The following is a 129,790-nucleotide window of genomic DNA, read 5'->3' as shown; positions in this document are numbered from 1 at the left end:
TCTCAGGCCTTTGGTTGTTTTCAAAGACCTGTAACTCTCAGTGCTCTAACAGCAAGGTTTCTGTGGCTAATTCCTTTGCTAAGCCCATGTCCCTGGCTTTCCTGCCACGGTCTCCCAGAAGGGTTAAACGAGAAGCCCAGAGTACCCATGGCCCAGGTGGAACTCTGGGGGAGTGTATGTAAGCAACTGGGAGGTCTGACATTGGTTGGGGGGTCTAGGGCAGCTGGATAGCAGTGTCCCATCAAGGGAGTGTGTCCTAAAGTCCCAGAACTAGAAACAGTGACCAGGCTCTACCCAGACTCAGTTGACTTGGAAGCCTGTGGGACCCGGCAACTGGGTGGACTCATAACAGATTGGTGACTTGTAACACAGGGCAATGGTAATTTGGGTCCACTCTTCCCAGGCAGATTCTAGTACAGGGGCAGGCAAACTTTTTGGCCTGAGGGCCGCTTCGGGTTTCTGAAATTGTATGGAGGGCCTGTTAGGGGAGGCTGTGCCTCCCCAAACAGCCAGACATGGCCTGGCCCCTGCCCCCTATCCTACCCCCCCACTTCTCACCACCTGACGACCTCCCTGGGACTCCTTCCCCATCCATCCTGCCCTCGGTCTCCTGACTACCCTCGGACCCCCCGCCCCAACTGCCCCTGCCACCCCGTCCAACCACCCCTTCTCCCTGACCGCCCCAGAACCCCTCACCCCTAACTGCCCCCCCACCCCATTCAACCCCCCCTCTCCTTCCTGACTCTCTCCCCGGAACCTCTGCCCCATCCACCCCCCTGCTCCATCCAACCCCTCCTCTCCTTCCTGAGTGCCCCCCTGGGACCACCCAACCCTTATCCATGTCCCTGACCACCCCCCAAACTCTCCTGCCCTCTATCCAACCCCCTCCCTCCACTCCCTGCCCCCTTACCATGCTGCCTGGAGCACTGGTGGCTGCGGCTGCACCAGGACAGGCAGCCGCGCAGCACAGAGGACCAGGTCAGGCCGAGCTCTGCAGCCCTGCTGCCCAGAGTATTGCACCACACGGCAGTTAACGGCAGAGGGGCCGGGGGCAAGCCTCTACGGCCAGGAGCTCAGGGACCAGGCACGATGGTCCCGCGGGCCATAGTTTGCCCACCTCTACTCTGGTAGATGAAATGTGTGATGTGTTCATGGTTACGTGCTGACCTAGGATTCGCTATATACTTACCGTTCACCATTTAAAGCACAGGGGCGGGGCTGTATTACCTCTCCTGTGGGCCTGGGGCTATTAGATTCCGTGGGGTCCCTGTATACAAGTCTTTTTCCTAATTTAAAACAAGATGATCACAATTATGGCATCAAGGCTATTAATGCTATACTAAACTTGCCTTTTAATTAATATAAAGCCATTCTGTGATTACATTTCAGTCTTAAAACATGTAGAATATAGTTAAGTTAATTTAAAATAACCTACTTCTTACCTTAGAACAGCTGTTATATTAGTTTCTTTCTGGGAAGGAGTTTGGATGCAAGAGGGGGCTCCAGACTGGGGCAGAGAGTGTTGGGGTGCAGGAGACAGTGACGGGTGCAAGCTCTGGGAGGGAGTGCAGGAGGGGGTGCGGGGTCTGGGAGGGAGTTTGGGTACAGGAGGGGATTCTGACCCGGGGCAGGGGGTTGGGGTGCAGGAAGGGGTGTGAGGTAGGCAGGCAGCCTGCCTAAACCCTGCTGCACCATGGTCCCCCTTAGCCCGGGGCCCTGGGCTGCAGTCCCTAAAGCCTCTGCATTAATCCGGCCCTGCATGATGAAATGTTTGGCACTAGTTGAGCTCTTTGGTTAGGAGCATGGCTTGGATGTTTCTAAAGTGTTGTGCATATTTATAGCACTGAATCCTGAGATAAAATCATTATTTCTTAATTTGACCCCCAAATTGTGCTTCCCCAAACCATGAGGACAGTCTGTGCCCCAAGGAGTATGCACCCTCAATGGCACGTGAGAAAACATCTCAATAGGCCAGTTCCTTTCTGTTTTAACCTATATTCCCTTTCACTTCTCATAAACAAGATGGCAGAAGTAAGTTTTAAGCAGGGATTTGATTGTGGTGAAGCAGCTGGCTTGGGAGACTTTATTGAGGGAGAGTATTTCAAGCATAAGAGTCAGCAAAAAAAAAAATAAAGCCCCACTGATGCCTGCAAGCAAGGGAGATCAAGGGGTTATCAATGTGAAGGGCAATGAAGTTGCACCCAACATCTGTGAGGGTTGCTCTAGGTGTCTTTCCACAAGTACAGTAGATTGGTGTTTGTACAGATCCCCATGCCTTGCAATCTGCCAAGGCCCAAATATGGGACGGAATATGTGTCAAAGTTCCAGAATGGGGAACACAAAGAACAATTCATGAAGGCAACTGGAAATGCTGTGGGGATACATTCCTTTGGTGTAAACAACTGTCTAAAATGATTCTGCATTTCTGTTGTAAATATTTTGCAATGTGAAAAGTGTGTGTGGAATTTAGATAATCTGGACCTAGAATGAGGGGCATGTGAGAAGCATGCACATTTCTTCTTCCTATACTGAACTCGTCAGTGGTTTGAGTCATTGTGCCAGCACTTTGATATGCTGCTCATGGCAGGTGACACACTTGCCAGCTTATTAAGCTTGCTAAGTAGACTTTTTAAATGTTCTCCTCTAGGACATCAATTGTTTAGTGGTGGCTAAGATTTCTCATGAACTCTAGAGATTTAAACTTCCTTTTAAGTAGTCTCTTTGCTTTGAAGTTTGCTCTTATTTTCCCAGCAGCATCTAAGCTATTGATTTGTTTTAAAGAAGCCCAACTTTTTCTGTTTATTTTTGTTTGTTTGTTTCTGTTATATTTTCATGTCAGATTTTGGATTCTCTGCCATCCTGGTAAAATAAGAGACATACGTGGGAATCCCTGGGTCACTTTTGTCAGATACTGAGTTGGGAGCTGCTGTATGTTGATTCTGCTCTCCCTCTTCCAAAAATCTTTCTGGGATTTTCATTCAGTTAAAAGAAAAGGAGTACTTGTGGCACCTTAGAGACTAACCACAAGTACTCCTTTTCTTTTTGCGAAGACAGACTAACACGGCTGTTACTGAAACCTGTCATTCAGTTAATAAAGTTGACCCCAGGCTCCATCTCTCCCAGCACCATGGAAAAGCATCCCGAGCTGACCAAATCAAAGGTCTTTCTGGGCCTATAAGCAAGACTGATTTCCCATTTTCCTCTTGCTTATTATACTGCAGGACAATTGGTCGCAGAGTGCCGAATGACCTTAAAAGACCTCCCGATCAGAAAAGCAACGTCAATAATGGCCCATGTCTGGGCCAAACCTTCCTTCCAATAGGCCCATCATTGCAATTAAGCAGCTCAACACTGAGGGCCTATGCAATGCAAAGGGCGATTATATTACAATGATTCTGGGGACTCAAAATATCTATGTGTCTGTGCTACCAACAGCACACCTGGAGAGCGAAGGCCACTGATCAAAGATCGATGGATGCATCCTCGTATCTGCAATCCATTACCCCAGATATGGACTCATGACATACGTAAAACAAGACCTTAAGGATTCCATTCAGGTCATGCAGATCCCCAAGCTTTACCCAATTGCCATCAAGATCATCAATCTAACAGTCATAAACATGTACAAGCCTCCATCAATGGAATGGCCATGTCCAGTGTTACTAACCCCATGCCATCCTACCATCCACATCAGCGATTTCAATAGCCACCATAGCCTATAAGCAGTGGTGAGCTGGAGCCGGTTCGCTAGAACCGGTTGTTAAATTTAGAAGCCCTTTTAGAACCAGTTGTTCCGCGAGGGACAACCGGTTCTAAAAGGGCTTCTAAATTTAACCAGCCAAAAGTGGCACCTTAGGTGCCAACTCCATGGGTGCTAGAGCCCTGGAGCACCCAAGGGGAAAATTTGGTGGGTGCAGAGCACCCACCGGCAGCTCCCCACCCCACCCCCAGCTCACCTCCACTCTGCCTCCCCCTCCTCCCCTGAACGCACCGCCCCACTCTGCTTCTCCGCCCCCCACCCCAGGCTTCCCACGAATCAGCTGTTTGTGCGGGAAGCTGGGGCAGGCTGAGAAGCAGGTGGTGGCTTCCCACTCAGGCCCAGGGAGGCGGAGGGGAGCTGGGGCGGGGGGGCGAGAGGAGGGCCACCCGCGCCGCAGCAGGTAACCCGGGGGGGGGGGGGCGCAGGGGAACCGCTTCCCGCCTCAGCTCACCTCCACCACCCTCAGCCTGAGCGGGAAGCCGCCGTCTGCTTCTCAGCCCTCGCACGCGAACAGCTGATTCGCGGGAAGCCGGGGACGCGGAGAAGCAGAGCGGGGCGGTGGGTTCGGGGGGGGGGGGGGGAGGAGGAGGAGGGGAGATGATCTGGGGCTGGGCGCAGGGTGGGGAGCTGCCGGTGGGTGCTTTGTACCCACCAAATTTTCCCTGTGGGTGCTCCAGCCCCAGAGCACCCAGGGAGTTGGCGCCTAAGGCGCCACTTTTGATGTGATCAGTGGGGGGAGCAGCAGCTCCCTCTGCTCCCCCCAGCTACACTCCCCCACCCCTAGGAGCCAAAGGGACCTGCTGGATGCTTCCTGGGAGCTGTCCCAGGTAAGCACCTCCGGGACTCCCCACCTCGCCCCCTGGCAGGTCCCTCTGGCTCTATGGTGGCCCACGAGACCCCCCGCCCGGTTCTGGGGGCAGTCAGGGGACAGGGCAGAGGTCCTGGGGGTGGGGGGGCGTCAAGGAACGTGCGGGGATTGGATGGGGCAGGAGTCCCAGGGGGCAGGGGTGGGCAACAACCCCCTCATGGGGGGAGGAGGGAACCCGTTGTTAAGATTTTGGCAGCTCATCACTGCCTGTAACAAGAATGACCATGCTATAGAACATCTGACATCCTGGTCTTTCACTGAAGACCAGCACCTGCTTTACAATGCCAAATAGCCTGGCACATTCAGGTTGGCCCAACGGAGGACATGCTACACTTTTGACCTTTGCTTTGTGTTGCACATTATTAGCAGCCATCCAATACCATCTACAAGGTCAGTTCTTGATGACATTCCCAATAGCCATCTCTGCGTGGTCACAATTTGTGTAGGTCTAGAAGTTCCACCCATTTGATCCCTTCTGAAACCATGCTGGAATTTACAGTCTGCTGATTGGCCTGCTATGCGGTGATCATACAGAGCGCAATAAGCCAGATCCCATCATAACCGGCTCATTACCACTGCACTGTAGGCCAACTATTGGCCTCCAAATTGAGCACTGCAAGGGGCCTCAGAAAAGCATTCTTCACTCCTTGCTCATCAGAAGAGAGTGAGGCACTCTTCCAGCAATATCAAGCCAACAAACGCCCCAAAACCACAACAGCATTGGTTGAGCCTCTGAATTCAGCAAGTTGAAAAAGGTGGTATGAAACCCTGACAACTCTGGACTTCCCAAGGTCAAGCCACAAAGCCTAGATTCTCTTCTGTCTTTTAGATAGTGTGACTCCAGAAGCCTACAAACCATTTCAAGTAAGTGCAGATGCCATCTCTGTGACAGTTAATTGCCAACTCCCATGTGCTGGTGTATAAAACATAAGGCAGCAAGTCCACAATCAACTTTATTGCATACTAACCAGTACTAGTTATCTTAACCCCTTTCTGCCCTCTACACAGTACGTAAAGTGGACAAGGGTTTCTCCAACACTAAGTCCAAGAAAGTGGCAGGAATGGACAGAATATATCCAGAATTCCTGAAGAACCTTGGCCCAAAAAGACAAGAAGGTGACTGGCAGACTTCTTTATCAACATCCACTTGTCTGGAATAATACCAAGAGTGGAAGGTAGCTAAGATCATAACATTGTGAAACCTGGAAAAGAGACCACTGACCCAAAAAGCTAGTGGCCCATCTGCCTCCTGAGCTGTTGCTACAAACTGTTGGAGTGGCTCCCACTTCAAAGTTTACAAATGATACTGGAGCTACTGGTTCCCAAAGAGCAGGTTGGATCTGGGACCATTTGCAACTGTTGCGACCAGGTGCTGGCCTTCACCAGCTACACAGAATCCGGCTACCAGCAAAAATTAAAAACAGTGTCAGTGTTAATTGATATTTTTTCTGCATACAATACTCTATGGCACAAAGGTCTCCTGTAGAAATTATCATTAGCTTTCCCATGCCAATCAACTATCAGACTCATCACTGAGATGTTGAGTAATAGACGATTCACCCTTCACCTTGGTGAATCTGCTAGCAAATCATGGAGACTTAACAATGGCCTCCCACATGGATCCATTTTAGCATCTGCACTGTTCAGTCTCTATACCAGCGACATTCCGGTCACCCACATCATCCTGGAAATTCATCTATGCAGATGATTACTGCGCGAACAGTGCAAGAATAGTGCAAGCATCCTCTCTGAAGGCCACAGAAAAGGTCATGAACAACAATCTCTGGATGCTTGAGGCATATTTCAAAGCTTGGCAACTGAAACTCAATGCTTCAAAAACACTTATAGATGCCATCAACTTGAACAACCACAAAGCCAAAGTGCCTCTGAAAGTGGAATTTTGTGGTCTGCCTTTATCCCATGACCACAATCCACAGTACATTGAAGTTACCCATGATTGGACATGAGCTATCGCCAACATCTTGACAACACCAAAAAGATTAAAACAAGGGTCAACATCATTCAGAATTTCACTGGCACATCTTGGGGATGTGATGCATGTACACTTTGAATATCAGTATGAGCCCTAGTTTTGTCACATGTGGAGTATTGCACGCTAGTTTGGTGCAACAGCTCCCACACCAATCTCATTGACACTGAAATCAATGCCGCGCTCAGGACTTTTAGAGGCTTTCTCAAATCAACACCAATTCCGGGGCTCCCAGTTTTGGCAGGCATCGCATCAGCCAACATCAGGTGAGCTGCTGCTGTGGTCCAAGAGTACAATAAGAGCCTGGCCACTCTGGACCTGCCGATAAACCAAGATCTCATTCACTGCCACCCTCCTGACTCCAATCCAGGAAGCCTTTCTGGATCCATGTGTCAATGCTACAGGCCAACGGAAGGGACGCCAGCACTGGCTGACTTGAATTGTGGGCCACCTGTGATGTCCCAAACAAAGACCTGATTGAAGATCCAATTAAAGAAGCCTTGGGGAGTCTGCTTCCTTATAGGCAGTGGACTGCACTCAACTGCGTTCAGACAACACATGGAAGGTTTCGATATCTGCTCCACAAATGGAAAATCAAATAATCACCAAATTGTGACCATGGTGAGGTACAAACCATGTGACATATGATGGGAAACTGCCCACTGACACTTATAGTGGTGGCAGAAGGGGGATCTACCTACCTACCCCAGAAGCATTAGAATGTCTTTTGAAACTTAAGATTCAACTATAATTCCAGCCCGTTGCTTTTTCAAATGCCATACAAAAGAAGAGGACTGCATGACAATGAATAACCTCCTTATTAGTCATAAATTTACCTGGACTAACACTTGATTGCTTTAGGTGGATTATGCTTACGAGTCAGAGGTGGCTGGGCCAAAGTTAGCAAGGTATGTAGTGCTTCTCCTGAGACAGAACAGAAAGTAACAAAATAAAGGGGCCTGGCCAGTGAAACCAACAACACTTTGTTCGAATTACTAGTCTCTTTCACATGTCTCCAGCCTGCTGTCTCCTGCGTTATAGGCTGGAGTGGATTGGCTCGTGCGTGAAAGACTGTTACCCTCTCACAGACTGTACGTCAGAGCTGCTTGTTTAAATTATCAGATCCCTATGTGGCTTGTTTGTGTGAGCATGCACACCCCTGCCCCCTCTGTTCAGTGGGATTTGTCAGATGCTTAGGTGTATATAGAGTCCACAGATAAGCAGAAGGAAAAAAACGTTACTTACCTTCTCATAACTGCTGCTCTTAGAGATGTGTTGTTCATGTCCATTCCAAGCAGGCGTGTGCACACACGGCAGCTGGAAGATTTTTCCCCTAGCAGCATCCATTGGGTCGGCCTGGGTGCCCTCTGGAGTCGCGCCTTCATGGTGCTCAATATAGGGCTCTGCCAACCTGCCACCCCCTCAGTTCCTTCTTGCCAGCTACTCCAACAGAGGGGTCGGAGGGTGGGTATTGGAATGGACATGAACAACACATCTCGAAGAACAACAGTTACGAGAAGGTGAGTAACCATTTTTTCTTCTGCGAATGCTTGTTCATGTCCATTCCAATCAGGTGACTCACAAGCCCAAGTTCCGGAGGTGGGGTCGGAGTTCAGATGTCACCTGACTGGAGCACTGCTCTACCAAAGGCCACGTTGTCTCTGGCCTGCTGGGTGATAGCATAATGCAATGTAAAAGCATGTATTGAGGACCATGTCACTGCCCTACATATTTCCTGGGTGGGAACATGCGTCAGAAATGCTTTTGTGCCCTGGTGGAGTGGGCAGGGAGCGGAGGAACGTGCACCTCTGCCAGGTTGTAGCACTCCCAGATGCAGGACGTGATCCATGACGAAATTCATTGAGAGGCGACTGGAAGACCCTTCATCCTGTCTGCCACGGCCACAAACAGTTGAATGGACTTCCAGAACAGCTTCGTTCTTTCAATGTAAAAGGCTAACACTCTGCGGACGTCCAACGAATGAAGCCTCTGCTCCCTGCTGCTTGCATGTGGCTTAGGATAGAACATTGGAGGAAGATGTCCTCGTTGATGTGAAATTGGGAGACAACCTTTGGGAGGAATGCTGGATGTGGCCTGAGCTGAACCTTGTCCTCACAGAACACCGTGTAAGGAGGCTCTGATGTTAGGGCCTTGAGCTCAGACACCCTCCTGGCTGACGTTATCACTACCAGAAACATCACCTTGTACGAGAGATGGAGCAAGTTGCCAGTGGTTCAAAGGGCGGCCCCGACAGTTTGGAAAGGACCAGATTAAGGTCTCAGGCTGGGACTGGTTGTCAGACGTGAGGGTAATGCCTGTCGAGACCTTTCAGGAAACAACTGACTGTAGAGTTGGCAAAGACTGATCGGCCCGCTGCACCTGGCTGGAAGGCAAAAATGGTGGCCAAGTGTACCTTTATTGATGACATGGACAGCCCCTGCTGCTTAAGATGGAGAAGGTAGTCCAGCATAAGTGGTATAGAGGCGAGCATCGGAGACGGACAGCGAGGCGCCGACCAGATTGAAAATCTCCTCCACTTGGCCAGGTAGGTAGGTAGCCCTGGTGGAGGGTTTCCTATGGCCAAGGAGGACTTGTGTAACCAGGTCCGAGCAGGACAGCTCCATCAGATTCAGCCATGGAGCTTCCATGCTGTGAGGTGCAACAACTCGAGGGTCGGGTGCCTGAGTTATCAAGCCCAGGAAGAGCAGCAAAGTGACTGGGGCTTCTTCCCTCCGTATCTTGAGGAGCACCTTGTGAACGAGAGGGATGGGCGGGAATGCGTATAGGAGACTGCCTCCCCATGGATTGAGCAACATGTCCGTGATGGAGCCTGGGCTGTGATTCAGGAAGGAGCAAAACTGCTGGCACTTCCTGTTGTATCGCGTGGTGAACAGGTCTATTCGGAGAAAGCCCCACTGTTGGAAAATAGTTTCCAACATCTGGGTGTAGCGACCATTCGTGGACATGGAATGACCTGCTTAGGTAGTCCACCAACTCGTTCTGTACTCCAGAGAGGTATGAAGCTTGCAAGTGTATTGAATGCTACACACAGAAGTCCCACAGCCTGAGGGCTTCCTGGCACAGGGAAGAGGAACGTGCACCCCCGTTTGATGATGTAAAACATTGCCATGGTGTTGTTTGTAATAACTGATACACATCTCCCTGCCAAGTGGGCTTGGAAAGTCTGGCATGCTAGGAAGACTGGTCTCAGCTCTCTGACACTGATGTGGAGAGCGAGTTCTGCCTGAGACCAAAGGCCTTGTGTCCTGAGATCTCCCAGGTGTACCCTCAGCCCAAGGCTGACAAGTCTGTCACTAGCGAGAGGGATGGCTGAAGGCTGGTGAAGGGAATCCCTGCACACACTACCTGCAAGTTAAGCCTCCACAGGAGAGAGTTGAGGATCAGGTGAGGCAGAGTCACGACCCTTTGCAAACTGTCCCGACCTGGCCGATACACTGAGGCTAACCACGATTGGAGCAGCTGGAGTCCGAGCCTGGCATGTTGCACCACATAGGTGCAAGGAGTCATGTGTCCCAGGAGTTTCAGACAATTCCTTGATGTGGTAGTTGGGAACTGCCTGAGACTTTGAATGGTATTGCCCAGAGCCCAGAACCTTGTTTCTGGGAGGTATGCCCTGGCCTGCGTTGAATCCAGAACCACCCCTATAAATTCCATCCTCTGAACTGGGGACAGTGTAGATTTTCCCACGTTCAGGAGAAGGCCCAGTCTGTCGAACGTCATTCTTATGAAGTCGACTAGTGCCTGCACTTGGGCCCTGGAGGGACCCTTGATCAGCCAGTCGTCAAGGGTACGGGAATACTTGTACCTGCCGCCCATGCAGGAACACGGCCACGACTGCCATGCACTTGGTAAATACTCCAGGCGCCACTGACAGAATGAACGGGAGGACTATGAACTGGTAGTGGTTGTTGCTGTCCACGAGCCTGAGGTACCTTCTGTGGGATGGTGTAATTGCTATATGAAAGTAGTGTCCTTCAAGTTGAGGGTGGTGTACTAGTCCCCTGGATCCAGGGAAGAGATGGTGGGGGCCAAAGTGACCATGTGGAACTTGGTTTCTTCATGAACCCATTGAGCTCTCACAGGTCTAGGATGGGCCTGAGCCCACCTCTGGGCTTTTGGTATTAGGAAATACCAGGAATAGAAGCCCTTGCCCTTCAACTCCTGAGGAACCTCTTCCACTGCCCCCAGCGATAGGAACGAGTGCACTTCCTGCATGAGGAGTTGCTCATGAGAAGGGTCCCTGAAGAGAGACAGGGAAGGGGGGTGGGAGGGCCGAGACTTGGAGTGTGTATTCCCTTTCTACTGTGCGGAGCACCCATCGGTCCAGTGTGATACGGGACCACGCAGGGTAGAAAGGGGATAGTCGGGACGAGAAGGTAAGATGGGTTGGATCCAATTTATGCACTGGTACGCCGCCCTCGTGTGCACCTTCAAAAGGCCTGTTTCTGGTCCAAAGATGGCTTGGATTGGCCAGAGCCCTGGCCTGAGGACGGGTGCTGTCTTTTCCTGCCGCTCCTGTTCCTCCTCCGGGAAGCATCCTGCCAGTTCTGTGGCTGGTAGATCCATGGTGGAGGTTGTGGTTTTAAATGTTTCCGCTGGGTGGCAGGAGTGTGGTGGCCCAATGACTTGAGTGTGGCTCTCAAGTCTTTTAGGCTATGCAGCCTTTTAGCTGTCTTTTCAGAAAAGAGAGCTGAACCCTCAAAGGGGAGGTCCTGGATAGTCTGCTGGACTTCATATGGCAGACTGGAGACCTGTAGCCAGGAGCTCCTTCTCATGGCAACCCCTGTGGCCATAACCCAAGTGGCCGCATCCGCCCCATCCAGAGCAGCCTGCAGTGAGGTCCAGGAGATAAGCTTTCCCTCCTCCACCAGAGCCAAAACTTTGGCACGGGAGTCCTGTGGGAGCAGCTCCATAAACTTAGCTATCACTCCACACATATTATAACAGTACCTGCTAACAGTGGCCTGCTGGTTAGAAATACAGAGCTGCAAGCTGCCAGTCAAGTAGACCTTTGTCCCAAAGAGGTAGAGTCTTTTTGCATCCCGATTCTTTGAGGAGGGTTCCTGGTAGCTCTGGTGCTCATGTTGATTAGCAGCGTCCATTACCAGGGAATCTGGTGGAGGGTGGGTGTATAAGTGCTCGTAGCCCCTGGATGGCCCAAAATAGCGTCTCTCATTGCACTTAGCCATAGGGGGTAATGAGGCTGGGGTCTGCCACAAAGTCTTTGTGGTGTCAGAGATGGTTTTTATGAGGGGCAGGGCAACGCGCGCAGGCCCGGAGGAGGAGAGGCTATCCACCGGGGGATCGGCCTCCTCCATGGGATCGGCCTCCTCCACAACCTCCTCTGCCTGGATGCCCAGGCCCTGGGCAGCCCGCCACCACGGCAGTTGCTGCAGAACTCTGCTGTCCTCTAGGGCCGCAGCTACAGCCGTGCCTGCCACCACCTCATCTGGTGAGAAAGAGGATGAAAGCCCCGGAAGAATTGGCTGTTCCCTTCCCTCCGCACCCACGGTGCCTGGGGGCCCGGGATGCTGATGGCAACCCCAACAGTGCCGGGACTACAGAGGGAGAGTCCCCCTCCCTCCTGGAAAATCCTAAGATGTTTGGCGGCAGGAAGTGCTGGGAGGTAGGCGGAGGAGTGGGGACACGGAGTGCTCAGCGCAGGGGGGGAGGTGAGATGGGCTGGGGGGTGAGGGGAGCTTGGCTGCTGGGGATGCAGAGCACCCATGGAGTCGGCGCTTATGCACACAGCTGATTGGAAATGACATGAACCAGCATTCGAAGAAGAACCTTGGTTTAGCTTACACACGGCAGGAGGTTTTGTTTTGAAGAAGATGGGGCTGGAGAGAGATGAATATGGGGAATTCTTTCCCTTATGGCTTGGCTGCTATTTGAAAAGGGGGAAAGTGGAGCAGCGTGTACTAGAAAAAGCTGCACAACACATAGCAACTTACACACAAAATATCTCCCACAACCCTTTATAGAGTTAAATAATCTCATAAAGAATTCTATGTGATGAGGAGTGGGGGCTCTGGGTTTGCACAAGCTCGCTGGCTGGGTTTTGCAAAACCAAACCTGGGTTTAGTTGGGATCTGATTTCCATTTCTCCTAACTTCCTAAAATTTGGAGGTGGGAGGTATACGTTTTAGATTAATCCCTGGTTTTGGTCCATCTCTAATGCAGATTTCAGTAATAATATTTTAAAAACAAGCTACATAACCATTTCTCCCGTAAAGTTTGAAGGAGCAAAGTTAAAGTAGGTGCTATCTCCAAGGGGTAAGAGGTCTACGGAGTGGAAGAGGAACTGAGATCAGAAGCTAGCCTGCTTTGCCTGAGAGGTATGAAATATAGTGCAAGCAATGGCCGCCCCTCTTATTTCCAAACTGTGTATCCTTGCAGAGATCTCATGGAGGAGCTCCTGGAGGTTTGGGGGAGGTAGGACCATGCTATGGAGGTAGCTTTCCCCCTATCTGGCCATGGGGTGCATGCTTCCCTTTGCTCACAGAAGAAGAGAAGAGTATGTGAGGCCACAAGTACATACTTCAGCATTTGGCCTCATGAGTCTGAAGTTGAGTCCCATGTCCGGCCACCAGTGGCTGACTCAATATTGGTAAATAAACTTCAATCTATTTTAGAGCACTCGAGCAACAGACCTGACAGAGCAAATTTATCCTCGGTGTCGAAGCCAGAGGACTTACAGCCGGGAGGGATTTGGCTGTAGGTGTTTGTGAGGCTGTGAAAAACATTGGCACATGCTGAAAGGAGAAACAATTGGAAATTCAACCAATTAAAAGCTGTCAACAAAAGTAAGGGGGAAAGAGGGGTGGAGGAGCAAAGTCTTGTGCCTTTAAACTGAAAAGGAGGACTTGTGGCACCTTAGAGACTAACCCATTTATTTGAGCATAAGCTTTCGTGAGCTACAGCTCACTTCATTGGACGCATTCATGTAGCTCACGAAAGCTCATGCTCAAATAAATGGGTTAGTCTCTAAGGTGCCACAAGTCCTCCTTTTCTTTTTGCGAATACAGACTAACACGGCTGCTACTCTGAAACCTGCCTTTAAACTGCAATTTCACTTTAAATGTTGAGTAAAATTGGTAAATAAAAATAAAAAACAAGATTTATATTTTAATTCGGGCAGAACAGAATATTTTTCTATGCTGGAGCAGAACATTTCCCGGTTCTTTGAAACCAGCCTAACAGCAACATGTGCTGCTTAAGACAGTTAACAGTGCCACCAGCTGGCCAGTTCAGAGAATGCCAGTGGTTCATATCAATGAAAATAAGGTAACATGCATTTAAATCAGAGTAACAGCCGTGTTAGTCTGTATCTGCAAAAAGAACAGGAGGACTTGTGGCACCTTAGAGACTAACCAATTTATTTGAGCATAAGCTTTCGTGAGCTACAGCTCACTTCATCGGCTGCAAATGGCACCTTTCATCTCCAAGAGCTTTACAAAGTAAGGCCCTGATCTTGCAAACTCTTACCCACATAAGTAAGGGCTGTTCACATAAGAGCTTGTAGGTTTGGTTCCTAAAGGCCTGACCCTGAGAGGTGCTGAGCTCCTGCAACTCCCATTGGTTTTAAAGGGAGTTGAGTGATCAGAATCTCGGGGGGAGGGGAGCCAGGGGGGAGAGAAGGTGTTCTGGCAATATTGTGTGTATGTGTATGCACATAAGTAAAATCTCCGTAAGACTACTTGTGAAGGAAAGTACTAGCTAATGGGAAGAAGGGTGCCAGAATCAGGCTCAGTAATATTATTGAGTCACCAGATGGTGCTATTACAGTATTACATTCAGCAGAGCGTATGTATGCAGGAACATATTTAAACACATGCTTTCCGTTGGCTGCAGTGCACTTTCTTTTAGAAGCCAGACAGATCACCAGGGATGCCTGTTTGCTGTTCACAGCCTCTCTGCCTGAATCATTTGTTAGGGACGCTACTCCTGACAGGCTATACCCAGCAAGCGCGTTACATGGTGCCAAAAACATTAGTCACAAAGATTTTACTGTGCCATACAGAGATAAGCCAATAATAAAATAACATTTTGCATTCTTTTTTAAAAAAAATTGGATCAAGCGATCACAAAACCTTTAGAACAGCATAAGGAAACCAGCTTTGCCTGATAGCGGCAACAATCCAAGCATTCTATAATAAAGAGCAGTGGTGGGAGGAAGAAAGGTGTCTCTTAAAGACCACCTCAGATTTTGTCAGACTTGTGTGTCCTGGCAAAGGATATTGGTTAGATCGGTGGTTCCTGAACTTTAACAGTCCACGAACCCCTTTCACTAAATTGTGAAATCTCGTGAACCCCTTCCTAAAAATGAATATTTCCAGGGATTTAAGTTTAAATTTCCTCCGCACGGCTCCTGCTGCTGGACCCCGTTGACCGCCCCGGTCAACTGAGCTCGGGCTGCAGGTCCCGCTGACCGCCAGGACTCGGGCTGCCAGCCCCAACTGCCCAGCCCTGCTCTCCCTGGGGCTCGGGCTGCCAGCCCCGCATGGAGCGCTGGGGTTTGGGCAGCCGGCTCCCCCACTGACGGGGGCAGGGCTTGGGTTGCCAGCCCAAACTGCCCAGCCCCGCTCTCCCTGGGGCTCGGGCTGCCAGCCCCGCAACCGGGTCCCACCTGCTGCCTCCAATGCCCGGGGTCCTCTGGCCGCCATGAGTGACATTTTTCTGGCGAACCCCCAGTAACGTTCTGTGAAACCCAGTTTGGGAACCTCTAGGTTAGATGGATACTGCTTGGTTGCAAACAGGTGACTGTGCAACTAGTTCTAACTTAGAATTTTCTGTTTGAAGAAATATCATTAAAATGGGTTTCTTTGGAGTTGGGGCTGTTTACATTAAGCGTGTGTTATGCTGAGTTTTTACTGCAGACACCTCCCTCACCAAAGAAAGAAGTTTTATCATTAGACCGTATCTGTTGTTTACATGACTGATTTTTTTGCTGGCCCTTTGGCGGCTGCTTGAGACAATCGCGTGTGAGTGTGTGTGTGTGTGTGTGTGTGTGTGTGTACATATTTGTTAGGGAAAGCTACAGCCCCACCCACCCAAACTGTCTCAAGCAGCCACCAAACAACCAGCAGAAAAATCAGTGTTGTAAACAAGAGATAAGGTTTTGAAGCAAAAGTCAAACAAAACTGTACTGCCAACCCTGAGAATAATTTAAGATGGTGGCTTAAAATAAGGGCTTATGATTGGTCGCCAGTGAAGGTTTAATTTTCCATCTTAAAAACTAGAGATGGGCCCAAACAAACACCCCAGATGCATGGATCTCCTGAAGTTTGAAGAACTTTTAATGCAGCTCAGTTCCATAACTAATATAAAAACCACTCTGAACTATAGAGGTATAGAAACCTGAAAAGCAACAGTGACTTTGGATCTGCTTCAGAGAAGCGGCATAGCTACAGGCTGGCTGTAGATGTGATGTTGAAGAGATCATGGGCTTTTAGAGATCACTAGAGATTAACACTTCTGAGTTAAATCATTGGATCTTCAAGGGTTTGAGGTTGCCACTGAAGTTGTAGATGGTTGTGAAGAAGAGAAAGAGGCTTTATTCCTAGGGAAGTAGTATCTAAGGAGAAGGGTCAAGGAAATACTCTAAAATTTCAAACCAAATATGTACTAATGGCATTAACTTAAAGAGGTAAGGAGGTAGAATACTCACTATACTCTACACCAGTGGTTCCCAAACTAGGGGCACCGCTTGTTCAGGGAAAGCCCCTGGTGGGCCGGGCTGGTTTGTTTACCTGCCGCGTCCGCATGTTCGGCCGATGGCGGCTCCCACTGGCTGCGGTTCGCCGTTCTCGGCTAATGGGGGCTGCGGGAAGTGGTGCAGGCCGAGGGACGTGCTGGCCGCCGCTTCCCACGGCCCCCATTGGCCTGGAGCGGCGAACCGCAGCCAGTGGGAGGTAAACAAACCAGCCCGGCCTGCCAGGGGCTTTACCTGAACAAGCAGCGCCCCTAGTTTGGGAACCACTGCTCTACACCTTTGTTCTTAATTTTCTGTCTCTCTCACAGCATTGCTGAACTTGGCATTATACAGCAGCTGCATTTTCCCCAAGAAGTGACGAAAAATATAGTTTTAACATTTCTCACTCCTGCCAGCCCTGCAGAACCTACTCACCTATGGAAGAGTCAGCTGAATTCTATTCTGCTTTGCACATCAAGACAGAGAGAAACTGAACAAACAGCATATACAATGAAAATCAAATTGGATTTGTAGGATTCTTTCCCAGTTTTAATAATCAAAAGTTGTCAGTAGCAATGTAGATAAGGACATTGGTTTAAAATATATTCATTTGAAATTGATAAGTGTCCCTTTTCTTTTCACCTGGCCAATAGTTTATAAAGTGAAATATCCTGGAGCTACTGGTCCTTTTCCCCCCCATCTCCCTCAAAGACAATCCTTTCGTTGATGTTTACTGACTCACTGATTGTTCCATCTTGCGTGACCTGTGATGGTACAACACATAATTGCATGCACTGGTGAGCTAATTCAGTGAAATGACAGTGTGGTAAGCAAAGCAGTACCTTTTATATTTTGATATGAAGGAAAGTTATATGGCCATAAAACCCTTAAAGTGACACTTTTTCCACATACGCTGTTCTCTTTCTATGAAAGTGTATGCTATTTTGTTACATGTGTGTATTCATAGAATATCAGGGTTGGAAGGGACCTCAGGAGGTCATCTAGTCCAACCCCCTGCTCAAAGCAGGACCAATCCCCAATTTTTGCCCCAGATCCCGAAATGGCCCCCTCAAGGATTGAACTCACAACCCTGGGTTTAGCAGGCCAATGCTCAAACCACTGAGCTATCCCTCCCCTCTCACTCTCACACACACCAAACTGTAATGGGTGTTCATTCCCCACCGCCCCGAAAGGGTAAAGGTGGCTCAGAAGGGGCTAATTAACCCAGGAGGCTGTACCTGGGGGGAGACTTTGGCTTGACTGACAAGCATTTATTAAGGATGGAGTCCATCCGGGCAGGAGTAGGCAGGGGTTTGTATAAAGCCAGGAAGTGAGAGCAGAAGGGGGCTGCAGTCACTCTCCGGGCCTAGTGAGGAGAGGAGGAGGAAACCTGGGGAGCAAAAGCCTTGGGATCCGGACTCTGAGGGCAGGGGCTCACACAGAGGGGTGGTGGAGAAGAAAACCTGCAGAGGGCACTGTAGGAAGATGCCCAGGGAAACTGCAGCAAGCGCTGAGATGGTGCAGACTTGGCTGCTGACTGTAGGGTCCCTGGGCTGGAAACCGGAGTAGTGGGTGGGTCTGGGTTCTCCTCCCAGCCACTGGGAAAGTGGCACAGTCATGGGAATACACCCTGGAATGGCACCTGGACAGCTGGTCTGGTGAGACTTGTTACACCAGAAGGGGAAACCAGTCTAGCGACCGGCCTGGAGGGCCAAGCCACAAAGAGGAAGCACTGCAATTCCTAGAGAACAGGCAGGACCACGGCACAAGCAACTAAAGGAAAGTGGCATCGGACCGGGCAGAGCTAGTCTCCAGATGCAGCCACAAAGGGGTGTCCCAGTGCTGAGTAAACCCCATCTCTCTCTTACACACACACTTCTTTAGAATGTGCTTTTCCTAATCTGCTCATTGTTTGTGTCTGGGTCAGTTTGATAAATTGTTTCTATAACTTCAATCATATCACTACAAACTTGGGACGTTAGTCCACACACACACACCCTCTCATCATACAAACAAATATCATCATATCCAGTATGTAATGTGTACTTAGATGAGAGGGAGATCAGACATCTGTTCAACACACTTTGGAGTTGAACTGTCCTAGTATGATATCCATAGCCCACAGTGGATCCATGAAGATCTTACAGTGAACATTTTGGTATTTGCAGATATGACAAGTCATTTTGATTTGAACAAAATAAAATAACCATGCTTCAAAGGATACATAAATGTGGGGATTCCTCTCGTTGCTAAATATTTTCGGATGAGCCGCTCAGTACCGTACCAGTTAAATCCCTTCGTTGCATGCCCGATACGTGGAAGATGGACGCTTGCTGGAAGAGACAGCATAAAAGCTCTTTAGGGCCTGATGCATTAAAAATAAATAAATGGATGTGCCATTTAAGCTCCACTCAATTGCAGAAGAAATGCCTGTGTCACAATGTTCTAGCTGTAGTGGGTAAATACGTCTCCCCTTCCATTTCAGAAGTCAATCACAGAAGAGATGGAAGAGACCCATTAGAACTAGATCATTCCAATCTGTGGCCCTGCAAGAATCTTTAAGTGGAATTACATGCAGAGCTCTGGGGTACATCATTCTTTCCATTTCAAAGGCACACGGATGTATGTGCCGACTCCGTGGGTGCTCCGGGGCTGGAGAACCCAGGGGAAAAATTGGTGGGTGCTCTGCAGCTCCCCACCCCAGCTCATCTCTGCTTCACTGCCGCCTCCTCCCCTGAGCACACCGCATCCCCGCTTCTCCCCCTAGCTCCCAGAACAGCTATTTTGTGGCGGCAAGCACTGGGAGGGAGAGAGGGGGGAGGAGGGGGAATGCAGCACGCTCCGGGAAGAGGCAGGGCTGGGGCAGGGATTTGGGGAAGGAGTCCAATTGGGGCAGGGAGGGGGCAGAGACTTTGGGGAAGGGGTTGGAATGGGGGCGGGATAGGGCAGGGGTGGAGTCAGGGCAGGGCTGGGGGTGAGCACCCACTGGCGCCTGGAAAGGTTGGCGCCTATGCACACAGATGGACAGATGCACACTTACCATTCCTTTTCTTGGCTGCTACAGAAATCTTCTTCAAGCCCTCCTCCAAAGCGGACAGCTTAATGCCAGACAAGTTGTTGGACTGATCCCGGTGCTGTGCTACAATCAGGGCCAACTAGGAAGAAAAACATGGGATGTATGTACACTGGCAGTCGCAGCGATGGCTGCTAGAAAACAACATTAAACACACACTTTATAGGCTGGAAAAAAAGCTGTCCCTTGTCTGGTCTTTGTTAACACTTATTTCAAGCCTGTCCTGCGCTATATTAGGGTCACTGTTATTTTGTGTAACATGTAACATTCACTTCCTGTTGTTTCAAAAATACTTTAGTAGAGAGAACATAAAAAGGGGCTTCTTATAGTTACCAAGTCGTGGCCTTTATTTCTGGATTCTTTATCGTCAATGGGGAATAAGAGGGTTCTTCCCAATGCCACGTCTGTCCGAAAACAAAAAATGTAAGAAAACATTCAATCCCACGAAGAACAAAGGTAAGTCAATGCAATGCTGGCTGTTATAGGCTTCTACACCATCCTTTCTAGTTCTCCTTGACACTGTGCACCACACAGACATTTTCTTCAGAGGGGGGAGGTGAGAAGACGGAGAAAGAAAATGATCAAAAGACATGAGGGGAGAGAGAGAGAGAGACTGAGAGAATAAAATTCCAGTCTACAGTAAGGTCTAATCTGTTCTTCACTAGCTCCTTAATGGTTTAAGATCACTCGTACGTATGTGCACATAGGAGAACAAGGGGTACTGGAGAGAGCCCATGGCCTGGCTAGACACATATTGAAGTTGCTCCAACCCACCTCCTCCTCTTAAAATCATTTTGACATTTGAACTGCAGGTTTAGAACACTGCCTTGTAGAGAGAAGAAATACCATGACTAAAGAACAAGATCTTTTTCCCCAAGAAAAGATCAAAACAACTGAGTTCTATGAAGAATCTTCTCACTCCAGAGCAGAGGTCAGGGTCAAAATGTCTTCCTGTATTGTCACTTCCAACACCACACGTAGGAAGTACCAGACTAAAAGGAGAGATCATCAGCGTCAAGCACTAAGATTATATTTTTCTCTTTTACCTTTCATCCTTCCTGCCAGCTCGTATATTTTCCTGGGCTGATCAGAACGAACCTCCAGAGCTGTAAATAATCCTCCCCTTCCCCACCGGCCGGAATCATCTAAAACAAAATTAGAAGTTAGATTTTTTTTTTAAATTGAGATCCGTGTCCAAAGAGATGAGCTGCCAAGAATATCTGTGCCAATAATGCCTTCTGCAGGGAACAGACATGTTCTCACTGCACATCATAGGACTTATTAGAAACAGATATGGAAGATGAGATGACACAAAATCCCTCAATAATGCAGCTCCCTCATTCTGTGCCGGAAACAGATCACATGATCCTAAAAGAGGATCCCTGCTCAGCACTTCCGGAAAGTAAACCTCCCACACGATCCTTGCCAAGCCATCCCAAGGGAAATTCCTCCCCACCCCACAGCTTGGCTGTTCACATGCCATTAGTCATCAAATCCTATTTGCATCCTGGTAACCTGGTCCTGAAGTCATCCATTACTTCCCCTCAGATGCTTCCTGCACCTCCAGAAGGCAGAGGATTCCCTGCCTCCCCCTGTGTATTTTTACTTTTAAACAGAACATGTTGGCTGAGTTTGAAATAAATGCCACAATCTAGGCATTCAGCCATCACCTTGCGGCTTTAACACCCCACTCAGGAGAAGCTCCAACAGGGGATTTTGTCTCAGGAGGCACAATTCACTGCCCTACCCCCGAGCTACGCGTAACATAGGAGGAACGTGTCCTTCTTCCAGGTGCATGTGTCTGCCTCCCCCACCCTCCAGGGGTTGAGGTTAAATGCTCACCATAGAATTCAAATAGGAGGCAGGACGGAATCCAGGGACTGCAACTGTTCCTAGCACTAGGCTCCATCCCTCCCCTCCATGCAAGGGCCCAGTGTGGGCTGGCCCATAGCTTTTCCGAGTACAGAGGAGAATGAGAAAAATAACTTTGCTCTGAGAGAGAGATAAGTTCAGAGGAGCTGACTGCAAACCACACAGGCAGGGGAATCCTTGTCTAGCCGCTACTGTCCTCTCCAGCAGGACATCGTGTCGGAGACATTGCCTTAGCCTAACCATTGGCTGTTCAGACTCTGGCGGCGTGACGCTGGCAGACCGGGAAAGCTGGAGCCCTGTACAAGTTAATTCCTTCATGGGCATCCCATGCAGCAGAGTGTTGTGGCAGCTTTGTCCCTAGGCATACAGCACAACATACAGCGTAGTGCCAGGCAGTCTTTCTAGGACCATCATCTCTGTGTTTTCACTTCCCAAAGGGCCTCAGCTCTTTCTGCACAAAGCAACATTGAAGCCCAGACACTAAATGCCCAGAGTTCAGCTAAAACACACTCGCCCCATGGCTGCACTCTGCCAATGCCCTTGCCCAGCTAGACTAAGCAGATGCCCACCTTCTGCTGTCTACGGTGCAAACCAGACACTACTTTCTGCTGCTGGCCCACAGGGCCTGCCCCACCACTACTGGGCCATCTGGGTGGGCTTACACACATCTTCGTCCACAGGCAATGGACCTTATTAGTGTTAACACGCCCTGCAGAAATTCCGCACTTCAGCACAGATTTAGGGTGGGATTTCAATGTGTTCTGCAAAATGTCACCTTTTGGTGAAGTTATATTTCCAGCCCATCTGGATGGGAAGTAAACCTTCTGAATGGGACGCAAGGCCGAACGGCCCCACTGAGTCTGCAGACGCACAGGGCCCGGGTCTGCCCACTTACTGGGCCCACTGGGATGGAGGGAGGTCACACTTCACCTTCTGAAGCGAGGGGCTGCATGCTAGGGAGCGTGCTACCCGCACTCCTTCCTTGCGGCAGTCTAACTGCACCTGCACCAGGCCAGTGCCACTCCGCTGTTCCTTCTGCTCAGCCGTCGGGCTACAAGGCACAGTTCAGCCCTATCCCCAGGAAGGCTTTTTGCTCTTGCCAGTCCTACCTATGCAATGGACGACGATCGCATCCTCCTCTTCGGCTCTGGGGTGGGTAACGTCACCCATCACATACTTGATGGAGTTCAGCTCTGGGTCCATGTCATCTAACTCCACAACCAGCCCGTCCTCCCCCTCCTCAAAGGCATCCTCTGAGTCGCTCTCCTCTGAGGGCAGACAGGGGGATCTGTAGTGATTTGCGTCCCACCAGGCCATCCTGAAACAAACAAGGCAAAAGAAGAACAGGCCAATGAAAACTGGGAAGCCAAACTGCTGCATTAAATCATCATCATGAATTGTGGGAGATGGGGTCGCGAGAGACAATGCCCCCCCCCCAAGTTCGGAAACCAGACTGTCACAGGATGGCTGGGCCCTGGGACTGAGGTAGGTCCAGCCCCCCTGTGCCAGAGCAGGCGCTCCCAGCTGGGCCAATGAAGGGTCTGTGGGTGCACCTGGGGCTAAAACGGGTCAGAGGGCGTTCCAATGAGAGAGATCTGGCTCAGGCAGGGCTAGGAAGCAGCAGCAGCAGGGCTGCCAGAGTCCCCTGGAAGGGGAGGCAGCTAGAAGCAGCCTGAGATGTAAAGAGGAGCTGGTTTTGTTTAAATTTGGACAGTAAACCTGCCTCAGAGAGACTGTGGGTCTGGCAGTGGGTACTTTAGAGGCTGGGGAGAAGCCCTGCCTTATTTCATGTAGGCACTTTGGTCAGCTGCTGATACAAGAGGAGAGTAAGGAATATCATTGGTGCAAAAGGAAACGACAAAGGACAAGCCTCTGTCATTGACTTGCCCCACCTCGTAGGTGCGACCCAGAATTAATGGAGCCAGATTATGTGGCATCCTGCTTTGCCTGAGGCTCTGCTCTCCCAAGCTGGTGCATGGAGGATGACAGCAGCGGCTAGAGTTCCCGTTCCAGTTTCAGCCGGCAGCCAGATGAGAGAAGCAGCAGAAGGTGCAACTGGAGCTACGGAAGTGACTAACCAGGCTCGAGGAGCAGCAGCAACTCTCCTAGAGATTCCGCAGAGAGAAGGGATGGTGGGCGCAGGTACAAAGCAGGAAAGAGGGGTTCGAGATCCGTGAGGGCCAACAGAGGGAATGTTCTGCCTATGGGCAAATGCGGCTTATAAAAAGCGACTGTCCTTATGTGAACTGTGCTTTTAAGACTGGCTCAGCTGCGCAGAGCACAGAACAAACCCAGGAGACTCTGGGTGGAATCCTGCCTTGTTACTGTGGCTCAAAAAGGGGCCAGGACAGGAGGCTTTCCAGGGGTTGTGTGTTTTTGTTGTGGGGGGCTGAGACATATTATAAGGCACTGCCCCACTAAAAAAGGAAACTGTGAGAAACCTGGATGCCAAAGACTTGGGTGCCGGTGTAATCACTGGGAGGTTTAGATCGGGAGGGGTAGGAGGCAGCCAGACTGTCTCAGGTGTGGGGAAATGGGACACATATCTGGCACCCACTGGGAAGGGTGAACTTGGGAGGAATAGTGTCTGTGAGAGGGGAAGAGCTCTGCAGGGGGAGGGAAATAATTCCCCAGGCAGAGGCGGGTACCGGGAAGCAGAAGCTCACAGTAGAGACAAAACACTGTATCAGGGAGCTAGACAGGGCCTCAGAGAAGAAGTGAGAGAAGGGCACAGGCACGGAGGCTGCAGGAAGAAAATGGAGTCACAACTTACAGCTACTAAAGCCACAGTTACAGAAACTAAGAGAAGAGAATGTGAGAGGCCCGCTCTCCTTGGCAGAAAAGCGCTTGGTGGAGCTTGCTGCCTTAGAAGAGGGCCGACAGCAAGCCCAGAGACAGACGGAGCTGCTGAAAGACCAACAAGAGCTGGAGTGCCAGACTGAGCTCCTGCAGGAGGAGCAAGTGGGATTTGAAACATAAATCCAGGCATGCAAAAGGAACTCCAAGAGAGAGCTGAGTTAAAGTCACTCAGCGTGCCTGGTGAAGATGTAAATTGTACGGCTGGTGTTAAAGACTGTGGGGACTTGGGGAATACTGATGTGTATGAATCTGTATGGAAATGTTTGTATTTTGTTTTAGGGGTGAGAGCCATCCAGATGGGGCCTCACAGGCTGGTGTGCGGGGTCGGGGCGGGGAGCGTGCCTGTGAAAGAGGCAGTTGTTTTCTGAAAAGTGGGGGAGGTGCATCACAGGGTGACTAAAATAGGTCCAACTCCCCTGTGCCAGAGCAGGTGCTCCCAGCTGGGCCAATGAAGAGTCTATGGCTGCACCCGGGGCTACACAGGGTTGGGGGAGTCCCAGTGAGAGAGGACTCAGCAGCTGCTGGAAGCAGCAGGACTGCCTGAATCCCCCAGGAGGGGAGGCAGTGAGAAGCCTGAGTTGCAAAGGGTGACGGGAGGAACTTGTTTTGTATATGTTTGGACAATAAAACTGCCTCGGAGAGGCTGTGGCTGTCACAGTAGATCCTTTAGAAGCTGGGGAGAAGCCCTACCTTGTTTCAAATACTATTACGACAGGTGGGTTTGCGGGATTAAGAAGGGGAAAGTTGCTTTGCGATAACCATTTATAGAAACATGAAGGATGTGACCACAGAGGCGGGGGAGGAGTTGCCCAGGATGGCACAAAGGGGTACAACTAGAACTAATGAGATAAAATTTGGACATAGGCTCAACCAGAAAGTTCAAATCCAAATTACATTGTACAGGTAAAGGGCCAAGTGTCAAATCTGGATCTGAATGTGAGCTGCCCAAAGTCTGAGCAGGGTCAGCGATGGGGTTCTTGTTCATAGAAATGGAGGGCTGGGAGGGACTTTGAGGGGTCATCTACTCCATCCCCCTGTGCTGAGGCAGGACCAAGTAAACCTAGACCGTCCCTGCAGGTGTCTGTCCAAAATATTCTTAAAAACCTCCAGTGATAGGAATTCCACAACCTCTCTCTGAAGCCTGTTCCAGAGCTAACTATCCTTACAAAGTTTTTCCTAATATCTAACCTAAATCTCTCTTTCTGTAGATTAAGCCCATTACTTCTTGTTCTACCTTCACTGGATATGGAGAACAGCTGATCACCATCCTCTTAATAAAAACCCTTAACATATGTGAAGACTTATCAGGTGCCTCCTCTGTCTTCTATTCTCAAGACTAAACAGATCCTCTTTTTAAAACCTTTCCTCATAGGTCAGGTTTTCCTAAACATTTTATCGTTTTTATTACTCTCCTCTGGACTCTCTCCAAATCTATCCACATCAATCCTAAAGTGTGGCACCCAGAACTGGACACGGTGCTCCGGCTGAGGCCTCACCAGTGCTGAGTAGAGTCGGACAATTACCTTCCGTGTCTGATATACAATACTCCTGTTAATACACCCCACAATATTAGCCTTTTTTGCAACTGCATATGAATTGACTCGTATTCAATTTGTGATCCACTAGATCCTCCAGATGCTTTTCAGCAGTACCACCACCTAGCCAGTTATTTCCCATTTTGTAGTTGTGCATTTGATTTTTCTTCTTCCTAAGTGTAGTACTTTACATTTGTCTTTACTGAATTTTATCCTGTTGATTTCAAACCAGTTCTTCAATTTGTCAAGGTCATTTCGAATTCTAATCCTGTCCTCCAAAATGCTTGCAAACCCTCCCAGCTTGGGGTCATCTTCAAATTTTATAAGCCTACTCTCCACTCCATTATCCAAGTCATTAATGTTCGGGACTCAGAATAGACTCATGTGGGACCCCACTAAATACACCCTCCAAGTTTGACAGCAAGCCATAGATACCTATTGTTTGAGTACGGTCTTTCAATCAGTCCTGAACGCACCTTTTAGTAATTTCATCTACACCAGGGGTCTCAAACTCCCAGCCCATGGGCCATCTGCGGCCTGCGAACCTCCCCATTGTGGCCCATGGGGCTTCAGCAGTTTTGGAGCCGGGTCTCTCCCTTGGCCCCACCTGGCGCCACCGGACGCTCCCCCCAGCAAGCAATTTACAATGGCCTGGGGCCCCGGCAGCGCAGTGGAGCTGAGCAGCGCCTGCCTGCTCGCTCCACGTGTCTGCCGGCTCCTCCTTGCGGCCCCAAGAGGGGCGGGGCTGTGCCTCCGCATGCTGCCCCCGCCCCGAGTGCCTCTGCGGCCAATGGGAAGCTGCGGGGGCGGTGCCTGGGGGCATAGCACACGGAGGCCCCCCGGCTTGGCCCGGCCCGCCTTGGAGCCCCAGGTAAGTGCTGCTCCCCTGACCCCCTCCCAGAGCCTGCATCCCCACCCTCTCCCCACATACCACCTCCAGCCCCAAACTCCCTCCCAGAGCCTGCACCCCAATCCCCTACCCCAGACTTCCTTCCCCACCCAAACTCCCTCCCAGAGTCTTAGGCAGGTGGGGGCGGGGTTTTGGGGGGGTGGGTTCTGGGCGGTATGAGTGACATTATTGGCCCGCTAGGAGGATTTGAGGACTGGCACTGGCCCTAAGGTAAATTGAATTAGAGACCCCTGATCTAGACAAAATTTCCCTAGTTTGCTTATGAGAATGTTGTGTGGGACTGTATCAAACACCTTATCATAATCTAGACAAATCGCATCTACAGATTTCCCCCATCCATTAGGCCAGTATCCCTCTCAAAGAAGGAAATAAGATTGGTTTGGAATGATTTGTTTTGGACAAATCCATGCTGGTTATTCCTTATAACCCTATTATCCTCTAAGAGTTTACAATTGATTTGTTTAATAATTCATTTAGATATCCTTCCAGGTACTGAAGTTAGGCTGAGTGGTCTGTAATTCCCCAAGACCACTTTGTTTCCCAATAAACAAAGGTACTATGTTTGCTCTTCCCCAGTCCTCTGGGACCCCACCTGCCATCCATGACTTCTCAAAGATAGTTGCTAATCATCCCAATATTGCTTCAGCTAGTTCCTCAAACACCCTAAGATGAATTTCATCAGGCACTACCAACTTGATTACATCTAACTTATTTAAATATTCTTTAGCCTATTCGTCCCCTATTTTGGCTTGCAATCCTTCTCCCCTGTTGTTAATATTAATTGTGTTAAGTATCTGGGCATAATTTACCTTTTGAGTGAAGACTGAAGCAAAACAGGCATTAAACAACTCAACCTTCTTGATGTCATCAGTTATTAGCTCTCCTTCCCCATCAAGTAGAGGACCTACACTTTCCTTCATCTTTCTCTTGCTCCCAATGTAGTTATAGAACCTCTTGTTATTACCTCTTATGTCCCTTGCTAAGTGTAACTCATTTTGTACCTTAGTCTTTCTGATTTTGTCCCCATATGCTTGTGCTATTCTTTTGTACAAATCCTTAGCAAACATGTTTCCACCTTGTGTAGTATTCAGGCCCACCTCTATGAAAGTTAGCAAAAATTGATGCTACCGCTGTGTCAAAAGCCATTTCTACATCAACACCTCTACATCCTGCAATTTCAGCACACACTTGAAAAACCAATGTCCAGCTGTGATTCCTTTTAGACATGACCTGCAGCCAACGTCTCCTCCTCACCCCTTCCCATGTCCCAAATGCCCCGTTATTGCAAGAGTAATCAGAATTTGCAGCTTCCTGACTTGTTTTTATCAGTCTGACATAGCCAGTTTCTCTGCTAACTGTAATAGACACCACACTGCTTAGTAGCAGATAAAGCACAATCCTACTTTTTCTTGTGTTCAGCTTCTGCTTTCTTCTGTTTCTTTTCTTCCATGAGCCGTGCTCTCTTTGCTGCTGCCTCCTGTCGTTTCCTCCTTCTGGCCTCCAGCTCTTCTGGGCTCAGTGCATGCTTCCTCCTTGTAGGCACCTCCTGAAGACCAGTGACAAGTACCTGGAAAAGGAAGGGGACTTGCAGGTAAACAGACATTTCTCATCTCAAATTCCTATCAGATCCCATCTTATCCAATGTCCCGTATCTGTTCCCTACAGTCTATTCCTCCAGAGCTTTGTCTGAATTGAATCACACTCCTCAACTCATTTCAAGGAGGTCACCAAACCATCAGCTAACGACAGTGACCTGTACTGCAATGACCTGCATTTGAACCTCTTAATGCTCATCTCTGATCCGTTCCCAATCCCCCTGATTCATCCAGTCCTCAGATTCTACTAATTTAATTAATTTCAAGATATTTGTAATTGAGTCTTTAAATATTTCCTCCACAAGATGGAGATTAAAATCTGCCTCATGTTCAATGACTCACTGACTGCATCATATGAGTCATTTCTTTCATTTTACATTTGCTTTATTTCGGAGGGCTCTTCCTTCTTGATTGGTCTCTTCAAGGACTTTCTGAAGATCCAAAAGCTGGTCAAATGCTCTTCTGTCTTCTCTGCTCAGGTCTTTCGAATAATCTTTGCCTTCATATACGTACATATGATCTTAAAAAAAAATTAAAATGTATAAAGGTCTTCCAATGGGCCAGTGGTATCTGCTAAAATTACAATAAGTAACAAGTAATAATTAAAGTTACAGTAAGTAAGTAATTTGAACTCACACCCTCTTTGTGACACCATTGCCCGTTCTAACAGGGATAACTGTTGGGATAGTTTTGTGAGGAAAAACATAAGCATCTCATTGAGACAACTAAACCAAATTTCTGTCAAGGCATTAATCCTCAGCGAGGATTACACGCATGGTGAGTTTGAAGTGGAATTTGTTTGGCACTATCCAATACAGATGGAATCCTGGCTCCTTGAAGATCAGAAATTTCTTCAACAGCTACCACACATTGGGATCTGAGAAACCACAGTTCTTCTCTGAGTCTACAATAGGAAATACCACTGCATGGTAACTGTTGGCAAATGGTAACTTATTACCAGTAGCCACTGGATGGGACTGAAGGCCCATTTTATAGGATCCCATTTCTGTAATATTATGGAAGCCCCAGTCACAATTCCATAGTTAAGGATGAGTTCCATTTTGCACTTAAAGCAGAGATTATGGATCGGAATACAGTGCATAGAGTGACACTACAAGTGGAAAATATGTGAAAAAAGGATCTTTAAAAATCAGTTTAATCCAGTCTGGGACTGCACACACTAACGTGCCTTAATCCTAATCATATGGTTATTGCATGCTGTCACCACAGGACAGAGTTAAGGGTTACTTGGGTGCCCTAACTCTGCATTTCTTTCCCTAATGCTTGGATTTTTTAAAGTGAAATTCCAGGGTTCGTAACACTTGTTTTGGGGAAAATTACAACATCCCTATGATGTTTTTTACCCTTAAGTTACTGATTTGTAACTCCATCTTAAGATGGATCTTTCTCTGTGAATAAAGTCAATTATAATACAATACTTGAACCTTCCCTAGAGTCTTACATCCAAGCATATCAAAGCATTTCACAGACATTAAGGAATTTAGCCTCGCAACGCCCTGAAAGGCAAATCAGTTATTATTATCCCCATTTTACAGATGGGGAAATTGAGGCACAAAAGTAGGAAGGGAGTGTTCAACAGTTACAAATCAAGTCTGTGGCAGAGCCAGGAATAAAACTCATGTCTCCTGATTTCAAGTCCCCTACTCTAACCACAAACCCATCTTTCTTCCTTCCAAAGTTACTTGAAAAACACAGTATAACCCCTTGAAATTTCCTCTAATAGCATCCAGACTTGAGTGTGTTTTGTGTGCATTTAGGATCCTCGAACTTACTTTCTGTATCTTGCTCTCCGCTTTCTTCTTCACTTGGTAGCACATCATCATTTACCCACATTCCTTCTTTTGTCTCTCCAAGGATATTTTCCAGCTCCACATCCTGGATGATGCTCCCCTCTGATGAGAGCAGCTTATCCAAACCAAACTTCAGGATTTCACTCAGCTTTAACGAACAAAAGGATGAAGTTTAACGTCACCATCATATTTCATGCTACTCCTAGCCCACTGTGCCTCTAGGTTGAAAAGAAAGTAGTTTGTGGAGATGGAAATCAGACACTTAATGTCACCCCACAAAACACTCATGCTTTGTCAGCTGTTATTTTCACTCTGCCCTCACCAGTTATGCACCACCTAACTAGATCCAAGTAACAAATCATGCTCAGCAATATCCATCTTGACAGACATGGGTCACTAGTAGCTGCATAGACAGCTACTCAGATTACATGCAGACTCAGGCAGACAGCTCTGCATTGGGTCACATTCAAGAGGTTTCCTTCACAATCAGAAAGGCCAGAAACTTTTGTTTCTTTTTACAAGAATGCTTAAATGTCTGCAGAAATTAGTGGGGTGAAAAGTGCCAGCATGGCATATCACCACGCACGGGCTCAGTCCAATTTCTCAAACTGGAAGCCATCATTGCTCAGACAAATTTGCGGGAAAGAGGGAAGGAGAGGGGCTGTGCCATAGCTTTTCACTGTTTCACTTTACATGGAGTTCACGTCCCCCTACATTTCACTTAGTATGGAGTTTGACAAGATGATCTGGTTGTTCCTTCTGGCCTTATACTCTAACAAATTCAGGGTCCAATTTCATGGTCATAGGATTTTAAAAATTGTAAATTTCATGATTTCAGCTATTTCAATCTGAAATTTCACTGTGTTGTAACTGTAAGGGTCCTGACTCAAAAAGGAGTTTGGGGGGGGGCGTGGTCACAAGGATATTGTAGGAGGGTTTGCGGTACGGCTACCCTTACTTCTGCGCTGCTGCTGGGCAGCTCTCTGGCCGCCCGGCAGCTCTCTGGCCGCCCGGCTCTGAAGGCAGCGCCAAAGTAAGGGTGGCAATACTGCGATCCCCCCTAAAATAACTTTGCAACCCCCCTGCAACTCCCTTTTGGATCAGGACCCCCAATTTGAGAAATGCTGGTCTCCCTCATGAAACCTGGATAGTATAGGGTAAAAGCACACAAAAGACCAGATTTCACGGTCTGTGATGCATTTTTCATGGCCATGAATTTGGTAGGGCCCTAGGGCTCTTAAGTCCCAAAATCTCAAAGCAAAACTCAGCTTTCAGTTCCTAATCACAAATCCTCCCACCCCAGGATTCCAATTCGCCTAGAGCTCAGTGTAAATTTTGTCTGAAAGTTTTGCAAGCCTAGGACAAGTTGCGGGTTAGTAACAAAAAGCTACCATAGTGCTGAAGGTATAGTTCTGTTTGTGTGGGAGAAGGAGGCAAAACAAATGAACTCCTAGAAGCAACGATGCAATTTTCATATAAATATCTATTATAGTCAAAAACAAGGAAAGAAAACCCCTCTGGAAAACATGCCCTAGTTAGACAGTGGTTGAGCCTAAAAATTAGCATCTGATTGTCCCCAAATTTCAGTGGTGTTTGGATCTGGGATTTTGGCTTGCTCCATAAAAGAGATGCATTCAGATGCCATGTTCTTCTCCAATCCTCCCCAAAGACAATGGTGTTTGGATCAGGCCCATCTTGAACACACACCCAGAATGGGGCCCTCTTACTTTTCTCAGGGATGATGCTGTCGAAGTCATGCTCAGCGATCATCTTACCTGCATGTCTGCTGCTTCCTGGCACTTGGGTACTCCGAGAGCAAACTGCCCCCCTTCGATAACCGTGTTTGTAAATTGGAGCTTCGATGCAGCTCGGCGGTAGATTATTTCTTCTACAGTGTCCCGTCCAATCAAGCGGATAATTTTTACAGGCCTTGCAAAATTGAAGAGAGTCAGTTTAATCATTTATATTGCATTAGAACAGTTTCCTTGAATCTGGGACCAAACCTGGCAGTCAGCCCTGACCCAGCGAGGTGCCCAGTTAGCTAAGAAAAAGCACGTGTAGAGCTGCAGAAGGAGATGCTGACCTGACCACCATGGTCAAAAGGAGGAGGGGACACTGCAGAGAGCAGCCAACCTCCCATTCTATCCCCCCTCCATAACTGCAGAGTTCCAGATTCTGGAGACTTGGGGAGGCCAGGACTGCATGGGATCAAAGAAGGGAAGAGGTGGAACTATGCTGAGGACCCATGGCTCCTCTTTCTCTCCCCCCGCCCCCAATTATCCAAACCGCTCTGCTTAGGTCTCCTCTGCTGTCAGAACTTGCGGGTGGGAGGGAAGCATTAGTGTGGCATTTAGTGAGAGGGTGAGCAATCAGATGCAAAATGCACCACAAGAAACAGTTCTGTTCCTATTTCTCACTTGTTCTGGCCAATCCTGTGAGCTCTCGCTGTGGCTTGCAAGTCATTTTGTGGGTTAAAATCGCTATCAACAAAAATAACTGTATCTGCTGCTGTTAGATTCATGCCGACTCCACCTAAAAAAAAGTTTTAAACAAAGGGGATGGTCAGTAACACACATTAGCAACATGAAATAAAGGGAGAAACGGTGTTTAGACTACAAAAGGGTGGATCAGTTCAGATAAAATAAAAATAAACCCAACCTTGCTCCATCCCTCAAACCAACACTGAATCATTTATGAGGCTCAGAAAAGTTTGGTTAACCTTCTGAATTTCATTTTCTTGCACTTCTATGCTTCCAGCTTTCCACCAGGCCTCATAACAGACGTGTTATCTAATGCACTAAAAAGCAATCAGGTGTAATCAATCTAAAGGGGATTATTTGTTGAGGCTGCTGGACACAGATGGTGCTCTCTAGCTGGCAGACCAACCAACACAGCTGGGCTGCCTAGTGTCAACACAAAGGATCTCCCTAAGTCCTGGCGGAGACCAGCGACTCTGTCACAGAAACTGGAAACGTCAAGTACAATAATACAAGCCTGAGGATGGTGGACAGTCTGGGTTCTTAGCCAAACTAAAACGTTGGAGATTTGCCCGTCACTGCTTTCTGAAGTGCTAGCTCTCATGGGCTGAAAAGACAAGTTAAACTGGAATATAGGTTTGAGATATATACTGCCACTAAAGAGGAGGTACATGCTGAGGAGCATTTGCCTCTATCCAGGAGACGCACCTTCCTTCCTAGCAGGGTCAGTGCAACCACTAGGCGAACTAGGCAGTCGTCTCGGGCGCCAAGTGGTTGGGGGAGGCGGTGGAGTGGAGGTAAGCTGGGACAGGGGGGTGCAGGAAGGGCCGCCTGCAGCAAGTAACGGGGTGGGGGCGGCGCACAGGGGAACCGCTCCCCGCCCCAGCTCACCTCTGCTCCTCCTCCTCCCCTGAGCACCGCCCCGCTCTGCTTCTCTCCCTCCCAGGCTTGCGTGCCAAACAGCTGATTGGCACCACAAGCCTGGGAGGCGGGAGAAGCGGCGGCATGCTCAGGGAGGAGGCGGAGCAGAGGTGAGCTGGGGTGGGGAGCTGCCGCGGAAGGGGCTCCCTGGGCCTGGGGAGGGAGGGGGCGGCGGGGAGCTGCTGCAGGGGGGACTCCCCGGGCCAAGGGGGCGGCGGGAAGCTGCCGCAAGGAGGGCTGCCAGGGCTGAGCAAGTCGTGCAATGGGCTGCGCTGTAAACTGCATGTTGGCCTCAGGATCCTGAACTTGGGTCTCAGCCTGAGCATAGAAGACACATTCAAACACATCATCTGAAACTATAATTAAAAAAAATCTCCACACAGATTCTATCACGGACTAAATGGTTTTTAACTGATGCTATTTAAAAGCCTTATGAAATCTTATTTGAATATTAAACCTGGGGTTCTCTAAAGAATTCAGACCTTCCCGAAGTCCGGTCAATCCCTGAAGACAGCAAAAGGCCAGGAGATTGTGGAAGGGGTTGATTATAGTTCCAGTTTTGTCTCTCCCACAGTTGCCTTACCTGCCCTGGTGCTCAGCAGGAAAATAAAGATGGGCTGCTGACCAAAATTCTTAATGGCAAGGTGCCTCTCTTCCCCTCGGACAGACCCATCCAGCCGCTCATAGCTGTAACCTTTCCAAAGGGACAGAACAGCATCTGGTCAAGAAACCACTATTCTGACCCTATCCCCCTCCAGGCTGGTTTCTCCTTTCCCAGCCCTCCTGGTCTGCTCCCTGCTCTACAAGCTGCTTTCCCTGTTATTAGTCTTCCTCCACCAACACCCCACACCTCAGATTCTCCATGCTCTCCCCATTCTCCCCAGATTTCCTCTGGCTTTCTTTCCTTCATCTACCTTCTCCTATTTTCGCTCCTTGCTAGTCTACTCTCGGGGGGCAGGGGGGTTAGTAGCTTTGTTGCTCCCTCATGCTCCACCAGCACTACAGAAATGAAGGGCCAGATTCTGTCCCTGTTGATGTAAATCCAATTAATTAGACTGACTGCAATGGAGTTACTCCATACTCACTGAGTGCAGGGGCCACCAGAACTGAATGTGCAGCAGAAACTCTTGTGTTTTAGTTTGCTGCTTGGAAGCAGAGTAGAAAAATTCCGAGCCAAAGCAGAAGAGCGCTGGTACAATGGCCTGTTTTAGATCAGGCCACTTTGGCAACTGGCCCCGCATTATCGGCCAAAGCATACAGTCCTTTCTCACTGACTTCGATGCCAGCTTTTCTGAGTCAGGACTACAGGATTTGGCCTCATGTTCAGCTTTAGACTACGTTATTAGTTGTCTATGGCAAGAAACGCTAAATAAAAGCCTCTCTCATGAGAAAGAGTTGGCATAAAGCAGGGGTAGGCAACCTATGGCAGGCGTGCCAAAGGCGGCACGTAAGCGGACTTTCAGTGGCAATCGCACTGCCTGGGTCCTGGCCACAGGTCCAGGGGCTCTGCATTTTAATTTCATTTTAAATGAAGCTTCTTAAACATTTTAAAAACCTCATTTACTTTACAGACAACAATAGTTTAGTTATAGACTTATAGAAAGAGACCTTCTAAAAATGTTAAAATGTATTACTGGCATGGAAAACCTTACATTAGAGTGAATAAACGAAGAGTCGGCACACCGCTTCTGAAAAGCTGCCGACCCCTGGCACAAAGCCTCATGGATTGAAATGAAAGAAAATATCTCATGTCTCAAGAACACATCTGGTAACATTGCCAGAAATGATGGGATCCTGCTTACCCTTGCACTTACACGATATTCAAGGGGACATATTGCTAACAACGGTTTTCAGCAATAAGTTCATTTCCTGGTATAGGCTACATGACCTGCTTTTTATTGAATTCACAGTGGTGTAAATCAGGAATACATCTACTGATTTCACTGGAGTTTGGATTTATAGCTCTGCAGCTAAGATCAGAACATATGCGAGAGTCCTGAAGCACAGGGCTCTTTGGAGCCAGCACCATTACAGGATGACTTTTGCATCACGGCACAGTGTAAAGCAAATAGCATTGTATCACCATGAAATGTCAGGGTGCTATAAACCAAGTTCAGGCCTTTGGGTAATTAGCTGTAACTCCACTGAAATTAACAGTGTTGCACTCACTGACACAAGGACTGAATATATCCTATGAACACTAAACCTGCATTCATTCAGTTTAAGGTATCAGAAAGCAGAATCTTACCCTAATCATATAGCAAAGAGGATGGGGGAGTGAGGGAGAGGGTTTGGCCTTCGCTTGTCTTTCATTCAAGGATTTCAAAGCTCTCTGACCTCATTGAACCTCATAACATCTTTATTATCCTATTTTCACAGATGGCAATAGCATAGGTGCCAACTTCTCCTGGTGCCGGTGGGTACTCAACCCTCCGCCCCATCCCGCCCCTGCCCCATTCCAACCCCTTCCCCAAAGTCCCTGCCCCAACTCTGCCCCCTCCCTGCACCTATTGGACTCCTTCCCCAAATCCCTGCCCCGGCCCCGCCTCCTCCCCTGAATGTGCCGTGTTCCCCCCCACCCCCGCCAGTGCTTGTTTTGCAGTGGCAAGCGCTGGAAGGAGAAACAAGGATGCAGCACGCTCAGGGGAGGAGACAGAGGTAGAGGCGAGCTGGGGCGGGGAGCTTGGCTGCTTTTTCCCCATGGGTGCTCCAGCCCTGGAGCACCCACAGAGTCGGCGCCTATCATACTGAGGCAGAGAGAACTAAAGAGACTTGCCCAACGTCACACAAGCAGTCAGACACAGCAAGAAAACTCCTTCTGCCTACTAGAAATAAGTCCCCAGTATTATGGTCCCTCCTCTGTCATGCAAGGATCAGTCGGGTACAGCATCACTGTAGCTGACAAAAGACAAATATGCCAAGACAGCTGCTCCAAGAATACAAGTATTTCACCTCTATAGTCCATGTAGTCTTGCAGAACATCCAGCATCCGAGTCATCTGAGAAAACAGCAAGACCCGATGACCACTGCAGAAATAAAGTGAAATCCCGTAACTTCAATGTACCTTTTGTAGCAGAGGGATAGACAAGGTTCGCTTAGTTTAATATAGAGGAGTATTTTTAATCCAAGCATTGTGTGATTTCAGTTTCCTCAAATGTAAAATGACTTGCCAAGATCACAGAATGAGTTAGTGGCAGAGCTGGAGCTCAGGTCTCCTGACTTCCAGACCTGTACCGTGTGCCTTATACTGTGACAGCACTCTATTCAAGCCAGTTGATACTGTCTAGCATCATTTTTTAGGTGCAGCAGGCCCATGGGTCCTGAGAGTTTTTGTGGCACAGGACCCAGGGACGGAGAGACACGCACGCATCCATGCACGCACACACACACACAGTCTCGCTCCCCAGCACTGCTGTACAGCAGAGAAGCAAAATCATCCCAGCCACTTTAAAAGTTTCATTTTTGCTTTAAAATGTCTGTTTAAGGACTTCCTAAGGAAGCTGTCAGAGGGGAACTGCATACTAGTTAAGATTCTCTTGTTTGGTATCACTCTGCATCATGGAGGAGGAACTGTCTCACATCCTGCACCAAAAGGCGATTTGAAGTGTGTCCTGGTTTGGTTAGCTCTCTCCTGGGAGATGATGCAAGTATCTAAAACTTCAATTCCAGATTCTGAAGCCACCAAAGTTAAGTTCCAGAATCTGGGTCAGGATCTTAAATCCCACATCTTTGGCATGTGTGTTTTCCAGGCTTTGATTTGTCCCAATTCTTAGGTTTGGGGATCCCCCCCACCCATGACTATTTTTCATTTTGATTGCATATTTGTGTTTCCTCGGCCCAGAGGAACCGAAGCACAGCATGAAAGTCTGTTCTCTTGGAATCTGTGGCCAAAACAGAAGCATCAGACATCATGTAAGATAACTTGTTCTTCCAGGATTTCCAGCCCAAACTTGGAAGACAGAAGAGGTTTGAATAAATACAGAGAAGCAGCCAGTATTCTGGGCTCTTTAAAAGGAAGCTTCAAACCTTTTAAGGTTCCTTGGTCATCCTTAATGTAGCTGCAACATTGTAATTACTTCTGTAGAGAGGTCAGTAATTCAGCATCAATTAACTGGAACACTACAGTGTTCATTTCTTGGTGTATGTGAGTAACAGTCATGGATAAATTAGTTTGCTCTTCCCAGCAAGGCTTATCTAGACTCCCACAAGTAAAGCACAGTAAAACCACATACCCAGCATACAAGAAAGAAAGGAGTTTGTCCAACAAGCACAGTTTCCCACTGGCTTCGATGAGGTGGTCTCCAATTTCGAAGGGCTCTGGTTCAACACCTGGAAGGGAAGAAAGTCTCAGAAGCAGTGCCAGTAGTAGACCAACGATAGCGAGGGCCTCCAGGGTCACCCCAAGTTACCCCAGTGTCGTGTATGGTAATTCACAATTTGCACATCTGTGGCTAAACAGAACTAGGTAATAACCTGGATTCCGGCTTCAAAACTGACAGTGCTTTGCTATCTAGTAGGAACACTATAGTAATGATTCCATGTCAACAAACTAGTGTGAATGCATTGCTAAGGCTGAGAAATCAAGCACTCAAAAGAAAACAACTGCAGAGTTAAGGCTGAAAGCTCAGCCTTGACATAGGCTTATCCTTGAAACAGAGTCCCCTTTATATATCACTATTAGTCAATTAATATGGATTGTAATTTATCATACAACCTTACATACAATCTTCAGGCTTGACTCAATTTTTAAGTGTCAATGAAATCTACAAAACAAGCCATGTTTGAAGAAAATTGGCTCATATCCTATGATAATTTTTGGTTACTTTCAAACAGAGAACAGTTCTTTCTCACCACTGAATAGGTATGGGTGGGCTACACACTTTCGAAGCTGAATTAAGACATTCTGAAGTTTAACCTTCCTCCCTGCTTCGTTTTCAAATGCATCTGAAACACAAAAATGAAATGGCAAACCCATTCAACAAGAGCTCTGGGGATACACTGTAAATGTAGTGACTGGAATTATCTGGACACCGAGCATAGCTCTACAGGGAAAAGTCTCAATGGTACACTTTACTGTTCAAATTTAGGTTCCAAATTTAACACACTCCCTCTTCATGCACCAACTGAGTTTTTGCTCATATTTTCTTGGTCAAATATTTACCCACTTTGGCAGAGGAAACACTGAAAAGTGATATCTTGTTGGAAATTTTTCCCTGAGACCCCAGTTAGAGAACCACAGTCCTTGCCACTTCACACAGCTCAAGGATTTAACATTTTCCAAATTAACAAATCAAGTTACTTGGTATAACGCATGTGGGTACTGGAAGGAAAAGCTGGCAACAGCGTCAAGATCTGCACAGCCACCACCTGTGTTCTCTGGCGCTGCCAACCTTACTTCCCAGCTCTGCTCAGAGTCTGCAAGGGACCAGAGAGACAGGCTGGTCAGAGGAGGGGAAAGAGGCGAGGCTCTAAGAGGGTATGGCATGTTAAGCTTTCCATAAGAAGCTTGGTGCTGCTGTCTCAGCTCTTGACAGCAGAACCATAGGGAGACTATGAGGATGACGGCCAGAAGAATGAGTGGGCCTGTAGGGAGAAGTGATGCTCAGCAGGGCTTTGGGGAGGCTGTGCGGAGGTTACAAGGGGATGTACGGAGGAGGCTAAGAGTGGAAGGGGAAGAAGATTGTGCGTGTGTGTTGCAGGGGTGGCCTGGGGCAAGCACATTCCCTCTGCACTCCCCATCAGCACTTGAAAGGCTCCCCTGGCACTGTGGCCTCAGCTCTCTGGTGCGCCGAGCAGTAGCACCAGATGAGTGGAGTGTCTCTGCAAGGTCATTAGGACAAGCAAGGGCTTCTCCAGTGCTACGTAATAGATAGCCTCTGCAGACATGTGCATGCTGGTAGTTTGTAGATATAAGGACCCAGGGACTAGAAGCTGGGTCTGCAGAGCCTGGGACACCTGATATTCCCACAGTGCCACTGGGAGGCCATGCAGAGGTACAGCCCGGAAGCACTATGGAGAGTAGGCACCGCAGGAAGTGCTGCCAAAGAGACCCAGAGTGATGGTACCCTGCAGCCCCCTGACTGGCCCAGCACCCTATTTAACCCCAGGGGTTCCCCCGGGAAGTTGTCTGGACAACCACATGGACTTCACCCTGCTGCAATGCCAGACTTTGCTTGATCTCCCGGTCTCCAATCTCTGACTCCAGCCTGACTCTGACCTGGATTCCTGACTCTCCATTCTAACCCGGTACTACCTCTGGCCTCTGACTCCAGCCTGATTTTGACCCTGACTCTTGCTTATTGAATCTGGCTCTTGAGATCCCTCCACCTCCTGCGTGTTGACTACCGTCCCTGGTGGGCAGACCTCAGCCCAGCTGTAACCGCTAGGCCAGACCTCCTGCGCCTTCGTCCCTCACAGCATAATGTAGCATTCACACAGGAAAGTGTATAAGATCAGAATAAGGAATGAACATCTGAGTGTAATTTAACAGAAATGGTGTGCTCATTTTGATTGGTTATATATTAGAAGTACAAGGGAGTTTGTTATGAAGGTGAAGAATCTACAAGGGTGTTTGGGTGGGTGTTAACACATGTGACTGAAGGATGGTTTAACTGGTGATACTAAAGATATTTCTGAAGATCTTTAATTGTATTTTAATTAGAGGTCGGCCCAAACCGGAATCCTGAGATTGACTGCTTCCACACTTTGGGAAAGTGCAGATCCAAATACCAGTGGACCAAACCAAAAGCCCAGAATCAAAACAGCCATGAACCTTAGGAAAGTTTGCAGCAGGCTTTAAATTTTGAGGCTCAGACTAATCCCCAATTTTAATATTACTTGCTTATCAAATGATCATTCAGAAAACTGAACTCAGCACAATCATTCAGAGCATGCTAATGCATCTCCTATTTCACTACAAGAGCGCATGGATTTACAAAAGGGAACTAATTTGCTTTTAAATAAACTGATTAGGTCCAACCCCCCAAATGCTCTAATTACCTAGATCTTTCATCAAAATAGCCTTGTAGTATTTTCGCTGCAGGGCTGACATCCCATGATACAGAACCACTTCCACCTTCTTAGGCAGCTCTGCCGCGACCTCAGCCTTCACCCTCCTAAGCAAGAAGGGCTGCAGAAGACTGTGCAATTCTTTGGCTATTTGGAAAAAAATGTTGCAATAAATGAATTAAGTGTAAAGGAATGTCTCTAGCACTTTATTTTTTATACAAACATTAATGAAACCTCACCCCAGCTTGTGCGATGTAAGTATTTTCCCTATTTTATAGAAGGAGAAACTGAAGCAAACGTGGCTGCCTAAAGGTAGGTACCTAAACACATATGAAAGCACCTACATGCTGATGTAGGCCGCATTGTTTCATAGCTAATCAGTTTCAGAGAAAGCAAACCCCAAAGTCCCAACACCCAATCCCCTGCTCTAACCAGCTTACAGCACTGACCCTCAAGTACGTTTTATGACTCATTACTTGCCTGGCTTGCTCTCCTTTTCAATCCCACAGTAACACTGAACAAACTCTTCCACTTGCTCTTTAGGGAAGATGTCAGGCTCAATAAAACTGAGCAGGGAGTACAGCTCACGGAGACTGTTCTGAACAGGAGTGCCGGTGAGCAGGAGACTGAAGCCCACTGAAAACTGAAATAAGCAAAGACAAAGTAAAATGAACTGCAACATGCAAGTGGAATGAAAAGTCACTTACCACACAAACCCCCTTCACTACTCTCCCACACAACCAAAATCTGACAGTTAGTAGAGAGGTACCTGCAGAACTCTGCAACTTCAGTGAAAGCCAGCAAACTCAAGATCTGGAGTAATAAACAAACTTACAGGGCCTGATTCTCCTCTCAAACACTCTGGTGTAAATCAGGTGCAACTCCTCAGAAGTTAATGGAGTGACACCAGAGCACAAAACATGTATGAGCAAGGGAAGAATGAAGGCCAAATATGGTGCCATTATACTCTTGATCTCTGTCGCACGATATGCACAAACCATGTGCACTGTGTTAAATAACTAGAGCTGGTTGGAACATTTCTACAAAAATCAAAACACCAAAATGAAATTACACAAAATCCACACTCTGCTTTCCTGTTTTCAGAGCAGCTCTCATAATGTTGATATTTATCTGCACTGTGCTATTTGCAGCATTCCCTGTACTTAGACTGAGGAACACGGCTATCACTATGGCAAGTTTAATACTTCATAAAATTCCCACCAAGTTCAAAAATTGGACCTAGGTGAGCAGAATGAAGGTGGGATTGGGGTTATCTTTTAGCATTAACAATGACCATTCTGGAACTAGAAACAAAACTGATCAGAAATAATAGAAAATATTGCCCTGGGCATATTGGATGTGCTCCTACTGGGGCAGATTTGGTTCTGGCACACCTGGGTAAATGGAGAACAACTCCACTGACTTCAATGAAGAGAAGTGACTTAACCAAGGTCACATAGCAAGACCATAGAAATAGACCTGAGGAATCATGACTCATGGTCCCCTGCACTCACCACCGGACAAGACTTCCAAATTCACGGTTACCTCACTTTGTTGTTTTTAATAATTCATATCAGAAATACAGACTCCTGATGCAGATTGTCACCTGGCTGTGATTTAGTTCCACGCCATTTACGGCTTCTTTATATTAATCCTTTTCTCACATTCCTCAAACTTCTGAAGCCCAAACGTGAGTCAGAATGTGAGACAAGTTCCCTGTTCTAATCCATTGGCAGCATAGGGCTCAATCCATCTGCCACTGAAGACAATGGGAGCCTATCTACTGACTTTGAGAGGAACTGGATCAGGCCCACAGATGAACAAACATGATGAGGGCTAGTGATGACATAAATAATGAACCCATACCCTTTAAAGGGGAGAAAAGTCCTTTAATAGCTAAAAAGTTGTTGGGCTCTTTTTTACCTCTGAAAGGGTTTTGTGCAACAGTGAGTTCTGGTTTTTCAACCTGTGGGCTTCATCCACAACCAGAGCAGCCCAGTTAAACCTGTAAAATAAATTAATAAAAAGTACTGTTTTCAGTTAAAATTCAAATAATTCTTGACAATATGAAGAGGTCAGTATTAGCTGGTCTCTCTACATCTATACTGGAGATGGCCCTCAACCAAGACCCAGGATCTAAAATCCTCTGAATATCGTAGGGGGCAGAGGGCGGAAATCAGATCTTCACCTAACGTTTGCCACTCATGTGTATTTCTTGGTGTAATGGATACCTCATAGCAATCTATATTTCAAGTTGTAAAACCCTTTCCATTCTCCCCTCTCATTACTCTCTGCAACAGTCACCTTTCAAGCCTGAAACTTCCCGGGGCTGTGTGTCTGCCTAAAGATGAACTTTTGGGGATAAAATGAGGGTGGGGACATGGGGGAACAGTTCAACTGCTTTTCACGGAGTAAAAAAAAAAAAAATTACACCTTTTTTCCATTATAAACAAATATTCCTGAGAACTATTTTTGAACAGCTGGGGTAGAAGCTGGCCTTTTCGCAGGTTAACAGACCTGACTGAGAAGTACGTCACAGCCTTGTTATGAAGGAAGGCGGCTTTCCACTTGGCCAAGTGAGCCTTTGAAAATCATGCACTGAGGATATACAGTATATCATTTGAATTTTGCTAAGCTTGTAAAGCACACTCTTAAGGCAGGCTGGACTGCATCCCTACCCACCTCTGTAATGTGCTCCAAGATCTACAGATGAAAACATGTGAAGTATTATTATTATTAGCCATATTTTTCAGATGGAACAATCCAGGCTCAAAGAATTTGAGTGACAGTTCTTGAAGGGGAAATGAGGTCTCGTGGGTTAAGCACTGGCCTGAGAACCAAGAGACTGGTCCTGAGGCTGATGTTTATGTGATAACAGGCAAATCACTTAACCCCCCCGACATTCTTTACATACTGCGCTGATGGTGTAAATTACACAGAACGGTACGGAATTAAGCAGAAAGTCATTTGGAACGAAGAGGACTGAACTGCATTCTCCGTGGGTTTATTTTTTTTTTTTTTTTACAATACACACAAAATGTTTCATGGTGTGTTAATTATCAGCTCAAGACATGGATTCTACGATGTGTTCATCAAGCCCAGTATCTTGTCTCTAGAAGTGGCTAATACTTGGTGCTTCAGAGAAGCCCCATCATACACCTGACTAGTTATGAACTGAGGCTGAAGGGATGGGGTGGGGCAGTTTTGTTTTGTTTTTTTTTAACTCCGACTGAGTCCCTGAAGCATTCATCAGATGGGATTGCCTCCAGAATTCATAACTAAGTGTTTGTATTATAAGGCATCAGCATTGTTGTTATAAGATATCCAAATCCCTTCCCAAGTACAAGTGCAGCATTATGTAAAATCTTCTGTGATCATGACAGAAATACCTGCCGCTGATTGGTTATACTAATAAAATACAGATCTCACCAGAAAGTGAAATAACTACTCAAAGAGCAGGATCTGCTGGACTGGCAATGTGATGTGATACAGTTTAGGTTATGATCCTAACCATACGATTACGCAGTTCACTTTCGTCAGAGTTTGTACCTGTAATCTAAACCAGTGGTTCTCAACCCACATGCGGCCCAGCTGTGTGCTAAAGGTTGTCTGGCCTGCACGGCAGGGTCTGGAGTCAGGGCTGCTGCCTGGCTCCACACAGCAGGGTTCGGGGTCCCTGCTGCCTGCCCCGGCACCTGGGGCTCCCCTCCTGGCTCCACTGTGTGGAGGGGTCTCTGGGCGGGGGATGCTAGGCATAGGGGTCTGTGGAAGGGTTGTGGGGGCACCGTGGGTCTCAACCTGCGGCCCACATTGATAAATAAGTTGAGGACCACTGCTCTAAACCAATGCAGCCACTTTTACCAGAATATTACTCTATGTACTATCTTCTATTGGTGCTATTGCTTGCTCCCTAGGAGCAAAAATCCACTCACTCCTTTTATGCCCGTTACGTGTGACCAGTGCACAACATTTACTTTTTCATCTGCTTGAAAATTGTTCCTTTAGCGGCTGGGGGGGAGGATTGCTCATGTACAATGTGGCTGAAGGTGAAAAGATCCTTCATTAAATGTTGCTCGAAGAAAAATTCTAATAATCAAAGAAGAGTGCAATGACTCATGTGAAACAACAGAACTGGGACCTCACATCAATGTGCCTAGACAGACTGTTGACAGACCCACTGCATAAATTCTAGGAAAATAAAAATAAACTCACAATTTTAGAAATGCTCCATCTTTCAGGCATATCTGTAATCAAACAAAATCAGTGTTACACACAATGCCTTACAGTTACATAGCACCTCTCAACATAAGATATCCTAAAGTTATTTACTAATATAACAAACTGATATATAAACAGTTCACAGACAAGGATCACTTCACCAACCCTTGAACTGCAGCTGCTTCTTGAGTGGAATATGGCAGCTACTTAACAGCATACAACAATAGGAGAGAAAGTGAAAGAGAATTGAAACTGCAGGAAGAATTTAGAGCAGGGGTGGGCAAACTTTTTGGCCCGAGGGCCATATCGGGGTGTGAAACTGTATGGAGGGCCGGGTAGGGAAGGCTGTGCCTCCCCAAACAGCCTAGCCCCCCCCCCATCCCACCTCCCCCCATTTCCCGCCCCCTGACTGCCCTCCTCAGAACCTCCAACCCATCCAACCCCCCCTCCCCCGGCTCCTTGTCCCCTGACCGCCCTCTCCTGGCACCCCCCGCCCCTAACCGACCCCCTGGACCCCACCACCATCCAACCCACCCCATCCCCTGACTGCCCCAACCCCTATCCACACCCCCGCCCCCTGACAGGCCCCCCACATTTCCCACACCTATCCAACCCGCCCTGCTCCCTGTCCCTGGACTGCCCTGCCCCCTATCCACACCCCTGCCCCCAGACAGGCCCCCCGACACCTCACCCCCTATCCAACCCCCCCTATTCCTGACCACCCCACCCCCTGCTCCCTGTCCCCCCGGCTAGCCACCAGCAAAGCAAGCACATGCTTGGGGAGGCACAATTCCAGGGGCGGCATTCCAGCTATCCTGTTTTTTTTTTTTTTTTTTTTTGGCTTCGGCAGTTGTGCTCTCGGAGCTTGGGGTGGCAAATTTTTTGCTTTGGGTGGCAAAAAACCTAGAGCTGGGCCTGCCCCCCAGGACCTCCTACCCAACCTCCCCCAGTCGTTGCTCAGAGCGGCAGGAGCTCGCAGCCCCACTGCCTGCGTGGTGGTGCAGCTGCAGGGGAGGAGGAACAGCCGGGAAGGGGCCGGGGGTAGCCTCCCCGGCCAGGAGCTCAAGGGCCAGGCAGGACGGTCCCACGGGCCGGATGTGACCCACGGACCATAGTTTGCCCACCTCTGATTTAGAGGATGGAACGTAATTAATGGAGTTGCAATTTGGCCTAGACACCCAAATTGCTCTTATGGAAAGAGCCCTGGGATCTATAATGACCACAAGTTGCCAGGACCTTAGTTTTAGGTCTCATCGGAAATACAATACAAAACACAAGCAGAAAAGCTCAACCAAGAAATATTAAGAGAGAGACTCAAGCTGGGGAAAATGTTCAGCTCTCTCAGCAAAGTCTTTTCACTTCTGTCATGTTTTCTCACATAATGTTTCTTCCCACATTTGAGAACTAGTGACGTTATCTACCTCCCCTCCATGTTTCATTTTCCCTCCTCATTGACCCTGCATTAAAATAAGTGATAATGATGAATTTGTGGCATCATAATTACTTGCTAATGTCACAAGCACACACACTGTCCACCTTCAAAAAGGAGGAGAAGCTGGGCTGTGTCAAGAAGAAAGCCCTTATTAAAAGCACAGACCTCACCACTGGCAACAGCAAGCAAAGAGAAATACTAGTCAAGTGAATTTATGCATGGATAGGTAGGACTTTCTAAAGCTTGCTCCAGTGTGAAAGTCCCCCTCCCTTTAGTGCCCTTGGGATAAGTATTCTCATAGCACAGACAGGATCGAGGAGCGAGAGTGGAAAGGTGGGCAGGGTCAGAGGGGACAGCATGGGACAAATAGATACAATCTAAGGGGGAAGAGAAAGTGAGAGACCACAAAACAGGGGAAGCAAAGGGGCAGAAGCAATGAAGGAAGGTCAGAGAAATCAGATGGTGGAAGCTAATGGGGACCTTTCACCACTACTAGATTGATGCAGATGTGTTTATTTTTTTAAAATGGATTGAACGAATGGTGCTAAATCATTGCCGTGAGGAGCGATTTATAATGGAGAAGATTTTTATTTTCCCCTCAGGAATAATTAAGCAACAGAACACTGTTTTAATAACTGCAGGAGAGGCCAAAGCAGCGACTAAGACCAATCTAGTTCTGGCTGGCTCCAATCCTGCTCCCATTGGCACCAGTAAGAGCAAAACTGGGTCCTAATCATGGACTCTGTTCAGCACTCCTTATTTAGCTCAGACGCCTATTACCTTCAATGGGAGTTTCACTGGAGAAAGGACTGAGAACAGGGTTCTATCTCAGTAAGGAATATGGAATAGGATCCTACAGCAGCCACTGAATGGGACGAAGGGGAAGGTAAATACAAGCAGAAGCTTCCACTAAATGTGATTGTTCTGAGGCTCCAGCTCAAAATGAACCTGTGTCCTGCAAGCAAGTAATGCTCCTGCCTGCTGGCAGGTACCTCATATGTAGTGAGCAGCACGTGGAAATGAGAATGCGCTTTCAGGTCCCACTGCAGCTTGGCCCTTTCCTCCTTGTCTCCTGCATATGCCACATAGGAAAGACCTGGAGCAAATCTGTTTTCATTATAAAAAAAACAAAGTAGAGAGCTAGGCTGAGACTTTCATGTAAATAAAGGACGAAGTCTACTTTGAACCCAGACTATCAAAGAGTGTATAAACCAGAGACGGGCCCAAACGGCAAACTCAGATCCAAATGCCTTGAGGTTTTGGAGGACAGGGTTTGGATTCAAGTCTCTGACTCGAAAGCTACCCAGATGCGTTTGGAGCCAGGCTGGATCATATTTTGTGGTTCTGATTGGAGAATTCCAAAAATCTTATGAGAATGGCTACTCTCTCATGACTCCTGATGCTCAAAATGGGAAATCTTGTGATAGCTACCAGTCTCATGGGATTTCCACCATTTTGAGCTGAAAAGTCTTATATAAAGGCAGCAAGATTTTGGTTTTGCCAAACCTGAGCCTCAGCCTTGATTCAGCCTCCAACCTGTACCCCGAGATCAAACCTAGTGCTAAGATATAAGATGATAATATAATTGCTGAGGCTTACCTCTCCAGCTCCTCCTTCCAGTTGCTCAACACGGATAGAGGACAAAGAATGAGAAATGGCCTTTTGTTTAACTTTCCAGTCAAATAAACAAGCAGAGCAATAGTCTAGAACACACATAGACAGACAAAGAGGAGATTATTTTCCAATGACTAGAAATGGACTCAAACCATCGCCCTGTATCTAAACACACCCACAGCCTCCCAGCTGGCCCCTGCAGGTTCTCTACAACAAAACAGGACAAAAAATAAATAAATAAATAAAAATCCAAAATCAAAAGAACTCCAAACTATGGAAAAGTTTAGGTCTGAATGCCACAACTCAGACCCAATAATCCCCTCCCACAAGGACAGAAGAATATCTACTCTATGTCAATGTTTAAAACAATTCACTTGTTATTTAAGATGCATGGAATATTGTCAGATTAACATGCATGTCAGACTCATTCTCCAAAACTTGCAAGACTTATTTTGAAAAATGTTGTCACAAAAAATCAATATGAAAAATCTACAAGTTTCACTTATCTCTCTGACCCTAGAACTGAACTTCATAAAACTATCACCATTACACTGATAGTATGTTGTTTTTACAGCTTAACAGGGGGGGTCTCATGTATGGCCATCATTACTTTTGTCCTCAATATTCAATGCAATGTCTCCTGACAGAAGAGCATTTTGCCTTAAAATAAAATAAATAAAGTCCTTACTGAGTGTTACTCAGGCAAAACCTTTACTGAGGTCAAAGGGAGTTTTACCTGAGTAACCACTAAAGGAATCAGGATTTAGGTTTTAATCCTTGCAGTATGCACTTCAGAATTTGATCCTTGGTTTGATCATTGGTATTTTTCTTCCTCTTGTAGGAATCACTGGGAAAACAGAAATTTGGCCAAGTTGTTTTTCTACATAGTAATGAAAAAATGCACCTGACAAGTCTTTCCGAGACCCATCTCGTCACCCAGGATGCAGCCGCGCTGAATTTCGTAGCACTGTACTAGCCACTTTAGTCCTTCCATTTGGTAGGAACGGAGTTGGATACCTAGAAATAAAAGTAAATGGTGTAAAGCTACATCCTACTGCAATGCACTTTACATGGCATTATATCCAGAGACTATCCAGAAGCTGAAACTGGTGCAGAATATGCCTGCCTGCCAACCCAGAGCACATAGCATAGCATCAGTACTTCACCGATGGCATTGGCTGCAAATACATTTTCAGGTGGAGTTTAAGGCACTGGTTTTCACTAATAAATCCCTAAATGATTTGGGACGTGCCGGCTTGGTAGATCACTTCTCTACAGATGTCAAACTGCTGCAACTGAGATCAGTGGAGATGCCTCAACTGGCCTCAAATTAAACAGGAAGAAAATTCTGGAGTGGAATTTTCCATGATGGGTCCTCAACTTTGGAACTCTTCCCCCTCCCACCCCCAGTCTGTTAACCTACCATATTGCTCATCTTTTCTCGCTGGTGTTTGGGGATGGAACACATTGAAGTTTTCTGAGGGAATACTGAAGGTGGGGTATTTTAGGTTACTATAATTATTGGCAACAAATTGAGGAATAAGGTAGTCTAGTAAAGTAGTTCTCAACCAGTGGTCCAGGGCCCCTAGGGGGCCTCACGCAGGTTTCAATGGGACCTCCGAGTAGGGCCAGCATTAGACTTGCTGGGGCCCAAGGCAGAAAGCTGAATCCCCACTGCACGGGGCTGAAGCCTAGGTCCCTGAGCCCTGCCACCTGGGGCTGAAGCCTGAGCAATGTAGTTTCATGGGGGCTCCTATGGCATGGGGCCCCAGGCAACTGCCCTTCTTGTTAACCCCTAACACTGACTGGCTGTTATATGCAGAAAACCAGTTAGTTATTGTGGCACAGGCGGGCAGTGGAGTTTTTATAGCATGTGGGGTGGGGGGGAGGGGAGGGGGAGCAGACCTCAGAAAGGAAAAGGTGGAGAACCTCTGGTCTAGTAAGTTTACTATTACTGGTGCTTTGTTATTGTGAGTTTTATGCATTGTAAAAAGCACCTGGAGCTTTCTGTAGGGATACTTCTTGCTATAGGAGTTTTAACCAAAACATAAATAAATAAACCCACACACTCGCAGATTTCTTTAGCATCCTCCTCTGTAGTCATCAATGGTACTACATGTAGCTTTGTTCATACTCACTGCAGACATTAATATAACAGACTCTTGATAAGGTGATTTTATTGAACTGTCTTTCTGTCTGCCTACATTGGGGAGGGAGGATGATTTTGTGGTTAAAGCACAGAACCGGGAGGGCAGAAGAGCTGGGCTCCATTCTAAACTCTGCCAGAAACTCCTCACATAGTATAGGCCAAAGTCACTTTGAACACAATTTTCAGGATCCTTAGTTGATTTGTTACCCAGCTTGAGACATCTAGGCCAAGATTTTCAAAAGTGGGTGCCTAAAGTCAGGCCATGTATTTAAGTGCCTAAATGTGGATTTTAGCACCTCAGTGGTAAGCGGATATATAGTCAGACATCTTAAAATGCAGCCTCGTTTTCAATTCAGGCCATTTATTTAGGGGCTCACATATGGATTTAAGTGTCTAAAGTCAGGCTTAGACTCTTGAAAGTCTTGGTCTCAGCATTTACTATGGTGTGTTAATCATTTCTAAGCAAGCTATTTGCCGGATTTTCTTTTCTTAAAAGAGGGTAGGGCCCAGTAAAGGCAAGTACTGTTTTGTAGCCACCCCTGCAAAGAAATTTATATTTATAGTAACAACATAAAAACAAAAATTAAGGACGCCTGCATTCTTTTCTTCAATGTCTTGGCTTGGATACTGTGACCCCTTAATTCCTTGCTATAATGTGTGAAACCTCTCCCACTGTCTCTGCGAAAGACCCAGAGAGTGGATTGAAATATAACTCCCAGCTGTGACGTAGAGTGTGCAAACAAGCAGACTGGAGAATTGCTCTGCAGTGGATTATCCCTTCACTAGCACCTGCCGTCAAAGGAGCAGAAAGCACCTTGCACCTGTTGAACAAGCTTCCGCACCTACTTTGAGGTAGGTGAGAATTATCCTCATTTCACAGATAAGGAAACCTAGGCCCCAACAAGTGAAGTGACTTGTCCACAGGAAGCATTGTAGAAGAGTCAGGAGTGGAGTCCAGGAATTCCAACTCCTATGCTCTAACTAGGAAGTGAAGAAGCACGTTGATGAACTACAACCTTGGAGGGTTAGAGATGTAACAGGTGGATAAGGGAACCATTCTCTACAGCAGGGAACAGAGAATAGTAGCAAATGTAAAGTCTCATATCCAAACCAGCCTCCCTCCAGCAAGTCTCTATATTATTGTAAGAGTTTAGTGTAAGTGTTAACTGATTGCAGTTGATTAGGACCAAGAAAAAAAAAATAGCATTGTGGCAGATGTTATTTTTTTCAGAGAGAACAACTGTTAGAAACACTAAGAGAACTGGAATATTAAATGTGGATGTATTTCATTTCCGCATTTCCCTAACATTACAATAATCCTCTTTTTGGAAATGCTGATGGTGGAAAAATAGTTGTTGCTTTCTAGGGTATTGTTTTAGGAAGACAAAATCACATGGCTGTTATTTTTAGAGCCAGTCACCCTGCCAAAATGAATGAGTGTCCCCCTTTTTAAATTTACTTCCATGCGAGAGGAAGGATTTTGCCATGTGTGTTTCAGTGAGATATGCAACATTTCAAACTTTTTGTGTGCACATCTACTTTCTCCAAGCTCGAGGGAGCTGGACAGCTTCCATGGGAAGAGATAAAGAGAGCACAGTTTATTTGATTTAAAAAAAAAAATCTTAACCATAAAAATGGGCAGAGTTAACCAAATTCTAGTTTACACCAGCGTAATCCCAGAATAACTCCACAGAACCTAATTCTGTTCTTAATTACAGCACTGCCTGACTGACTAGGTTAGCTAAATGAACAAGAGGACTTGTGGCACCTTAGAGATTAACAAATTTATTAGGGCATAAGCTTTCGTGAGCTACAGCTCACTTCATCAGATGTGTAGCCTGGAACATATAGTAAGAGATATATATATACACATACATACACAGATATGTTGGAAGTTACCGTACAAACTGTGAGAGGCTAATTGGTTAACTGTAATGGAATTTATTTAGATTTCCAACAATGTAACTGACAGCAAACCCTGCCCCAGGTAATGTATTATTACTATCCAGTTCTAAGCCACCTCTCGCTGCTTTAGGGAGAAGCACTGCTTGCAGTCTCACCCCAGTTCACACACCATGTGCCCAGGGCACTGAGACCCTCAGGATCAGCAATTCCTTAACTTACTTTACCCTACAAACAAGTAACTTCTTCCGACAGCTCAAGCCATCCCCACTAACCTGTCAGACCCCATTGGTGCAAGTCCTTCTCTTTAACGCCTGGCCCGCCGGTCCTTGCCGTGGGTTTATTGCACAGGGCCTGGAAGAAATGAGACATCGCGATCTGCAAATACTCCGCCCTTAGGGTGCTACCCCCTTGGCTCCCCGCAGCGCTGCTCTCCCCCCTAGGCCAGCAGGAGTTACAGGAAACCCCCTCTGACCTAGCAGAATGATCCCGGAAGGCTGCAGGGAAGAGTAATTATGTCATTGGCTGATTGAAGCACAGTCTCTATGCAGCTCCCCCCTGCAGTCTTGGATTGGCTGGTTTCACAGGAGGACTTCCCTTACTGGGTAGACACAGCTCACAGCTGTTGATTGGATGAGTGGCTGAACTGCTGTAGTATTTTTCTTGGCACAAGCGCCTGGGGTGCTATTTCCATGCAAGCTAGCTTTGTAGGTGTGCAAAACCATAGCTGCTGGAACTAGGGGTGCCGTTGCTCCCCCTGGCTTGAAGTGGTTTCCATCATACAGGGTTTTACAGTTTGGTTCAGTGGCTCTCAGCACCCCTGTGCAAAGCTGCGTTAGAGCTTCAACTCACAACATAGCTGTTTAGGAGGGGAATTTGCAAAGCCCCAGGGTTCTCTGCTTTCTCACCCATTCCAGGTTTCTTGTCTGACGTTTGATATAAAGAGATTAAAACTCGCTTTATAACACACTGCATTTCTCTAGCCCTTTCCATCGGAGCATCCCCAAACTCATCAACTAGAAACCTAGTCATTAAAAAAGTCACAAGGAAAAACGTTTAAAACATTAATCTTTGTGACAATTGTATTTACTATCCTTTTTCTCTGTTTTTATAGATTTTTATCTCCCCTGTTACTGTGGGAAAAACACACAACGGAGAAAAGTGATAGGGCCTTGAGCCTGCTAACAATTGTGCACCTGCTTAGCTTTATACATGTGAATTGTTCCACTGAGATCAATTGGTCTCCACACCATAACGGTAATCAGGTGGTTAATCGAAGGATTAGGGCTATGAAAAGTTTTGCACACAAGTATATCTCAAAAGGGTTGGGGCATAATTGACTATGCAGGGGAAACGGTGAAATCGACTGTGAGCGTGCACTAAGTGCCGCCTACTGCAGGAAGGAGAGAAATTGGGGATTTTTTTTTTCATTTACCCCTACAAACCCCTACTACGTTCACTCCCGCTGCAGCCTGCCAGTGCCATCCACCACCCCGCGTCCCCTTCAACCTCCGATGAGCAGCCGCCCTCTTCAACCGTCTCTGTGCAACCGTGCTGCGGACCGTGCCGCATTATATGCCCTCCGTGCAACGCAAGCCCACCCCCGCTGCGTTCCCTTTCCTCTGCAACCCTCACCCCGCTGCACTCCCTTATTATCCCTTCCCTGTGCAACCCCCCGCTGCTGTTCCTTTGCCCCTCCCCGTGCACCCCCCCCCGTGCATGCCCTCACCCCTTCCCTGTGCAACCCCCCCGTGCATGCCCTCACCCCTTCCCTGCGCAGTGTGCACCCCTACTGTGCAAGCTCCCAGCCGCAGACCCTTCTCTCCCTCCTCCTGCAATCGCCCCGCCCAGTGCCACGCCCCACCGCCTTCGCTCTTCCTCCCGTGTAAACCCCTCCCAATGGGCTCGGTGTCCCTTTCCTGTGCGACGCGCCTCCTCCTCGCCCACCCTGCAAACTCCCCGCGCCTCCCCCAGCCCCTGAGGGCTGCTGCGGATCGTCATGGCGCTGCCGCTGCTGCTCTCGCTGGCGGCCGCGCTCCTGCTCTTCTATCTGGGCTTCGTGCGGCGCCGCCCCGGGACCCCCCGCGCCGCCTTCCAGCGCCGGGAGCCGGGCCGGGCCGGGGACAGCGGTCACCAGCCCCCGCGGGACGCAGTGAGCGCCGGGCCGGGCTGGGGGGGCTGACCCCCGGCGGGGGAGTGGGGTCGGGCAAAGGGGGCTTCGCCTCCCGCCCCGGCGGTGGGGTTGGGGTGTCTCCCCCGGGGGCGACGGGGCGGGGAGGCTCCATCCCCCCATCCCCGCCCGCAGCACTCCCCCCTCTCTCTCTGTCTCTCCCCAGTGGGGTCCCACGCTCTCCGGCTTCCCGCTGCGCCTCTTTGTCCATGTGGCTAACACGGTGAGTACCTGCCCGGTGCTGGGAGGCGCCCGCCCCGCCCCAGTGAGAATGGGATTTGGCACCTGTCTCATTTGCCAGCTGCTTTACAGCTGTTATTGCTGACAGCCTCCCCTTCTCCAGGGAGGCAGCTCTGAATTAACCCCCGCTTGCTTAAGAGAGGGGAGGAGCCCAAGTAAGGAGACCTTCAAGCTTTGTCTTCACCAGGGTGAAGACCATTTTTAAAACCTTTATTAACGCTAACCTCTGTCAAAATCCTAGTGAGGACAAGGTAGCTGTAGAACTACAATGTAGGGCAGGTCAACACTTAAAACACTGCAGCAGATGGCTGTAGGGCTTAAGTGAAGATGCTCCTAGGCAGGATGGGAGAAAGCTTTCCCCTCAATGTAGTTAATCTGTCTCCCCGAGTGGTAGCTATGTTGGCAGGCAAAGCTCTCAGGTTGACACAGCACTATCTGTGTTGGGGAAGGGGGCGGGGAGGGGGGTTAGGCCAGTATAAATATGTTGCTCTGGGGTGTGGATTTTTCACACCCCTGAACAATATAGTTATACCAATATAGGTCTGTAGTGTAGACCAGACCTTAGTTTAGACATGCTAAAAATACATCTCTTTTGCTTCCTGTAGACATGGCCTAAATGTTTAGTTCTTAGTTTGTGATAGACTCAGGATTAGAAATCAAGAGATTCTTACCTTCCAGTGCTCTGACCACTTAACATCACTTCTCTAATGCCACCCCTAGAGGCAGTAAGGGATGCTGTCATCATGACTCATTGGCATTAAATAATAAAATCATAGAAATGTTCACCTGACAGGGACCTCAAGTCCTGCCCCCTACACTGAAGCAGGACTAATTAAACCTACACCGTCCCTGACAGGTGTTTGTCCAACCTGTTCTTAAAAACCTCCAATGATGTGGATTCGACAACCTCCCTTGGAAGCCTGTTCCAGTGCTTAACTATCCTTACAAGTTAGAAAGCTTTTCCTAATATCTGACCTACATTTCCATTACTGAAGATTAAGCCCATTACTTCTTGTCCTATTTTCAGTGGACACAGAATAATTGATCCCTGTCCTCTTTATGACCGCCCTTAACATTTCTGAACGCAGTTATCAGGTCCCCCTCAGTTTTTTTTTTCTCAAGACTTAACATGCCTAGTGTGTTGTGTTTTTTTTAACCTTTCCTCATAGGTCAGGTTTTTTTAAACCTTTTATTACTTTTGTTGCTTTCCTCTATACTGTCTCCAGTTAATCCTCATCTTTCCTAAAGTGTGGTGCTCAGAACTCAATACAGTACTCCAGCTGAGGCCTCACCACTGCCAAATAGAACAGGACAATTACCTCCTGGGTCTAACGTACGACATTCCTGTTAATGCACCCCAGAATATTAGTCCTTTTTGCTACTTCAGCTGATTGTTCACTCATACTCAGTTTGTCATCCATTCTTACCCACAGATTTTTTTTTCAGCAGTATTACCATCTAGCCCCTTTTTGTTGTGCATTTGATTTTTCCTTCTTTAGTTTTTTGTACTTATCTTCATTGAATTTTATCCTGTTGATTTCAGACCAATTTTCCAATTTGTCAGGGTTGTTTTGAATTCTAATCCTGTCCTCCAAAGTGCTAGCAACCCCACCCACCTTGGTGTCATCTGCAGATTTTATAAGCACACTCTCCATTCCATTATCCAAATCATTATTGAAAATATTAAATGCTATTGGACTGAAGACTGACCCCTGTGGGATCCTACTGGATACACCTTCCCCATTTGACAGCAAACCATTGATAACTACTCTTCTGAGTAAAATCTTTCAACCAGTTGTGCATCCACTTTATAGTAACTTAATGTAGACTATGTTTCTCCAGTTTGCTTATAAGAACTTGATGTGGGACTGTATCAAAAGCCTTACTAAAATGAAGATATAACTCATCTACTGGGTCCCCAAATCCACTTGGCCAGTAACCCCTTCAAAGAAGGAAATTAGTTTGCTTTGGCATGATGACAAATTGATGTTGGTTATTCCTTATAATCCTGTTATCCTCCAAGTGCTTACAAACTAACTGTTTAATAATTTATTCTAGTATCTTCCCAGCTATTGAAGTTAGGTTTACCAGTCTATAATTCCCTGCGTACTCTGTGTTCCGCTTCCTTAAAGATAGGTACTGTATTTGACCTTCTCCAGTTTTCTGGGACCTGACAGATCCTCTTTGAGTTCTCAAAGATAATTGCTAACAGTTTCAAGATGGCTTCAGCTAGTTCCTTAAGTACCCTAGGATGAATTTCATCAGACCTTGCTGACTTGAATACATCTAATTTACCTAAATCCTTTCTCTAAGTTACCAACAACATGGATAAACCATTAAAACTGTAAGAGTGTTGTAAATATCATTTATGATTTGCACTGCAGTATCCTCTAGCAGCCCTAGTCTGGGATCAGTCCCCCATTGACTTAGGTGCTGTGTACTCACACTCACACTCTCTCTCTCTCTCTCTCTCTCTCTCTCTTACTTAAAAGATGGTCAATGCCCCCAAAGCATTTAATAATTTCCTTTCTGCATCTGACAGTTGCACTTTCTGATTCTCATGTCCTATTGTTGATTGATTATATAGTACCAGTCATCTATGAATATAGTACCAGTCATCTATGAAATGCCTAGCAAAAAGTTGTCATTTGGGTTTCCAGCACTGCAGGGGAAGTTTTGTTTGTTTTTGTTTTTTCATTGGAATAAGAATAAAAATTGCCTTGTGGAAAAGCCATTTCTTAAATGTATGTAAACTCTTGCATGTCCCTTCTTTTTAAAACAAATTCTATGTTTTAGTCCTAAACCTAGTCAGTGGGAGGACACTGACGTGTGTTTTACAATTTAAAACTCCAGTATTTTCCCCTCACTGTTTATAATTGCTGCTTGAAAGAAGAAAACTGGAATTTCTGTTGCATGGGACCAGATCCAGCTAGCTTCACTCACACAAGTAATCATGTTGAAGCCAGGGGGCTAGTCACATGAGTAAAAGTGATCAGGATTTGTCCATTTCTGCAACTCATGCCCTGTGATTCTTTGAGAGATCGCACAAACCTAGGCTCCTGTAACAAGAATGGCCAGTTTAACCGGTTGACTGTCTGAGAAGTACTCTGATCAAGCTTTACCAGTGCAGGTGCTGGTAGGTAAACAAAGCAGTGAACATTGCCAATTTGCACTGGGAAGTTCACCAGTCCAGTTACCTAAGGTTTGTCAGTGAAAACATTTTGGAATAAAACAAACTTCACCCTTTTAGAATGGCCATTTCCCTGTTCTGAGCAGGTTTAGAGGACATGTTTATTTAAAACACCAGTAGCTGATCTATACTACTATAATGTGGGGTGCTTTTAGAAGGAAAAAAAAAAAAGCTCCATGTGGAGACAGGCATTCTCCAGGGCCCCATGACTGGTAAATATTTGCTTACAATACATTCTGAACTCCTTAGGGAAAGCCTGCAGCTGAGGCCAAGTATAAAAACCACTTTCCACATGGAAAAAATCATGACCATTCCAGCTGTTTATGACTTTACCCTCAGCAGATGAACCTGAGAATCCACCGTCCAAACAGTGAAATCTCACCTCACCAGTTTCCTGAGAATTTTTAAGCTTTTCTTGGTCCATTGATTTATTCCTACCTCCCTGGCTGCTCCTGATCTCTTCTCTGATCCTGGCACAGCCATGTGATTCGTGCACAGCAGAGTGCTGATAGTAATAAGTGACTGACCCCCAGTTTAAGGTGATCTTGGTACGTGACCAGACAGAACACATTTGCCATTGCCTCAGCTCCAGAATAGGTTTTTGTAACATGTTTTGCCTTTACAACATATTGGTGTAGCAGCTTTCTTTTTAAAGCTATGTACAAGAGCTATTGCGAGAGCGACATAAATTACATCTCCCGTCCCCCTGTTTAATTGTGTGGCTTGTTCCTGAGCATGACAACTACAGGGAGGGAAAACTAGCTACAGGGAATTTTTCTTAATGGAGCTGTCTTTATGGCTAAAGCACAGGACTGGGAGCGAGGATTCTATTCCCAGTTCTGTCACTGTCTCTGTGTGCCCCAGGCTAGTCACATTGCCTCCCTGTGCTTCAGTTTCCCCATATGTAAAATGGGAATGAAAATATTTCCAAACCTCAGAGGAGTATCTTAGGGGTTTAATCTTTGTTTACATTTGTAAAACATGTTGATCTCAGAAGGAAGGAGCTATTATAAATACAAGTTAATAATTTAGTCTATTGATCTTTTCTACCTTTTTACCTAAACACAGGGAATAAGATGCCTATAGAAAATTTCAGCACATTTTTCCCTACCCTGAATTCTGTCAATAATTAATTCTTAAGCTCACTCTTGCCCTGTTAAATCAGGGCAGAACATGACCGATCTCTGGAATCGTTAATATTGCCACATTAGCAAAGGCATAAAAATAGAGTTTGAATGCCTTCGTTCCTAGTGTGGAACATTTACATTTCTAATGCTTTACTGAGATCACTAGCTTTGAGGAAGGGGAGCAGGTTCACTGGTATATCAGGGCAACAGAGTATTAATGGCATTGTGAAAGCTCCTTGCAATGGATTCAATAAGCTTCATAACTCTTTTATTCAGAGTTTGTTTTGCAGAAAGCTACAAGGATTGTGGATGGAACTTACAGATTTCTTGTGGCTGACTTAACTTTTTTGTTTCTTGTCTGTGAGCACATGGCTTTTGGGATTGTGCCTCTCTGAGGGATGGGTACTGATGTGTTTTGGCTAGTGAATGGAAGGAACATATATCAGGAATGTTCAGGATTCTGTAAACGTGGACCAAATCTATGGCCTCAAGCTGTTTGACAGTTTCCCTTTAAGTACTGCATGAATGGAATTCTCATATCTTTGGTTTGTATTACAGTTTCCTTATAGCATAGAGCTCCCTACAGCAAGCACTCTCAGTTGCGGGAGAGAGGGGCGAAGGCAGAATTGGCTGTAAACGAATTCTATCTGTTTTTCATCCTCTTTTCTTTTCTTGTCTAGGCTTTCGGGCAGTTTTGTGTAGTACCGCTTTTATTGAGGTAAGAATGTGTTCCATATCTGCACTCTGAGGTTTTGCATTGTTAACAAATCTGGGGTATCAGCAGTGACCTCTTTAAAGGGGAAGTCGATGTAATTTGGGATTTTGCTAGGGCCCTGAAGAGAGTGGGCAGAACTATTGAGCAGAGACCCTGGTATTTGCTGGCTTTTTAAAAAATTTTCTAATTTGATGATATTCAGATTTTCTATCAGGGAAGATTTTAACCCTTTCTTTTCACAGCCAACCTTATGCTTGGAAACCTGTTGCCTCTCTGCCGTCTCATATGTTCTTACTAAAGAGCAATCTCATCTTTCTCAAAATTCGAGTTATACTGATGTTTTTGTTCACCTCTAGTAGGGGCAGGAGAGCAATAAGGGGCTGTGACAGATCTCTGAGGTACAACCTGAAACTGGGGGACTGCTGTGCCCCCTTAACTCTCCAGCCTGGGCTGTCTCTCATGATGCTTTGCCAGTGACAAGCAGCAAACCCCTCCAGATGTTGTGATCACTCAGTCAACAGTATACAGGCACACACCCAGCTAAATTGCACGAATGCCCTCTAAGCCACTTATGAACTATACAGATAGAGACACCAGGAAATCCCCCCAGCTTTGTACCCCCAGAAATGTACCCTCTTACACTGCTTAAGACCTTCTCTTGAACAATGCAAGCTCATTAATTAGTTTGACACTTCATCAAAGGAAATGGACATGCACCAATCTTTGTAATCTGAGCAGATTCCCCAAGCATTCTAGATAAACTCACTGGTTAGGATTAAACATTAAAATAAGTTTGACTACAGAAAGATAGATTTTTTTTTAAGTGATTATAAATTATAGGCATAAAGGTCAGAGGTAGTTATGTAAGAAATAAAAGTAAACACACATTCTAAATACTAAACTTTCAGTCTCAGTAAGATTTGAATCAAACAGCTTTTCTCACCCCCACTGGATGTTGCTGACAGGTTATACTCTTCATACGCAGGCTGAATTATCTTCTCAGCCTGGGACCAATCTTTCCAGTTCAAAGTCTCTCCTCTTGCAAACATTCTTCTTGCCGTCAAAGTAGGTGGGGAAGGAGAAGGGTAATCTCATGATGCCACTGCTCTTTATTTTATACTCTCAATTCACTAGCCCAAACATGTCTTAGTGGACCTTAAGTCACAGAGTTGAGCAATCATCATTATGTAGTGCTTGTGCAACTATCTCTTATTGAATTGGAAATCTTATTTACAATTTCCCTGCTGGTCAATGGGCGGTGATGGTCATTTAACTCCCACCTGAGTGTGGGTCATCTCCTTTGATGCCACTGGAGAACAAACAGGGGGCGACTCCCAGACTTGCAACATATTTCAATAACAACCATATAGCAAAATTTTATAACTCCGTATACAATGATGATGTACATATTTTTGACAGAATGAGTTTCAGCAGATCATGACCTTTCATATGCATGCTTTGTATGAAATATAACCATATACAGATGATGAATATGGGGGTTACAGGGTGCTACTTTGAGGTACAATGCATCATGGGTCACGTGAGAGTCAGAGCCAAATTGATAATTAATTCTCTTTGAAGTGTTCAGATCGAAGGTTTTGGTTTAGTTTATTCCAGACCTTCCAGTTGCCTTTTCAGTGTATTCAGTCTTGAACATGCCCTTAATTGTGTGCACTTTAATCTGAAGAGGCAGTTGTAATTCAAGCTCGCAGTGCAGTCCACAAGTATTGCTTATAATTTGGTGGGCAATATCTTGCAGATCCCAATACATTTTAAGGTTCTTCCCTGTAGGGCTAAGAACACTTTAAACATGACTGGTTTTAGGTAGGATCTACAGTGTGGTCTATAAAAAGAAAAGGAGGACTTGTGGCACCTTAGAGACTAACAGATTTGTTTGAACATAAGCTTTCGTGAGCTACAGCTCACTTCATCGGATGCATGCAGTGGAAAATACAGTGCGGAGATTTTATATACACAGAGAACAAAACAATGGGTATTGCCATACACACTGTAACAAGAGTGATCAGGTAAGGTGAGCTATTAATAGCAGGAGAGAGAGAGAGGAAAAAAAAAAAACCTTTTGTAGTGTTAATTAAGATGGGCCATTTCCAGCAGTTGACAAGAATGTGTGAGGAACAGTATGGAGGGGAATAAACATGGGGAAATAATGACAGGTTTCAGAGTAGCAGCCATGTTAGTCTGTATTCGCAAAAAGAAAAGGAGTACTTGTGGCACCTTAGAGACTAACCAGTTTGAGCTTATGTTCAAATTGGTTAGTCTCTAAGGTGCCACAAGTACTCCTTTTCTTCATGGGGAAATAGTTTTACTTTGTGTAATGACACATCCACTCCCAGTCTTTATTCAAGCCTAAGGTAATGGTGTCCAGTTTGCAAATTAATTCCAATTCAGCAGTCTCTCGTTGGAGTCTGTTTTTGAAGCTTTTTGTTGAAGAATTGCAACTTTTAGGTCTGTAATCGCGTGACCAGTGAGATTGAAGTGCTCTCCGATTGGTTTTTGAATGTTATAATTCTGGATGTCTGATTTGTGTCCATTTTTTCTTTTACGTAGAGACTGTCCACTTTGGCCAATGTACATGGCAGAGGGGCATTGCTGGCACATGATGGCATATATCACATTGGTAGATGTGCAGGTGAACGAGCCTCTGATAGTGTGGCTGATGTGATTAGGCCCTATGATGGTATCCCCTGAATAGATATGTGGACACAGTAGGCAACGGGCTTTGTTGCAAGGATCAGTTCCTCAGTTAGTGTTTTTGTTGTGTGGTGTGTGGTTGCTGGTGAGTGTTTGCTTCAGGTTGGGGGGCTGTCTGTAAGCAAGGACTGGCCTGTCTCCCAAGATCTGTGAGAGTGATGGGTCATCCTTCAGGATAGGTTGTAGATCCTTGATGATGCATTGGAGGGGGTTTAGTTGGGGGCTGAAGGTGATGGCTAGTGGATGAAGTGTGGTCTAGAGATACTGAATACCTCCAAAAGAAATGCAAATTAACAAGGACAGAAACTGTCACGCTCTTCTACAGTGGATCATTCCTTAAAATCAGGACCCTCATGGACGTTTCCTTAATTTGCCTCCTGATTCCCAGCCCTCACCTTCCCTGTGGCATCTACAGTACTTGATTGCACAAAAGTCACATTAGGACGGTGTTATGGAGACAAGACAAAAATAAACTTTCTTTTGTAGGATTAGTGCAATTGCTTGAATATGAATACATGCCCTCATTTTGTGTCTGTGCTGCTTATTTTCTCTCTGGAAGTGCAGGGCTTTCTAGGACCAAATCTCCTCTGCCTGCCTACAGGTCTCCGTGTTCTAATAATCTGTCCAAGTCACTCTGCAGTTTGGGTCTGCTCTCCTTGCATGTTTTGCTCCCACTCCAATTTCAGTGTCACCTGCAGATTTAATCCTTATTTGAATTCACATCACAAAGTACCTAACAAAGAAGGACATGCGAGTGTTTGAGTTTAGCTGGTGGGGGGGAAAAGCCTCTTCATATCCTAAAAAAGGAATCCCGTACTGGACTATAGATAGCAGGAAGTATATTGCTTGGAGCTTGACTGATGCTTTGGCATTTTTGAGACAGGAGCAGCTTCACAGACTGTCAGGATTCTTAAGTGAGAGACTCTATTTCTAGAGTTGGACAACTTTGATTAACAAAAGTAAACAAAGCAGAGCCAGGATAAGGAACAAGCGGGAAGTGGGGACCTTATCTGTCAAATGAAAAAGTACAGAATGCATAGGACAAGGGGCTTTGATACATTTCTAAAGAAGCATAATATAAAGAACCTTCTTAACCTGGTGGTGGTCTGTCTTCAGCTATATGCAATTACCTTTTTCTTTGCCTTGCAAAGACTTTGATTTTGATTGTAGTTCCTCTTGTTCTGCTTATTCTCAGGCATAAAAAATGGAGCACCAATTGCAGAAGGGCTTCCTGCATCTGCCAGATTGCTAAAATGTCTTGAGTTTTAGCCACACATACCTGCTTTTGATGCTCATCTTGATATATATCTCAGTTTCACTACTAAAAAGAAAAGGAGTACTTGTGGTACCTTAGAGACTAACCAATTTATTTGAGCATAAGCTTTTGTGAAAGTGAGCTGTAGCTCACGAAAGCTTATGCTCAAATAAATTGGTTAGTCTCTAAGGTGCCACAAGTACTCCTTTTCTTTTTGCGAATACAGTTTCACTACTGTGTGTTATCAACATTGGAAATGGGGGATCCTGATGCTTGAGGATGTAGGCCATGGTGTATATGTTAATTTTTTTTTTTTTAACTCCACATCACTTGAAGGTGCTTGTACTTCTGTTTTTGACCCTTATTTTTGTCTTGGCGATGAAATCCTGGCTAGACTGAACACAACTCCCATTGACTTTAATGGGGCCAGGATTTTTCCTTGTGTTACAATTTGGGCGTCTGCAGGTTGATGGCTAAGGACTTGACATATTCTAGGAAGTAGGAGGAATTGCAAAACAAGCAGACTGGGGTAGCTGGGATCCCACCATTTAGGAATGGATCAGGAAATAAGTTGTAAAAGAGGAGGAGAGTTGTACAGAACAACTGGTGTATACCATGTGGACATCACAAGATGGATGCAAGGGTATGGCTCTCTGCAACCCATTTGACAAAATGGCTGAGTGGTCATTCATGACTTGTTCTTCAGCTTTAACCTGACTTTGCCAGATTGCGCAGGTAAATATTCATGACAGGCACAAAATCTGCCTCAGTCTTCGTACAGTGATCACTGGAAGGAAAAATATTTTATTCAACCTAGAAGGAAAAATTTTACTGTTCTCAGGTGAGCAGAACTTTACAATGCTAGTTAAAGCTGATGTCTCCTTTGACAATTTTCGTTGATGTGTCCAGCTGCAGAAAGGCACAGATATTGAAGACCTCCTTTGTCATCACACTGTGTTCCACTATGTGTGCAGAAGCAGGCTTTGATCACTGGGGATGTTCGTTTCTAAATGACATTGGTTTCTTCCTGGGACCCTCCTTCTCAATAGTAAGAGAATTGTGTGGGCATCAATCCATGGTGGTGTGCTGTCCTTTATAGAGGATACGTAAAAATATATATATAAAAGATCTGCTCTAGGAATTATTTTGGGGAAGTGTTATGGCCTGTGTTAGACAGGATGTCAGATCACAGTGGTCCCTTCTTGGAATGTACAAATTAATGAATAACCTAGTAATCCTTCTGCTCCGCTTCTGCAGAGGAATGTGGTGACAGAGAGAGAATTGTTTTCTAGTAGTTCTGCAAAACAGTGCACATTGTTCAAAAGGAGAACTCTCCAGAAGCATTTTCCTTTTAACAAAGTGTTTGTGAATGAAAACGTTAGGATGGGGCTTACATGCTCAAGCAGTGACTCTCTGTCTCTCTTGCAGGGTGAATAACTTCACTCTCATGCACTATCTTGATATCCATGAAGACCCCACGTTTATTCCAGAGGTTGCTGCTGAGGGAAGAAAGGAAAAGCCTGAGACTAAAAACACATCGGAGATTCTCAAGCAGTTGATGGAGACAAGGTCAGCATGATGTGCAAGGAGTAGGGGGGTTGTATGTATGTATTAATGGAGTACTGGGTCATTATGTCATTGTCAGTAGTCTGGACAAGATCAGGTTTCCCAAAACAAAGGGACTTTCTGTATGTCTTAAACAGTGGCCCCAGTCATAAGGAATTTTCCCCCCCATCGTTGCTTTCTGAATTCTAATGTGCAGCATCCTTTCCTTTCCAGTTTTTGTCCTTACTCAATATCTCCCCATGCTATCTCTGCACCTTCGGATACCGAAAGCACCCCTTACTTCATTAACCGTTGTCTAGACTGGGGGGGAAAAACTCTTTTTTGAATTTAAGATGCATTTGAATTAAGTACTGTTTGTGCTAGGTACTTAAATGTTTTTAGACCATTTATAGCAACTTTAAAAACATGTTAGCTGCTCATAGTCATAGAATCACAGAATAACAGAGTTGGAAGGGACCTCTGGAGGCCATCTCGTCCAACCCCCTGCCCAGAGCAGGACCAATCCCAACTAAATCATCCCAGCCAGGGCTTTGTCAAGCCTGACCTTAAAAACTTCTAAGGAAGGGGATTCCACCACCTCCCTAGGTAACGCATTCCAGCGTTTCACCACCCTCCTAGTGAAAAAGTTTTTCCTAATATCCAATCTAAATCTCCGCCACTGCAACTTGAGACCATTACTCCTTGTCCTGTCATCTGCTATCACTGAGAATAGTCTAGATCCATCCTCTTTGGATCCACCTTTCAGGTAGTTAAAAGCAGCTATCAAATCCCCCCTCATTCTTCTCTTCCATAGACTAAACAATCCCAGTTCCCTCAGCCTCTCCTCATAAGTCATGTGTTCCAGACCCATACTCATTTCTGTTGCCCTTCGCTGGACTCTCTCCAGTTTCTCCACATCCTTCTTGCAGTGCGGAGCCCAAAACTGGACACAGTACTCCAGATGAGGCCTCACCAGTATCGAATAGAAGTCAATCCTAAGCTCTACCCTGGGCTGCTGCCCTTCCCCCGCACCGAGTATGTTAGCTGTGTTGACTATGACCAGTGAAATGCCTTTTTAAAAGGTGTTGAAACTTGTCGACATTAGGTTCTGATACAGTTTTTAACAGCATGTAGTTCCAGCTTACTAGGTAACATGTTTAAAGGCAAGGCCTTAATCACCCACATACTTAGGAAAGTTGTATGTTTGCTTAGAACATACACTGGTCAAATGCAGATTTGTCTGTCTTACCAATTAACCTGTTTTAACTGATTTGTACATGTGTGTCTCGATATTCTAACATATTCCATACGAGAAAATAAAGAAAGCAATATATTAGATCCTTTTTAGGCTTATGGCATGTTGAATTATTCTTTGTGATGTGTTTTAAGTGTCAGCTTTTTGGGGAAGGAACATGGTTTTTGTATAGTCTTCAACATGCCTAGCATACTGTTCGTGCTATGCAAATAATAATACGAATAGTAATTTCTCTGTGGCAAGTTATTCCTTAAACCTTCTTACAAACTCTGGATTTCAGTTGCTGACAGTTCTAATGTGTGCCTATCAGTGTATTTAGGTTTTTTATTTAAAAAGACTTACGGCAAAATATTCAAATGTACCTAAATGATGTGAAACCCTTAATTCCATGACTCAAACTGTTATACCATCAGACCGTTGTACCATTATATAGCGAGGGATTTCTTAACAGCTAAAGACCTCAGCTGATATTTTCAAAGGGGCCCAAAGCAGTTAGTTGAATTTCATTTGGATTTTGGCAAAGAAAGTTTTCTGGTTGTTACATTGGAATCCGAAGTAGTAGCTGAAGCTTTCCTGGTCAGGACCTCATCACACCCTCGTTGGCATTGTGAGTCTCGAGGAAGGTTCTTCGGCGGCTGACCATCACTTTTTTATTTCTCTCTTGGCAGGTCTCATCCTGCCAACACTGGGTTCAGTTTCAAAGGGATCCAGGACTATCTGAACTGCTACCGGTAGGTGAGATTAAATGATTGGTGGAAAGACCTACAATATTAGGGCATCTTGTCTTCCCTTTTCCCCTCCATAGCTTGATGTGGTTCCCTGTACCTAATGGATCTGTGTTAGGAATTTCTCCCCCAAAATTTGGCCTACTACATGTACCTCCTCTTAACTTCATCCCATCACTACTAGTTCTTCACTCTAATCTGAATAAATCCTCTTCCTAATTGGTTTTTACACCTTTCCAGTAATTGCAAACTCTCTCAAAGTGCTTCTATGTGGGGGACCTACATCTGAGTTCCTAGCTCTCTGGCTTATCTGTAGTCTTCTCAGTGAAGTAGGAAAGTGGGGGAAGATTCCTTGTTTCACTTGTTGTTTTTGGGCGGGTGGATGGAAGGTCACCACAGTGAAGAGCCTTTGAGGATCCTGAAGAACCTCCACTTACTGTCCCTGCTGCTTGTCCTCCCGATTTGACACAGTTCCACCCAGTGAGTGTGAACAGACCAGAGGTCACTGGAATAAAAAGGTCAAAACAATTCTAGGGAGCAGTGACCAGAGATTGGGAGAGAATTTTGTTCAGGCCAAACTTCTAGGAGCTGTGTGCCTTAGGCCCATCTCTGATGCTAACACAAATTATTCCGTCAGAACAAACGGAAAGGTGGGGCCCACCCCATGGCTTGTGGTGTGTGTGTGTGCGTGCGTTTGCATGCCCTAACCTCATGTAACCTGTCTGTGCATCTCAAGTGTATGCATCAACCTCGTATCTAAGAGCCAGAATTACTGGAAGTGTTACTGCAGCCTTTCCCCCTTAGGGTACATTGACATTCTGAAGGCTCATTTTTGGGGGTTGATCATGAAGGTGATGTTGTGAGGCTGTTTGCAGCCTTCATCGTCAGTAGGAGACCTGCACAAAAAGCTGACTTCCATGTTGTGCTCTTGAGTTCAGCCCACCCTCTGGCCAAAGCAAGGTCCTCTGCCTTGGACCCTTCGCCGAGAAAGTGTAATGGTTCTGCCTGTAGCTCTGTCCTCTACAACACTCCTGCTGGTCTTGGTGTTCCCAAGCTTCAGACAGGGTTTCCAGCTCCTGTCTCTCTCTCTGGGGCCGGAAGTGCTGTGGAGAGGAGCTCTCATGGGGAAGGAAGCATTTCATGTTGCTCAGTAGAACTAGCTGTCTAGGGAGTGTCACTGATCAGCTCCTGATTGATTGATTGATCGATCCCTATCCAGTTCTCTGCCCAAAGGGTGATGGCATAACACCTTCCTGCCAGAGGATGCTTTCCTTCAGAACTATGTCTGGAAAGCAGAGAACCATCCCAGGAATCACAGGCGCTGACTCCGTGGGTGCTCAGCACCCACCAGCAGCCCTGCAGATCAGCTCCTCCCCCTCTCCCCCAGCGCCTCCCGCCCACCAGTGGCCCCGTCAATCAACTCCTCCCCCTCCCAGTGCCTCCTGCCTGCTGCGATCAGCTGTTTGGAGGGGGGCAGAAGGGGGCAGGAAGAAGTAGGGCGGGGTGGGGGATTGGAGGAAGGGGTGGGGTGGGGCCTGGGGCAGCGTGGGTGTCGAGCATGACCTGAGAACACAGAAAGTCCGCACCTCTGGTGGGAATTGTAATAGGATCCCAATCTCTAAACTCTCCTCCTATTTTATAGGACTGGGGAGTTGACGCCCTTTCAGGTTGCTAAGAATATTATCTCCTCTCTGGAGGACTGTGAGAAATCCAGCCCCCCTCTCCGAGCAATTGTGCAGTGGGACCGGGAGCAGATACAGAAGGTATGTCTGCCTTTGGTGGGAGTGGGCTTCCTCCTCCCTAGAGTGATAGCAGCCAATGGTCACCTGAATGGGCACACTTTCCCTGCAGAAGAGGATATGAGCGACTAAGGCTCTTGCTCTCATCTGCTGCATAGATGTTCTCAGATCCTGGGTTGTGATTGCTGGAATGAAGTGTGAATATTTCACCCTTCTCTCCTGTTTTCCTCAGTCCCTCCCTCTCAGGGCCATAAACGACTCGATTTCAGTTACTCCAGGGGGAGACTAATATTACAGCAGTTGCAGTTCCTACTGAATGTTGCTTAAACCAGGATGTGTTTCTTTGGTGTCCACACTATTTTTCCCACCCTGTGTCTCCTTTTGCTCCATGACCTCCGAACCTAGACATAATCGATCAGTAGCTTCTCCCCTCTCGCCCATGGTGGAAGGGCTCGGGCCCATCATGGGGAGATCTCTTTGGGTTGTATTTAGTTTGCAATATTGATCATGTCCGTCTTCTCAGGCGTATCCCATTGTCCAGTTAAGAAAATCTTTCTCTCTTTCCAGATGGCTGAAGCCTCCACTACTCGTTACAGGAATAAATGCCCCCTTTCTCTTCTGGATGGAATCCCAGTCTGCTTGAAAGAAGAGATTAAAGTTGTGAGTTTCCCTCATGGTTGGAGTGTTGTATGGCCAGCTCACGCTGTGTAAGGCTATAAGCACTTGTGTATCCTCCAGCTGAGGGACACTCAAAGGAACTTAAAAGCAGTTCAGTTTAAAATGCATAAAAGGAAATGTGTTACACAGGCCAATCACTTTTTTTTTTTTTTTTAAAGTATCTCACTGCTTCAGGTTGTTGTTGTTAAGGCAAACATCTCGGTAAGATATTTGAAAAAAGGTATACGCATTTATGGGAATAAGAGTAGAATCTGCAGTTACAGTAGCTAGACTAAAACAGGAAGACCAGCCCTGGAATATGAGCATATAAAAAGCATATTCCATATCTGGTATTCGAATCGTAACTTCTAACAGCATGGAGGAGGTAGGAGGGGGCTGGAGGAGGAAAAGAGATACTACTTCTTCTGACAAAGCAGAAAGTCAGTAAACTTAATCCTAGAGTTGGAGGATGGGATTTCCAAAAGTTCTCAGCATTGGCCAGACTCTGGCAATTGGAGTCTTAACATTGCGGGGGGGCGGGGGGTGGAGTTAGGACTTGAGTTCGTTGGAAAATGCTAGTTCACTGAAGCAAAATGTTTTGCCAAACACAAGTATGTTTCCATTGGAAACCTGCTGGTGTTCCAAGCTCCACAGCTCTGATGGGGCGTCTGCCAGCCCCAGTGGGAGCCAGGGCTCTGGAAACTGGCAGGTTCCTGGCTTCACAGTGTGAGCCCAGGCAGAGCCATCGTTTGCCATCTGGCCAGCAGGTTGGAATTATCATTGATTCTTCTATAGCGCTCTCCACCCAAAGATTTCCAAGCCTTATTCAAAATTGGGTCACTGTTACCTGACTGTCTACATAGTGTTAGTACTCTCCCCAGCCTGATATCTAACTAGCGCCTGTACAGAGCAGTTAGGGAAATAGTAACTGTTCGATTTTAGGTTTTCTGATTTCAAGTAGCCCCCAGAGAGAGCCCCAGCACAAGGAAGGCAGTACCCTGCCTAGCGGTAAGGCTAAAAGCAGCCATGGTACTTGCCCAGCTCAGATTTCATCATAATGCCTTGAGCATCTGGGCTAGATCGGCACTGATTCCTTAGAGAGTTCTGTTCTGCTGTTGGGAGAAGAAGTTGCTGGATCTTATGTGTTCAGTACACCTAATGCACTCTTCTGTTTCTTACTAAGGTGCCTTACCACCACCGAGCGGGAACAGCATACCTTGGGACAGAGCCAGAGACTGAAGATGCTACAGTGACCAGGAAGCTGCGGGAGGCTGGAGCGATCATTATTGGGGTCTCAAACATGCATGAACTAGGGACTGGAACCACTGGCTGTAACCCCAACAGGTAAACAAGTCACACGCACACTCCCCCATCCCTCCTTTTTTTGGTCATTCAGGTAAATTTAAAAACCCCTCAGTCACGTAACTCAGCTGTTGAACATTCTCACATCTCACCTGCACAGTGGCAAGGAGAGCATCTTAGCCGTGTGAAGGTTTGAGTGCCTGGCGGGTCGGGGGGGTCTGAATCGAGGCAGCGGGATGCCTAGAGAGTAGCGCAATGTGCCTGGTGCGGGGGAAGCTAGGCTTCTTCTGAAACGTGATTTTGGTTCCTCCCCTGCCCTAAGGTGTGTCCAACCTTTTTGAGAGTCTACGCTGTCCTTTTATCTCCTTCAGATTCCATGGTACCACTAGGAACCCATACAACCCCTGGCATTTCACTGGTGGAAGCTCCAGCGGCTCAGCTGCTGCTGTGGCGGCAGGTGAGATGTACTGAACCCAGCCGGCGGAAAGGGCCGCTTCAGAAGTTGCTGGAGCCTTTGGGGAAGATTCTGGGATGTGGCAGAAGTTTGGTGGGTGGGTGGAAAGAGGCCTGTGATAGATGCATCAGGGATGTTTTAGGAGCCGGGCAGAGAACAGAAGATGGCAGAATCCAAGGGGAGGGGCCTGGGAGCACGAAAAGCCAGCTGGAGGAAATAGGCTTTCCATGCAGTGCTTTGTCTGGTGTAGAAGCTGCTGGTTTGTGGTTGGGCCTCTGTAAGGGGATTTGGAAGTCAGTGGGTATTGCCCTTCGTAGAGATGGGCGCTTCAGATGTACCATATGCCCTCTCTTTCCTGTTAAAGATGCTGGGAAAATGGTGTGGGAAGGGCTGTATACAGTCTTTATGGTCCCATGCAAAGACACATTTCTCTGTAGGTCTTTGCCCATTGGCTCTTGGCACTGACGGAGGCGGCTCTGTGAGGATTCCCGCTTCTTTCTGCGGTGTCGTGGGGCTGAAAGGTATTGCCCCCTTTACTTGGCTGGGGATCCTGCATTTCCTTGGGGATGGTGGGAGCCCACACAAAGGCCAATACCCTCCTGAGCATGAAACTGTTCCCCAGCCCTCTGCAGGGTTGGGATGATAGGGCCAGTTCAGCTTGTGGCTGTAACGAACTGTGACAAGGATTTGACTTCTGAGATCTCTTGTATTTCACTTGTGACTTTAAATTGTTGTTCAGAAACTTAGAGCTTGTGTGACCATGCATCTTACGGATTTTAATTAAAATGAAAATAATCATTTGCAGCCAAACGGGGATATACCAGCTAGGCAGTAAACGTCTCCATGAGTCCAAATGACAATTGGGTCACTCTGTACTCTAGCCCCTCTTGTCTGCTAGCCCCGGCACAGTGACTTGGCCTGGCTGAAGGAGCAGGAATAAGTAGATGTCATTCTGAGCTGGAGAGTGGGGACTTGGTTTTTTTGGAGGGGAAGGGGTTAGAAGGGAAGGAAGCCACAGCATGAGCCCCACAAGCTCTGGGTTCAGGGTCCAGAGGCATCTCTGACATGACATTGCTGGGCCCCATCCTGTTAAGGGTTTGGAATGTACACCATGAAAGTTGTCTCCCTCCGCAAGCATTGAATTTGCCCCTTCTTTCCTGTACTACTCCAGGGAGGAGAGAACTAAGGGGGCAGAGAATCACCAAGTTGTAAATCCATCTACCTCTGTTGGAGATCTTCTGCAAATACCCAGGATTGATTTACAGCCTGTAAATAAATCTTTCCCAACCTAGGAATTCTGTAGTTTTGAATAAGGTGGTCACCCCAGCCCTGTATCTCAAGTTAGGGCACCAGTTACCACTGGATTAGTATACCCAAGTGAACTTGTACTCCTTTCTCAGGTGGGGCAGGGGGCATGTGTAGCAGGTTATGGCAGAACTTGTCAGAAGTGGGTAGGGAATACTGCTAAGTAGGAAGGCAGTGTTACTGGCAAATAAAGTTAAGCACGTGCATGAGTAGTCCTGTTGACCTCAGTGGGACTGCGTATGTGCTCAAAGTTAAGCACGTGCGTATTTGCAGAAGGATCTTGGTTCCTAGTAGAAAGGTGGGGGTTAGTCACTTCTGCTCTGTAAAGGCTCCCCAAGGATCTAGAGCTTGGTTTCCAAAATGTTAGTTCTACTTCCCCCTGAGCACATGCGCTACTGGTCCCTCCCCTAAAGTAAACTCTTCCCTAACTGAAAATTGGACTGGAGGCCAGACTTAGGAAAGCAGCCCTGCTGTGGGCCATCTGGGAGTGGCAGGATGGAATGTCCTACTGTAGGTCTCTTCCATCTCTTAAATGTTTGTGCTGTAATCAATGCTAGCTTCTAGCTGAAGCAAATCCTAAGCCAAAGATTTAGTGTCGTGTCTCCTCCCCCCTTCCCCCCCGCCCCCCAAAACACACACCCCTTGCATTCTTTGGAATCTCCTCTGTGAAGGGTTCTGAACCTGATTGACTTGATGAAGAAATCCAGTCTAGAGCTCTGTGGGACTGATGCCATCTCACTCGAGGCACACAAGAAGAGGAGGGTTGAGGGTATTTAGTCTCATCCCCTTCTAGGTTAATACTAGAGATGGACCTGAACCAAAACCCAGATCCCAAACAAGGAACTTTAGGAAGACTGGGTCTGCCGAGCTGCCCAGCACTGGTCTGTCTCCAGTTAATACTGTTTGTTCCTCCATCTGACCTCTGTGTCTGTCTTGCTTGAAGGTACATTTGGGCGCATCAGTTGTCACGGCTGCCTTCCACTCTCCTACTCCACCGTCAGCCTTGGTAAGAGGGCTCTCGTGCCACCGCTGTGACTTCACACGTGTGCAAGCACAGGGAAGACCCACAGCAGTTGCAAGCCCCCGCATGAGAGTGCGTGTCACTGGGAGTGGGTGTGTCCTGCTCACCTCTTGTCATGTTTGTAACCATTTCATTTATTCTGGACAGGCCCCATTTGTACGTCAGTGACCGATGCAGCCATTGCGTTCAGCATCCTAGCTGAGCCAGATCCACTGTACCCATATGGTGAGTGAGCCTATGTCTCTCCATTATCCCCCTTCTCCCTGCCTGCCTCCCCCATGCTAATGACCTGTTAGATATCTTGCTGTGGGTAGGTCCCTGCCTGACGGGATCTTCTTGTTTGTCCCTTGCAGGACTACAGCAGCCAAAACCATCCCTGTCTGAAATCCTCACCCCTGACCTCAAGGGCTTAAAACTGGGAGTGAACTGGACTTTTTTTAAGGTGCCTGTTGTTTCTTTTCTTTATGGTGCACTGTGTCAGCTGTTGGAGCTCCTTCAATTCAGCCATCCCCTCCCCTAGCCTGCCAGCTAAGGATTGATTGCCGAGGTCTTTCTCCTTGCTGCCCTTAGCACTACAACCTGGTCAGAAACTTCACAACGAAAATCTTTTTTGAGGGAAAACACGGTTCCACTGAAATTGAAATTTTCCAGAAGAAAACACTGATTAGGATGAAACTTTGTACTTCACTGAAGCAGCATTTTGAATGGCAACATTTTTTTTTTTTAAACAGTTTTTAGCTTAAAATACCATGGCAGAAATGGAAATATCAACATTAGGAAAGGAAGCATTTCCGTTTGCATTATGCTTCTGAATTGACATTTGTGAGAACGCTTCATTCGGTGAAAAACTTCAGTATTTCAGCTTTTCACCCCAATTCGGGACAAAAACAAGCCTTGAAATATGGGGATTTCTCACAGGATGGAAATTCCGTTTTCCAGCCAGCTTTACCCTGCGCCCACTGCCTGTCTCCAGAAGACTGCTGAGGTCACGTTCCTTCCACCCAAGCCAGACGGAGGGGGGCTGTATACTGGGCTTGATGCTGCAAGGAAGGGTTCATGTGCTGCATTAGCTGTGCCATGGCTCTATTTTCCTCCCACTCCTCCAGAGCAGCAAATGCAGGGCTGTGTGGTCTTGGAGCTGGGGCCCTCAAAATAGCCGTGGCGTGGGATGTGTTGGATTTATGCCCAAGACTGTGTTTCAAGGAGGAGAGGAGCATGTGGCCTTAATTTAGTGCTCAGGATGGTGGGGAGGCTGGTGTTGGGTTCAGCCAGGGGGAGGAGGGGATGACAATTGATAAAGGCCTTTGGTTGGTTGGTTGGTTGATTTTTTTTCTGTCTTGTCTTTCAGGCTTGTGATGCAGAAATTTTGAAAGTCTGCCAAAAAGGTAGAGCAAATGTTTCTCCATTTCTGATCGCTGCTCCCCCATGTCCCCATAAAAAGCTGCAGTAAAGGATAGAAAGGCCCCGGAGGCTCCAACCTGTGGCAGCCTGCAGCCTTGTTAGTTTGGAGGATAAATGTGTTGTCTGTTGGGGGCAGCTGACCATCACTCAAACTGTATCGTGTTCTCTTGTCTCTCACTTGAGGGGTACTTCTGTTCGTGTAGCTCACGTTTGAGTTTTGCAATTGTAACCTTGGCTAACCTAGCTCCCGCTGGCTGGCTGTAGTGGCCATGGTGCCCTGAATAACCTTGATCTTGCTGGAGTTTTAAAGCTAAGTAGGTTTGGGCTTATTTTAGTTCAAATGGAAGCCTTGCCCACTCCCCCACCATTGAAGCTGGCCTTCTAGGCTGCTTGTTCCTTTGCTGTTGGATAACCCAGCATATGCGCCACCATATTTACAATATAATCGTATAGACTTGTCTTCTGAAAGCCCTTCTAGGTTTGCATGGTCTGCTAGCCTAGTGTTAGTGCTTTGTTGCGTGGGAGATGTGGTTGTGAGTCCTGCTCCTGTCAGCCCACTATTTGGGACTTCCTAGACTACAGCCAAATCAGCTGTGCTGCAGGGATAGTATCTTGGGGGGCGGGGAGGGGGACTTCTCAAATCTTGTAAACTAAGCAAGGATGGACCTTGTCAGTAGTGGAGGAGACACCTCACCATGGCCTGTGTAATATATGTCATCCACACATCAGAGTTTAGCTGCTGACCAACTCCTCCGGAGTTTTTGTTGTTGTCCTGAGTGCATTTATCCTGTCTATTTCCAACTCCTATTGTGACTGTATATATAAATACTATTGCAGTGTCTCCCTGTAAATTTTGAATTCAGATTGTCCCTTGCAGTCCTCAGGACCCCCCTCTGCCTCATAACCGGCATTCAATACTTGGATGCCAAGATGACAGACTCCTTCAAAATACCAAAGAATTTTTGCTTAATTAAATGCAGCATCAAGATTGAGTTTTAGCTACCCAGAAACGAGGAAATTCAGAGCTGTTTCCCACAGCAGATTTAAGCCTGCTCCCTTGTGTGTAGCCTCGAGATGTCTTTTGCTGTCATACATTGGGGCAAATTGTCAGTATATTAATTAAAATGCACACTGTGAGGTGGTCTGAATGCATGAGGGACTCAAACTCCACCTACATTACTACAGGTTGGAAAGCAGGTCAGATGTTTTAATAATATTCAGCTCTTGTATAGCATTGTACAAACACCAATTCATATTTGAAATGTGTGCATGCCAGTGAGGCGGGTAAACTGCCTTATCCTCATTTTACAGATGGCAAAATTGAGGCTCAGATAGCTTGAGTGAATTGTCACGCTCCTGTAGCGAGGCTGCAGCAGTCAGGGACAGGGTTCATGAGTCCCAACTCCTCTTTCCGTGTCTGTAACCAACATACATGCAACCACTTAGTGCCCACTCAATTTGCAGCATCGTGTTGATTTAGTCTTTGACTTCAATTTCACGTTGTCCTTTCTGAATGCTCTTTGGATGAGAGCCTCCGACTAGTAACATTGATAGCAACCTCACACTAGTCTAGCATTATTCATCCCAGCAGATCTGGAAGCACTTTGCAAAGTCAGGGAAGCGTTATGATGTCCTTTTTACAGACTGTGTAACTGAGCTGCAAGCAACTTACCCACGATGTAGTAAGCCAGTGGCAGAGTTGAGAGCAGACCCTTGAGTCCTCACCCCTGGGCCCGCTCTGTCACGTGGGTAGCTGTGATCTAGTGGACAAAAGGCCTGCAGTTTTTTCCTGTAACTAGATGCAGCCAGGTGTGTTATTGCCCATGCACTGTGTGATCATATGAGCAAAGAGCCTCTTGTCATGTGAGATTAAATCTCGGCCATCTCACTGTAGCCTTCTGAACACGAGGAATAGTGCATTCCTTTTGCTCCTCCTGCTTCGTGCTCAGCTGTAGAGCACCTGCAGGCTTTAGGTGCCTCCGTGGTGGATGTGCCCCTGTCGGAGATGGAGGAGGTGCGGGTGGCACATGTGATCTGCATTCTCAGCGAGATGAGGGATTACCTGCAGCCTGACTTCAACGCCCACTTCCAGCAAATGGTAAGCGGCAGATGTTAGCATCAGCCTTACTTGTATCAAGCCGCATCAGTCACTACTACACATGAATGGATGGGCTCATGGTGTGTGGGATCTGGGGCTTTCTCAGCCTTTGCCCTGCATGGGAGTGGAAACCAGCTGGAGTGCACAGCCTTCACCCACAGTTCCTTTGTGTTTCAGAATCTGGAGACTCGGCTCAACCTTGCTCTGGCTTCCCAGTTCACAGCTCTGGATTATATTAAGGTGAGGAGCATGCTGTGGAAGAGGGGGAGAAGGCAGGCAAAGAAGAAGGCTTCTCCCAGCCTGGTGAGGTGGTGTAGAGGAGACAGCCCACTTGGGAGCTCTCTGCACCCAGGTAGAGAGCCATGGAGAGACGTTACCCAGCAGTGCTGTCCTCTGCATGAGAACCGACGTAAGCTTAGAGGGGCCCAGATGGGGAGGAGTCATTTGGTCTCATCCTCTTGCATAGGGTCCGATCAGTGAGTCTGTGGTGGTGCTGGCTCTTTATCAGGAAAGGAGGCTGTGACCCCCGGTGACAGAGATAGGCACTGCTAGAGGACTCTGTACATTCTGTAAATTGGTGCCGCCTTGGTACATCCCACCTTTGCACTGATACCAGCTCCTTCTCTTTGCAGGCAAATCGGCAGAGGACTCGGAGCATGAGCTTTCTGCGAGAGATCTTCGCCAACGTGAACTGTATCCTCACCCCGGGTATCTGCTCTGTGGGCTGGGCATGGGATTTACTGTGGCCTGGAGTGAGACTCTTGGCATAAATGTGCACATATGTTTGATGCACTTGGCTTCCAGGGTTAATGTTTAATCCATGTGAACTTGCAAAAGTATACCTTTTATACCTACCGTGAGTCAAACATTCTTACTTTGCTCTGCCCCAGCTCTAAGGAAATGTGACTTTAAAATTGCTTTGCAGACCTGCTCCCTGTATGTTTCACAGTCAGAACTTCTCATTTTGCTGACTAAAATAAGAATTGTAACACTCCTGTTAACTGAGCTGTGCTGGCTCTGCAGGGTTACAAGGGAGGGAGTAGGAATCGATGAAGGGAGCTGTAGCTCACGAAAGCTTATGCTCAAATTGGTTAGTCTCTAAAGTGCCACAAGTCCTCCTTTTTGCGAATACAGACTAACACGGCTGCTACTCTGAAACCTATTCTCTGTTGTGCATCATCAAGAAACTCCTTTTCTAGTTGGAAAGTTGTTCCTGATGATGCACAAACCAAAAAGAACTTGGCTTGACTCCAGGGATGAGGTAGAGCAAACGTGTGCCTTAAGGGAGGCACAAGGGGGCTGAACTGTGCCTGCAGGAGATGGTGATTGTTGGTTGCCTGTTTCTCTCATGCAGCCACCGCTTGCACTGCCCCAAGAATCCACGACGCTGACCTCTTGACTGGGAACAATGACGTTCTAACGACACTTCGGACCATGAGGTGAGAACTCTGCTGTTTGCGCTGGGCAGTAAAATGTGTTTGTGGTCAGGCTGTATGGAGAATGCTGGGGAAGCTCACAGCTGCTCCGTCCCTGCCTTTGCCACCTGCAGTGGCTACAGGAGCACTGGCTGTCGAGCAAGAGAGATCGCAGCTGCTCCAGTTTCTGCCTCTTCACATAGAAATGACTTCACTGCAGTCCAACAGTGAGCGTGCAGGTGACTTTTCCTCACTCTCTTGCAGATACATGCAGCTTGGAAACTTTACAGGCATCCCGGGTCTGGTGGTGCCAGTCGGGTACACTGCCACTGGGCTTCCCATCAGCTTTCAGGTAAACACTTATCCCCTTGCTAATGCTAGTATGAGAACTGCCCAGACCACACTACTCTGCAGGTAGACAGGTGTCTAGTGCTGGGTCCCTATAGCCAGCTTATAAAGTGGGTGGAATTTGGTGCCTAAAAGTCTAAGCTTCTGCTCTTGTCAATAGACCTAATACAGAACTATGTATTCTGGGTCATCAGGAGAGTGTGAGCCTAGGGGCCAGCGGAAAACACTGGATCCCCCTTCACTTCCCCATGTCCTCCTCGATTGTTCTCCTGGGGTCTGTCCCTCTCCCATTCCTGTTGCTTCCTCTCCCTTTGCTCTCTTGTTTCCACCTTCGCTGCGCCCTTTATTTGTCTCTAGCGCAGTGAGGTGCCCCAACTTTTCCTGTCATGCTCCCCCCTTACCAGTAATGGATGTGTCCACGCTCTCACTCCTTTACTGTGCAGTCCACTCAGCAGAGGAGCTTGGGCTGAAGGCGGGGATGGGGGAGGAGCTGGCCTGGGGGCAGAGCTGGGCTGGGAGCGGAACTGGGCGGAGCAGGGCTGGGGCCAGAGCTGGGTTGGGGGGGGGTGCTCCTTCACCACTACCATGGAGGTTGGCCTGGGCCCTACCACATGGCCCCCCGAACGTTCCTGTCACCCCACAGTTTGGGGACGACTGTTCTAGCACCTTCCCCACTGAAATGAGCGACGGGTGTCTGGGGGATATATAGGGGTACGCTTCTAAAATCTGACAAGGAAGGATGGCCCACTAATTAGGGCTCTAGCCTAGGACTTGGGAGACCAAAGTTTAATTCCCTGCTGTGCCACAGACTTCCCATGTGACCTTGGCCAGGTCCCTTAGCCTCTCAATGCCTCGGGTCCCCATCTGTGACGATGGCGTTAATAGCACTGCCCTAGCTCCCAGGGGTGTCGGGAGGATAAATACATTACAGAATGTGAGGTGCTCAGGTACTACAGTGGTGGGGGCCACATAAGTACCTTTGCTAGATGGATTTGTGGCCATGCTCCCAGGAGTCCTGCTGTGGATTCTATTTCTGTTGTCTTGGGTGGAGCGAGGAGGAAAAGACCGTGACAGGAGGGAGCAGAGATGGTTGTGAGCGAACATAAACTTTTAGTCTAGGCATGAAGCTGTACAGGGTCTGCTTCCCCATTCCAATCTGCACAATAGGGATTTGCCTCAGCAGAGCAGGGGGCAGCTCTGCATATTATTTACAGTACACGCCTGTTCCTCTGAATGGCCTGGGGGACATCCCAAACTTGCAGATAACCAGGTGTTGGGAGAAACAGAAATGCTGTTAAGTAACATAGGGCTAGCTGGGGTCACCCTGCACGTTCAGGTAAGCAGGAATTTTGGGATCAAGGGAATTTGGATAACTGGAATTACACTGTGCTATTATTCGTACTGGGGTAGCACCTAGGAGCCCCTGTCAGGAACCAGGACTCCACTGTGCTGGATGCTGTACAAACACCAAACAGATGGTCCCTGCCCCAAAGAGCTGGCTGACATGTGCTGGAGGGCTCCTGAAACCAGTGGGAACAGTGTCCCTTGGCATTAGCATGGGTGTCTTCAGACCATCTAGCATCTTTGCAACTCATGCTGCTCAAAACAAGAAACTGCTGGAGACTCTAGCCTCATCGCAGTCAACTGCAGCCTGCTGCTTTGGCTGGTTGGTTGTCTGTGACTACAGGTCCCCTGCTGGCCCTCCCCACCCGAAAAGAAAACCGAGAGAACCCATCACATTGCTTGCGAGAGGAGGAGGAGGAAGCTAGGATTTGGAATCAAGTGGGGAGCCATTCCGAGGCAGCGGTGGGAGGATGTGCCGTGGGCTGCAGATGGTGTAGACTAGCTGGTATTTGGCGCCTTTTAGCCTGGTAAGGTGGCAGCACCAGCTGGGGTTCTCAGCCAGGACTGCAGTCTAATCCCTGCCCCATGTTAACAGGAGGCTTGTGCCTTGTGGTGGTTCTTCATGTTGCAGTACTTAGTGCTTCCTCCCGCTAAATTGCTTCCATCCCCCACTGTTCTTTGGCTCCTTGCCCATCTACACCTATTCCTGTCCAGCCTCTCTGAACCCCATGCCAGTGGCCCCAGCTGCATTGTGAAGGTGCTTCCATTCTGCTTCTGTTCTGAGGATGGGCAGGCACATGGAGGACAGGCCAGAGAGAGGGGTGGTTCCTGGTATGGGGTTGGCAGCGCCCAGGCAAGACTAGCTACAAGGAGTTCCTACCTGACCCTATTTCCCATCCATAGGGTCTCGCTCTTTCAGAGGCCTCGCACCAGAAGCACACACCTGACCCGCCAGCCGGAGCATCATCCCTAGTTCCCCAGTCACAGTCCCATCTGACTCGGGCACAGGCCGAGTTCCTGACCTGCCTTCCCCTACTCAGCAAATCCACCTCCTGAGCCATTCATGTAAAAGGTCCTCGGGCTTCAGAGCCTCACACACAAGGGGGTGTGGGAATTCCTGCATCCCAAGGGAGGTCAGAAGCACGGGGACAACTAGGAAGGCATCATGGTGCACAGAAACAGGGGCTACAGGAAGGGACAGTCTTTGGGAAAGAGCTGGATGGGGCCCTGTAATTGTTACCTCCAGCAGACAACTGCAACACCTAGGGCCAGCCCTGCTCCCAGCAGCCACAAGCCTACTTTCCTCCAGGGACCACCCAGTTTATTAGGAAGCCAGTCATCTCCCAGGAGAGGGCATCCTCTGTCTGTTTCAGCCTGTCCCTCTAGAAAGCTCCCATTTTTCTCCCCACATGTCCCTGGTGGTGGTAACCTTTCAGTGTTGGGACCTGTGATTCCCAGGTGTCATTCAGCTGGGTGCTAGCTAGATTCCAGAGGGTGGCTTCAGCAGGATCCTGACCCCGTTGCTGAGAGGGTTACAAGATTATTCATTGTGTCTGTGCTATTCCTGCTGGTGAAGCCACCCCTCGAGCTTTCTTACCAAGCAGTGCTCTAAAGCCCTGCGGGTGACGGTGACTGTCTCTTCCACTCGCAGGTCATGGCAAAGTGGTGGGACGAGGCCGTTCTTTTCCGGGTTGGCCTGAAGCTGGAGCAGTTCCGTGACATGACCAGGAAGCCGGCCATTTATTACGACATCCTTGCATGATGGGAGCCTCAGAAAGGAGATGCTATGATTGTTCTGGTCTGATCCGACTGAGTGTTACTGGGGAACGGAGTGGCTGCTTTTTATGTTGATCTCAACGTGGGGCGGTGGCAGAAGCAGGGCTGTTTACGTAGTGGAATAGTAGTTTGTTCTAGGATGATATTTATTCCCAGCCAGGGTTAATGCTGCCCTCAGGTGCAGGGGCTGTAAGAGGATACCAGTCTATATATGGACATGGGGCTAATGGATGGGTGCAGAAACACCCATTTATTTTTGTAGTTAGGTTTGAGGTGTTACATGGATAGGACCAGCCAGGGACACGCTCAGCATAACCTCCTCCATATGGGCTGCACTAGTAAAAATCAGCGATGGGTACTCAGCTTCCACAGCCTTCCATGGGAGGTGGGAGAACATCCCTGGCCCAGTGCAGCCCATGGTCCTTGAGTAAATCCTTTTGCCCTAGTTACACTATAGAAAGGGGGAATGAAACACTGCACTTTCCTGCGTGTTGTGTTTTCTGTTTTGTTTGAGCAGGGGGCGATCTTTGGGTGGGGGAGGCAGTATCCCCGCTGCAGCAGGAGAGTTTTTACACTCAGGATAATTTAATAGGATCTGTCTGCTCCTGGAGCAAATAGGTGGTGCATATGAAGTGTCGTCATAGGACCAGTCTCTCTTGCAGTGTATGTGATAACTAAAGAAACTAAACACAACTCTGCAGGAACATAGGAAAGTGAAGTCTTTTAAAGCTGCTTTTAGATTTCTCCTGCTTTGCCGTCTCTGCTGGCAGCATAACTTGGCATTCATTGTTAGTGTGGGTTTTCCCTGGGAAACTGGACAATGTTAGGAACTAAGCCCTTCCTAGAGCCTGAGGTTGGGGTGCACAGAACTGCAGAAGCCCAACAAGCACGTCTAACTGCAGCACAGCAGTAGGTAAGAGAAGGGATAGAACTACCCAGCCCTTGTGACCTAACAGCCAGCGCCTCCTGCTAAGACACTCGCTAAAGAGGAGCAGTCAAAGCACTGTAAGGGGAACTAAACTCTGGAACAAGGAGATGGCAGCTGTCCCTGTCTAGGAAGGATTTTTACTGGTCCACCCTGTCATGCATCAAAAAAGCACACAAAGTGAACCCTGTTTACCACATTCAGTCATTGTTCTTGTTTCCATGAAGGAGCTAGGCCCTAAGGCCAGTCCTGGCCATTGACCACAGCCTATAGGAAAACCACCTGCCTTTAATCTCTCATCGGTGCCTACCTCCTCTACCCCCTGGGATCACTTGAGGCTTGTGCCTGCCCATTCCTGCACTAGTGCATTCAGCTCAGTCACTTTATCAGAGCAAGAAAAGGCCTAGCACTAAATCTGAGTAGGTGGTAGGGCTTCCAGCTGAGAGACTAAAGAGACCAGGCTCTTTATGTACCCTCTTCCCTAACACTGGCCACAGATGCACTTAATAGAGAGAAACTCCTGGATTCGTTCAATATATTCTTCCTGCTACACCCTCACTTCCAGAAGGTTTGAAATGTAAAGTTGTTTGCAGAAGCTGCTGCTGTGCCAGAGTAGGATAAGAGCCATGCTCCCATTCCCCTGACTAGGAAAGGTGGAGCTTTCACTGCAATTAGCCCAGGGAAGTTTTGTTTAAAAAAAAAACCAAAAACCCTCAATCCATTTTCATCTTCAAAAGGATTAAGACTGTGGGTTTCATGGTATTCAAATGGAAAAGCACCACACTGGACCCTATTGTCTCATCTGTCTTCAGTTCCTGCTGGGAAACAGCAGCAGCCACTGCTAATTGCTAGCATCATGGGCAGTTTGAGATAGTGAAACAGCGTTGGGTCTCTGACTGTTTTTCAGTTCCTCTTTACTGTAACTACCTAGCTAAGCAATGAGAACTAGGCTCTGGTATCTTCTGCTGAAGAGCAACTGCCTTATCACTGATCGATGAGTACTTTCCCTACTGTAACTTTAATTCTAGTTTGGTACATTTCTGTGGAGGGGCAGCAAGTGTATGTGTATTGCCTAAAGGCATGAGGAGACTTTACCAGAATGTCCTGCATTGGGATGGTTGTGGATGATTTATTTTCACTCAAATAAACAAGTTTGTTCTTTTAACTCTGCTTTTTGTAGCTGACTGAGGGTCCCTAGTTGCAGTGGTGGCAGATGTAACCTCAAGAGGTTGCTGTGAAAAGGGGTGGGGGGTGTTGGAAACATATTTGCTCTAATTCAAATTCATGTAAAGAATGTCCTAAGACCCCAGTGATGGGAACCTTCTAAAAGCATATTATAAACTGCCAGCAGCACCTGTGGGGCAGATGGGACCTAAACTGCTTCAAGTCCACTCCAGTGCCATTGGAGTTCAAGACCTGGTTTGAGTTTGGCCCATTCTCTAAACCAGGGGAACTCCTCTTCTGCTCTGAAGAGGAAAAATCAAACCCGTTGATGTGGAGGGGCTCCTATTCCCCTCCCCACCCCTCAATGCTGTCCCAATTTTTCACACTCGCTGTCTGGTCACCCTACTTCAGCCTCTAGAAGAAAATGAAGCACAGGAGCCTTTGCAAGTGGCCACTGACTGAGGGCTAGATTCACAGAGTGATTTAGATGCTTAACTGCCACTTTAAGTACTTAAAATCCAAAATTTAGATCCTCAAAAGCCTCACTCAGCTACCTCCTAACCTTATCAGTGCCCAAATTCCCCTGGCATCTAAAAATCTGTGCACAGCTTCCTCAATCTGGGCATCAGAGCCCCAGGAGGCTCCTCAAACCAGGTATTACCCCCCCGGCTTGACTGCACGGCCTGATATAGTAGGTGGGCAGGAACAGGAACTTGGGCCTCCCATGTCCCAGAGGAGTGCTCTAGCTAGCCTTGGGAAATTAGACTTATTGGTAAATCTCAATTTCACCAACACACACACACTGATTAAAAAAATACTTCCAGTGATGAGAACTGTAATTTAGATAGGCAAAGTAAGAAAAATCTCTTGAATTTAGCAGATTGATTGAAGGCTATTTACTCTATTTTGACAGGTGGTGGTGACAATTTGTGTGAACACCTAAAAGCTTCAACTTTCTGAATCAACAGCAACTCTTATTAAATAATTGTCTGACACCCCCCATAATTTTGCACAACTCTGAAAATGTAAATAGATAAAAGTGCTTAAAAAAACCCAATCACTATTATCCAGTGACATTGTAAAAAGAAAAAAAGAAAAATCCAGTGGTGTCAACCCTACTTGTTAAACACTAGCATCACTCATTCTCTGGCCTTACTGACCAGTCCATTATTTGTACAAAGTGGTATGGCATCAACAGGGAGTATGGCAAGAGACCAACAGCATAAAATCCCAGATGTGCAAGATGCAGGTTCAAATCCCTGCTCCCCATCAGGCAGAGGGAGATACTGAACCTGGGTCTCCCCCATCCCAGTTAAGTGCTCTTACTCCAGGGCTAATATGGCACCACTATCACTGTTTTTTGTGATGAGCTAGATGCCTAACTAAAGGATCATGATGAGAGGGAGGTGCTTCCCTCCAACCTGGAAAGAGGTGCTCATGTCCCTTTGCGATGGCTACTGTTTCAGCTTGCTGCCTCTTATGGATCCCATTTTTGGGCACCTAATGCAGGGTTGTGGATTCTACTAGGCACCCGAGCACCTGTTAGGCAGTGCAATGCTGAATTTAAGTTCCTTTGTGGATTTAGTCCTAGCTTCTGTGCTAAGCCCTGCCACCAACCTGCTAGACCAAAATGCTTTTTTGAGCAAAATGCTTTTTCTCTTTATGTCGCCAGAGGGGCATGCATGTCCCAGAGCAGCATGTGCCTGTGCACTAGGCTCTTGGTACTAAGCAGTCAGAGGAATTCCTCTGGAAATCCCCTGGTTTTAGTTCCCTTTGTTGATTAGTCTCCATGACTGGGTTTGTTCACACTTCCATAGTAGGAGACAAGTCCTCTACCTGGTAACAGACTCCTCCTGCTCCCCAAGACAGGGCTTAAGAGACAGTGGCGGTGCGATTGTGTGAGCAAAGCAGACACAGTGACCACACGCACAAGCCTGTTGCTTCACATAACTGTATGTATGGATATAGATAATACGGTATATACACACTGATTTGATAGATATATATAAAATAACACCTTGTTTATAAAGCGACATTTAATTGCCACTTGCCCCCTTCCCACCCCACAAAACAATAGTATACAAAATATAAAATATCTTAAATATTTATAAACAGCGCAAGAAAAAAATAGAACTGTACGAAAATAGGTTTTCTGAGATTCCCTCCCCCTTCCCCCCCACCCCTTGGTGCATCTGGCAGGTTAATGTGCCTTGAGTCCGTAGCTGTTGAGGGGGTAAGAGTAGGCCCTGCCCAATACTATCCGGTCCCGAAGGAGCTTAAATAAGACATAGTAATTGCAGAAGAGGATGAGGGCCATGGAGAGGGTGTGGTTCCACTTCTCCGAGCGCAGCAGGGAGTACAGCTGGTAGCAGACGACGCTGCCTTCAATGAGGATAAGCAGGTTGAGCAGCCGTAATGGACGGTGAAAGAGGAACTGCAGGGGGGAAAAGAAAAATCAGCATATTTGTGGTTTGCTCTGGTAAAGAAGCCGACAGAGTATTTTTGTAGCAGTTGTAGGGCCTCGGGCATTGGGGTAAATACTCTGTAATGTCCAGATCAGCTGCTAGCCGGCAACCAAGAAAAATGCCCTGGCAATCTGGATTCCCTGCTTTGAAATGTGTTACTGTGCGGGGCAACAATGCTACAGCGATTCTGGAGAATGGCTCAGGGGCACGTGCTGCTGCTCTGGACTTGACACTGCTTTCCGGTTAGCTGAGCACTGTGAGTGGAAAGCCCCTCTCTCCAGAACCAGCAGAAGCAATTACCCAGGGCTGAAATCCCTTCCCCTTCTCACCCTGACTGATAGGAGAGTTCACTCTCTGTGGCTCATTCAATCGTTGGCCTTTTTGCTGTGACTGCCAACAAGAGTGCCCATTTGGGACACAGCCACATCACTCCTAGGAGCTGAACTGAGATTCACCAGTGTATTAAACACAGGCCCCAAACACATGCATACGAACCTAGGTGCACACTGCAACGGACAATACAGGCTCCATCTCTCCCTCCCACTCTGCCCTCAAAGTACCAGAGCAACTCTGCATTTCAATTCTTTTGCCATTTTCAACTTTCAGGGCAGCAGCAGCTGCCGCCGGGCCACATCTAGAATTAAATGTCTGCAAAACTACAGGGGGCCATATATTTAAAACAAAACTACTTGAACCGAGAGAAAAGAAAATAAAGGGGACCTATAATTAGGAAAGAAAGCCAGGCCTTCTGGGGACTCAAACTAAAAGCAGTCCAACCACCTTAAGTCTTATTCTTCGCTAGTCACTACCCTGCAGTTGTTTCAGTAAGAGGTTTAGCACCAAGAGTGCAACAAATCGATGAAGTATGTGTTCATGGCAGAAATGGAGCTCTGTATCGAGTGCCAGTCTGCAATGCACATTAGAAAACTTTAGAGGGCCCTGAGATGAAGAGCAGGAAATTAAGAGAAAGGGGGGACCAGGCCCTGGCTTTGCTGGATTAAAGAATCCAATTTATTCCTTCCTCCTGACTTTCAATTCAGTCTCATCTCCACCTGCTCTGCTGCAGCAGTGCTCAACCCCCCCTCCCATTCCCCCTCCCAGGAGGACATATCAGGAGAAGAGATACTTGCATAAAAGCGGGCGTGGGAGACGTCTGAAGGCACTGCTACATTATAAGGCCCTACGGCCTTGTACAGGCATCGACTGTGCCGCACCAGCACGCCCTGTGGCCAGATCGTACTTTCTGACCAGCTGAGGAGAAAAAGAAAGACGTGCCATTAGCCTACAGGAGGCAGCGGGTGGTGATGGGAACGGTGGGGTGTTCCCTTGATCAGCTCAAGAGCTCATGTCTCGTGAGAGAATTTCAGTGCACCTGCCAAAAGCAGGTAAGTATCATTATTCCTTTCAGGGAAACAGAGACGTGGAGTGGTGACAAGATCACACACTGAGTCTAAGACGAAGTCAGGAATAAGACCAAGCAGAGCCCCATTAATAAGGATAAGATATCACAGATTCTGTGACTTCCAAAGACCTCCGTGACATTTTCCACCTCAGCCCTGGGGCAGCAGGGCCGGAGCTCTCAGCCTTCAGGGGACCCCTCACCAGCTCCAAGCCATGCAGCTCCAAGCCGCCGCAGGCAGCAGGGGGACCCTGGAGCCCTGAGCGAGCAGGTGCTGGGCCTCCCTACAGCAGGGCTTGGGCTCTCATCCTCCTCCCAAGGCTTCAGTCATCCCGTCAGCCCTCCCCGCCACGTTATTTTTAATAAAAGTCAGCCCTCCCACCACAAAAACCAAGAGCATCTTGCATTAGCGGCAGTGGGGCTGTTAGGCAAACATCCCACCACCCGGTCGGTGTGAACTAACTGCTCTGGGTGGTTGCAAGAGTGACAGAGAGTTCCAGGGGAACAAGAGCCACTGCTGCCAGGGCACTGCCACGAGGAAGCTGACAGCGCTCAGAGGGTGGGCAGTGCTGGCCCTGGCAGTGCAGACAGAGCAGAACACCCATGACCTTTCCATCTAATCCTAGGAAGAATGGAGACGCTTCCTCACTGTAAACCCAGCAGCCGCATCTTAGAATGCCCTCGTTTAATGGGGAGAGCGCACTGACCCCTCCCGGCCTGCACTTACATGTGCTGTGGGGCGTTGCTGTACGAGCCGTGTTCTAGCTTCTGCCACTTGCCCAGGTGGGCGGCTGATCTGTGCAGCAGGTCGCAGTACTTGGGGGGCAGCAGCTGCGTGGTGAGCATAACGAAGGCGTTGATCCACACCATGATGAGGTGCTCGCAGGACCAGCGCATGTCGTAGTACTGGGTGCTCTGCAAGAGACCGGACGGGAGGTTAGCGCCACTGGCATGTCACAGCAGAGAGCATAGGGGGGTGCTGTGTACAACCAGCAGACCAGCTCCAGACTTCACAGGCATGCACTGCCAGGCCAGTGAGTTCGGAGGGTTACCACCTAGGAGACACCTCAGAGTTCCTTCTCCTGGGCCTAGAGGAGAATGGGCAGGGGATGATGCAGCCTGTGATGTACTTGTGCATCTCCTCCCCCAGCAGCTGATACCAGAAGGGTAGCTGAGCCATGGAGTGTACATGGACCAGGGTTGCTCCATGGATTGTGGAGCCCTTTCCCTTCATTGCAGCAGATTAATGATCAGACAATCTTAACAAGCTCCAGTCGCACAACAATGGACAACAGAAACTGGGCTGACGGTGAAAGTCCCCGATTTCTTAGTTCATAGGCACTGAGCCCGGCACAATTTAGAGAACCAAAACACAGCCCTGGCACCAACACTGCAGATCTTTGGTTCAGGTCCAGACTTCCCTGCTGGCCCTGTTCTACAACAGGTCGAACCAAAACAGATCCGAACACACGCGCCCCAACCTTTGGCGAAACTTGGGAGGTGAACATGGCAGCTAGGGCCCACTTGTGGCGCGACCACAGTTATCTGTCGGTCTGGGGAAGAGAATGGGGGTTAGTAAACGGGGGGAGGGGACCCCGGGTGCATCACGTGTATGGCAATACCTATCCGCCAACCAGGAGCGGTACTAGTGCATTCCAGATGCAGCCACACTCCACCATCCAGGCTGCCAAAAGGGGAGACAGAAAAAAGGGGGATTAACCAGTAATCTGGCACGTCAACGATTTCGTGCAAAACTGAGGAGGCAGCAGCGAGGAGGGGGAGAGCCGGGGAGAGCGCCCGAGGTGGACAACAGCTACCTTCACGAAGCACAGCGGCAGGAAGGCCACATAGTAGGCACTGAAGAGGGAGTTGAAGAGAACCTCCTTGATCCTGCGGTTGAAGTCCGCTTTCAGGCACTCCACCTCATTGCGGATGAGGTCCGGGGAGAGGGGACAACTGTGTGAGGGGATGGCCGTAGGGTTATTGAACTGTTCTTTCAGGGACTCCCGCAGGAGCGAGAGGAAGTCTTTGGGTTTAACCAGGCTGCCTATGCCTGAGGTCCCGTCATCCACCATCTGATCCTGCACCAGGTAGCTGCAGTCCGTTGGGAGGGGCTGCGCTCTGCTGTCTTGGTGGAAGCAGCAAAGGGGAACGTAGACACCGAACCTGTGGGAAAGGAGGGTGAGATGGCTGCTGACCACACGCGAGACCAAGTGCCATCATTGAACAGACACAAGCGCACTCCAGGGAGAAACTCCACGGAAGCCAGCGCTGTCTGGTACTCAGAGCCCAATGGTCTCCTCCCTATAAGAAACGGAGCCTCTGCGTGGCACAGAGTTGTCTCTCTAAAATTCTTGGCTAGGAGATCCGTGAGCCCACATCTGAGGTTCAATAAACCCACTTACTACTAACAGTACAACCACCACTTCTCTCCATGGCGCCAGAGCTAATGGCTCTCCTCTCCTTCAGACACCTTCTCCCCCACACACTCCTACCCAACTGGAGTTCAGAAGCCAGGAGCTCCTCTAACCACACACCCCTCCAACATGGGTCACACGTCAGCAGTTTTTCTCTGTACAACATTCCCAGCATGGCTGAGGCCACGCATTTCCCACCTCCACTGGGGCTCATGGCCCTGTCCTTTCCCCAAGGTAAGGGCAATACTCACGGATAGCCCAAGAAGAGGAGGTTGAGCACAGAATGGCTGCGGAAGAGATTGACCAGAGTCCAGCAGAGCACCCAACCGCACAGCGTGAGCAGCACCAGGCGCGCCATAATCAGTGCCATGTAGTGAATCACTGACGTTGCGCCCACCTGAGAGGCCTGCAAATTCAAAACCCAGAAGAAAGAATTACCTAGTGCCATGGTATGACTATGTGGCAGGCACTTGATGGGGAGAAAGAGGGTCAGCAGGATTCCAGCTGGAAGTGGAGTAACTGCTGCCCTCTTCCCCAGGAACAGAGATGGCGAGGGGTGTTGGGAGGTAGCTCTTCGAGCCCATTCGTTGGTTGGGACAATCCAAAATAATAGTGACTATTTAGAGCCCAGCCTGAACCCACTGCAAGTGACAGGCCAGCACATCCCTGCAGCCCGCAGCTTCCCGCAGCTCCCATTGGCCGGGAACAGCGAACTGCAGCCACTGGGAGCTGCAGGGGGCCATCCCTCCGGATGGTCAACGTCAGCAAAATGTCTCGCGGCCCGCCAGCTGGTTATCCTGATGGGCCACATGTGGAAGGTTGATGACCCCTGTGCTAGGTTACTCCTAGAACAGGGCCTTTTAAAGTTGAACTGCAAAGTAGGGAACAAATATTTTGTTAGCCCTTTATTGCTCCATGATGACGAGACACATGTTGCATCTTGAACATTCTCTCCCCCTACTCCAGTATATTTACAGACTGCAGTCTTTCAAAGAGAAGATGCATTCAAGATTACAATAAAGGAATTATCTGTGGTCTCTGAAGAGGTCAGAGCAGATTACATTAAGAAAAAATTCTTAGGAGTCAGCAATTGAGCAGGCCATATAAGAGATTCCTCAGCAAGGGGTTTCAAGGCCCCATTATCATAGAAATCCAAGAATGGTCTAGGGGAGGCATTACTGAGGACGATATCTTAAGTGGAAAAGATAGAACTCGGAGACGGAGAAGAGCTTTTGAGGTCCCACTTAATCCAGTCTCCTGCTGAACAGGGCAGGATTGCTCCCTACTGTACATTTTCCAATGTTTTGTCTGTCCCAGCTTTAACTATCCCAGTGGCTAGAGCTTCCAACACTTACTTGTCTTTTCATTTGCAAAACTGTTGGCAGCCCAAGTGATCTTTCCCAGCCCAAACTTGGACCACTTCTGCCCTCAAATACACAGACACAATTCTCAGTAAAATCAATGTTGTGCTCCTGGGAGGCTTCTGAAAAGCAACCAGAGCTGAAGAAGAGCAGGTCTACCAGCTATGCACGCTTCCTATTTCACTAACTTCTCAGCCTTTATTTTATACCCATTTTAGCCATGACTTTGAACTCCCTTGAATCTCTGACATTTCCCTTGTCTGGAAATCTCTTATTTTCCCCTCTAGAATATCATCAAAATTTAGCCTTGGCTGAGCAACCTATTCTTTCCTTCACTGCCTCAACTATTGCAATTCCCTTCGCTGCTCCTCCCAAATGCCAGCAGCCAGATGACTCCCACAGAGGAAGTGAGACCATTTCACCTCCTTCCAGTTCTCAAAGAGAGAACACAAAGGCCAGGATGCTCCTGAATGCTACAGGGCAGGTGGGAGCCAGGGAGCAGAGCACAGCCCAGAGGTAAAGGGGGAGTTCCATGGGCACCATCAAAGCAGCATGCTCAGCCCTTCACAGCCATACTGAGGTGTTGGACATTTGGGCTGTTCCTCCCCACACATGAATTCACTCAGCTCACTAAAGACCTCTCTAGGACAAGTATCTAGACGTGGTTGAGGAAGCAACTGCAGAATGTTACCTCGGAGATGAGGGCCCACACCAGCCTCCGTGCCAGCATCACCGTGATGAACGCTGCCAGGTGGTAATCAATGAGGTGAAAATTCTAAAGGAGGAAAAAGAAAAAGGTTTTCACCAGGAGAAGGCACCAGTGAAACCTACCTGGCGGGGGTGGGGCTGCTCGGCTGGCTGGAGTGGGGAGAACCAGGAGCTCAGATGAGCAAGCATCAAGTCTGCCAGTTGTGGGGGGAAGAGAAGCTAGCAAATTTGTCACACCGGATCCCCCCGGGGAGTGAGGAAGCAAGACATGCACCATACACAGGTCCTGGCTCCCTTAACAACTACAGCTTAGAAAGAAAACCCTGAGCCAAAGACAGATCTATAGTCCGTAGCATCTTGAGGAGCACTGCGCACAAACTCTCTTGGAAAGGTAACATTACCAACCAGAAAAGGGGTTTCCAAAATGCAGTTCCCAGAACAAGGCAGCCTGTCTTGTTCTTTAGGCAGCAATATGGGCTGTGGAGACCACAAGTTCCAGCACGCAATACTCCAGCTTGATTTGAGAACTGTCATCTCCACAGGCCACAGCTCTGTATTAAAGTTAGCAGCAGCTGCAGTAGTATCAAATTAGATACAGCTTTTGGGGTCCTTGGAAACTGCCAGTACAGCTGTCCAACGGGCTAAGCCTGAGTGCCACTGAACTTTGTGTCTAGTACCTGGAAGTTCCTCGAGTGAATGAGAACATTTGGCTTCTGATAGGGGCAGAGATGAGATAAGTAAGGTAGATTTCACAGAGAAGATCTAAGACAGAACATTCTTTCTTCACAGATAAGAGTGATCAGGCCTGTACTGTAGCTGAATTTCAAAAGAACAGCGAAATAATTTCATTGCCAATAATGTTTATAGGTATGAATACTGAGAGATCAAATCAAAACCTCATGCTTCGAAGAAGGATTACCACCCACCCCATATGCAGTACTGCTTAACTGGCTAAGTGCATTCTGAGGAGGTTTGTCCAATTTGGAAGCATCAGGCATAAGCCACCACCCTAAGGCAGGATGCTCACCTTGCTGGGCCAACCCAGTGTGACTCAGGAAGGCAATGTTGGTGCTTAAGGCCTACATTAAACTCAGGAGAGCTGAAGTCAGTGGAGATCCTCAGCTGTTGTATATCAGTGTAACTCTGCTGCTGATTTGCTCTGTGACTCTCATGGAAATTCCAGCTATCTTCTTCAATTGGTTTCTGTTGGTCTCAGTTGGTTTTGACTACAGGAGTAGCCACTCCACGAGCCAGGAGTCTAACAGACCCTTTGCTCCATTCCAAAACCAAGGTGCGGACTAGAACTGGTAAATATCAGATCAACATTTTCATCTACAATTTCCGCTAAGGGACCTTGCAGGTCAACTAAGGGACTAAGTCTCTTCACCTCTATAACCCTACCGGATTGGCAGATTGTGGGGCTTATTTCACTAATTTATGTCAAATGCTCATCGATCTCTGGATTGAAGGAGCCACGAGGAGAAGCTACGTAATGAGGAGACACGGGCTCTCCGAGGATGGGTGTGATGCTCTGTACCTCAGGAGAACACCCTGCACCATAGGTGCTGACTCCGTGGGTGCTCCAGGGTTGGAGCACCCACGGGGAAAAATTGGTGGGTGCTCAGCATCTACTAGCAGCTCCCCCCCGCCCAGCTCACCTCCGCCTCCTCCCCTGAGGACTCCGGCACCACTCCGCTTCTCCCCCTTCCCTCCCTCCGAGGCTTGCTGCGAATCAGCTGTTTCGCGCACGGCAAGCCTGTGAGGGAGGGGGGAGAAGCTGAGCGGTGGCACGCTCGGGGGAGGAGGCGGAGCAGAGGTGAGCTGGGGCAGGGAGCGTTTCCTCTGCACCCCCCGCCCCCAAGGTCACCTCTCCTTCCTACAGCCCTCCCCGCGCTCACCTCCGCCTCCTCCCCTGAGCGTGCTGCCACTCCGCTTCTCCCCCTCCCAGGCCTGCCGCGTGCAAGCCTGGAAGGGAGGGTGGTGGAGGGGAAATGCGGCACGCCCAGGGGAGGAGGCAGGGGTGGGGATTTGGGGAAGGGGTTGGAATGGGACAGGGGTTGGGGCAGGGCCGGGGGGGGGGAGGTTGGGGCAGGGCCGGGGGGGAGCTTGAGTGGGGCACGAGCACCCACCAGTGCCAGCTAAAGTCGGCACCTATGCCCTGCACCCCCATGTTCATCCTTATAATAGAATTGAGTGGTATCCAATGCAAAGTTTGTCATGTTGGATGTCTTCGGAAGGCTCACGATGCACTGAGCACTGTTGTTGAAGTAATGTTATAGGTTGTAATTTCATGTATATAGTTATGAGGCTGAAAATGTGTCCTCATGGCTTAAAACAAGCCCAGGCAAAACTCTCTAGGAGCAGAGGGGCAGTTCACACCGCATCAGGGCATGTATGGGACAAACCCAGCCCAGCCTCACAGGAACAAAGGACACTTGCCTAGGCAGCAACAAAAGAATCTGTTGGACTCTCAAGTGAGTCACGCCCATCCCCTTGGTCAGTTTGGGACTACAATGAGGTAATGCTCACCTGACTATGAAGGGTGGGGCGGGGGGGGAAGCCAAGAGGCAAGAAAGAACATGATAAAAGAGAGAGATGTTTGCCATGCTCTCTCTCTTCCACCTCCATCTACAGACACCACCACCAAGCGACTGAAGAGCTGATCAAAGGGGAAAGCCTGGCTGAAGGGCAACCAGCCAGCCTGTGGTGAGAAGCATATACATTTGAAAGGGCACTGTAAGTGTTAAGATCAGCTTAGAATGTGTTTTGCTTTTATTTCCTTTGACCAAATCAGACTTGTTGTGCTTTGACTTATCACTTAAAATCTATCTTTTGTAATTAATAAATTTGTTGGTTTATTCTACCTGAGGCAGTGTGTTTGGTTTGAAGCATGTCAGAGACTCCCCTTGGGATAACAAGCCTGGTATATATCAATTTCTTTGCTAAATTGACGAACTCATATAAGCTTGTAGCGTCCAGCTGACATAACTGTACACTGCAAGATGGAGGTTCCTAGGGTTGTGTCTGGGACTGGAGATATTGGCTAGCATCATTTGGTTGCATAATCCAAGCAGCGGTCGGCCAAAAGTGCTCACTCAAGTAGCTGGGAGCAGTTTACATGCCTGAGGCTGTGCGTGAACAGCCCGGGAGTGGGGGTTCTCACAGCAGAGCATGGTAAGACTGGCTCCCAGAGTCAAGGATTGGAGTGACCTAGCAGATCACCGGTTCAGATAACACCAGGGGAACGTCACAATGGGGAACTCACCAGAGAGGTGCAGGAGGCAGGGTGATTGTAGGGATACCACCAGACAGTCTTGTAGATATTGATGTACTGAATAAAGAGCGCCACTAGCAGGTAGATGAAGAAGAGAAATTCAAAGAGAAGGCTCCCATCCAGTGGCAGGTCAGGGATCCGGCAGTGACGCACAGGCTCTGGGGTGATCAGGGCCGTTATGGGAGGAGCTGAGAGGCTGATAGCACTACCATTCCTGAAACAGACAGACGCCATTAATTGTAGGGTCAGCATCCTGTGCTGGCTCAGGCTGCCTCCCTAAGGTTTCAGGGTGATACTGAATGGTGCGGGGGGCATGGGATTAAGGAAAGCAGAACCCTGCTGACCAGAGTTTGCATCATTCACACATCTGGCACAGGGAAAGTAGATGCTCCCTGCTCATCTTAACACAGTCAACACTCTTCCCTGGCCTCTTCCATAGATGCCTCTCAACTTCTCCAGGATTATTATAACCATTTCACAGAGGAGGACTAAGGCATAAAGAAGAGAAGTTACTTCCCCAACCTCATACCCTAGTGGCAGCGCATCTCCCCTTATACACCCTTCTGTTCTAGCTTTCCTCCCACCTTGCAGCAGAGGGAGAATCACGCCTATGCTCTGACACATGATTCCACAGTTCTAGGATTCATGGCCCCCAATCTTGCTGCTGGGGAAACAGATGAGAATTGTGCCTTCCTAGTCTCTATCACTCTGTCCTTTCCAGTGACACAAGGGGAATGCTATGCTTGTGAACATTTTCTCTCGTTGGGACAGACATTAAAATGTAAAACAGAAAGAAGACATACAGGGAAATGGGTCAGTCAGTGGCACAGCCAGCGGGACAATCTAGGAATTCCCTTCTAACCACCAGATCACTCTCCTTCGGAGAGCCAAGAATAGAATGCAGGAATCCTGGGTCCCAGCTTGTGCTCTAACCACTAGACCTACTCCCTCCCAGTGCCACTAAAAAGAACTCAAGGTTCTGGTCTACCAATTTGCTGCTTCAGCCATTAGGTAAGACTGCTTCACAGAGCTTGGAACAGAACCCAGGATTCCTGGTTTCCAGGCTTCTGCTCTAACCATTAGAAAGCACCTCCTCACCTCCTCAGTGTCTTGCTGGCCATACTGTTTTGTCCTCACCTGTTTCTCAGACCAGTGCCGTTGCCACAGCTCCCGCCAACCAAAGTCTGGAGAGAAGGCAAAGCTGAACGGCTTAGCTGCTGCCGACTGGGTCCCCTCCTTCCACCGGGCATGACCAGGAACCGATCCACTTCCAGTGCCTCCAGCAGGCTCTGCCTTGAGACCCAGACAACAACCCAAAAGCCTTCCCAGCTCTGCAGGGGAGAAAGAGGTGGGGAGGAACAGCAGTATTAATTAAGCTGAAAACCTCCAGTGATCCACCTCACAGTTGAGACCAGGTCAACCCATCCAGAAAGAAGCCACATTTATTTGCACAGAAACTACTGGCAAACCTGGGACTCCTACCAATACCCTACCCCAATATTGGTACCCTGGGGCCACTGACCCTTTAAAACAATCTTAGGTCCCTTGTCTGCCTGAATGAATAGGATGGAACAGTGCTTACAGGTAAACATTAAGACATATTAGCACTATGCCTTTAAGAAGTGATTGTGTAAATGAATTGCCAATGAATAGTATAACCTCCTCTTGGCTGAGAAGCTGGACAGATGATCTCTAGTCACTAAGCAAAGCAGAATTATGTGCTCTAGTGTAACAGCAAGAATGAAATGAACCTCTCTTTGCTTCAATGTAAGAAACTGTGAAAGATAACTGCTCTCCATAATTTTCTAAAACAATTTACAGTTGGAAAACAGTTTTTGAAGTTGGTGGAAAATGAGGCTCTGTGTACACTGGACGTCAAACAGTGTCAGCCATTGACTAGTTTACAGCTAGTTTTAGCAAAACAGCATCTCACTCTACTCTGGCAAAGAAAATGACCCCAGAGAGATGTGAATGTCTTACTATCACACTCTGCCCTTATAAAAGCAAGCTTTTTAAATGCATGTGAATTTATTAATTTCTTTAAACTGAAAACTATCATGCGTTTACTTTTAAAAAAAGAAAAATGGATCCACCGACTGTGCAGCTCAGATTAATAGTACAAAGCTGGAACTTCTGGTGCAGCAGTCACTAATTCCATGATTACTGTTTTTAAAATATATCTATGACTTATCCTTACAGGATTTTAGTGGGATTTGATGGTTAACAGATTGACAAATGTGAGTGACAGCTGTAAATTGGAGCCTCAGTCCTGCAAGTCACTCCACATTGGGCAACTTTCCAGGATCAGGGTCTTGAAGGTGAAACCCAGACTAAAAGCACCTTGACCTGTTTGTAAGTTTCCAAGAAAGTGTACCTTCCAATACCTTGGAGCAAGAACGGAGCCTGAATCAAAGCCCTGCATCTGAACACCCCAAACTTCTAGGAAAATTTGGATCTGGCTTTAAAATTTGCAGATGGCCCCTATCTCTAATTATAAGCCAATTATCACCTCCTTTAAAATCCTAAAGAGTCACAGAGATGCCAAGAAGTATGTTGAGCAAGTCACATCACTGTCATCATGGACACAGCTTATGAAAGAGCCATTCCACCCTAAACATGTCCTCAAAGAACTTCCATTTTGTACTAATATGTTTTATGCACACTCTCCAGCTGAAGGCCAATTTTCATAAAATTTCAACGAGATTGGTTGAGCTCTTTTTTGAGATGACTATTTTGCATGTGCACCTGTAAAGGTAGCTTGCAAAAACGAGGGGAAATGGACTAAGACTGCTCCCCTTTTTTAATCTGTTTATGTTTGTACAGTAGAATTTCAAAGTTTTGTCTAGAGTGGAAGAAATTATGGTGCCTGGAGAACTAGTGAAATGGTGACAGGGCTACAGCCAAGAGAGTGAAAGTTGAGCAATCTGGGCTGTGAGAGAAAGGTTTTTTTTTTTTTAATTGTTATTTATTTAAAACTTTTTTTTGGTTAATATCAAGTGAACTGTAATAACCAATTAACATTGTGAAGAATGGAAGCCTCTTTGCCTTTTCAATTCATGCATGAAAACTTGCAGTAGTTTCTTTAGACCTTTAAGAAGTTCTCCTGCAAAATTAGGGACGGCTAGACTTGATGTTTCTGATATTTTAAGGTAAAATACAAGCAGAAAAGAAACCACAGGCTTTTTTTTAAATCTATTGTAATGAAGGAAAAGAAGGTACAAGCTCAACTGTAAAAAAAAAAAAAAAGTCCTTTGAAGGTCACCTTAAAAAGAAAATGATGTTGTCTTTTGTGTTTTCTTAAGGCACTAATGATTTTTAGACCTCAAACTTGCCACGGACTTAGCCCTCAGTGGAGCACTTGTGCTTGTGATAGGTTAGGTAAGGCAATTCACTAATAAATGAGTTCTGTACAATTGATGTATTGGCCATGTAGGGGACTTCCCACTGGCCACTTTCAGTCATGAGCATCTGTACAATAACAAACCAGCATGTATCCTACAGAAGGTATAGTATATACTGTAGAACTCACTTGAAGCTTCCTGAGACTTCTTACAAACTGTGAAAGAGGAAGGATGGAAGACTCTAAAACATGAAAGGAATAACTTTAAAAGGCATTTTAAGCAAAACAAGATTATTTTATAAACTGGGGAAACTATTCATCTAATTCTCCCTAAAGGAATGCTGTACGGTAGAGGGCATAATATCCAGGGGTCTGTAATTTAACTATAGGCATTAAAGGGGCACTTAAAAAAATTATTTCCTTGTGTTATCCATTGCATATTCAATAATTCATGCAAAGAATTTAGCAAATCTAATTTGTGTCTAGCAATTTATGGAGTTTGTTTACTTATCAGCTTGCACACTGAAAGCAAAGCCACTTTCACCTTCTGGCTTTAGACCTTAGCACAGATGCTGGAGGGTTTCCATTGTTAAATAAGAATGTATATGAAAACCCTTTTTAATACACACACCCCCGATCTCTGTTATTCAAGATTTATATGGATATAACTTATTGACTTCAGTGGAGTCAGTCTCAAATTACCCTGGTGTAAATAAGAGTAAAACTTGCATACCACCCACTTCTTTAATAAACACAAACAGGCCAGATTCACCCCTGGTTTAACTCCAGGGAAGTCAATGCAGCTACATCAGGAATGAATTTGGACTGAAAACTACATTTTGAGCCTTAAACCCAGTGTTCCTTTAAGAAAAATAGTAAGGTTTTTAATTATTTGTTTCATTTAAGGTATGGTTCAACTCTGAAAAGCGCGTAACAGTGCTCATAATCTCTTATTCCAACACACCTGACCCCTACGTGTATCCAGCTGCTCACCTGAGACAAAACTAAGTATGTTCTACTCTTTACTCGTTACCTCTGCAGTACCAGCACAGCTACTGGAGAGCGAGCTGGCGTCTATTCTGGCTTGTGCATCACCAGTAGAATTGTTTCTCAGAACCGCTCCAATGCACGGCCAAAACCTTCTTTCAATTGCAGCTCTGAAACCCAAGGCAAAAGGGGGTCGCATTGAAGGCAGTATTTGTTATGCACAGCCTTTGTTGCTGGTGATGATGTGCAAGCTGAAAAGCACCCAGCTTGGCTCTCAGATCCCAGTTTGAGTTTGCAGGGCTGGCAGTTAGAAAAAAAACCCAAACTTTTACTTGTAAACAGAGTACAGTAATTTGATCTGGAGTCATCAAGAGACAAATATAACATCCCAAGATGCCATTTTCACAGCCACTTTTCAGAGTAGAATTGCATTTTAAAAAGCACAACTAAATAAAAAAGTTGTCTAATATGCTTATGTACTCTCTCAAATAAGAATATTGAGAATTTTTAATTATCTTGTAATGTTGCTTAAAAAACAATTACTAAAAAGAATGGCTTTGGGATTGTCTAGTCCTCATGCCTGAAATCCATGCACTCTCTACAGCCACAGATTTAAACCCCAGTAGGAGTCAAATCAACCCTTTGTCCTTCCAAGGTAGATAGATTCAATATTGTGCAGTTTATGCTAGTTGGTGAGAAGGGAGACATGAACTTGAAGTTCTGAAAAGATGTGAAGATCCCCTGATCTTTGTTGTTGCTGTGCCCTGACTGGCCACCTTCTACCCCACAGGTGGCTGCATGTCAGGGGTGCTTCATGTATATAGTCTCAGTCATAAGAAGTGAACAAAAATGGCAGATATCAGCTCTCTCTGCTGAGACTCTTAGGTACCTGGATTTGACACCATATTGTCCCTCACAGGCCACCTGTTATCCTCCTGCACCATGATCACATGCACAGAAAATGTATCCTTCCTCTAAGCCCCTAAATAGACATTCCTGTCTCCACCCCATCTCCTTGTGCCCTACAGGCGCATGTGTACATTACAGTACATACACAACTCACAGGTGAGTGTGATTCTCCACTTGGATGCCCCTGCTTTCTGGATAAGCAGAGATGACGACCAGGGTGCTGCCATGCCTGTGAAGCTGTGCACTGCTGACCTGATGCCCCTTCCCCCGTCTCCCACAGCGATGCACAACAGGTGGTACCAGTGGAATCACTGAGAAGAGCAGTACCAGCAGTAAGCACAAAAGGAGCTATCAGCAACAGCTGACAGAACGCTATCAGCATTTCCAGGACCCCCAGATGCTAGTCACCAGAACTAGAACCACTGCCAGTGTCCAAATCCATTAGTGCTGGAAGGTGGGGGAAGGAAGATAAGCAGCAAGGAAAAGGAATGAGCAGAGAGAAGACTGGAGACAACTGAGGAAGGAAGAGGAGAAAGACCAGGGGACTTCTTATGTCCCTGCGACAGTTCCCTCGCTTGGGGTAAACTACATAATGTGGCAGGTCCCCTCATTTATTCCTGCAGCATAGCACATCTCATAACCACACCAGGACCCGTGCACGCTAGAACCCTTCCAGTACCTACCCCATATTGCCTTGCCCTGCTGCTGGGAGAAGAGGCTTTTGTGTAATTTCCAAACATGGGGCACTGCATTCACAGGGATGGGGTTCAGAGGATTGGCTGAACAAGTCCAGTTGCAATTCTCATGGCAAGAGACCTTTTAAGACTACATCCGTTCAGCTAAGTCTGAATGACAGACTTCATCCCAGGTGCGGCAACCGAATGGTACAGCCACCACCTGCAGAACACTTGGGACAGCTGCTGCAAGGAGACATGAGTAGCTGTACAGGTGAGAGAAGCTCAGTGTATCCAAACCAATGGTTTGTTTGGAATGCCTGTTTTGCATAGGGCAGACAGAGCCACAAAGGTAGCTTCCTACCCAGAGGAGGGATAGAGGAGAGCAAGGAAAAGTCCTCTGGCTTTTGGGAGTATAACAAATAAAAGTCAAGGCATGACTTTTACTGTGCAAATATACAGGTTTCAGAGTAACAGCCGTGTTAGTCTGTATTCGCAAAAAGAAAAGGAGTACTTGTGGCACCTTAGAGACTAACCAATTTATCTGAGCATGAGCTTTCGTGAGCTACAGCTCACTTCATCGGATGCATACCGTGGAAACTGCAGAAGACATTATATACACACAGAGACCATGAAACAATACCTCCTCACACCCCACTGTCCTGATGGTAATAGCTTATCTAAAGTGATCATCAAGTTGGGCTATTTCCAGCAGAAATCCAGGTTTTCTCACCCTCCGCGCCCCCCCCCCCCACACAAACTCACTCTCCTGCTGGTAATAGCCCATCCAAAGTGATAACTCTCTTCACAGTGTGTATGATAATCAAGGTGGGCCATTTCCTGCACAAATCCAGGTTCTCTCACTCCCTCACCCCCCTCCAAAAACCACACACACAAACTCACTCTCCTGCTGGTAATAGCTTATCCAAAGTGACCACCCTCCCTACAATGTGCATGATAATCAAGGTGGGCCATTTCCAGCACAAATCCAGGTTTTCTCACCCCCCCACCCCCATACACACTCTCCTGCTGGTAATAGCTTATCAAAAGTGATCATCAAGTTGGGCCATTTCCAGCACAAATCCAGGTTTTCTCACCCTCCACCCCCCCACACACAAACTCACTCTCCACTTTGGATAGGCTATTACCAGCAGGAGAGTGAGTTTGTGGGGGGGGGGGGGGGGGGCGGAGGGTGAGAAAACCTGGATTTCTGCTGGAAATGGCCCAACTTGATGATCACTTTAGATAAGCTATTACCATCAGGACAGTGGGATGTGAGGAGGTATTGTTTCATGGTCTCTCTGTGTATATAATGTCTTCTGCAGTTTCCACGGTATGCATCCGATGAAGTGAGCTGTAGCTCACGAAAGCTCATGCTCAGATAAATTGGTTAGTCTCTAAGGTGCCACAAGTACTCCTTTTCTTTGTGCAAATATACAATCCTTCCATTTCTGTCTCTTCTTTTTCCTCCCCTATTTAAATTTTTTCCTCAGAAATCAAACAAATAATGTTAAGAACCTTGACTATAGCTCCCCAATCATCAATCTAATCCCAGACTTCCATTCATCTCACAAGCCTAATCCCACGCCTAAAGGATCAGTGAAGTTACATTACAGACACCTTGAAAAAAAGAAATGCTTTTCTCTCTTCAACAAACTTCTGCAGCGAGCCCTGACATTTGGGTCAATTTCTGACTTGCTTTAAACCCTCTGCACCCCCTCTGAAACCAGAAGGTCTTTGTGCCCAGTTTACAGATGGAGAAGCTTAGACAGAGAGAAGACAGGTGACATGGCCAGCATAACAAAGCTAGGGACAGAAGGTAAGAGTCCTCCCAGTCCCGTGCTCTCACCATTAATAACGCCACTCGCTTTTGTCACTTTGTTGTAGCTAAAATTGAGATGGTACTTGTACTACATCATTGGACTAGCATCACAAGAGTTAAAACGGAGGTTGTACTTTCATTTTTCCAAACCCATTTTCATGTAGAAATAACCGACAGGTTGTCAGACTGCAAACTAAATATTTGGCTTGCACGGCCCCCAGCAATAAAAACACAACTTTGCAACTCCCACTGGTAATAAAAGAGCACACCTGCCACCTGGAAGCAGAACCCTGTACCCCTCCCCCATTCAGGGAGGCATAACCGGTTAGCAGACCTCTGAAGTCAGCACATTTTCCATGTTCCCGCGCTGCATGGAACACTCGGAAGCAACAGATAAAGAGAGTATTAAACCACCAGAGGGAGAGAAAAATTATAAAGCATAGTCAAGGTCTGACTCTAGAGCCACTGAGCCAGCAAATTTAGAGTTAAGGTTTCAAATCAATTCCAGATCCAGGGTCAGGGGACACATGATCAGTACTACTGGATTCATTTTTAATCAGTGACTGAGAATTCCTCTCCCCTTCAAAATTTAAATTCAGAAGTAACAAGCCAACTAATGCAGGGTTCCACCATAAAGCACAATACTGGCAAATGGAAAGAAGCCATCAAGCAGTCTCTGTGTGTGACCCAAAACGGGGAAAAGTGCAGAAATTAATAATGAAAGGCAGACAAAGCCTCATTTGCTGTATATATACACAGTACCAGGGTGGATTTGATTTACATCAGGAAGACTCGATTTAATCATGGATTTCTACATAAAAGTGCATTCTTGTTGGTTGTTATAACCTTAATACATATTCTTCACAACTTAGAGATAGATGAGACCAAGCTGTGTCTCTTTTATGGCCTGCTGCCATTATAGGTTTTTCCTTCTAGTGAGAGAACAGTATGGTATAGGGGACAGGCAAACTTTTTGGCCTGAGGGCTGCACTGGGTTTCTGAAATTGTATGGAAGGCCACTTAGGGGAGGCTGTGCCTCCCCAAACAGCCAGGCATGGCCCGACCCCCGACCCCTATCCGACCACCCCACTTCTCGCTCCCTGATGGCCCCCCCGGGACTCCTGCCCCATCCAACCCCCCTGCTCTCGGTCCCCTTACCTCCAGTCTCCCCGCCCCTAACTGCCCCCCACCGCCCCATCCAACCCCGCCTCTCCTTCCTGACTGCCTCCCCCAGGACCCTTGCTCCCATTCAATCCTCGCTCCCCTCCCTCTGATCGCCCCAACCCCTATCCAAGCCCCTGCCCACCTCCCGAACCCCCCTGCCCTCTATCCAACCCCCTCTGTTCCCTGCCCCCTTACCATGCTGCCTGGAGCACCGGTGGCTGGCAGGGCGGCTGCACCAGGACAGACAGCCGCACAGCACAGAGCACCCAGTCAGGCCGGGCTCTGCAGCCCCGCCACCCAGAGCACTGCGCTGCACAGTGGTGTGGCTGCGGGGGTGAGGGGACAGTGTGGGAGGGGCCGGGAGCTAGCCTCCCAGGCCAGGAGCTCGGGGCCAGGCAGGACGGTCCCACAGGCCGGATGTGGCCCGTGGGCCGTAGTTTGCCCACCTCTGGTATTGTAGATTTCAAATCAATGAAGGCTACACTCAGAAAGACCTCAAGACTTCTGGAATATGCTGCTCAAACAGTTTCACTTTTGTTTCTACTGCCTGTCCCTCCCTTCTCACATTTATCTCCAGACTTCTTCTTCTTCTTCAGATCTATTCTGCCCCCAACAATCTTCTATTCATTGAACTTTTTGAAACTTTGCACTTTAGAGGGAGGTAAGGGACCGACTCTGTGTACACAAATTTGCAGAGGGACAATAGAGTTGATGTCTGTTATTTCTCACCTCTATATATTATTTATTTATTTTGCTGTTAATAAGCATGTCATCTCTGGGGACACAAATCCACAGTTTGAGAACTGCAAAACTAAGCATCTCTGATTGTATCTTCTAGACTTAGCAGTGAGTCCCATTCGGTAGATAGAAAGATTAACCTAAATAATCTATACAAAAGCCCCTGGAACTCCATAAGATTGGGTCCCTAATCCATGAACTATTGGAACTCATTTACAAAACTTTTCTTAAACACTACATGAATATATTGTCTCATACTACAGAATTAGAATTTATAATCCCTATTCCATGATGAGATATCTTTGAGCTATAATGTATCTTAATTAAAACTATCTTTAGAGGAAATGCTTTTGGAGGAAAAAAAGCATCAAAAAATCCGATTTAATTAAAAAATAAAACAGATTTTTTTGATTTTTAAAAAAAAATCATTGATTTTTATCCATCCTGCACAGTACCACTGAAACGCATCCATCTCTGAGGAGGAAAACAGCCGGCAAGAAGGGCACTGGTGGGGAAAGTATTGGTCAAAGACAACGGGACAAACACCTGCTCTTTAAAACTTCCACGGCACTCGGTGTCCATGCAGGAGACAGGAGTTTGGCTGTGAAAATCTCACCTGAAAAAACTACCCACAGCAAAGTGCATGGGGCTCAATTTAGCTACTCATGGGGCATACTCGCTGCAAGTTTGGGACACATCTATACACACCTCATTTTTATACCCCTCAGCCATTCCCTCAGACCACCTTAATGGAGGGGTGTGAAGAAGAGACTTTCAGAGGTGGGGATGGCACCTGGCCATCTTTAAGGTAGAGGGGAAAATGTGGGTGGGTGGGAGGGGGCAGTCTGGCACTCTTACTGAATCCTTCCCTTAATAGAAAAACAAAGCAAAACTTTAAAAGCGGTAAGAGAAAATACTTCAGCAGCATATAATTATCCTGTGGCACTCACTGCTGCAGGATGCTGTTGAAGCAAACAGCTTCATAAAATTGTAATGAAGGATTAAATAATTGCATGAATGAGGACATTTGTAGTTATGCTAGCAAGGACGGAAAAAATTACAGGAGCCATCAGTCTTCATGCCTCAGGGTGTAAACTGATCAACAGCCAACCGTCAGGAAGAAATTTCTCACCCAGAATACAGGGTTACACAATTACCCACCGGCACAGTGGGTTTCTTCAGCCTCCTTTATAATATGGCATTAGTATCTGTCACAGGCAGGATACTGGACTACAGACACCATTGGTTTGTTCTGGTAAGATAAGGAGAAAGAACTGCAGAGCTGGTCTGTTCTAGAACAAGAGTTCTGACAAGTTGCATCATTGGTCTATTTTGGTCTTACAATTCCTATGTTTCTCAATCATAAAGAGAAGGGGACAGCAATGCTCAAGTCTCATCCAGCATGTGAGATTTAAAATAAAGAAGCTGACAGGAATTACTAAACTAAGAATGTTACCCAAAAGCCACTTGGCGTTGTCATCCGAGAGCTGGAAACAGTTTCAATTTGATACCCAAAATAGCATTTCTATACATAATAATGACATAGTTATAAGATCTGATCTCTCACATCCTACCACAGCTAGAAACAAAAGCCTTATACACTAATAGGAATGAGTAATCCCCTGTTCATCTCACTGATATAAAACAACTGCTTCTACACCTGATAAGTTATGAGATCTTAGACCTCAAATGTGCCACTAGTCCAGAGTTGAATGTCACTCACCCCAGGCCTCAATGTAGAATAATTTTGGGGGAAATTTAAAAAACAAAACAAAACAAAAAAACAGTTTTATAAATGGCATTTCTGAAGCAGCTCAGAGGTTGGACTGTTAGAATAAATCCCAGAGAAGATAGATTAACAGGCAGAGTGCACATGAGACAATTTATTGCCGCTGTATGTGTATATAAACACACAATCCTTGAATTGTCTTCATTCTACAGTCTTTAGCAAGCAACTGTACATATACACAGTACCACTGAAACTCACCCACCACTGAAGAGCAGACATGCAGCCCTCTGATTGACTGCCCACTGCATGACAACAGGGAGGGAAATTTCAGCTAGGAGCACTGAGAATTTAAATATTGTGCATTATGTGAGTGGAGGGGGAAAAAACATTATTTTTAAAGCCATGACAAAAGATTCTGACCTAGGATCCTGTATGCTAATTTCAGTCAGTGGCCATTTTTTATGGCCAAGTTAACTACTGAAAAATTCAAGGTTTACTACAAACTCTGAGAAGCCCCATATATTCCCACCCAGCCTCTCACACAAAAGACACATGGCCTACTGGCCCACATACAGGACTGGTAGCCAGGAACTCCCTGTGTTCTAGCTCTTCCACTGACTTGCTGTGACACCTTGACCAAGTCACTTCAACTCTCTGGGCCTGAATATCCTCATCTGTAAAACAGTGATTATTTTTTGCCTTGCAGGGCGGTAGTTAATGTTTGTACAGCACTATATACAGTAAAAGCTGTGTTATCTGGCCCTGTACCAACTGGAAAGCTCCATAAAGCTCACGGAAGCTACTAGATCGCATGCCCTGATTCTCATGGGTGACTTTAATTTTCCTGATATCTGCTGGGAGAGCAATACAGCGGTGCATAGACAATCCAGGAAGTTTTTGGAAAGCGTAGGGGACAATTTCCTGGCGCAAGTGCTAGAGGAGCCAACTAGGGGGGGCGCTTTTCTTGACCTGCTGCTCACAAACCGGGTAGAATTAGTGGGGGAAGCAAAAGTGGATGGGAATCTGGGAGGCAGTGACCATGAGTTGGTTGAGTTCAGGATCCTGACGCAGGGAAGAAAGGTAAGCAGCAGGATACGGACCCTGGACTTCAGGAAAGCAGACTTCGACTCCCTCAGGGAACGGATGGCCAGGATTCCCTGGGGGACTAACTTGAAGGGGAAAGGAGTCCAGGAGAGCTGGCTGTATTTCAAGGAATCCCTGTTGAGGTTACAGGGACAAACCATCCCGATGAGTCGAAAGAATAGTAAATATGGCAGGCGACCAGCTTGGCTTAATGGTGAAATCCTAGCGGATCTTAAACATAAAAAAGAAGCTTACAAGAAGTGGAAGGTTGGACTTATGACCAGGGAAGAGTATAAAAATATTGCTCGGGAATGTAGGAATGATATCAGGAGGGCCAAATCGCATCTGGAGCTGCAGCTAGCCAGAGATGTCAAGAGTAACAAGAAGGGTTTCTTCAGGTATGTTGGCAACAAGAAGAAAGCCAAGGAAAGTGTGGGCCCCTTACTGAATGAGGGAGGCAACCTAGTGACAGAGGATGTGGAAAAAGCTAATGTACTCAATGCTTTTTTTGCCTCTGTTTTCACTAACAAGGTCAGCTCCCAGACTGCTGCGCTGGGCATCACAAAATGGGGAAGAGATGGCCAGCCATCTGTGGACATAGAGGTGGTTAGGGACTATTTAGAAAAGCTGGACGTGCACAAGTCCATGGGGCCGGACGAGTTACATCCGAGAGTGCTGAAGGAATTGGCGGCTGTGATTGCAGAGCCATTGGCCATTATCTTTGAAAACTCGTGGCGAACCGGGGAAGTCCCGGATGACTGGAAAAAGGCTAATGTAGTGCCAATCTTTAAAAAAGGGAAGAAGGAGGATCCTGGGAACTACAGGCCAGTCAGCCTCACCTCAGACCCTGGAAAAATCATGGAGCAGGTCCTCAAAGAATCAATCCTGAAGCACTTGCATGAGAGGAAAGTGATCAGGAACAGCCAGCATGGATTCACCAAGGGAAGGTCATGCCTGACTAATCTAATCGCCTATTATGATGAGATTACTGGTTCTGTGGATGAAGGGAAAGCAGTGGATGTATTGTTTCTAGACTTTAGCAAAGCTTTTGACACGGTCTCCCACAGTATTCTTGTCAGCAAGTTAAGGAAGTACGGGCTGGATGAATGCACTATAAGGTGGGTAGAAAGCTGGCTAGATTGTCGGGCTCAACGGGTAGTGATCAATGGCTCCATGTCTAGTTGGCAGCCGGTATCAAGTGGAGTGCCCCAAGGGTCGGTCCTGGGGCCGGTTTTGTTCAATATCTTCATAAATGATCTGGAGGATGGTGTGGATTGCACTCTCAGCAAATTTGCGGATGATACTAAACTGGGAGGAGTGGTAGATACGCTGGAGGGGAGGGATAGGATACAGAAGGACCTAGACAAATTGGAGGATTGGGCCAAAAGAAATCTGATGAGGTTCAATAAGGATAAGTGCAGGGTCCTGCACTTAGGACGGAAGAACCCAATGCACAGCTACAGACTAGGGACCGAATGGCTAGGCAGCAGTTCTGCGGAAAAGGACCTAGGGGTGACAGTGGACGAGAAGCTGGATATGAGCCAGCAGTGTGCCCTTGTTGCCAAGAAGGCCAATGGCATTTTGGGATGTATAAGTAGGGGCATAGCGAGCAGATCGAGGGACGTGATCGTTCCCCTCTATTCGACATTGGTGAGGCCTCATCTGGAGTACTGTGTCCAGTTTTGGGCCCCACACTTCAAGAAGGATGTGGATAAATTGGAGAGAGTCCAGCGAAGGGCAACAAAAATGATTAGGGGACTGGAACACATGAGTTATGAGGAGAGGCTGAGGGAGCTGGGATTGTTTAGCCTGCAGAAGAGAAGAATGAGGGGGGATTTGATAGCTGCTTTCAACTACCTGAAAGGGGGTTCCAAAGAAGATGGCTCTAGACTGTTCTCAATGGTAGCAGATGACAGAACGAGGAGTAATGGTCTCAAGTTGCAGTGGGGGAGGTTTAGATTGGATATTAGGAAAAACTTTTTCACTAAGAGGGTGGTGAAACACTGGAATGCGTTACCTAGGGAGGTGGTAGAATCTCCTTCCTTAGAGGTTTTTAAGGTCAGGCTTGACAAAGCCCTGGCTGGGATGATTTAACTGGGAATTGGTCCTGCTTTGAGCAGGGGGTTGGACTAGATGACCTCCTGAGGTCCCTTCCAACCCTGATATTCTATGATTCTATGATAAACCAGCATTTCTAATCTTCATGAAAAGTCTGGTTTATAGACTGGTTGGTGCGGGGCTAGCAGGCTCCCTACCTGGCTCCCCAGAAGCAGCAACATGTCCTTGCTGCTCGTAGGCAGAGGAACAGCCACAAGGGGTTCAGAGTCCAGGAGGGGGTGTGGGGCTGCAGTGCGGGCTCTGGGAGGGAATTTGGGTGCAGGAGGGGACTCAGGGAAGGGAGTTGAGGCACAGGATGGGTTTTGGGGTGCCAGATCTGGGGGGTGCTCACCTTGGGCAGCTTGCCGCAAGCAACAACCTGCTCCAGCTACTCTTAGGCGGAGGTGCAGCAGACGGCTCTGCACACTGCTTCTGCCCAGAGGCGGTGCCCCTGCAGCTCCCATTGGCCACAGTTCCCGGCCAATGGGAGCTGCAGAGCCAGAGCTCAGGGCAGGGTCGGGGCAGCACACAGAGCCACCTGCCGCGCCTCCACCAAGGAACAGCAGGGACAGGTGGCGGCTTATGGGAGCCGCCCGAGGTGAATGTCCCCCCCGATTGGCACCCCAAAATCCATCCCTAACCCCGAGCCCCCTCCTGCATCCAAACTCCCTCCCTCTTAGTTAACCAGCATTCTTCACTTACTGGTACCCCCCATTTCCCCAAAATGCCGGGTAAAAAAGCTTTTACTGTAACTGCTAATTGTTTTTACAAGATTTTCTTAAACAAACAAAAGCAGCATTTCTCCTGTCCATGCCTGTTTACCAACTAGAATTTTTAAGGTAATTCAATCAGTACAACACAAATTACAAAGCAGAAATCACTAGGATTTTTTTTAATATGCTCAAAATAGGATAAAGAATAATTACAAATCAGATGAGAAAGCTGCCCCCTTTGCTGTTTGAGGACATGCAGTAGGACTTGGGGGATTCCATTCCAATCAGAAAGCTGGAGACTTTCAAAGCTGTTTCAAATTCTAGTGTGTGTGTGTGTGTCTGTGTGTGACGTTAAATTTACCTGTAATATATCTAAAAAATCAGAATTTATCTTGCAGCAACTTTGAATGTCCCTGCTTTCTTGTGCAATCAAATGAGAGACGAATTCTCCAAATCCTATTCCATGCCATTAGGCTAAAATTCATGCTGGAGAGTATCAATCCAATGGCAACATCTAGCGACTGTCCATTCACACTTATGGAGACAGTGAAATTGTGACAGGTATTTTTAAAAACTGTTCTAAACATTTAATTTGTGTAAGGGAGCCTGTATATACACAGTCACGCATGCCGTTGCTCAGATATACATTGCTCATATATATATATATATATACACACACACATATATGCACACATTCTGTGGGATCTAGATAGCAAATATTTAACTATATAAGACACTATAACTAATCACCTTGTCCTGTGAGGTTATGAATGCCTCCTGCCAGGTGCAAGTGCCTTCAACTCTCATTGACTTTGGTGGAAGTAAGCATTCAGGACCCTACAAAAATCATGTGGCAGGAAGGGGGGTATCTCACCCAAGAAAAAAACAACAGGTCAAGAGGATTCATTCTCAGGGTAACTCCATTGAAGTGGTAGTTATACCCAGGGACTGATTTGGCCTACCGAGTTTACCTGCATGCTCCTTTAAAGATGTTTACAGACCATGAGGTCCATTGACATTTCTGTTTTAAATCAACAATTCTGAACCTGCCCCCACAGGCACATGGGTTATGCAGCAGCAGCAGCATGTATTGTACCAGTCCACCAGCCTGCCTGGCTTTTACAAGCCAGGTTGCATAATGCATACTGTCTACTTCTCACCAGAAGTCTCTGCTTCCACCTGCAAAATGTTCAGTCCAAAAAGTCAAACAGGGCTGGAAATGACTTAGTAGAATGCACATGCCCCATTAAAGATGTCAGGAAACCTTTCATGAGGCATTGTGATGTCTAATGAATGATTTTGCCAAGTCAAATGATTGAAGATTCATCTATTAAAAAATATGCACCTGTTAAAAAGTTTCACACTGTAAAATGTTTGGGGGGGGGGGAAGGAAAATGCTCCCCCACTCCCACCCCAAGAGGGGAGCATAGAGCAACAGATCTGGTGGTGGGGAGTATTGTTCAGAAAAGCCAGTGCTGGGGGTTGAGTAATTTCTCCAAAGAGACTAATCGGGGGGAAGGTTGCTAAACGTGGCATCATCACCCCCCCTCCCTCCCTTAGCCTGTGGGAGCTCTCTGAGCAAGTTAAAACTATGGAGGTCAGCATGAAATTGTACAAGTTCCACAATCATGCTCTGGAAGTCCTATGCTCATCATGAAAGTAGCCCAGAAGGCCACGGTACCAGTGCTTTGTGAAGAGCTGGAAGAAAGCAGGAAGAGACACAGAGATGTGTGGAGACAAGGCTCACTACACACACGGCCAGTGTGGAGATGGGTTGGGTTTGAGGGGCTCAAACTTCTGCTGTAACTGAGAGCAGAATTTGATCCCTGTCTTGTCTTTCTCTGTTAAGCACTGAGCAGTTGATAGTGCTAGGTAAACAACAACACTCAGCTTACTAAAAGTAAAAGAATTTTAGAATACCAGGAACAGAGTTTTCTATTCACTTTTAAAAAAAATAGAATGGTATCCCCTTAAAAAAAATACTAATCTCTATTTGCCTGGGGGCAATGGGGCATATTATTTAATCTTTATAGATATTACAGTAGGGCCCCAAATGTGCTAGACACTTTACAAAAACATAGATGGCACTGAATCTGCTATAGTATAAGGCAGCTCTCAATGGGCTGCTCTGCAGCCCAGAGTGACCAGAGCACACAGCATTCCAACTATCCTTCAAGCCACCCCTATGGACTGTGCAGGAAGGGGAACCCAGAGCTACTGTCCGGAGGTATTTCTCTGGAGCCAGCTAAGTTGGCTTTGCAGCCTCTTTGTCACAGAACAGAACATGGCTGCAGGACTCGGGCCTGTGAAAAGAAATATATTCAAGTACAATGAAGAAAAAAAAATTACTGCAGACTTAAGGTTGCAAGATCAGGGAATAAAAAGTCCAATTCCAAGCATTCAAGTAGTTCCTGCAACCTTAACTCAGCCCTGCTATATATCAATAGTCTGAACTAATTCCGTAACATTAAGGTTCACATTTAACAAGGGAAAGAGGGAGTGGGATGGGAACTGGCCAAAATTTTAAAATTTGGGTTCTTGCACCTTAATCTGCATTTAGGGACTTGAGTAAAAGTGGCTTGATTTCCAGAAGAGCTGAGCTCCCCCAGCTTCTCATAGTATCTGGCTCCTTTGAATACCAGGCTACATTTATTTCGGTCCCTTAGTGTGCACTTAGATGCCTAAACTGAGCTTAGGCCATAAATACACAACAGTAATGCTGGCTGATTTAACACTGCCAGAGCGATCTTAGTTTTCAGATTGTCCTGATTTCTGGGCATAGAACTTGGGACCACAAGGTACTTAGGTGCTTATGTCTGGGGGTTGGGTGCCTACATCCTAATTTTGGCTATACTGTGATCCACAAAACTGCTGCTGAACGCTCTGCATAAACTCGCTCGGCATCTATGTTTTTCAGCGCAACATTTCCTTCAGTATCTATGTTCCGGCCTGCCTCTGGGCAGGCACACTGATGCCTCCCTCAAGGTGTCTGGACGCCTGTCCCCCACCTAAGCCCCAGAGCGATTCACAAATCAGGGGAAGACAAGCATTTGGCCATCTAAGTTACATGTGGGATGCAATCCGGGAGGAGGCGATGGCAGCAACCACCTTATAACTTTTAGTCCATCACTACAGCACTTGCCTAGGATATGGAAGACCCAGGAACAATTCTCCCCTCTCTGCCAGCAGGGGAGAAGAGATGGGAAAGACTCATCTTCAAATCCTAGGAGAGTGCTCTAACCACTGGGATCCGAGACAGTCTGATCTGAGGCTCCCTCAATCTCTCCTGTTGAAGCTGGTATACTCTGGATAAATAATGAAAGAAGGAGTGGAGCAGGGACACTGGACCCAGAGTCTTCCACCTTGGTGTCCTAACCACTGGACTACAGATTCATTCCCATTTTCTCTCTGTCTAGTCCAATGACTATTTAAGTATTTCTCCACAGTGGAATAGTCATTGGGCCAGAGAGTGCACACATGGGAATGACTCTGGAGTCCAGTGTTTAGGGGAAGTTTGAAATTTCAATGGGGCATATTACAGATCATAGATCAAAGTTCATCTGTTTTGAGTTTTACACACCCACACACAAGTGGTTTGTTTTTACCCTCTCCTAAATCCAAAACACTGGATAGGATTTTGCTCAAACTTTATTAAAAAACATAAAATCTTCCGAGAAGTTCAGCCCAGAAGTTCCCACAAAAAACACAGGAGTAAGAAAACAATGCATTAGAGTAATTTATACCAATATAACTACACCAGTGCAAACATTTCCCTCCTAATGCCTGGCCTAGGCTGGCAAGCTGATCAACTGACCAGTCAATTGACTTCTCATTTAACCACCACCGAATATTCCAGCAAGAATGCCCTGATGTAGGCCCAACCTACCTTTTTTATTGCCATCCATTAGCAACCCTATTTAAAAGCCCTGATCACTTACTTTACTACATGCTAATGCCACCTGTTGGGGGAAAAGGGCAAACTAATTAAAAGTTTCAAAGTAGTGGCCATGTCAGTCTGTATCCGCAAAAAGAAAAAGGAGGACTTGTGGCACCTTAGAGACTAACACATTTATCTGAGCATAAGCTTTCGTGAAGCTTATGCTCAAATAAATTTGTTAGTCTCTAAAGGTGCCACAAGTACTCCTTTTCTTTTTAATTAAAAGTTGAGCCTCTTGATAGGCTAGAATCTTCTAGAAACAATACTGTATGTATCCATATCCTTATGCGTAAACAGGACATCAATGTACATGGCAATTTACAACGCACATTAAATAAGACAGAGAGTCCCTGCCCCAAGAGAATACAATCTAAACTGACTAGACAATCATACAGAAATTCATTCAGAAGGGACTAGGGGAGGGAGAAGAGGGTTCACGGTCATTAAACCTTTTCCCCCAGCACAAAGAGAAAGAAGCACCGCCATTAAGCTACTTGAACGCCTACCGCCTACCTAGAAAAAGTTGATTTAAAAATGATTTTTTCTCCTTTTATAGTTGCTCTGTGTTTGTTTTATTTATTTTCAATGTTTTCTTTTGTAACTATTCAATCTTGAGTAACGTTCACATTTAAATGCTAGCCTAACATTGCTAAAAAATGTAATAATAATTATTCCTTCATTTTTTATAACTTCATTTCACTGTGTTTTGCATTTCTGAGTTAAAACAACTCAGGTAAGTAACTTGGTTTTTGAAATTACACATAAGTATCTATTTAAGACTAAGCCTATTTGAGACCATAAATTCTTACTTGTTTTGTTAGTGTTGTTACTATTCTAATAAATTAGTGCTTTACAATATTCGTCTATATCTGACATTATTTGACAATATTTGACCAGTCGATTGGCCAATTATTTTTGGAACCATCAAATGCCCAACCCTGGTCCCATCTACACTGAAACTACATTGCAACCTAAGCTACAGCAGGATCCCATCAGTATCACTAGAAAAGTGATAGCTTGCAAGTGCTATTAATCTAAAGAACTCAAGAAGCTTTACAAGAACTAATTTACCCTCACAAAACCCCTGCTCAAGTAGGAAGGTAAAAATGATCCCCTTTTTACAGATGGGAAAACTGAGGCACAGAGAAGGTCAGGCCCAAATTTGCAAAATTATCAATTTTGGGTGCTCAACTTGAGACAATTTGGACCTTGTTTTCAAAAAAGCACTGGGCATCTGCAACACCAGCTGAAGACAGTCAGAACTGTGGTGGCTCAGCCTTTCTAAAAAAATTAGGCCCCAAAGCCAGCATCCATGAAGGGACTTAGACATTGCAACACTGAGTGTCACGGTGCCTAACTTTTAAGCACCAAGAAAATCAAAGGAACAATCATCAGATCCACAAAGCCAAGCTAAGCACCCAGGCTCCCTACACCGTGACTGTGGAGACAGACACACCACACAAAAGCAGGGATCCACAAAAACAGGATGCTAGGTGCTGAGCTGCCTAAACTACCTAATTGGGAGAGGCTGATGATAGGGGTGTGTGATAAGCCTGCCCCTTTCTGAGATAGGCACCTCCCAGATGGATGCCCTAACCACTGGACTGCAGAGTCATTCTCCCCTCTCTCTCTGGCTGGAAGAGTCAGTCATTGGCCCAGGCAGTGACAGATTTCTGTAGTCACTGGCCCAGAGAAAGAGAGAATGGCTCAGCAGTCCAGTGGTTAGAGCACCTATGTGGGAGACGGAAGACCCCGTGTCTCCAATCACTCTTTCATTATTTATCTGCAGTGGAACAGCTTCAACAGGAGAGATTAAGGGAGCCGCACACCAGAATATCCCAGAGCATCTCTCCTGAGATGAGGGAGACCCCAGCTCAAATCCTTTCTCCCCCTCTAGCAGAGAGATGGGAATTGAACCTGAGTTTCCCATATCTCAGGCAAGTGCTCTAAACACTGGGCTAAAAGGAGGACAGCAGTGCCACCACCTCCTTCTCCAGACTGTTTTTAAATGGGCCCCAATCCGCCAGGTGGCCTCTGAGCACGCCTGCTAGATTGGGTCCCACAAGCAACTTAGGCAGCTGAATGCCTGTATTCTCCTGGTTTACGAAACACTTGGGTGTTTAGGCAGGAGATAGGCACCTGGACACCTAGAGAGAGAGACACCAATGCACATGCCCAGAGGCAGAAACACGCTCCTAGGGAACTTTTCCCCAGAAAATGTAGGCACTGAGCAAGTTTAGGCGCCTACAGAGTTCATCAGCAGTTTTGTAGATCACAGTGGAGCCAAAACTGGGACTTAGGCACATAAGTACTTTGTGGATCTCTCCCAAAGTGCCTCAAATTAAGCACCCAATGTTGCTAGCCACTATTAAAAGGTTCTACCCAGTTGGTTTTCGTAAGTGTACCTACTAAGTCAGTGTCAGAGCAAAGAATAAAAACCAGCAGTGCTGACCCCTAGTCCCCAGCTCTCAACAATAGGCAGCACTCCCATCCTATATGCTGGTTTGGGCTGCAAAATGAAAATTGACAGCTGCTTGAGAACAAGATGCAAGCAGAAATGTCCACATCCTAGAGAATCCCAGTATGATCAGGGCCTAGAGGTACTGGGTAAAATCCTGGGTTCAAAAAAGTCAATGGCAAAACCCCATTGACGTCAGTAGAGTCAGGATTTTACCCATTGGCTATTGACAGGGCCAGAAAGTATGGTGCTTTGCGTGAAGATGTGTTTTAAAGTAACACAAAAAAATGTTTCAGAGTAGCAGCCGTGTTAGTCTGTATTCGCAAAAAGAAAAGGAGTACTTGTGGCACCTTAGAGATTAACCAATTTATTTGAGCATAAGCTTTCGTGAGCTACAGCTCACTTCATCGGATGCTCACAAAAGCTTATGCTCAAATAAATTGGTTAGTCTCTAAGGTGTCACAAGTACTCAAAGAAATGTCCTAGAGTGGGGAGTAAGAGGCACCAACAAAGCAACTTGAATGGACATAAACATCAAGAATTTTATGGGGACCAGAATGGGGAGTAAGGGGCTTGGCTTCTATTTCCTGTTCTGCCACTGACATGCTGTGTGATCTTGGAGGCGCCCTTTCCCATCTCTGTACAACAGTTTCTCTATCCAAAAATTCCTGATGGCAGCAGATACACAGTCTTCTGGGTTGGCAGCTAAGATGAGGCCTTCTCTCTTAGAACTTCACAATCCACCACTTTGGAGTACGGACATCTCATTCATTCATGTATAGTCACCACAGATGGAAGCGATATGAGGGGCCTGCTGTTCACATCCAAAAATCATGCACAAGAGCTATCATACATTGGAAACAAAGCTATCCCTGTTTCAGCTGAATATTCATTGTTAAAGGGACCCCAGAATAGTTAGCATGCAGCCTCCTATAATAAACAGAGTCATCATCTCGACTGCCACTCCACGTAATGGAGGATAATCAATACATGGCTTTCTTAGGAGTTCAGGGAGTTGCACAGCACACTTCCCACCTTCTGGAGAATGGGGTCTTAGCACAGGTTATATGGGCTTTGATTAATTACGTTTCAACATTTATGATATGTGGCTGTGATCAGTTCTATATATCCCATGTCCTACTCAATCTGTCATATTTTCCTTGATCATTTAAAATGCTGGATAGTGTTCTAAAAAACAAAAAACACCAACCCTAAACATGAGCCCATATGAACTTTGAGGTGTTTAAAATCCAAACACTAACTTTGCAAAAAGCACATCTCTCATCTCTTTTCCAAGCACCCCGCTATCCCCAGGGTGTCTGAAATCCAGAGCTGGAGCTCACTTTTGCAACTTAAGCCTATCTCTAGAAGAGCTGCTGAAATAAAGTTTAAAAAAAATCTCATCAGCCCTGCTGCAACCATGCATTTCAAGGCTTCTTTTAGACAATGAGTACTTGGGCCAGAAAGAGAGGCAACATTAGAATTACTGGTCCCCCTCAGAAGTAGCAGCCTTTCCTCTGGGGCAGTAATTTTCCCCACACACCCTGCAGCCCACAGGCATCTAAAGAGTAACTCCCTGGGATAAGCGTGCAGGATCTTCACACATTCCCAGTTTGGGTTTGTAGAAACCCTCCCAGAGCCACAAGCACCCCATTAATGGGGAGGAAAGCCCCAGGCAGAAGCCCTAAAGATGGACTAAAACCAACCCTCCCCTCCCCCAACTCGCTGTTTAATGCATTTCAAACTCCCAGCAATTCGTGATTAAAGGAACAAAAGTTGCCTTGACAGAGCCATGGCGGAAAAGGGGGCGGGAAAAGGGAGCCAGGGCCTTAGGGTGGAGGTGAGAGAGATGGGGCTCACCGTGTGTGTGGGGGGGGGGTGAGGGGAAAAGGGCCCCAGGGGCTGGAGAAGGCGCAGGAGCCGGTACTCACACATCGAAGGGCAGATGGAGGAGGTAGTGGTGCAGCTCAGACATCAGCCAGGAGGAGGGTCCCCTTCACACAAGCAGCAACAAAGAGCCACACTCTAGCCCCCTCCCCCAACACCAGCAGCTGCCGCTGCAGAGCCCGGGGTCCCTCCCCAGCCCTGGCAGCAGCGGGCAGCGTGGTGCCCGGGTGGCACGGGCGGGCAGCCTGGCTCCGGCTCCCCACCCCGCGGGGGGACTCGCCTAGCACCTACCCACCCTGCCAGCACCCACCAGGGCCAAACGGGCGGGTGCAGCCACCTGCCCAGCAGGGCCAAGCTGCAGGGGGTGGGAGTTCAGCAGCTCCCCGGGGGGGGGAGCAGTGGGGAGGGAGGGAGGGGGCGGGAGAACCTAGCCCAGCCCCCCCACACTCCTCCTCTCTCCACCTTTCCCCGCTCTCGCCCGCTCCCTTTTCCCCCCCTCAGCTGCAGCGGCGGCGGCTGCTCCCCAGGAGAGACGTGGCAGTGAGGGCTGATGCTCTCATCACAGGGCGACAGCAGCAGCAGCCGCCGCCGCCGGCCCAGGAAGGGAAAGGGGCGGCGGCCAGGGAGAGGAGCCATGTTGGTGGTGGCAAAGCCTGCTGTGGGGCGTCTCCCCCCCCCCACGATCCCCTCCCTTAGGCACACAGGACTGGCCTTTGGTGCCTGCTCTGTCCCTCCCCTGCCTCCCCCACACGGGGGGACCGGGAAAGCTACAGCAGGAGCTCAGCTGTCACTTGGGAAGAGGCAGTTTCCCAGCCCTCCTCCTTGTGAAGAGCCTCCCAAAGGCAGCTGATCTCTAGGAACTGAAAGCCAGACACTGATTTTTAACCAAACAAACAAATAAACTTTGTGTTCCTCAGTCGCTGCCCCGGCCCTCTACAGCCACCCACCCAGGACTGGCTTTCAGGATCTACGAAAACCCCCCAGTATTGCCAAGGCCAAGCACTCAGCTCAAGCACCAGGCCCCGCAATGCCTTCTGAGACTTGCTTACAAATCATGAGATTTAAAAACAAGAATCTAGGCTGGGTTCCTTCTCTTTGCCTGCTGGGTTTGGAGCCTTCAGGGTGTGTTCAGGTCACAGTTTTCAAGCTTCTCTCTGCAGCCATGAAAGCTAGATACTTGTTTTTAAATGAAAGATGAGACTCTTGTGTGATTCTGTGACTCCAGCAGTTGGAGCTTTAAGAAATACACCAGTTATCCTGACAATTACGATATCGTTGTGAGAGCGGGCAACATTAAAACCAGACAGAGCTACTGCTGCCTAGTGTGGCCTCACTCTCACCTGGCTGGTTGCACTTAGGCCCCTCCCCCAGACTGAGGGGAGGAGCCACTGGACCCAGTGAATGCGGCGGACAACAAATGAGAAAATAGGGACAGGCGTGAGGGTCACAGGCATAGGCACCGACTCCGTGGGTGCTCCGGGGCTGGAGCACCCACAGGGAAAAATTAGTGGGTGCCCTGCACCCACCAGCAGCCAGGCTTGCCTCCCTGCCCCCACCGCCTCCCCTGAACGCACCGTTTCCCGGCTCCTCTGCCTACCTCCCAGCGCTTCCGGCCTAGCCTCCGCCAAACAGCTGTTTTGGGTGCATGCTTGGAGGGAGGGGGAGGAGTGGGAGCGTGGCACGCTCAGGGGAGGAGGCGGAGAACAGGCAGGGCCGGGGCGGGGATTTGGGGAAGGAGTTGGAATAGGGGCACGGACGGGGCGGGGTTGGGGCGGGAACTTTGGGGAAGGGATTGGAATAGGGGTGGGGCAGGGGTGGAGGCGGGGCGGGGCCAGTGGCAGTGGGAGGGTCGAGCACCCACTGGCGGGAGCAGAAGTCAGCACCTATGGTCACAGGGTCAAAAACAGGGAGCCAGAGGGGGACACTGAGCAGAGAACCCCAGACAGTGCCTACTGCTCCTCAAAGGTGTCCAGGGAACCAGTGGATGCGGCCCAGAGGAAGTCTACCCAGAGACGTAAACTAAGGGAGGAGCAGAAATAGGTCCCACAGTCACAGAGCACCTCCCCATCCAGCATCCTCCTCCTGGTATGCTGGACGGCCATCCTGGCCAATGCTAGAAGGAGGTTGATAAGGAGGTCTCACCTGGGGCCACGGATGGGGTGTACATAAATGAGGAGTTGTGGGGAAAGGTACAGTCAGAACCTAAGGAGAAGATTCTGGAGGAACCAGAAAAGGGGCTGCAACCTGACACTCTCGATATAAATGTACACCTGAGTCTTCCTCACGCCACAGAAGGGGCAGGTGTCAGGAAGGGGAGTGAACTGCACCAGGTACACACCCATGCTCACGGCTCCATGAAGCAGCTGCCAACTAATATCCCTGGTGGTCCAGGGAACCAGGGTGGAATGCAGACAGGCCCACCGGGGTCTGCTTGCAGTTGAGCAGGTGCCTCTGCTGAGTTGTCAGAGTGCCTTCTGGGTATAAATTTGGGCAGCACAATAACATAAGAGGCAATGTGGTTTAATGGCCCAGGCAGGTAACTGAGAGGAAGGGAGTCCGGAGTTCTAATCCCAGTTCTGTCACCAAGAGTACATCTATATAAGAAATGCTATAGCTGCATCACTTTAGTATAGAGTAGATATTCACTACAACAATAAAGGGGCTCTTCCATCACTTTAGTAAATCCACGTCCCTGAGAGAGGGGTCAAAGAAAGAATGCTTCCATCGACCTAGCAGTATCTGTACCAGGACCTAAGTCATCTTAATTACATTGCACAGGGTGTGAAATATTTCACAGCCCTGAGTGACATAATTAAACCAACCTAGCTTTGTAGTGCAGACCAGCCCTGAATCCCTCTGTGCATTTTGGCCCTGGCAGGTTTGCACATGCTGGACAAAGAATGGGAAGGACAGAGGGTTATGTACATGCTTTCTGGGAGAGTTATCACACCTTCTGAAGCATGAATGGCAAAAGAGGGAGCGGGAACAGGCTTGTGCTTGCCTCACAACAGTTACAAATAGATCACAAAATTTTTCACTGAGTCAATTTTAGCTCTCGTATGAGTGGAAGCAACTCCAGTGATGCCACTCCCACCAACCTTTCCGCTGCCTACACATTTTACTCCCTCCTTTCCTCCTTTGCTTCAGCCAAACTGCATGGCTTACCAACTCCTCTTCCTCCCTGCATGTCCTTTTCCCACTCTTTCCCATTCCCTTGCCCATACCTTAAATCCCTTCTTTAGCTATGCCCTCTAGGCTTTCCCCCTTTTCATTCCTGAATATACCCTTCTTTAATGAGGCCTTTCTGAGGCCTTTCTGTCCTGGTCCTCCTCCCTTGCACCTAGGAAGTACTAACACAAATAACAAAATAAAATGTAAAATGAAAGAAACCATGGAACTCTCAAAACATGTCTTGAATGTGGCTGCTCATTTATTAGCCTTTTGGCTTAATTCCATTCATCTCCTCCACATTGACTTGATTGTGGGGCCTTCAAGGCAGATATCTCTACATATTCTTTAAAGCACCTAGCACACTTTTGCTGCTGTAAAATAATGTATAATAAATCTTGGAACCAAGTTGTGTTGCACTATGAGATGCCACAAAAATAGGGAGTTGCTTATTTAAAAAGTAAAAAAAAAAGTTTGCTCTATAACTCAAAAATGACAACAGAAAATTCAGCTGCAATCTGTCTGCTATCTGCGGGAGGCAATGAAGATCCCGCTGATGGAGAAGAAGTGGCAAATTATGATAGGGAAGCAATTTACACCCACTTTGCCCAGGCGTAAATGACAGCACAAGGGGCAAAACAATGGAGAATCATGCTTATTCAAGGCATGTCTACATTGCAATAAAATACTCACAGTAGGCCCATATCAGCTGACTCAGGCTCCTGTGGGTCAGGCTGTGGGACTGTAAAACTGCAATGTAGACATTCAGGCTCAGACTGGAGCCTGGGTTCTGGGACCCCTAGATGGGAGGGTCAGCTGTGGGTGTTTTGCTGCAGTGTAGACATACCCTGAGAAACTTCTCAATGAAGAGGTAATAACCAGTTTAGCCACAGAGTGGCAGCAAATAATTAAATATTGACTATCATAATCTATTGAATTAATGAAATGCCTTGGGAAGCATAAGTTGACTTTGTGGGCCAGCTAGTACATGCTGTCTCAAACCAGAGGGATGCGGTTGCAAAAAAGAATCCCTCTGGGTGATCAGCTCTCACAGCAAAATAAAGGAGCAAGCATCTTTGCCATATCAAAAGGTTTTGTCATAAGACATATGAATGAGATAGAGAGAACTAAACTGATGTAATCTAGAAAAGAGGAGGCTCGGGGACATAATCACAGGCTATAACTACCTTCATGGTTACATAGAGGTGTGTGGTTCCAGATGAAGCAGGACAGGAGCAATACGCTGACACTAAGGAAGAAACGTTGAGGTTAACTATCCTACAGAGTTTGCATTCTAATCTCTGGTTTTCACATGCAGCAAAACCTTTCACTCTTTGGGCTGAAATTTAGCTGGCCTAGTGTCTGCTTGCTGGTGATTTTTTTTCCCATTAAGTTTGCATACAACCTCTCACTTGTTATTTTTTAATTTGACACTCCCACCCAACTTGTCCCATTGAAAAATAATTCAAACCACACCTTTTAAAGACAGGGTTACCTTACAGTAGAATTCATCCCTTTTCCCCTGCTCTCTTCCTCTTGCTGTGTCCCAGCACCATCAAATGAAACAAAACAGCATCACCACATAGCATCCTATGTCCTGGTTATACATCCATTGTCGCAACACCTATCACCATCAAATCACCATCAAATAAGCCAAAACCACAGGTCTAGGTTGGATATTAGGAAACACTATTTCTGTAGGAGGGTGGTGAAGCGCTGGAATGGGTTACCTAGGGAGGTGGTGGAATCTCCATCCTTAGAGGTTTTTAAGGTCTGGCTTGACAAAGCCCTGGCTGGGATGATTTTGGTGGTCCTGCTTTGAGCAGGGGGTTGGACTAGATGACTTCCTGAGGTGTCTTCCAACCCTGATATTCTATGATTCTATGATCCAGTTAGCATGCTACATGGATCCCATGTCCCAGAGTTCTGGCACCAGTTTCCCTTTCATGTGCATCAGCTGGAGATGGTTCTGTTTGGCAGATGGGGTTTTTAAGGGCTTTACTTTATGAATTTGCCACAGTGGCCCCTGTCACAACCTGGACAGTCCCTGGTAAGTGACCCATGCCTGGCCCACACTGCACCTCTCCCCCTCTATCCTTGCTTTATCCTTATAGGCCTGGCCTAGAGCTGAGCTGGGCTGTGGCCTTACTGGCCCTCACTTTGCCCAGATCTGTCGCTGCGCACTGACCCTGTGGTCTTCCTCCTCCTTCTCTGCCAGCACCTCAAGTTCTGGTGGACAGGATCCTCTTTGCCAGTTTGGCAGCCTCTTGGAGGGATACACACCAAAGCCTTCATGACACCTCTCAGGAGAGCTTGAAGGGTTGTGTGTCCCTCATTTCCCCCTGGTGTCAGCCTGTACCATGCTCAAATTATGGGGGGAAAATACAGGGGCCTAGGGTTGCCAGGCATCTGTTTTTTTACCAGAATGCCTGGTCAAAAAGGGACCCTGGCAGCTCAAATCATGCACTGCTGACTGGGCCATTAAATGTCCAGTTGGTGGCGCAGAGGAGCTAAGGCAGGCTCCATACTTGCCCTGGCTCTGCACAACCCCGCAGAAGCGACCGGCATGTCCCTGCGGCCCCTAGGTGCAGGTGCGATCAGGGAAGTTCTGCATGCTGCCCCCAGCGCCGGCTCCACAGCTCCCATTGGCTGGGAATTGCGGCCAGTGGGAACTGTGGGGGAGGACCCTGCAAGTACAGGCAGCACGCACTAGAGCCGCCTCGCCGCACCTCCGCCTAGGGGCCAGACATGCTGGCCGCTTCCAGCAGCAGTGCAGAGCCAGGGCAGGCAGGGAGCCTGCCTTAGCCCCGCTGTACTGCCAACCGGGAGCCACTGAGGTAAGCACTGACCAGCCTGAACCTGCACCCTGAACCCCCTGCCACAGGTCAGAACCCTCTCCTGTACCCAGATTCCCTCCCAGCGCCCACACCCCACAACCCCTCCCACACCCAACCCCCTACCCCAGCCCTGAGCCCCCTCCTGCACTCCAAACCTCTTGGCCCCAGCCCAGAGCCCCCTCCTGCACCTCAAATCCTTCATCCCCAGCCCCACCCCAGAGCCTGCACCCCCAGCCTGAGCCTGCACCGCCTCCTGCACTCCAACCTCTTGCCCCAGCCCTCAGCCCACTCCTGCACTCCAAACCCCTTGGCCCCAGCCCAGAGCCTGCACCCCCAGCCGGAGCCCTCACCCCCTCCTGCACCCCAACCTCCTGCCCCAGCCCAGAGCCCCCTCTCGCACTCTGAACCCCTCATTTCTGGACCCCCCTGGAGACCACACCCCCAGCTGGAGCCCTCCTGCACCCCTACTCTAGCCCAGTGAAAGTGAGTGAGGATCAGGGAGAGTGAGTGATGAACGATGGGGGGCTGTAATGAGCGGGGGTGGGGCCTCAGAGAAGGGGCATGGCAGGGGGTGGGGCAAGGGTGTTCGGTTTTGTGCAATTAGAAAGCTGGAAATCCTAGGAGGCCCCTGAATGTCAGGTGACTTGCTTTGATTTGAAATGGTAGTGAGAAGGCAGGGGCCATAAGACAAAAGTGAGGTAGCCCCTAAAAGCAGTAAGGGGGCCCAGTCACCAGTATTCAAGCTCTGGGCCTGCACCATCTCCATCCATTTATTAAAACATTTCCTCCTTTGTGCCCTTAGTTCACCAGCCTCTTCTGGGAGCAGCCACTGACGGGCGAATGCCATCTATCTCTGGCTGCAGACTCTGTGGCTTTAGTCTCTGAAGCAGTAACTCTGTGCTGCCCAGTAATGATGACTATATATAAAAACACATCACACTAGAATCTTTCCCAACAAATTTTATTGCACCAAATTCTCAGTATAAAGTCCAAAATAGGGCCAATTATTCTGCAAAATTTGGAGTCTTCAGGCGACTAAAACTGTTCTTAGCCACAGCTGGAAACCAAGCAGGGCCGAGATGCTGCCAATGCCCGAGGCCTCTGCAATGAGAGGAAGCTAGTTGTGTGCAATAGGCCCAGGTGATCCTAGAAGATGAACCTGCTGAGTGCTGCAGATGAAAGCAAAATCCCTCCAAAGTCTGCACCAACCTTAGTTGGAGAAAAATTCCTTCCTGACCCCAAATTTGGTGGTCAGTTTAACTCTGAGCATGCAGCTAAGCATCTAGGCTCATAGGATTTACTCTTCCTGCCTCAGACCATTGCTGTTCCTGGACTGATGTCCTGCTTTCAGCCCAGGCCAAGATTTGCTACCCTGAAGGGTGTACACACCACCTCCCTGATTTCATCTGGTCAATTCTGGCCAATTGTGAATTGGGGGGATTCCTTCCTGATCTCTGCTAAAGAACAGCTGAAGCCCTGAAGCCTGGCACTTGATTAATGTAAAAGCGGCCATACTGGGTCAGACCAAAGTCCATCTAGCCCAGTATCCTGTCTTCTGACAGCGGCCAATGCCAGGTGCCCCAGGGGGAATGAACAGAACAGGTAATCATCAAGTGATCCTTTCCCTGTCACTTATTCCCAGCTTCTGGCAAAACGAAGCTAGGGACATCATCCCTGTCCATCCTGGCTAATAACCATTGATGGACCTATCCTCCATTATTTTATCTAGTCCTTTTTTGAACCCTGTTATAATCTTGGCCTTCACAGCATCCTCTGGCAAAGAGTTCCACAGGTTGACTGTGCATTGTGTGAAGAATTACTTCCTTTTGTTTGTTTTAAACCTGCTGCCTATTAATTTCATTTGGTGACCCCTGGTTCTTGTGTTATGAGAAGGAGTAAATAGCACTTCCTTATTTACTTTCTCCACACCAGTCATGGTTTTGTAGACCTCAATCATATCCCTCCTTAGTCATCTCTTTTCCAAGCTGAAAAGTCCCAGTTTTATTACTGTCTCCCCCTACAGAAGCCATTCCATACCCCTAACCATTTTTGTTGCCCTTTTCTGAACCTTTTCCAATTCCAATATATCTTTTTTGAGATGGGGCAACCACATCTGCGTGCAGTATTCAAGATGTGGGTGTATCATGGATTTATATAGAGGCAATATGATATTTTCTGTCTTATTATCTATCCCTTTCCCTACAATTCCCAACATTCTGTTAGCTTTTTTGACTGCCGCTGCACATTGAGTGGATGTTTTCAGAGAACTATCCACAAGGACTCCAAGATCTCTTTCTTAATGGTAACAGCTAATTTAGACCCCATCATTTTATATGCATAGTTGGGATTATGTTTTGCGACGTGCATTACTTTGTACTTAGTACATTCTCCTTATTATCTTAGCAAAATAGTTACAAATGTAAAGAAGGTGGAAGCAAAAAAGGGGTTTGGAAGTGAGGAATGCTGGGATGTGTTTATCTCCTTTCCATGGAGCAGAACCGAGGGATGTGGCACAGGGTTATGGTTATATTTACATCTGTAGCGCTGTAAATATCTTTACAAACCCCAGACAAGTCTTACCCTTGCCCCAAAGGGTTTACAGATTAAAGAAGATATGACAAACAACAAACACACACGATCAGCTTCTCTGCCAGCAGTAGCTGCAAGGTAGGCTTTTGGAGTTGCCCTGAGAGTCCCATGAATTTTATTGGTGGGCTCCAATCTCCGCTGTAGCACTCTCTGTACGTACAGGTTCAAGATTCTTATGTACCATGAGACCTATAGAAAATTTTTCTTTATTATAGCAAAAATATTGACACTTGCTAAGCCTTCACCTGACCTCACAATGACAGGGGCACAAGAGAGTAAATTATGGAAATATGGTGTTGTCATAAATATAAAGAGAAGGGTAACCACCTTTCTGTGTACAGAACTATAAAATCCCTGCTGGCCAGAGGCAAAACCCTTTCACCTGTAAAGGGTTAAGAAGCTAAGATAACCTCGCCAGCACCTGACCAAAATGACCATGAGGAGACAAGATACTTTCAAAAGCTGGGGGGAGGAGGGGGGAACACAAGGTCTGTCTGTCTGTGTGATGCTTTTGCAGGGAACAGATGAGGAATGCAACTCAGAACTCTTGTAAATAGTAAGTAATCTAGCTAGAAATGCATTAGATTTCTTTTGTTTAATAGCTGGTAAAATAGCTGTGCTGAATAGAATGTATATTCCTGTTTTTGTAACTTAAGGTTTTGCCTAGAGGGATTCTCTGTGTTTTGAATGTAATTACCCTATAAGGTATTTACCATCCTGATTTTATAGAGGTGATTCTTTTACCTTTTCTTTAATTAAAATTCTTCTTTTAAGGGTTTGGGTCTGTGTTCACCTATGCAAACTGGTGAGGATTTTTAATCAAGCCTTCCCCAGGAAAGGGGGTGTAGGGCTTGGGAGCAAGATGTCTCCAAGTGGGCTCTTTCCCTGTTCTTTGTTTAAACACGCTTGGTGGTGGCAGTATAGGGTTCAAGGACAAGGCAAAGTTTGTACCTTGAGGAAGTTTTTAACCTAAGCTGGTAAGAATAAGCTTAGGGGGTCTTTCATGCAGGTCCCCACATCTGTACCCTAGAGTTCCGAGTGGGGAAGGAACATTGACAGGTGTCATTCCCAGTGCGACACCCCAGTGTTACCATTATTACCAACTCTTAAAACTAGGACTGCAGCTGGCCAATAAGTGAGCACTGACGCATTTCGACTGATATTTCTCCCAGTACATCATTGGCATCTGTCTATTCCCTTACAAAACTCCCATCCAACTGGAGTCCCTGTTCATCTGTGTCTTCAGTTCAAAGGATTGAATTTCCTAGACTCAAAATACAGATAGGGCAAAAAACACACAAACCCTCAGATCATTTTATTATTTACAATCAAATAGTCAAGTATTTAACTAAGATGTTTTGCAATTATTAATAAAGGGCAAACAGATCAGGACCAGAAGAGCAATGCATCAAGAGACAAATGAAAAGACAAGACAAGAGACAGATAGGAAACAGACTTTGTGAAAAGACGACAAAAATAGAAATAGGGAAAGAAGAGAAAATGTTTAATAACTTTGTATGGGGACTAGCTCACATCCTCTAGTGCCTCCCACTTGTCACTTGTGCTAAAAACCTTATCTCACCTATTCTTTAATCTCTGCACTGATGGTACCTCCTCTTGCTAGCTTAATACAGTAATCAATTGCTTCTAATGCTAGTACATTTCCCTTAATGTCTCAGCTCAATGTTTCCCTCCCTGGCTTTGGGCCATTGCTCCTTATTCTATCCCCCTCTAAGGCTGTGAATAATTCTTATTCTCTCATTAAACTGTTCTACAGTAGATTTATTGGCACTCATCATGTTCCCTCATCCCCTGGGTCTCTCTGCTCCAACCCATTAAATAGATTTAGTATTTTTAGGACCTGATTCAGAGGCCATTGAAGTTAATGGAAAGATTCCCATGGACTTAACTGGTTTTTGGATGAATCCCTTAGTCATTACCCACATTTTCTCTCAGGCTGCCTAATTTCAGCCTGTATTGAAGTTCGCAGGTAGAGAGGGACCTGAACCAATTTTTTTAATCTTATCAACCCCAAACTTTGGGGAGGTTTGGAATCTGAACCCCCATCCCTAGTGAAGATCAAACCAAAACCCAGAATATAGACACTCCAAGACATTAGGGTGTGTGAAATCTGGTTCTGAACTTAGCACCTCAGCCCCATCTCTAGTGTTTATAATGGGCACATTATTTAGTGAGTGCTCAGGGAGACCTGGGAACCTCTTTCTTTCCCTCATACTCACAGGCAGAGGGAGTAAACCCAGGACAACTAGGGAATTGTCCCCACTAACCCCTGCGAAGTACAGTCCAGATATCCATTGCACTTCCCTCGTGGGAGATCAGCTGCTTTGCTGACAATCCCCATGACCCTGCTTTGTTATCACTGTATCAACTAGGGACGGGTCTGAACCAACCCCCTAGACCCCAGCACCTAGACCTCCACAT

The 129,790-nt window shown here is 47.2% G+C and overlaps 3 protein-coding genes across 10 annotated transcripts; 1 reads left to right on the top strand and 2 right to left on the bottom strand.

Annotated features, from left to right (window-relative positions):
* Positions 1 to 14,627: 14,627 nt before the first annotated feature.
* CHD1L (chromodomain helicase DNA binding protein 1 like) lies at positions 14,628 to 53,493 on the bottom strand. 4 transcript variants are annotated; one of them, XM_073309112.1, is made up of 24 exons: positions 53,475 to 53,493; positions 51,985 to 52,063; positions 48,563 to 48,675; positions 47,644 to 47,747; positions 47,037 to 47,151; positions 44,607 to 44,638; positions 42,318 to 42,399; positions 40,875 to 41,037; positions 40,386 to 40,541; positions 38,238 to 38,330; positions 37,619 to 37,715; positions 36,339 to 36,412; positions 33,970 to 34,080; positions 32,406 to 32,520; positions 31,764 to 31,917; positions 29,971 to 30,136; positions 28,555 to 28,697; positions 27,986 to 28,149; positions 22,388 to 22,596; positions 20,453 to 20,551; positions 19,740 to 19,810; positions 19,374 to 19,488; positions 18,558 to 18,666; positions 14,628 to 16,216 (listed from the first exon to the last, which is right to left on the bottom strand). In XM_073309112.1, exons 3-24 carry the CDS (start codon positions 48,650 to 48,652, stop codon positions 16,138 to 16,140), a joined length of 2,541 nt encoding a protein of 846 aa, XP_073165213.1. In that variant the 5' UTR covers positions 48,653 to 48,675; positions 51,985 to 52,063; positions 53,475 to 53,493; the 3' UTR covers positions 14,628 to 16,137. The 4 variants fall into 4 exon arrangements, with proteins under 4 accessions (XP_073165213.1, XP_073165183.1, XP_073165203.1 ...); XM_073309082.1 differs by lacking the exon at positions 53,475 to 53,493 and having other exon boundaries at positions 51,985 to 52,201; XM_073309102.1 differs by lacking the exons at positions 33,970 to 34,080; positions 53,475 to 53,493.
* A 99-nt stretch (positions 53,494 to 53,592) lies between these two features.
* Positions 53,593 to 83,593, top strand: LOC140896939 (uncharacterized). Of its 3 annotated transcripts, XM_073309124.1 has the most exons (20): positions 53,593 to 53,861; positions 54,046 to 54,102; positions 59,117 to 59,154; positions 64,547 to 64,687; positions 66,587 to 66,649; positions 68,286 to 68,406; positions 68,950 to 69,042; positions 70,223 to 70,383; positions 70,713 to 70,798; positions 71,233 to 71,316; positions 73,044 to 73,106; positions 73,269 to 73,346; positions 73,475 to 73,563; positions 74,470 to 74,506; positions 76,472 to 76,620; positions 76,798 to 76,860; positions 77,253 to 77,328; positions 77,975 to 78,059; positions 78,300 to 78,387; positions 81,379 to 83,593. In XM_073309124.1, the coding sequence occupies exons 1-20, from the start codon at positions 53,709 to 53,711 to the stop codon at positions 81,487 to 81,489; spliced, it is 1,836 nt and encodes a 611-aa protein (XP_073165225.1). In that variant the 5' UTR covers positions 53,593 to 53,708; the 3' UTR covers positions 81,490 to 83,593. The 3 variants fall into 3 exon arrangements, with proteins under 3 accessions (XP_073165225.1, XP_073165232.1, XP_073165242.1); XM_073309131.1 differs by lacking the exon at positions 54,046 to 54,102; XM_073309141.1 differs by lacking the exons at positions 53,593 to 53,861; positions 59,117 to 59,154 and adding an exon at positions 64,028 to 64,166 and having other exon boundaries at positions 54,062 to 54,102.
* Positions 83,594 to 85,493: 1,900 nt separating this feature from the next.
* TMEM39A (transmembrane protein 39A) lies at positions 85,494 to 119,309 on the bottom strand. 3 transcript variants are annotated; one of them, XM_073309056.1, is made up of 11 exons: positions 118,799 to 119,309; positions 99,590 to 99,713; positions 98,746 to 98,798; positions 96,354 to 96,547; positions 95,208 to 95,430; positions 91,926 to 92,009; positions 90,125 to 90,279; positions 89,274 to 89,622; positions 88,184 to 88,371; positions 87,188 to 87,308; positions 85,494 to 86,026 (listed from the first exon to the last, which is right to left on the bottom strand). In XM_073309056.1, exons 4-11 carry the CDS (start codon positions 96,464 to 96,466, stop codon positions 85,793 to 85,795), a joined length of 1,467 nt encoding a protein of 488 aa, XP_073165157.1. In that variant the 5' UTR covers positions 96,467 to 96,547; positions 98,746 to 98,798; positions 99,590 to 99,713; positions 118,799 to 119,309; the 3' UTR covers positions 85,494 to 85,792. The 3 variants fall into 3 exon arrangements, with proteins under 3 accessions (XP_073165157.1, XP_073165167.1, XP_073165147.1); XM_073309066.1 differs by lacking the exon at positions 99,590 to 99,713; XM_073309046.1 differs by lacking the exons at positions 98,746 to 98,798; positions 99,590 to 99,713.
* Positions 119,310 to 129,790: the final 10,481 nt, after the last annotated feature.

This window comes from Lepidochelys kempii, chromosome 1, assembly GCF_965140265.1.
Source record: "Lepidochelys kempii isolate rLepKem1 chromosome 1, rLepKem1.hap2, whole genome shotgun sequence".
In the NCBI taxonomy this organism is placed as follows: domain Eukaryota; kingdom Metazoa; phylum Chordata; order Testudines; family Cheloniidae; genus Lepidochelys; species Lepidochelys kempii.
Note: the sequence above shows the minus strand (reverse complement) of the source record. Positions and strands in the feature narration are given on the sequence as shown.

Excerpts from the sequence above, each read along its gene's own strand:
- LOC140896939 (XM_073309124.1), top strand. The coding sequence starts at position 53,709 with ATGGCGCTGCCGCTGCTGCTCTCGCTGGCGGCCGCGCTCCTGCTCTTC. Across the intron at positions 71,317-73,043 it reads CGGTGTCGTGGGGCTGAAAG|GTACATTTGGGCGCATCAGT; the intron begins GTATTGCCCCCT and ends TCTTGCTTGAAG. Across the intron at positions 78,060-78,299 it reads ACGACACTTCGGACCATGAG|ATACATGCAGCTTGGAAACT; the intron begins GTGAGAACTCTG and ends ACTCTCTTGCAG.
- CHD1L (XM_073309082.1), bottom strand. The coding sequence starts at position 52,081 with ATGTCTCATTTCTTCCAGGCCCTGTGCAATAAACCCACGGCAAGGACC. Across the intron at positions 34,081-36,338 it reads AGACTACATGGACTATAGAG|GTTACAGCTATGAGCGGCTG; the intron begins GTGAAATACTTG and ends CCCTTTGGAAAG. Across the intron at positions 18,667-19,373 it reads AGCAGCCAAGAAAAGGAATG|CAAGCGTCCATCTTCCACGT; the intron begins GTAAGTGTGCAT and ends TGTCTCTTCCAG.
- TMEM39A (XM_073309056.1), bottom strand. The coding sequence starts at position 96,466 with ATGCCCGGTGGAAGGAGGGGACCCAGTCGGCAGCAGCTAAGCCGTTCA. Across the intron at positions 87,309-88,183 it reads AGCAACGCCCCACAGCACAT|CTGGTCAGAAAGTACGATCT; the intron begins GTAAGTGCAGGC and ends TTTTCTCCTCAG. Across the intron at positions 86,027-87,187 it reads TCTCCCACGCCCGCTTTTAT|TTCCTCTTTCACCGTCCATT; the intron begins GCAAGTATCTCT and ends TCCCCCCTGCAG.